A 108,873-nucleotide genomic window follows, 5' to 3' on the forward strand; every position below is an offset into this window, starting at 1 on the left:
GCTGATACTAGCTTCATTGAAAATGTGATATTGGCTTACACCATGAATACCTAGCCAGCAGCCTCGGGGGGTCTGTGCTCATTTGCAGTCCCTCTATGTGACGTCTTTTTAAGTATCACATTCCGCATGCCCACTTCGCCTTCATATTATTTTATCATCTCTGAACATGGGCAAAGATAAAAAATCTGCTCAAAAGAGGGAGGACCCTCGTCCCCGAAATGACTCCTCTCAATCGGACCTGAGACCCTTCCTTCTCCCAACCCCCTTCAAAGAAGTTCCTGCACTCAATCCATCAGATTCACTTTCAAATTCTTCTAACCCGCCAAGCCCTTCCTCAGTTGAGGATTCCACCCTTCAATTCTCTTCCAAACTGGGCAGCGAGATTGAAGAAATCTTGACATGCATCAAGACACTGCCTTCCAAACAGGACCTACAAACTACCATCAGGCAGGAAATGGCGTCTGTCAAGCGGGACTTGTCATTACTTTCAGATCGTCTCACGTCATTGGAAGAGACTCAAGAATCTACAGACACAACACTATCTAAGTTGACAGATATCATCTCATCACAGTCCGCTGAACTGCAATCTCTAAAATCCAGGGTGGATGATCTAGATAACAGAGGGAGACTAAATAATATCCGCATCAGAGGCCTTCCCGAAGATGTCCAAACTCCTAACCTTATCGACGCCCTGACTAAAATTTTCAACAAAATCCTCGGCAATGACCCGCATGATAAAATTGTTTTCGACAGAGCTCTCCGGGCTTTACGTCCTCGAGGTCTTTCATATGATAAGCCAAGGGATGTAATCTGTCGCTTGCACTATTTTTCTCAAAAAGATGAGATTATGCGTAAAGTCAGGCAATTGGAGGGTGTCGACTTGAATGGAGAGACTATTCACATATATCAAGACTTATCTTGGCATACCCTTCAGCTTCGCAGAGCCTTAAAACCGCTAACTGACGAACTCCGCAAGAGGCAATTGAAATACCGATACGGCTTTCCGTTTCATCTTCAGGTTACTTTCTCCGGTAAAACACATCTTCTCCATACTCCCTCAGATCTTCCAGCGTTCTGCTCTATGCTAGGCCTACCACTTGTTGAAACGCCTGAATGGAAAGATCCTCTGGCCCAACTGGTCTTACCACCTCGCTCAGAGACCCACCCTTCTTGGCATTCAGTTCGGCATTCCAGAAGGCGATTGAAAAATCATCCTCATCCGCCTGAATTGGAGGACACCTGAGGTTTTTTTGCTACAAGCTTAATGTTTTCTACTATGTTCAGGTTTATTATTATATTCATATCCTAGGAAATAATTTTTGATGTAATATCTAAATTTGTGATTTATTATAATCACACTGGCTATGCCAATATGGTCTTGTAGGTCTCGATTATTTGTTTCTGGTTCTACATTTCGGGGACGATTGATTACCCTCGCTGTAGTTACATGTATTCATGTTCTAATTCCAATCTTACTAACATTTTCTAGTTTCTAGATATTTAGTATTCACATTTGTATTTTCTATTGCTAAGATGACACTGTTTAAATTTATCTTTGTTTTATATTAGGACTGCATTTGACTATGACCCCCTATGACCCCCAACCCGCTATCTATGTTACCATTTACTGAGATATTGGTTTATTATAAATTTTCCACTGTCTCAGACGCGGGAATTCTAATGTTCTTGGTGTTGTATAACATTGTATTTTTATGCTTTTTTGTTTTTTCTCTTTTTTGTCTTCTCTTGTTTTTCCTTTTCTCCTGTTTTTCTTTTTTCTTTCCCTCTCTTTATCCCAGGGACCACTACCATACTTCCCTACAAATGTCCTCAGATGACTATAGCTCCCAAGCTTATTGTTTCCTCCATTAACGCTCGAGGCCTAAACATCCCTGAAAAAAGATCTAAGCTTTTACGCTCTTTATGGGCAGATAAAGTCGACGTAGCTATGATTCAGGAAACTCAATTTAAATCTGGGGTTCGCTCCCCTTCCCTTCTTGACCGTCATTATCCTACGGTGTTCTTTAGTAATAGTCTTGAAGGGAAATCTAAGGGAGTTGCGATTCTTTTTTCAAAACGATTACCCATTTCCGATGTTAAAATTTATAAGCCGATTCCAGGTAGAGTACTTCTAATTACTTGTCAACTTTTCCACCAGGACTTTACATTTATTAATGTATATGCCCCTAATCAGGCACAACATAACTTTCTGAAATCTGTTCTGGATCAGCTTGATTCTCGGTTAAAGGGTATTATAATTTTAGGGGGAGACCTTAACTGGACCATGGACCCTATACTTGATGTTTCTTCTAATTCCCCTCGATTCTCACAGGCTAAGTACAGACAGGTTAAACAGAGTTTCCATGATCACCAGCTGGCCGACTTCTGGAGAATATTGCATCCCACAGGTCGTGACTATTCATTCTATTCCAACCCCCACAAGACATACTCTCATTTGGATTATTTATTTTTGAGTCACAGACATCTCCACTTGCTTGCTGACGCCAATATTGGTCCCATCACGTGGTCGGATCATGCCCCTGTTTCTTTGACATTGACACTACCTGGGTTTTCTCTCGGACAATGGTCTTGGCGGCTTAACAAATCCCTATTACAAGATCCCTATTGTAAGACAGAAGTTGACACGGCTCTCTCGGACTATCTGGCCTTTAATGTTACTCCCGTAGTTTCACAGGTTACTATCTGGGAAGCTCATAAATGTGTAATTAGAGGCAAATTTATTCAACTCTGCTCTTACATTAAGAAACAGAAATCTGCACGGATCTCGACTCTACTCCAGCGTATCAATCTACTTGAGACTTCACATAAATCATCTCTATCTGGCGATATTTATTTGAAGTTGTCAGAGGCTCGTGCAGAACTTAATAGGATACTTACTGACAACATAAAGTTATCTTTACGGAAATGTAAGAGCCGGTTTTATCAGTGGGGTAATAAGCCAGGGAAGCTTCTAGCACGGGCTTTGAGGACTCAGCGAGCATCTGGATTTAGCTCAACTATTAAAGATAGTTCAGGCACATCTCATTCATTGTCATCTAAAATTGCTTCCTGTTTTCGACAATATTATTCGACTCTTTAACCTGGCGGGTTCCTCTTCTACATCATCACCTCCTGTCTCTTCCCAAGACATATTAGACTACCTCTCCACAGCCACCTTTCCCACCTTGTCTCCTTCAGATAGAGACGCCCTAGAGCTTCCCTTCACAATGAAAGAACTCGATTCTGTCTTATCTTCTTCCCCTTCAGGTAAAAGCCCTGACCCAGATGGTCTAACCATCGCATACTATAAAACTTTTAAGGATAAACTGGCCCCTATGCTTTTATATGCCTTTAACACAATTTCCGCAGACTCTCAGTTTTCTAGACAATCTCTAGAAGCATATTTTTCGGTAATCCCTAAATCAGGCAAGGACCCCTCCCTGTGTCCGAGCTACAGACCCATTTCACTCCTTAATGTTGATCTTAAATTATACGCCAAACTCATAGCCAATAGATTACATCCACTTCTCCCACAGTTGGTTCACATCAAGTAGGGTTTGTCAGGGGCAGAGAAGCTCGTGATAATACAACTAAAATTCTCAACCTGATTCAGTTAGTGTCGCAGAAAAATGTACTTACCATTCTTCTACCAACTGACGCTGAAAATGCGTTTGACAGGATTAGTTGGCTATTTATGAGGTCTGTTCTCGGTCATGTGGGATTGGGCCCTCTCGCTTTACAGAGGATTTTAGCCCTATATGAATCTCCATCAGCAAGAGTGAGGGTCAATGGCACCTTATCAGATCCCTTTTTAATAAGTAATGGTACTCGACAGGGATGCCCATTATCCCCGCTAATCTTTGTGCTTTGCATGGAAGCTCTGGCGAGGTCTATTAGAACCAACCCTCATATCTCAGGCGTTCAGGTCGGCGGGATAGAATATAAACTTGCATTATTTGCTGACGATCTCCTAGCTATTATTTCTCAACCGGTCACATCTTTACCGCACTTGATGTTGGAATTTGAAGAGTTTGGGAAATTATCCAATTTTAAAATAAATTTTTTGAAATCCAGTGCCCTTAATTTATCTGCCCCCTCCCCTATAATAGCGAGTTTACAAGGTTCCTTCCCATTTACCTGGCACCCGTCCCATATCACATATTTAGGGATTAAACTTACTAGAAATCTGTCACAATTATTCCAAACAAAGTTTCTCCCCTTTCTTTCCTCAATCCGCTCGGATTATTCCCAATGGCACCTGAAGCAGCTTTCGTGGTTAGGAAAGATTAATGTGGTAAAGATGAATACACTACCCAAACTGCTCTATGTTCTCCAGACATTGCCAATTGCTGTGCCGGAGTCTTGGTTTCGATCACTTACTTTACTGATCCGTCAATTTATCTGGTCCCGAAAGAGACCTAGAATCAGACGTGACTTACTATCACGCCCAAAACAGTTAGGTGATCTTCAGCTCCCAGACATTAAATCCTATTATCATGCCATCCATCTAAATAGAATCCTTGACTGGACCAGAGACAGAGATATTAAACAATGGATTGCCATTGAAGGCTGCTTCATGAAACAACACCCTGAGATAGTTCCATGGTTGCCGTCACTTCCTAAGATATCCCCTCCTCACCCAGCTATCTCTCCCACCCTTTCTTTATGGAAGACTTTAAGGCTTATCCCTAACATCTCCTCACTTTTTGGCCCTCTCACTTCGTTTTTGGCTAATCCAAGGCTCCCACCAGGTATTGACCCTTCCCATTTTCCCAACTGGACCGAGGTGGGTCTCTTCAGAGTTGGTCAGCTGGTAAATACTTCTGGCATTAAACAGTTCTCAGAGATTCGGGAGAGATGGAACATTCCTCAGTCGGATTTCTGGAATGTCAAAGCTGGATAATTGGCTGAGACAAGATCAGTTTAAAATTGAAGCGTGCATGACGCCATCTTGCGAATGGCAGCTAGACCCCATTTTAGAAACAAGAATCTGCAAGACGCCATTTTGCGACCAGCGTCACTTTAAGATACAACTCACAAGCTAAGAACAGATGGCAATGTTTTTGATAATCTACCAAGGGCAACTAGAAGAACAGCCTCTTGAGAAAAAGTAAATAGAATAGACAATGCACCAGAAACTGTGAGTGCTTTACATACAAATTGGGAATCCCTGTATGCAGACAAGTATAGTTGTGGCAATTGTAATATAATCCAGGCATTGATCTACAGAATTGGATTTGTCTGAATCCTAAACAGGTTTTAGCCCTACACCCAGACAGGATGGCCCCAGCTTCACAGCTGGAGGTAACACACTTGCATTGCAGTCTGAAACTGTGAGTGAGGAATGATATGTGTGTGTATGTATGTACATGTATATATATATATATAAATATGATAAGTCCATCATAGAAGGAATCTCATGCAAAAACACTGCACATTACGCACAATTGAGCTGCTAACATGATGCCCATTAGCGAATGCATAAGAAAAACACTGTTTAGTAGCTAAATGCGCACGCATCTGTCCCCAGTTAACTAGCGTCTTCATCTCAAACCCCGTACACTCACACATTACATATTCACTTACAAGGTTCCATTAGCATTAAGGTATAAGATTTAAGTTGGTTCAGTTAGTATAAATGCTGTAAAATAAAGATATTTGATAACTAAGGTTTTATACATGCTAAGAAAGCCGTGTTTGGTTTTGTACTGATGCGTACTCTTTCCACAGTATTCCGGTGATATTGGTGGGGAGATCGCATCATTCATTCTCGAGTTATGGACCACAGAGACTTCAAGCAACAAAATGTATTAACTGTTATGATGTTGCAGGGGGCGGGTGGGCAGAGATCACCAGCTGTTAGAGGCTGGGTGAGTCTATTTGAACCAGCCTGTTAAATGCTCTGTAACAGATGCTTCTCCCTTGGGAACCAATGATATCAGCAACAAACTTCTCCATTGTCCTGTCTATTCTGGGGGGGTATAAACATGTGTGCTCAAACACTGGGTCTTAGTCTTCATGCTGAATGCTGACGGACGAGGGGTTTCTTGCTGATACCTAACATCTGGACCAGAGGCGCCGCGTATGTATACTGTACTTGGGTCTGTATAATTCCTTTGCACTAAATTGTACACAGATCATAGCGTGTAACTGACTGTACTTTTACTTGAATACTTTGTGCTTTGGAACCACAGATTCCAGGTCTAAGTCTTTATTTACTGTATGACTGCGTACGCAAATTAGAGTCATCCTTAGAAGGTATAGGCAGGATATTAGAAGGTATAGGAAGGTGTGTATAGAGGTTCTGATCCAATATCGTCAGATGGGGGCTCGTCGAGTGAAGTCACTTACCTACTCACACGGCACATACGGCTATCGATATCTCAGCAAAGGGTGGAGTGGCCACATGCAGGGTTTTCCTGCAACCGTTCTGTGCTGAAAAATCGCTATCTGTTTTTGTGTGAGCAAAGGAAGCTGACTGGAATCCAGGGACAAGAGAGGAAAAAGTTTGTTTTCCTTTGTTGATAGAACCTAACGTTTAAAAGGGTGCCTCTGTATTGAGTACGCGGCTGAGTCGCAGTTTTGTGCACAGTAAAGACGCACTTTTGCGTACGCAGTTAAGTCATTATACGGTTGTGTGGTAGTCGCATTATTGTGTATGCGGCTGGTCGCACAATAGTGTATACGTACTTCCGGTTCTACTGCCACGTGTTTAAATAAAGCCGTCGAGGTTTACCTTTTTCAATTATACACAGTAGCAGGTGTACATGTTGTCTTTGTTGTAGAGAGGTGCGTGGGAGTGGCCAACATATAAACTCCAATAGGTGTGGAAGTTGCCTTACTAAATCTTATCCGGGTGTGGAAGTTGCCTTTTTCAAATCTTATCCAGGTGTGTGGGCGCCGCCGACTTAAATCGTCCACAGGTAAGTGAAAGTATCTTGATTGTCTTTCACCAGTTTAAATCTTTATTGAAAAGCGTAGGATTTTGTCTCAGAATGGGAGCCATGCAAACAGTAGAGATGTTAGACAATGATGTGCTGCTAATGGAGGCGCCGATCGGATCGGCCTGTCGTATTATGCATACTAAGTATGGTACTTATGCAATAAGGTATTGTGATTTATGGTTTAATATGACGAGGAAGAGTGTTAGACCGTTTCCCAGAATTGGTAGTTTTGATAAGGATGTATTAGATAATGTCCGGGATCACATCAGTTTGATGCGCTCCCGAGAGAAAAAGGTCAAATATTGTGAATGTTTGAAATTGTGGCAGCATGAAGGGGATGCGTGGCTTAAAAATGTGCAAGCGACGCAAACTAGCGTCACGAGCGCATTGCCAGAAAATACATCCGCGACGCTAAATTGCTAAAATGAGCCTATTGTAATGTCTGCCATTTCCCATGCTGTGCAAATGATAGATGCTGCATCACCACAATCACGGGTGGTGCCGCCATCTCCATCGGTAACAGCAAGGGAAGTGTTAACACACTCTGCACCCGTAGAGGAAGTTGTTAATACCATACGTAGCAGCAGCAGATTAAACCCCCAGCTAGGTAACCAGGTCAGAGGTAGCAACGCTACCGGTCTGCATCCCATTCGGACGATAACTGTTTCGAATGGAAATGCAGATGCAAACGGTGTAGTGCCCACGAGGGAAGTAGTAATGCATTGTCCCTGGACAAGAGCAGAACTAAATTCCATCATAAATGATTTCCCCGATCCCAAAAAGGAAGTAGCCAAATGTCAAAGATTTTTGAGAAATTTGGGTAGTTCTCATGAGCCAACTAATAAAGATTGGCGTGTGGTGTTAAGGGCCTGTCTGCCACGTAATACCGACGTGACAAAATTCATCACGGATTGTGTATTGGATGGTGACGTTCCCTTAACAGACCAAGTAAACCAAGGTAACATTTCCCGCATTGTAACTCAATTGGGTGTATATTTTCCAGTAGTAGTTAACTGGAACAAAATTTTCACAATTAAGCAAAAGGAGAGTGAAACTGCAGAATATTATTGCGACCGGGCTCTGCAGGCTATCACCCAGTACACTGGGTTAGAAGATATTAAAGATAGCACTCACCACAGGGGAATGATAGTCACAGCACTCATGGACAGTCTGAAAGACGACTTAAAGACTCGGGTTCAGACCTCACAACCTGGCTGGAGGGGAGTCACAATAGATAACCTTATAGAGTCTGCCATAGAACATGATAAAAATATCACAAAGAAGAGAGAGAGACCCAGAGCGAAAAACTAATGGCTGTCAGTATCCAAGCTCTGGAAGGAATGACAATAACATCACAGCCAACCGACACACCTGCACCCACACACACCTGCACCTGAACAATTACACGTCCTCACCAATCCCACACCACAGCAAACACATCCTTACCCACATATCATACACAACCACAGGCCTCATACTACCCACAAACTTCATACCTCCCACCATACCCTTATCCTCCATATCCTTACCCATACCCACCACCTTTCCCTCTTGCTCAAATCCCACAACAATCTTTTCATCCACCCCGCTCAAAACATGTTTTAACTGCAACCAAGCGGGACACATAAGTACTGCAAAGTAAAGAACACCACACAGGAACACGAGTTTCCCATGGGTTCATAGGTAAGCCCAGTATCTTCTCCCAGGCCTTATATGACTGTTTACAATGTTTTCAACCTATCAATGGATCTGTTCTAATGTAAAATGTGGACGATTTATTGTTGTATTTTAGGTCATGTTTAAATGATATTAAACTGTTGTGCTTTATCTCCCACTCATAGGACACAAGGTTGCTAAGGATAAATGGCAGCCATGCCAGGCTGAGGTCGACTACTCGGAATACTATCCAACCCAGTGGCCCAGACATTATTTAGAGCAGTAGCTATTAATAACAAGATTTAATTGCAGGAACCTGTATGCAGATACTATATCCCTAGAATTATTAAAAATGATAGGGAGACTTATTTTACAGGTGACGTTTCCAAGAACATGTGTAAGGTGATGGGTAACAACACTAAGATTATCCCAGACTGTCTTTTCCTTTATTTGCTCCCCCTTGAGATACTGTTCAAACAGGCAGCCTCATGTGAAAATATGATAATGAGGTTACTGTGCAGGGTCTCACGAAGATGAATGAGAATAACCGAAATTGAAAGTGTTATTAACTAACATATCTAATGCAAACTGTCATGATGTCAAATCTGGAGAATTTGTTATGATCCAAATTTTTTTTAGCTCAGGTTGTTTGACTGATCAGTGGAAAGGTCCGTATCTGACGATACAACATCCTCAAAGGGTGGCCGAGGAAGATATGTGGGTCCATTCCACTCACTATAGGGAGGTTAACCAACCGATGGAGATACAAGGCGGAGACAAGGCCGATAACGTGGACCTTTCGATTGCGAGCTTGTGCCGGAAGGATTAAAAAGGTGATGGTGAGATATCTGAGCTAAAGAAATGTGTAGATCAATGCTTCCAGCAATGGAGTGGTCTGCTGTGGTCATCCTAGTTCTTTTTCTTTCCAGAGTTTTTGTCGTGATGATCTGTTTGGGGATACTCAGTGTCTGTGATGGAGGACCAATTGAGGAAATGGGAGCTGATGGCAGTGCTGATGGAGTGGAGTCAGGAGGAGTGCAATGCCAATCAGGGGAGTGTCTGACCAATTTTAGTATTGTAATTGTTATGTTATTTGGGAAGAATACTTCCAGAAGTTATGACCCTCACACATGTTGAAATGCTTAGTATACATAAAAACATACCATCACCATATCTTCACACGCAATATGAACACAGAGGCAAAAGAAACATGATACCTGGTGATGTGCATAAAGCCACTCAGTTAATTAGTGAGACAACTGGCTTTCAAGTTTTAGTCGCTCTGAATCCCACCAGGATCGCTCGGGGAACACAAAATTTTAGATATATTCGGGATCTTGCTAAATTGATAGATAATATCACCGAGATGTACGATGACACATTCAGGTATACAGCGAGAGAATTGCAAGCGTACAAGAAAGAACTGGTGCAACACAGGCTAGTGTTGAATTATTTAACTGCTGTTACTGGAGGGTATTGCATAACGTTAGCCACCCAATTTGGAGTAAAATGTTGCACCTATGTCACCAATGACACCAGCGACCCTAAGGAGGTGATAGACCGGAAGATGGATGAAATTCTGCAGCTAAAATGGGAATTTCGCAAGAACCATAACGCTTCAGTGGCTGAAGTAGGGGAGAAGATAGAAGGATGGGTTTCATGGCTGAACCCAGTGAAATGGTTCTCAGGTCTAGGGTAATGGGTCCAGGAAGTGATCGCCAGCATAGGCAAATTCTTGATCCTTATACTAATTGTCATCATAATAATTGGCATATGCGTCCGGTGTGTTCCTATTGTGTTGAAGTGTGGAAAATGTAAAAATAGAGTAAAACGAAAGAATGAAATTATGATGGTGGCCAGTATGAATACCAAGGTAAATACAGAACTGCATTACAACCCTGAGCTAGGAAATACCATCATTTAATGTATTATATTTAGACATGCATAGAATCTATTATTGACATTTTATTTTTAAAACACCTCAGATAATGTAAAGTCTAAATTCCCCTTCAAGACTGCTTTTATAAGACTGGTGCATCCCCACACCTTTCCCATGATCTTCCAAGATCCGCGGTGTGCGTATAATAGTAGTTTTATGTCCCCACCCAGAGACACATTATTGATGGATTAAGAACCACCTTGTGCCATCCCATAATAACACTAAATAATATGTAAATGTAAGCCTAAATTAAATTCTAATAGCAGATTGTGATAGCATGTTGTTCGCTATCAAAGGGTGGACTGTCAAAGCTGGGTAATTGGCTGAGACAAGATCAGTTTAAAATTGAAGCGTGCACGACGCCATCTTGCGAATGGCAGCTAGACCCCATTTTAGAAACAAGACTCTGCAAGATGCCATTTTGCGACCAGTGTCACTTTAAGTTACAACTCACGAGCTAAGAACAGATGGTAATGTTTTTGATAATCTACCAAGGGCAACTAGAAGAACAGCCTCTTAAGAAAAAAATAAATAGAATAGACAATGCACCAGAAACTGTGAGTGCTTTACATACAAATTGGGAATCCCTGTATGCAGACAAGTATAGTTGTGGCAATTGTAATATAATCCAGGCATTGATCTACACAATTGGATTTATCTGAATCCTAAACAGGTTTTAGCCCTACACCCAGACAGGATGGCCCCAGCTTCACAGCTGGAGGTAACACATTTGCATTGCAGTCTGAAACTGTGAGTGAGGAATGATATGTGTGTGTATGTATGTACATGTATATATATATATAAATATGATAAGTCCATCATAGATGGAATCTCATGCATAAACACCGCACATTACGCACAATTGAGCTGCTATCATGACGCCCATTAGCGAATGCATAAGAAAAACACTGTTTAGTAGCTAAATGCGCACGCATCTGTCCCCAGTTAACTAGCGTCTTCATATCAAACCCCGTACACTCACACATTACATATTCACTTACAAGGTTCCATTAGCATTAAGGTATAAGATTTAAGTTGGTTTAGTTAGTATAAATGCTATAAAATAAAGATATTTGATAACTAAGGTTTTATACATGCTAAGAAAGCCGTGTTTGGTTTTGTACTGATGCGTACTCTTTCCACAGTATTCCGGTGATATCGGTGGGGAGATCGCATCATGCATTCTCAAGTTATGGACCGCAGAGACTTCAAGCAACAAAATGTATTAACTGTTATGATGTTGTAGGGGGCGGGTGGGCAGAGATCACCAGCTGTTAGAGGCTGGGTGAGTCTATTTGAACCAGCCTGTTAAATGCTCTGTAACAGATGCTTCTCCCCTGGGAACCAATGATATCAGCAACAAACTTCTCTATTGTCCTGTCTATTCTGGGGGGTATAAACATGTGTGCTCAAACACTGGGTCTTAGTCTTCATGCTGAATGCTGACGGACGAGGGGTTTCTTGCTGATACCTAACATCTGGACCAGAGGCGCCGCGTATGTATACTGTACTTGGGTCTGTATAATTCCTTTGCACTAAATTGTACACAGATCATAGTGTGTAACTGACTGTACTTTTACTTGAATAATACTTTGTGCTTTGGAACCACAGATTCCAGGTCTAAGTCTTTATTTACTGCATGACTGCGTTCGCAAATTAGCATCATCCTTAGAAGGTATAGGCAGGATATTAGAAGGTATAGGAAGGTGTGTATAGAGGTTCTGATCCAATATCATCATGAAGTTTTTGCAAGTACGCCATTTCCTTACCTCAGATAATAGGCTTACCTTAGCAAAAAGGGACCTTACTAATTTTGAGAAATTGTGTGTCACCCCACTATCCCCCACACATACAATATCTGCCCTTTATCAACTATTATTATCCAGTCAAGTGTCTAGTATTCCACCTTGGGCTAAGGCTTGGGAGAGAGATTTAAGTCTAACTCTTTCTGATTCGGACTGGCAGACTATCTTTCTTAAAACCCACACTAGCTCTATTTTTATCACCGTTAGGGAAACACAATATAAGATTTTAATGCGATGGTATCGTCATCCTGTCATATTACATTCCATGTTCCCATCAGTTCCCAATACTTGTTGGAGATGTTCTTCCGCTGTGAGCTCTCTCCGACATATTTGGTGGGATTGTCCTTCACTATCAAATTTTTGGTCCGATGTTATCTCTAGCTCCCAACAAATTTTAGGCTTTCCCGTTCCCACAGGCACCGAATTTTGGTTAATTAACCATTCATCGGTCCCATTGTCCCAGTTCAAGAAATCCCTGCTTCGCCATCTGAGTAACGCAGTTCGTGCTGTGATACCTGTACTCTGGAGATCTATTACTCCTCCTACACGTAAAGACTGGTTTTGTAGGCTTGATTATTTTATGTCAATGGAAGATATTTTATATTCCTCTCTAGATAAGTCCTCTGAATTTGCCAATACCTGGTCTCCTTGGCTAGACTATAAGTCTTCAGATATATATAGGAATTATATGTCTTCCACCTCATCCACAATATAAATTATGATCCTCAGAATAACAACTATTATTACTCTTATACACACGATAGTCCCTCCTCTTCTTCTTTCTTTTCCTCCCTTCCCTTCTTTTCTATTCTTGTCCTTCTCTTTCTCTGTTTTTCTACTTTTGTTATTGTTTGTCTTTTTATTTGTTTTCCCTTTAAAAATCTATTTTTGTTTGTTATGTGATTTTTCTCTTTTGATATATTATATATCTAATAAGGATTGTGTTATTTGTGCTATTAAGCCTGATCTTTCTAAGAAAACGAATATTTAATTATTATCTGCTTCGGGTTTATCAGATGTGAAATGTTTATATCAACTGTAATTTTTTCTAAATATTCTAATAAAAACAGAATATACAAAAAAAAAAGAAGGATGGGGGGTTGAGACCATGCATTGACTACCGAGGTCTGAACGCCATTACCATCAAAGACCAGTATCCTCTACCTTTGATTTCTGAGCTCTTCGACCGAATCAAAGGAGCGAGGATTTTCAGTAAAGTAGATCTTCGTGGGGCCTACAATCTGATCAGAATCCGACCAGGGGACGAGTGGAAGACGGCCTTTAACACTCGTGATGGCCACTACGAATATTTAGTCATGCCTTTTGGATTGAGTAACGCACCAGCTGTCTTTCAGAAATATATGAATTATATCTTTCGGAACTTACTATACAAATGCGTAGTGGTATACTTGGATGACATTCTAATATTCTCTGAAGACGAAAAGAGTCATCACCAACATGTGTGTGAAGTACTGTTCCGGCTTCGGGCCAACCTCTGAGGCAGAGGATGCATTCCTCAGTTTAAAGCAGTGTTTCCTTTCAGCACCCATTCTGAGCCAGCCAAATTGTGATCAAGCTTTTTTCCTGGAGGTGGATGCTTCCACGATTGCTGTTGGAGCAGTACTGTCACAGAAAGATGATGCGGGCAAGTGGTACTCCTGTGGGTTCTTCCCCCGAAAGTTCTCTGCACCAGAAAGGAATTACGTGGTCGGGGATAGAGAACTACTTGCCATCAAGTTGGCCCTTCAAGAATGGCGTTACATGTTAGAGGGAGCAAAGTACCCGGTGACAGTCTATACCGACCATAAGAATTTGACGTATCTCAAAACAGTTCACTGCCTAAATTACCATCAATCTAGGTGGTCATTGTTTTTTATTTAGTTTAATTTAGTGATTACCTATCGGCCAGATAATAAAAACGTCAAAGCTGATGCACTCTCCCGAGCATTTAACCCTGTTGAAGTGGAGGAGGTAAAAGAAGACAAACCAATTTTGAACCCAGCGTGTTTTGTGGCGGCTACTAACTGGGTCAAGATTCCAATGGTAAAGACATTTATAGCACCTGAGTTACGGTCTAGGTTACTTCAGTGGGCTCATTCATCGCGCTTCATGGGCCATGCGGGCATAAGGAAAACATTTGGAGCTAATCCTCATTTATAAAGTGCTAAAAAAAGAATGTATCAAAACATAAGTGTATCAACAAAAAATACATATATCACAGGTACAAGTGAGGATGGCAACTTTACCAGATAGTTGAAGCAAACAGAAAAGTGTTATAAAAGGGACTACAGAATCTCCTAGGCCTCTGTGTCTGCTACCACCTGGTTAGAGTTCCGGATGACCTCCAGATATCCAATGCATTTCGAGACTTAGGTCACTTTCAAAGCATCGAGGTAGTGGGCTAAAATGCCCAGAAGTGACAAACTCCATGGACAACAGTTGTAAACACAAAGGGTATATTTACTAAAGTGAGTTTTTAGAAGTAGAAATGTTGCACATAGCAACCAATCAGATTCTAGCTATAATCTTCTAGTAGGCACTAGTTAAATGTTAAGTAGAATCTGATTGCTTGCTATGGGCAACATCTTCATTTCTAAAAACTCTCACTTTAGTAAATATACACCATAGCATGGGCTAAAAAGCTATTAATCCTTTAGAGCAACAGGTAATGAAGGTCCTAGCAAGTAGAGAGTTCAAGCCACAAAGAGGGAGTGGTGAATAGAATGATAACTTGGTTGCTAAGATACGATAAATCACATGCCTGAACTTCCGGGCACTGCCGGAAGTGACTTATCAAACTGTCCGTGGTTGTCTTGTTACTAAGATATGATGTAATTGAGTCATCTGTCCAAGGTTTGTTGCCAGAAGCAGGCTTAAAGTAATCTACACATTGTTTACATAGGTACCGCTTATGAGTAATGGAGGTTTTCTTTTTTTTTATGAAAGTGGGTGGTTAGATGATGACTTATCTGAGTGTAATAAAAACAGTAGTGAACTTCATCAGATAAGAAAAAAACTAGTGCATTATGTTGATAATGTGAGTATTTAAAGGAACCATTTAATTTCAAAATCCTGGTTTAATCCTTTAACCACTTACTTGGCATGGTCGCATGGGATGCGAACGCGTCCAGCTGAGCTTTCGCTTACACGGTAAGATCCCCTGCAATCATGTCTGCTGCTGTTCCCCCCCCCCTGTGATTTCAGAGGAGATCCATTCTGCACATGTGCAGAATGACTCTCCTTCGGCCCCCAGGCAGTAATGTCGCAATCTGTGACCTCCAACATTACTGCTGAAATTTTGCAAATGGCACTCTAGTGCGCATGTGCTGAAAAATAAAAGTGCAAAGAGGGGAACTTAGGCCCTCCTTCAGAGCCGTACGCTCTGAGCAGAGCGCACGCTCTGAATGAGGGCCGCCCTCCATAATTATGGAGCGTCCTACTGGACGCTCGTATAGCTGTGGGTCACCACCCACAGCCTATACGAGCGAGCAGTTTGATGGCCGTGACCATCGCCACTGCGAGCCGGAGCCTGCGGTTGAGGTTTTTAACCGCAAGGCCCGGAGTGATTTTGGCTCTATCAGAGCCAAAATCACTCCCACTGACATCACTAGTGATGTCAGTGGGCCGGCTTCTGACGGTAGGCGTTCCCTTGGGAACGCCCCCGTCAGGGAGGCACGCCCCCGGCACGCCCACCAAAGGGGGCGTGCTGTCAATCAACATCGACAGCACGCCCCCTTTGATCAGACACAACGAGCGAAGGAAAGTCCTTCGCTCGTCGCGTCTGGCGCATGCGCACGACGGAGCTCCCTCCGTCGTGCGCATGCTCAGTACAGACCATCGACCCACTTGCGAGCGGACAGCCGCTCGTGAGTGGGTCTGAATCAGGCCCTTAGTCCTCCGCTGAGCACTGTGAGGCTGATGTCTGCAAGTACATAGTTCAGCTGCAGCAGGGGGGACTGATGATCAGTCCACCAAGAAATACTCTGCTGCAGTTTGCTTTAGGAGGGAGGGTCAATGCCAAGGGGGAGGGGTATATACGGGGGAGGTAACAGAGGGTAATCTTTTGCCACTTAGGGGGAGAGTGGAAGAGGGGTTATATCCCCCAAAAAGTTTTATTTACACTAGGGGAAGATATATATATATATATATATAGGAGGTGGGGGTACCGATGCAGGGGGCCTATGAACACTGGTGGGTTAAGGGGTTTGTACCACTGGGATTTATCACCAATAGGGGGTGGGAATAATGCAACTGGGAATCTGGAGCTGCTGGGGAATTTACTGACACTGGGGAGCAGGAGATGATTTTACAATGGGGCCCTATAGTCACAGTGGCGAGAAATGGGTGCGAGACAGCCTCTAGGCATTTACAAAAAAATGTATATATATATATATATATATATATATATATATATATAAATGATTCTAAATTAATTTAAAAAAATACAATTTCTGTCTGGTTTAAAAAATTTTTTTTATTTAGTTAAGTGGTTAAGAGATTTTTTTAATTTAAAGATCCGCTTAATTTCTGAACATGCCAAGTTAATTTAATTGTTTCTATCTTTCCAGGTAAGTGTAATGCTTTCTATTCCTATGAAGCGTTTGATGTGATCTATGGAGCAGTTATGCTAGACACGAAAATGTTCTGTAAGATTATGTATCTGTAAACCTTTTTTGATACTTCTTAGATGTTCTGCCAGATGCGTCTTCAGGGACCTTGATGTTCTTCTGATGTAAATCAAGCCACAATTACATTTCACCAAATAAATTACATTGGTCTTGTAGCAAGTGCTGAAATCGTTAATTTTAAGATAGAAGGTATTTTAGTCCATCACAATGGGTTGTAAAAGATGGTCAATGTATGCTGGGATATTAGATGTTGTTCTTCTCCCAACAACAAGGTCAATATACAACTCACTTTCTCTCACAGCAATTAAAATATCAACTTTTTAGATTTAATGATCTACATTCAGAACACATTAAAACTATGACATCGCCCCTTGATAGACCCATCATCACAGGGGACAGCAACTTCACATATAATCTCTCAGCGTACATTGACTATCTTCTACAACCCATCGTGATGAAAACAATCCTTATCTTAAACACAAAATATTGAATGGCACACCAATATGTTCCTAGTCACCGCAGATGTTGCATCCCTATATGCTTGCCTTGAATACAACAATAGGATTGAAGTGGATACCTGGTTTTTGGAGAACAAGGATCTCTCTCAAGCCAAAAAAATCTTATTATTGCAGTCATTCACTTTTTCTTTGAAGGAGACTATTATCTCCAAAAAACAGGAACAGCAATGGGGACTAAATTTGCCCCAAGTTAGGATAATATTATCATTTGATTTGCAACACAAACAAGTGGAAGCAATTATTAAAAAACACTATGAAAAGATCAAGTACTTAAATATGTGTTTCCATCCAGGCCTAGGGGTATATTTACTAAAGTGCAGGTTTTTAGAAGTGGAGATGTTGCCCATAGCAACCAATCAGATTCTAGTTATCATTTATCTAGCACCTTCTAGAAGATAATAGCTATAATCTAATTGATTGCTATGGGCAACATCTCCACTTCTAAAAACCCGCACTTTAGTAAATATACCCCCTAGATTCATACACCAGAAAGTGACTAATTCAAAACAAACTTGAAAGGAGTGCACCCCCCAGATATCACATACATCTGTCTGCACCAAAGGTTGTCACAGGTGCGGATTACTGCACGGGTGCAGGCAGATACTTTAAAGTACCCAGACTTTACTGTCAATAGCATCTCCATTAAAATGAACTATTCTATTTTTTTTATTTGGTAAAAACCCTTGTGTGTTAAGGGCTGTTGTACCTTGTGAAGCACCATTTATTATTTCCCTGGTTTCATGTGTGTCTAATCTAGGGTTACTTGAACTCACCATTATATTTATCTATGTCATCATCTGAATAATGTAATCTCAAACATCAGTTCAAATAATATCACATAAAACAAATCTAGTCCACAAGTACCACTAACAGGTCATGTTTTGAGAATTTCTTTCATCATTCACCTGCTTCTACAGACAGAAATCCATAAACTATGGCCTGTGAAGAAAACTTGAGGGTTGATATTGAGAACCACTGATATAAACGAATATGTATTTACTTTAGCTTCCATTATAAACAAGACTGGTAAAGACTGAGGTTTCTCATAACTGGTGTTTGTACTGAAATCACCTATATGAAACGAACAGTCCTGCAAAATTATAATAATAATAAATGTTGAACAAGAATAAACTATATTCTAACACTGCAATCAGTGCTCATTGATAACTAATTCAGTGCATACTGTATATCAGATAAATTGTTATTAAAGTTACAATTACCTTGTAAGAATATGGACAACGGGAGGACAGCTGCAGCATGATACAAGGAAGGAGCTCAGGTAGGGCTGCATGAAACAGGATGTAGTTATATTGCCGACGCCTAGGAAGCCATCTGGCGGAATCCCAGCTTCGAAATTCCGACATAGGACTAAAGATAGGCGTCGAAATCCCAACACCTGTCTTTAGCCCGACGGAATCACGAGAAACGGCTTCCCAGACGAAGGTAAGCGGGGACAGGGTTAGCGTTAGCCGTACAGAAGGGGGGGTAAGGTTAGGTTTAGGCACCCCCGGGGAGGGTTAGGCTAGGAAACCCCCTGAGGAGTGTTAGGTTTAGGATGTGGTAGGGGGGGTTAGGTTGGACAGATATCTGACAATAAATTGTATAGTAAATGCCCAGCTTAAGACACATTATAGCTGAAAACAAGACATACCTTTGTTATCTCTGGGCCTGATTCAGACCTGCGAGCGAGCGCTCGCAAGCGGGTCGATGTTGGCCCAGTGCGCATGCGCACGACGGACCCGGCTCTGTCGTGCGCATGCGCGAGACCCGGATAGCGACGGGCAAGCCATCGCTATGGGTCTCGCTACAAAGGGGGTGTGCTGTCGATGGTGAGTGACAGCACGCCCCCTTTGGTGGGCGTGGCTGGCCAGACGGAGGCGTTCCCATGGGAACGCCTAACGTCTGGGGTCGGCCCCACTGACATCACAAGTGATGTCAGTGGGAGTGCTTTCGGCTCTGATAGAGCCAAAAGCACTCCAGGGATTGCGGCAGCGAGACCCTACCACAAGAGTCTCGTCGCAAGCCAGATGGTCGCGATGGTCTTGACCATCGCGACCATCTTCCTGGCCCCTCGCTATAGCTGTGGGTGGTCACCCACAGCTATGCGAGCGACCAAGAGGCCGCTCTAAAAAAAGAGGACGGCCCTCAGAGCGAGCGCTGTCAGAGCGTCCGGCTCTGAATCAGGGCCTCTGTTTCTACGAAGTCCATAGAGTCCACAGGGTTGACCTTGGGGTATAGTTTGGGAACCAAATCCGGGCACCACGCAGTTAAAACTTTCAGCTCCCAAGATGCACTGGGTCCACTCTCCCTATAACCCCGCCCTCAAGCCAGAGGCACCTCAGTTTGTAAGTAGCCAAAGGCCGGAGGAGGAAAGAGAGAGAAGACTGGAACACTCAAGAACCATACTCACAGAGGAGACGGGAAACCGGTGACCAGTAACACAGCCCATATGAAGCCAGGTGCGTCAGGGCGGGGGCGCCCTGTGGACCCTATTGGACTTCGCAGAAACAGAAATAACAAAGGTAAGTTCTTACCATAACTCTTGTTTTCTACTTCAGGGTCCATAGGGCAGGGCTCGACAAACCCCTGGTCGCCATGGCTAGCATATTTTCCTGCCTGGCTACTAGATTTTGCAGTAAGGGAGGAAGCAGATCCTCATCAACTCTGGCGGAGATTCGTGCCTATAGTATTGTGGTGTTCATATCATGCAGTGCATGTGCTGAGTGTCGCCTGCGATAACTGCTGTGCCTCTGTCGGTCCCAACCTGCACTGACGACTCCCCTCCATCCTGGCCTGCTCTGATCCCTGCTGTCTGTCCCAGTCTACGCTGATCCTCCTGTACGTCCCGGCTGTCTACTGTCTCCTATCTCTGGAAGTAGGGTCTATGCGTGGCCAGGGATTGCGGAGCGGCTTCAGAGGGATAGTGGAGGGGAGGGAGGTTTTGTTGTACTTTTTGGCATCATTATTTTATGTGAAATGTGATCCGTTATTACTGGTGGGTTGGGGGTAGAGCTGGGGAGCTGTGCAGAGCAGTGAAGGGGCCTCCATTGTACTGTTTCCATTCAACTGTGACCATCTTGTGGACTAGTATAGTGTGTATAACAGTTGCATAACACACAGAGCTGTGCTCTTCACCACTCCTGTAATTTCTGTTGGGGGGGGACGGTGGTCTGGCTCCTACACTTTCATCCTGCTCCTAGATTTTAGAAAAATTTGTCAAGCCCTGCCATATGGGGTCCACAGGGTTGACCTTGGGGATGTTCCAAAGCAGTTCTTATAAGGGTGGGGATGCTCCTGTGCTGAGAGGAGAATCCATCGCTCAAAGGGAAGCATCCTGAGAGGCAAATGAAACCAATGCATAAAACCTTAGAAAGGTCTAGACAGAAGGCCACGTGGCCACCTTGCAAGGCAGAACAGCTGAGATGCCACAGCGAGCCGCCCATGAGGGGCCCACAGCCCGAGTAGAATAAGCATCAACAGAAACAGAAAGGCCTTCCTATGTGTAGGCCCCTGAGATAGGCATACGAAGCCATCCAGCCAATATTATTATTATTATTATCCTTTATTTATATGGCGCCACAAGTGTTCCGCAGTGCCGTACATAGAATAGGTGAACAAGAACCAAGTAACTTACAGTACATTACAGTGCAGGACAAGGACACGATTTATATACATGTATATATTTGTTTATTGGCCGGTTATCCTTTCCTGTGAAATCTATAGACCACAAATAAGGAGTCAGATTTCCTAAAGGAACTTGAACGGACCATGTAAATCCTGAGAGGCAGGACCACAGTCAATAAGGCCACCCCAGCTGATAGGACTGGAGACTGAAATGTCGGTACAATAAGTTCCTGATTAATATGGAACTCAAAAACCACTTTAGGAAGAAACACAGGGCAAGTTCGACTCACAACCCTGTCTTGGTGAAATATCCAGAAGAGGGAGCCCCATGGGAACGCTCCCAATTCCGATGTCACAAACGTGGAATTTAGGAGCTGTGTTCCCGGACTGGGCCTTGGATCTGTATTATTTGGCGCAGACGCTCGCTGGAGGAGGCTTGGCTTAATGAAGTTTCTCCGCATGAGAGGGTGCAGCGAACTGACAGGAGTTTGAGGAATGCGGCAGTAACGAGATAGCTAGGAAGCTACGTGGAGCGGCTGGATAGCCTAGGGTAGACGTTGGTAGCTGAGTGGCTATGTGGAGCGGCTGGATAGCAGTGGGTAGACGTAGGTAGCTGAGTGGCTACGTAGAGCGGCTGGATAGCCGTGGGTAGACGTTGGTAGCTGAGTGGCTACGTGGAGCGGCTGGATAGCCGTGGGTAGACGTTGGTAGCTGAGTGGCTACGTGGAGCGGCTGGTTAGCCGTGGGTAGACGTTGGTAGCTGAGTGGCTACGTGGAGCGGCTGGATAGCCGTGGGTAGACGTTGGTAGCTGAGTGGCTACGTGGAGCGGCTGGATAGCCGTGGGTAGACGTTGGTAGCTGAGTGGCTACGTGGAGCGGCTGGATAGCCGTGGGTAGACGTTGGTAGCTGAGAGGCTACGTGGAGCGGCTGGATAGTCGTGGGTAGACGTTGGCAGCTGAGTGGCTACGTGGAGCGGCTGGATAGCCGTGGGTAGACGTTGGTAGCTGAGTGGCTACGTGGAGCGGCTGGATAGCCGTGTATAGACGTTGGTAGCTGAGAGGCTACGTGGAGCGGCTGGATAGCCGTGGGTAGACGTTGGTAGCTGAGCGGCTACGTGGAGCGGCTGGATAGCCGTGGGTAGACGTTGGTAGCTGAGTGGCTACGTGGAGCGGCTGGATAGCCGTGTGTAGACGTTGGTAGCTGAGAGGCTACGTGGAGCGGCTGGATAGCCGTGGGTAGACGTTGGTAGCTGAGCGGCTACGTGGAGCGGCTGGATAGCCGTGGGTAGACGTTGGTAGCTGAGCGGCTACGTGGAGCGGCTGGAGCGCAGTGGGAAGGCTACTTAGCTAAACTAAGAAACTAGTTGCACTGGCAACTTGTGTGAGCATTGGGGATCCTTTTATAGTGGACACTGGGAGCTGACAGGCTGAGAGAGAAGGAGAAGGCTCCTCATTGGTGGAAGTGGGGTCACATGGGCAATCCAAGATGGCTGCGCCCATGGACCGGAGGACAGCGCTTCCTGGAGGTAGTCAGCGGGGACCAGCGGTGAGCAAGAGCCGGCGTGGGAGCAGCACAGCAGCGGGACCCTCCAGAGGACAACAGCGTACAGCGCGGAAGCCGGAAGACAGCGCGGGTCAGCGCCCGCACAGGTAAGCGACGGGGTCTGATTCTGGGGTCTCCAGGCTGGCGTGTGACAGTACCCCCTTCTTCAAGAGTGGCCACCGGACACTTCCTTGGTTTATGAGGAAATTTCACATGGAACGCTTTGACCAGACGGGGTGCATGGACATCGGAGGCATTTATCCAGATTCGTTCCTCCGGACCATAATTCTTCCAGTCGATAAGGTATTGAAGACGGTTGTATCGACAACGGGAATCTAAGATTCTGTCAACTTCGAACTCCTCTCCCTGCTGTGTTTGAACACTAGAAGCTTTAGGCAGGACCTTCTGAAATCGGTTTAAGACTAGTGGTTTTAAAAGAGAAATATGGAAGGAACTTGGAATGCGAAGAAATGGAGGAAGCTTTAACTTGTAAGCCACAGGATTCAGGACTTTGATGATTGGGAATGGAATAAATGAATCGCGGAGCAAATTTCATCGAGGGTACTCGGAGTCTTAGGTTTCGGGTAGAGAGCCAGACCATATCCCCAGGTCGGAAATTTGGAATCGCTCGTCTTTGGCGGTCAGCAAATCTCTTGTACCGGGCTGACGTTTTAGTCAGAGAGGAACGAACCTTTTCGGAGAATCGTTGAAGGGACATTTTGGCCGTAGGCACATCTAATGTGGGAAGAAGAGGGAAATCTGGCACTCGAGGATGTTGACCAAAAACTGTAAAAAAAGGAGTTGAGCTGGTGGATGTGTGATAATGATTATTGTGGGCAAATTCGGCCCAAGGAAGAAGTTCAATCCAGTCATCTTGGGAGGAGGAGACAAAAGTGCGCAGGAACTGTTCCAGGTCTTGATTGACCCTTTCGGTCTGACCGTTGGTCTGGGGATGATAAGCGGTAGAAAATTTGACTTTTACCTGAAGGGCTAAGCAGAGTGACCTCCAGAACTTCGCTACAAACTGTACTCCCCTGTCGGAGATGATCTCTTGAGGAAGGCCGTGGAGCTTGAAGATCTCTTTAATAAAGCTCTGGGCGAGTAGAGGTGCAGACGGAAGCCCAGTAAGTGGTACGAAATGAGCCATTTTAGAAAAACGATCCACGATAACCCAAATTGTGTTGTGGCCCCGAGATGGAGGAAGATCAGAGATGAAATCCATAGATAGGTGAGTCCATGGCTTAGATGGAATTGCAAGAGGTTGGAGTTGACCGTGTGGAACCCGCCGAGGTATCTTGTGTTGGGCACATTTGATGCATGAAGACACATAAGACCTGACGTCCTTTTTCATCGAAGACCACCAATAGGACCGCTGGATAAATTCTAGGGTTTTATCCATACCCAGGTGACCAGAGAACCGGGAAGCATGAGCCCAATGCAGTAACCTCTTGCGGAGTTCCGGAGCGACGAAAGTCTTCCCAACCGGGGGTATAGAAGATAGTTGAGTAGAGGCGAAGGAAGCGGAATTCAAGATTGGTTGGGGCTGCTCCATGGGTAGATCAGGGTTGCTCGTCATGGAACGGGAGAGTGCGTCGGCTTTGAGGTTTTGTGAACCGGGGCGATAGGAGACTTTGAAATTAAATGTGGAGAAAAACATTGCCCACCGGGCTTGACGAGGGTTCAAGCAATTTGCAGATTTAAGATAAAGGAGGTTCTTATGGTCAGTAAAAATGGTAATGGGGTAATGAGCTCCTTCTAGAAGATATCGCCATTCTTCGAGGGCTAGTTTCATGGCGAGTAACTCTTGATCTCCAATGGTGTAGTTCTTCTCTGCAGGCAAAAACTTCCGGGAAAAGAAACCACAGGGATGAAGTTTTTCATCTTTAAATCGCTGGGAAAGCACTGCACCGACACCTTCAAAGGATGCGTCCACCTCCAGGATAAAGGGCCGGGTGGAGTCTGGTTGCTTTAAGATGGGAGCGGAGATGAAGGCTTGCTTAAGAAGTTGAAATGCAGAGGTAGCTTCGACGGGCCATATAGTTGGATCTGCTCCCTTGCAGGTGAGGGCTGTAATCGGAGCTACCAGAGTCGAGAAACCTTTTACAAACTTGCGATAGTAATTGGCAAATCCTAGGAATCTTTGTATGGATTTTAAGGAAGAAGGAAGAGACCAATCAAGAATGGCTTGTAGTTTTGACGAATCCATTTGAAGGCCTGTTCCGGAGATAATGTATCCCAGGAATGGTACACTTGAGACCTCAAACAGACACTTCTCTAATTTGCAAAACAGTTGATTGGACCGCAACCTCAGAAGGACTTGTTTGACCTGGTCTCAATGAGTTTGGAGGTCTTGAGAAAAAATCAAAATGTCGTCTAAGTAAACGACCACACACTTGTACAAGAGGTCCCGGAAGATTTCATTGACGAAAAACTGGAAGACGGCCGGAGCATTACAGAGGCCGAAGGGCATAACGAGATACTCGTAGTGCCCATCCCTGGTGTTGAAGGCCGTTTTACATTCATCGCCTGGACGGATACGAATTAAATTATAGGCTCCTCTTAGGTCGAGTTTGGAAAAAACTGTGGCTCCCTTGACTCTATCAAATAACTCTGTAATGAGAGGAAGAGGGTAGCGATTCTTAATAGTTATTTCATTAAGACCCCGGTAGTCAATACACGGGCGCAAGCCACCATCTTTTTTTTTTACGAAGAAAAATCCAGCCCCTGCTGGAGACGTGGAAGGTCGAATGAAGCCTTTATTTAAGTTTTCCATAATGTACTCCGACATGGCCTGAGTCTCAGGGAGAGATAGAGGATAGGTTCGGCCCCTAGGAGGATTCTTCCCGGGAATCAGATCTATGGGACAGTCCCAATCACGATGGGGAGGTAACAGGTCTGCGCTCTGTTTGCAAAAGACGTCCTGAAACCCATCGTAGGCTTTGGGCAGGTCTGTAGAATCCCGTACAACGGAAGATCTGATAGGTATTACCCGCTGAAGGCAAGCTTTGAAGCAATTGGAACCCCAGGAGATTATTTGCATGGTGGTCCAATTGATTTGAGGTGAATGTCTCTGTAGCCAGGGTAATCCGAGGACTAAAGAATGAGAGGCTTTGGGAATCACTAGGAAGGATAGTTGTTCGGAATGGAGCACCCCAATGGTTAGTTTAAGTGGTGTTGTACGATGGGTGATGGTTCCACTAGAAATGCGACTACCATCGATGGCGGTTAAAGTGATGACTCGAGGCAACGCTTCCATGGGGATTTGATGCTTCTGGACAAATTCAGTAGTGACAAAGTTCTCTGCCGCTCCGGAATCCAGGAGAGCTAATACAGCTTTGGAACCTCGAGGACACTTTAAATGAGCCTGGATGGTGGAATCAGACTTCCTTTGTGATTCAATGGCAACTCCTAACTTAACCTCTCTTTCATAAGTTAGGAGGAGGCGTTTCCCGTACGAATGGGACAAGTTTTAACTAAATGTTGAGGAGATCCGCAGTATATACAGAGGTTCTGCCTCCGCCTTTTCTGACGCTCCTCAGCCGATAAATGAGAGCGGTTGACCTGCATGGGTTCTTCGCCCAGAGGAGAGGGTAAGCGGGAAACTGGACGTGGCCTTCCACGATCAAATCTGCCTCTTTCCAAGGCACGCTCCCTGTGACGGAGATCCACCTTGTTGCAGAGGGAGATTAACCCATCCAAACTGGTTGGAAGGTCACGGGAAGCTAGGTCGTCTTTGAGCCTTTCAGAAAGGCCACTCCAGAAGGCAGCGATGAGGGCATCCTCGTTCCAATTGAGTTCTGAAGCCAGAGTCTGGAACTGGACTACGTATTGGCCGACGGTCCTGCTGCCCTGACGGAGGCGTAGAATATCAGCTGATGCGGAGGTGGTTCTTCCGGGTTCATCAAAGATTTTGCGAAATGTAGCAACAAATTCGGGGTAGTTGGAGAGCAGGGGATCCGACTTCTCCCAAAGGGGCGAGACCCAATCGAGTGCTTGGCCAGAGAGTAGAGAGATGATATATGCCACCCTGGTTCTGGCCGTCGGAAAGTTGGCGGATTGTAGCTCGAATTGGATTTCGCATTGATTTAAAAAACCCCTGCATAATTTGGGGTTGCCATCGAACTTGCTCGGAGGGGAGAGCTGAAGACGAGCAGGAGGTAGAACCGGAGGAGCAGGTGACACCACAGGAGGAGAGGCGGCTTGGGAGCCAGCGGGAGCGGGATCAGCCAGTAAGGACTGGATGTTGTCCAGGCGTGACGACATATCTTGGATAAATTGGATCAGCTGAGCCTGAGAGGTCTCCTGTCTTTCCAGACGGGATAGTACATCCTGCGAGGCTTCTATCCCAGATCCTTGACCACTTGCCGAGTCCATCTGGCCAGTGCAAACTGTCACAAACGTGGAATTTAGGAGCTGTGTTCCCGGACTGGGCCTTGGATCTGTATTATTTGGCGCAGACGCTCGCTGGAGGAGGCTTGGCTTAATGAAGTTTCTCCGCATGAGAGGGTGCAGCGAACTGACAGGAGTTTGAGGAATGCGGCAGTAACGAGATAGCTAGGAAGCTACGTGGAGCGGCTGGATAGCCTAGGGTAGACGTTGGTAGCTGAGTGGCTATGTGGAGCGGCTGGATAGCAGTGGGTAGACGTAGGTAGCTGAGTGGCTACGTAGAGCGGCTGGATAGCCGTGGGTAGACGTTGGTAGCTGAGTGGCTACATGGAGCGGCTGGATAGCCGTGGGTAGATGTTGGTAGCTGAGTGGCTACGTGGAGCGGCTGGTTAGCCGTGGGTAGACGTTGGTAGCTGAGTGGCTACGTGGAGCGGCTGGATAGCCGTGGGTAGACATTGGTAGCTGAGTGGCTACGTGGAGCGGCTGGATAGCCGTGGGTAGACGTTGGTAGCTGAGTGGCTACGTGGAGCGGCTGGATAGCCGTGGGTGGACGTTGGTAGCTGAGAGGCTACGTGGAGCGGCTGGATAGCCGTGGGTAGACGTTGGTAGCTGAGTGGCTACGTGGAGCGGCTGGATAGCCGTGGGTAGACGTTGGTAGCTGAGTGGCTACGTGGAGCGGCTGGATAGCCGTGTATAGACGTTGGTAGCTGAGAGGCTACGTGGAGCGGCTGGATAGCCGTGGGTAGACGTTGGTAGCTGAGCGGCTACGTGGAGCGGCTGGATAGCCGTGGGTAGTCGTTGGTAGCTGAGTGGCTACGTGGAGCGGCTGGATAGCCGTGTGTAGACGTTGGTAGCTGAGAGGCTACGTGGAGCGGCTGGATAGCCGTGGGTAGACGTTGGTAGCTGAGCGGCTACGTGGAGCGGCTGGATAGCCGTGGGTAGACGTTGGTAGCTGAGTGGCTACGTGGAGCGGCTGGATAGCCGTGGGTAGACGTTGGTAGCTGAGTGGCTACGTGGAGCGGCTGGATAGCCGTGTATAGACGTTGGTAGCTGAGAGGCTACGTGGAGCGGCTGGATAGCCGTGGGTAGACGTTGGTAGCTGAGCGGCTACGTGGAGCGGCTGGATAGCCGTGGGTAGTCGTTGGTAGCTGAGTGGCTACGTGGAGCGGCTGGATAGCCGTGTGTAGACGTTGGTAGCTGAGAGGCTACGTGGAGCGGCTGGATAGCCGTGGGTAGACGTTGGTAGCTGAGCGGCTACGTGGAGCGGCTGGATAGCCGTGGGTAGACGTTGGTAGCTGAGTGGCTATGTGGAGCGGCTGGATAGCAGTGGGTAGACGTAGGTAGCTGAGTGGCTACGTAGAGCGGCTGGATAGCCGTGGGTAGACGTTGGTAGCTGAGTGGCTACGTGGAGCGGCTGGATAGCCGTGGGTAGATGTTGGTAGCTGAGTGGCTACGTGGAGCGGCTGGTTAGCCGTGGGTAGACGTTGGTAGCTGAGTGGCTACGTGGAGCGGCTGGATAGCCGTGGGTAGAGGACGGCCCTCAGAGCGAGCGCTGTCAGAGCGTCCGGCTCTGAATCAGGGCCTCTGTTTCTACGAAGTCCATAGAGTCCACAGGGTTGACCTTGGGGTATAGTTTGGGAACCAAATCCGTGCACCACGCAGTTAAAACTTTCAGCTCCCAAGATGCACTGGGTCCACTCTCCCTATAACCCCGCCCTCAAGCCAGAGGCACCTCAGTTTGTAAGTAGCCAAAGGCCGGAGGAGGAAAGAGAGAGAAGACTGGAACACTCAAGAACCATACTCACAGAGGAGACGGGAAACCGGTGACCAGTAACACAGCCCATATGAAGCCAGGTGCGTCAGGGCGGGGGCGCCCTGTGGACCCTATTGGACTTCGCAGAAACAGAAATAACAAAGGTAAGTTCTTACCATAACTCTTGTTTTCTACTTCAGGGTCCATAGGGCAGGGCTCGACAAACCCCTGGTCGCCATGGCTAGCATATTTTCCTGCCTGGCTACTAGATTTTGCAGTAAGGGAGGAAGCAGATCCTCATCAACTCTGGCGGAGATTCGTGCCTATAGTATTGTGGTGTTCATATCATGCAGTGCATGTGCTGAGTGTCGCCTGCGATAACTGCTGTGCCTCTGTCGGTCCCAACCTGCACTGACGACTCCCCTCCATCCTGGCCTGCTCTGATCCCTGCTGTCTGTCCCAGTCTACGCTGATCCTCCTGTACGTCCCGGCTGTCTACTGTCTCCTATCTCTGGAAGTAGGGTCTATGCGTGGCCAGGGATTGCGGAGCGGCTTCAGAGGGATAGTGGAGGGGAGGGAGGTTTTGTTGTACTTTTTGGCATCATTATTTTATGTGAAATGTGATCCGTTATTACTGGTGGGTTGGGGGTAGAGCTGGGGAGCTGTGCAGAGCAGTGAAGGGGCCTCCATTGTACTGTTTCCATTCAACTGTGACCATCTTGTGGACTAGTATAGTGTGTATAACAGTTGCATAACACACAGAGCTGTGCTCTTCACCACTCCTGTAATTTCTGTTGGGGGGGACGGTGGTCTGGCTCCTACACTTTCATCCTGCTCCTAGATTTTAGAAAAATTTGTCAAGCCCTGCCATATGGGGTCCACAGGGTTGACCTTGGGGATGTTCCAAAGCAGTTCTTATAAGGGTGGGGATGCTCCTGTGCTGAGAGGAGAATCCATCGCTCAAAGGGAAGCATCCTGAGAGGCAAATGAAACCAATGCATAAAACCTTAGAAAGGTCTAGACAGAAGGCCACGTGGCCACCTTGCAAGGCAGAACAGCTGAGATGCCACAGCGAGCCGCCCATGAGGGGCCCACAGCCCGAGTAGAATAAGCATCAACAGAAACAGAAAGGCCTTCCTATGTGTAGGCCCCTGAGATAGGCATACGAAGCCATCCAGCCAATATTATTATTATTATTATCCTTTATTTATATGGCGCCACAAGTGTTCCGCAGTGCCGTACATAGAATAGGTGAACAAGAACCAAGTAACTTACAGTACATTACAGTGCAGGACAAGGACACGATTTATATACATGTATATATTTGTTTATTGGCCGGTTATCCTTTCCTGTGAAATCTATAGACCACAAATAAGGAGTCAGATTTACTAAAGGAACTTGAACGGACCATGTAAATCCTGAGAGGCAGGACCACAGTCAATAAGGCCACCCCAGCTGATAGGACTGGAGACTGAAATGTCGGTACAATAAGTTCCTGATTAATATGGAACTCAAAAACCACTTTAGGAAGAAACACAGGGCAAGTTCGACTCACAACCCTGTCTTGGTGAAATATCCAGAAGAGGGAGCCCCATGGGAACGCTCCCAATTCCGATGTCACAAACGTGGAATTTAGGAGCTGTGTTCCCGGACTGGGCCTTGGATCTGTATTATTTGGCGCAGACGCTCGCTGGAGGCTTGGCTTAATGAAGTTTCTCCGCATGAGAGGGTGCAGCGAACTGACAGGAGTTTGAGGAATGCGGCAGTAACGAGATAGCTAGGAAGCTACGTGGAGCGGCTGGATAGCCTAGGGTAGACGTTGGTAGCTGAGTGGCTATGTGGAGCGGCTGGATAGCAGTGGGTAGACGTAGGTAGCTGAGTGGCTACGTAGAGCGGCTGGATAGCCGTGGGTAGACGTTGGTAGCTGAGTGGCTACGTGGAGCGGCTGGATAGCCGTGGGTAGATGTTGGTAGCTGAGTGGCTACGTGGAGCGGCTGGTTAGCCGTGGGTAGACGTTGGTAGCTGAGTGGCTACGTGGAGCGGCTGGATAGCCGTGGGTAGACGTTGGTAGCTGAGTGGCTACGTGGAGCGGCTGGATAGCCGTGGGTAGACGTTGGTAGCTGAGTGGCTACGTGGAGCGGCTGGATAGCCGTGGGTAGACGTTGGTAGCTGAGAGGCTACGTGGAGCGGCTGGATAGTCGTGGGTAGACGTTGGCAGCTGAGTGGCTACGTGGAGCGGCTGGATAGCCGTGGGTAGACGTTGGTAGCTGAGTGGCTACGTGGAGCGGCTGGATAGCCGTGTATAGACGTTGGTAGCTGAGAGGCTACGTGGAGCGGCTGGATAGCCGTGGGTAGACGTTGGTAGCTGAGCGGCTACGTGGAGCGGCTGGATAGCCGTGGGTAGACGTTGGTAGCTGAGTGGCTACGTGGAGCGGCTGGATAGCCGTGTGTAGACGTTGGTAGCTGAGAGGCTACGTGGAGCGGCTGGATAGCCGTGGGTAGACGTTGGTAGCTGAGCGGCTACGTGGAGCGGCTGGATAGCCGTGGGTAGACGTTGGTAGCTGAGCGGCTACGTGGAGCGGCTGGAGCGCAGTGGGAAGGCTACTTAGCTAAACTAAGAAACTAGTTGCACTGGCAACTTGTGTGAGCATTGGGGATCCTTTTATAGTGGACACTGGGAGCTGACAGGCTGAGAGAGAAGGAGAAGGCTCCTCATTGGTGGAAGTGGGGTCACATGGGCAATCCAAGATGGCTGCGCCCATGGACCGGAGGACAGCGCTTCCTGGAGGTAGTCAGCGGGGACCAGCGGTGAGCAAGAGCCGGCGTGGGAGCAGCACAGCAGCGGGACCCTCCAGAGGACAACAGCGTACAGCGCGGAAGCCGGAAGACAGCGCGGGTCAGCGCCCGCACAGGTAAGCGACGGGGTCTGATTCTGGGGTCTCCAGGCTGGCGTGTGACAGTACCCCCTTCTTCAAGAGTGGCCACCGGACACTTCCTTGGTTTATGAGGAAATTTCACATGGAACGCTTTGACCAGACGGGGTGCATGGACATCGGAGGCATTTATCCAGATTCGTTCCTCCGGACCATAATTCTTCCAGTCGATAAGGTATTGAAGACGGTTGTATCGACAACGGGAATCTAAGATTCTGTCAACTTCGAACTCCTCTCCCTGCTGTGTTTGAACACTAGAAGCTTTAGGCAGGACCTTCTGAAATCGGTTTAAGACTAGTGGTTTTAAAAGAGAAATATGGAAGGAACTTGGAATGCGAAGAAATGGAGGAAGCTTTAACTTGTAAGCCACAGGATTCAGGACTTTGATGATTGGGAATGGAATAAATGAATCGCGGAGCAAATTTCATCGAGGGTACTCGGAGTCTTAGGTTTCGGGTAGAGAGCCAGACCATATCCCCAGGTCGGAAATTTGGAATCGCTCGTCTTTGGCGGTCAGCAAATCTCTTGTACCGGGCTGACGTTTTAGTCAGAGAGGAACGAACCTTTTCGGAGAATCGTTGAAGGGACATTTTGGCCGTAGGCACATCTAATGTGGGAAGAAGAGGGAAATCTGGCACTCGAGGATGTTGACCAAAAACTGTAAAAAAAGGAGTTGAGCTGGTGGATGTGTGATAATGATTATTGTGGGCAAATTCGGCCCAAGGAAGAAGTTCAATCCAGTCATCTTGGGAGGAGGAGACAAAAGTGCGCAGGAACTGTTCCAGGTCTTGATTGACCCTTTCGGTCTGACCGTTGGTCTGGGGATGATAAGCGGTAGAAAATTTGACTTTTACCTGAAGGGCTAAGCAGAGTGACCTCCAGAACTTCGCTACGAACTGTACTCCCCTGTCGGAGATGATCTCTTGAGGAAGGCCGTGGAGCTTGAAGATCTCTTTAATAAAGCTCTGGGCGAGTAGAGGTGCAGACGGAAGCCCAGTAAGTGGTACGAAATGAGCCATTTTAGAAAAACGATCCACGATAACCCAAATTGTGTTGTGGCCCCGAGATGGAGGAAGATCAGAGATGAAATCCATAGATAGGTGAGTCCATGGCTTAGATGGAATTGCAAGAGGTTGGAGTTGACCGTGTGGAACCCGCCGAGGTATCTTGTGTTGGGCACATTTGATGCATGAAGACACATAAGACCTGACGTCCTTTTTCATCGAAGACCACCAATAGGACCGCTGGATAAATTCTAGGGTTTTATCCATACCCAGGTGACCAGAGAACCGGGAAGCATGAGCCCAATGCAGTAACCTCTTGCGGAGTTCCGGAGCGACGAAAGTCTTCCCAACCGGGGGTATAGAAGATAGTTGAGTAGAGGCGAAGGAAGCGGAATTCAAGATTGGTTGGGGCTGCTCCATGGGTAGATCAGGGTTGCTCGTCATGGAACGGGAGAGTGCGTCGGCTTTGAGGTTTTGTGAACCGGGGCGATAGGAGACTTTGAAATTAAATGTGGAGAAAAACATTGCCCACCGGGCTTGACGAGGGTTCAAGCAATTTGCAGATTTAAGATAAAGGAGGTTCTTATGGTCAGTAAAAATGGTAATGGGGTAATGAGCTCCTTCTAGAAGATATCGCCATTCTTCGAGGGCTAGTTTCATGGCGAGTAACTCTTGATCTCCAATGGTGTAGTTCTTCTCTGCAGGCAAAAACTTCCGGGAAAAGAAACCACAGGGATGAAGTTTTTCATCTTTAAATCGCTGGGAAAGCACTGCACCGACACCTTCAAAGGATGCGTCCACCTCCAGGATAAAGGGCCGGGTGGAGTCTGGTTGCTTTAAGATGGGAGCGGAGATGAAGGCTTGCTTAAGAAGTTGAAATGCAGAGGTAGCTTCGACGGGCCATATAGTTGGATCTGCTCCCTTGCAGGTGAGGGCTGTAATCGGAGCTACCAGAGTCGAGAAACCTTTTACAAACTTGCGATAGTAATTGGCAAATCCTAGGAATCTTTGTATGGATTTTAAGGAAGAAGGAAGAGACCAATCAAGAATGGCTTGTAGTTTTGACGAATCCATTTGAAGGCCTGTTCCGGAGATAATGTATCCCAGGAATGGTACACTTGAGACCTCAAACAGACACTTCTCTAATTTGCAAAACAGTTGATTGGACCGCAACCTCAGAAGGACTTGTTTGACCTGGTCTCAATGAGTTTGGAGGTCTTGAGAAAAAATCAAAATGTCGTCTAAGTAAACGACCACACACTTGTACAAGAGGTCCCGGAAGATTTCATTGACGAAAAACTGGAAGACGGCCGGAGCATTACAGAGGCCGAAGGGCATAACGAGATACTCGTAGTGCCCATCCCTGGTGTTGAAGGCCGTTTTACATTCATCGCCTGGACGGATACGAATTAAATTATAGGCTCCTCTTAGGTCGAGTTTGGAAAAAACTGTGGCTCCCTTGACTCTATCAAATAACTCTGTAATGAGAGGAAGAGGGTAGCGATTCTTAATAGTTATTTCATTAAGACCCCGGTAGTCAATACACGGGCGCAAGCCACCATCTTTTTTTTTTACGAAGAAAAATCCAGCCCCTGCTGGAGACGTGGAAGGTCGAATGAAGCCTTTATTTAAGTTTTCCATAATGTACTCCGACATGGCCTGAGTCTCAGGGAGAGATAGAGGATAGGTTCGGCCCCTAGGAGGATTCTTCCCGGGAATCAGATCTATGGGACAGTCCCAATCACGATGGGGAGGTAACAGGTCTGCGCTCTGTTTGCAAAAGACGTCCTGAAACCCATCGTAGGCTTTGGGCAGGTCTGTAGAATCCCGTACAACGGAAGATCTGATAGGTATTACCCGCTGAAGGCAAGCTTTGAAGCAATTGGAACCCCAGAAGATTATTTGCATGGTGGTCCAATTGATTTGAGGTGAATGTCTCTGTAGCCAGGGTAATCCGAGGACTAAAGAATGAGAGGCTTTGGGAATCACTAGGAAGGATAGTTGTTCGGAATGGAGCACCCCAATGGTTAGTTTAAGTGGTGTTGTACGATGGGTGATGGTTCCACTAGAAATGCGACTACCATCGATGGCGGTTAAAGTGATGACTCGAGGCAACGCTTCCATGGGGATTTGATGCTTCTGGACAAATTCAGTAGTGACAAAGTTCTCTGCCGCTCCGGAATCCAGGAGAGCTAATACAGCTTTGGAACCTCGAGGACACTTTAAATGAGCCTGGATGGTGGAATCAGACTTCCTTTGTGATTCAATGGCAACTCCTAACTTAACCTCTCTTTCATAAGTTAGGAGGAGGCGTTTCCCGGACGAATGGGACAAGTTTTAACTAAATGTTGAGGAGATCCTCAGTACATACAGAGGTTCTGCCTCCGCCTTTTCTGACGCTCCTCAGCCGATAAATGAGAGCGGTTGACCTGCATGGGTTCTTCGCCCAGAGGAGAGGGTAAGCGGGAAACTGGACGTGGCCTTCCACGATCAAATCTGCCTCTTTCCAAGGCACGCTCCCTGTGACGGAGATCCACCTTGTTGCAGAGGGAGATTAACCCATCCAAACTGGTTGGAAGGTCACGGGAAGCTAGGTCGTCTTTGAGCCTTTCAGAAAGGCCACTCCAGAAGGCAGCGATGAGGGCATCCTCGTTCCAATTGAGTTCTGAAGCCAGAGTCTGGAACTGGACTACGTATTGGCCGACGGTCCTGCTGCCCTGACGGAGGCGTAGAATATCAGCTGATGCGGAGGTGGTTCTTCCGGGTTCATCAAAGATTTTGCGAAATGTAGCAACAAATTCGGGGTAGTTGGAGAGCAGGGGATCCGACTTCTCCCAAAGGGGCGAGACCCAATCGAGTGCTTGGCCAGAGAGTAGAGAGATGATATATGCCACCCTGGTTCTGGCCGTCGGAAAGTTGGCGGATTGTAGCTCGAATTGGATTTCGCATTGATTTAAAAAACCCCTGCATAATTTGGGGTTGCCATCGAACTTGCTCGGAGGGGAGAGCTGAAGACGAGCAGGAGGTAGAACCGGAGGAGCAGGTGACACCACAGGAGGAGAGGCGGCTTGGGAGCCAGCGGGAGCGGGATCAGCCAGTAAGGACTGGATGTTGTCCAGGCATGACGACATATCTTGGATAAATTGGATCAGCTGAGCCTGAGAGGTCTCCTGTCTTTCCAGACGGGATAGTACATCCTGCGAGGCTTCTATCCCAGATCCTTGACCACTTGCCGAGTCCATCTGGCCAGTGCAAACTGTCACAAACGTGGAATTTAGGAGCTGTGTTCCCGGACTGGGCCTTGGATCTGTATTATTTGGCGCAGACGCTCGCTGGAGGAGGCTTGGCTTAATGAAGTTTCTCCGCATGAGAGGGTGCAGCGAACTGACAGGAGTTTGAGGAATGCGGCAGTAACGAGATAGCTAGGAAGCTACGTGGAGCGGCTGGATAGCCTAGGGTAGACGTTGGTAGCTGAGTGGCTATGTGGAGCGGCTGGATAGCAGTGGGTAGACGTAGGTAGCTGAGTGGCTACGTAGAGCGGCTGGATAGCCGTGGGTAGACGTTGGTAGCTGAGTGGCTACATGGAGCGGCTGGATAGCCGTGGGTAGATGTTGGTAGCTGAGTGGCTACGTGGAGCGGCTGGTTAGCCGTGGGTAGACGTTGGTAGCTGAGTGGCTACGTGGAGCGGCTGGATAGCCGTGGGTAGACATTGGTAGCTGAGTGGCTACGTGGAGCGGCTGGATAGCCGTGGGTAGACGTTGGTAGCTGAGTGGCTACGTGGAGCGGCTGGATAGCCGTGGGTGGACGTTGGTAGCTGAGAGGCTACGTGGAGCGGCTGGATAGCCGTGGGTAGACGTTGGTAGCTGAGTGGCTACGTGGAGCGGCTGGATAGCCGTGGGTAGACGTTGGTAGCTGAGTGGCTACGTGGAGCGGCTGGATAGCCGTGTATAGACGTTGGTAGCTGAGAGGCTACGTGGAGCGGCTGGATAGCCGTGGGTAGACGTTGGTAGCTGAGCGGCTACGTGGAGCGGCTGGATAGCCGTGGGTAGTCGTTGGTAGCTGAGTGGCTACGTGGAGCGGCTGGATAGCCGTGTGTAGACGTTGGTAGCTGAGAGGCTACGTGGAGCGGCTGGATAGCCGTGGGTAGACGTTGGTAGCTGAGCGGCTACGTGGAGCGGCTGGATAGCCGTGGGTAGACGTTGGTAGCTGAGTGGCTATGTGGAGCGGCTGGATAGCAGTGGGTAGACGTAGGTAGCTGAGTGGCTACGTAGAGCGGCTGGATAGCCGTGGGTAGACGTTGGTAGCTGAGTGGCTACGTGGAGCGGCTGGATAGCCGTGGGTAGATGTTGGTAGCTGAGTGGCTACGTGGAGCGGCTGGTTAGCCGTGGGTAGACGTTGGTAGCTGAGTGGCTACGTGGAGCGGCTGGATAGCCGTGGGTAGACGTTGGTAGCTGAGTGGCTACGTGGAGCAGCTGGATAGCCGTGTATAGATGTTGGTAGCTGAGAGGCTACGTGGAGCGGCTGGATAGCCGTGGGTAGCTGAGCGGCTACGTGGAGCGGCTGGATAGCCGTGGGTAGACGTTGGTAGCTGAGTGGCTACGTGGAGCGGCTGGATAGCCGTGTGTAGACGTTGGTAGCTGAGAGGCTACGTGGAGCGGCTGGATAGCCGTGGGAAGGCTACTTAGCTAAACTAAGAAACTAGTTGCACTGGCAACTTGTGTGAGCATTGGGGATCCTTTTATAGTGGACACTGGGAGCTGACAGGCTGAGAGAGAAGGAGAAGGCTCCTCATTGGTGGAAGTGGGGTCACATGGGCAATCCAAGATGGCCGCGCCCATGGACCGGAGGACAGCGCTTCCTGGAGGTAGTCAGCGGGGACCAGCGGTGAGCAGGAGCCGGCGTGGGAGCAGCACAGCAGCGGGACCCTCCAGAGGACAACAGCATACAGCGCGGGAGCCGGAGGACAGCGCGGATCAGCGCCCGCACAGGTAAGCGACGGGGTCTGATTCTGGGGTCTCCAGGCCGGCGTGTGACATCCGACACTCTCCTGGCAGATGTAAACGCGATAAGAGAGTCTAAGCGATAAGCCACGTAAGGGCTATCCAAACTAGTGGTTCATATGAAGGCCCCAGGCGGGCACGAAGAACCACTGCCAAATCCCAAGGAGCCCCTAGGGGGGATAAAGGGAGGTAGAATCCAGAAAACACCCTTAAAGGAGGATCTGGATACCCGAGAGCTGAGTAATTCCACAGCTGACCCATTCCGACAGTGCAGAGACCCGCACTTTCAGGGAGGCCAGTTGGAGGGCTAGACCCAAGCCAGCTGGAAGGAATGCCAGAACTTCTAGAAATTCTACACACCTGAGGATCGTAGCTACAGGTACGATACCATAAGAATTATGTATGCCACACTCAGAGGTAGATTCCAGCAAAAACTGGCCTACAAGCTCTAAACATCCCAATGATGACAGAGCCAGAGAAGCCTTAGAACCACAGTAGGGACGCAGTCAAAGACAAAACGATCCAGGTCCAGGGAAAGGCAAGGCCCAAGAGACAACAGGTCCGGTTATTGAGGCAGCAGGAACGGGGTGTCGATGGAGAGACTCCGAAAATCTAAGTACCAGTGACGTCTGGGTCAATCTAGAGCCACCAGCAGGACAGTACCTCCGTCTTGATTGACCTTCCGAAGAACTCGAGGAAGGGAGACCGGAGGAAATAGGTACACAAATGTGAAGGACCACTTCACTGACAACACGTCGCCGAAGGTTGCTTCATTACTACATTGCTTCATAGGAAGGAGGCCATGACCACCACCTCTGGGAGGCCTCCTCTGCTCACTAGGAGTTGAAACCTCTCTTGGAGAAAAGACTAGTCCCCGGAATGCACGTCGTGACGGCTGAGGAAGTCTGCTTCCCAATGGAGAACTCCCATAATGAACACTGCAGAGATGGCCGGGAGGAGACCCTTGGTCTGTGTCAGAATGTGTGACACTTCCGTCATTGCTGCCCAACTACGAGTGTCTCCTAGATGTAAGCCACTGTTGTGACATTATCGCACTGAACCTTTACAGGTTTACCGTGAATTATGTGTTAGGCCAGAGCGAGGGCCCAAGACAGCTTGAAGTTCCAATAAGTTGATTGGCAGGGCAGAATGGACAGACGTCCAACTGCCCCGAAAGGAGTGCGGACCGGTCACTGCGCCGCAGAGACTGGCATCCGTAGTAAGGATTACCCTAGATGAGATGGCTATAGCCACCCAGATAGAAACAGACGCACCTCCGGAGAGCTTCATCGTCTGAACAGTGATCCAATGGAAAAACCCGTTCCATCTGGAGAGGATCAGTTTGTGAGGTTCTGGTTTTGTTGTGGGCTCGGGGTGGTAATAGGAGCAGACACTGAAGCAGATTTAAAAATAAACCTGGAGTTTTTATTGAGTGGCTTAACAGACATGAATGTGGTAAAACAGAAAGTCCGGGAACTGTAGTGAGGCAATGGGAAAAAGTCCAGGTAGTGATAACAGAAGGCAGTCCAGTATTCCAGGTCTTGTGAGGCTGAAATGAATTGTGGCTGAAGAAATAATATCCAGAGGAAGGTGCAAGTGGAGGCAAGGTGCAGGGTAACAGCTGACACAGATACTCAGGCAATGGGGAAGGCAAAAGGAGGAGGCAGTGGAAGTCCAGCAGGGTAAGGAGCAGGTTAGGCGAAGCAGGCTTAGGCAGAGATACAACAGGCAGGCGGACAAGCTCAGGAACTCTCTCAGCTTGCGCTGAGAAACACGTTGCACTGGCAATGCAAGGGAGCTCTGAACTCCCTTTTATACCCAGCGCCCAGCCGTGAGTGGTCAGAGAGTGAGCATGTGACATGCCAGGATTGGGGAACTAGGTCACATGGCCAAAAGCAAGATGGCGGCGCCCATGCCGGAGCGGAACGGGAACACCGCCAGGTCTACCCAGCACAGAGTGACAATATGCCCACACAGGACCGCTCACAGCCAATGCTCCCTGCCAGGCACCAACACCACCACCAGACGCCCCCCCGCCATAACATTGGCACAGGTAACACCCGCCGACCACCATGCCAAGAAACCCTGGTTGTGACACAGTTTTTGCAAAGGCCTGGGATGGAACTGAGCATATTCCACGCTTCCGAAGGTAGACACCCTGGATTCCAGAACCCGCATTACAGAGTGTAACGACACTTGTCGACTGTGGAGACATCCGCGCGCTCGTAGTTGAAGAGTGGAGATCTTGTCTGACGTTAGAAGGATTCTCCGATTCTGAGAATTCAGCAGGGCTCCCAGATGAATCATACCCTGTGAGGAATTCAGGGAGGACTTTTTCCCAGGTGATTAACCATTCGTGCTTGTGAAGGAAAGCAATGGTTAACTGGAAATGGCCTTAAAGTACCTTGGTGATCCTGCTAAGAGCAGGAGGTCGTCCGGATACCCTGAACAGGTGGGCTGTCATAAAAGCCATAAATCTGGTAAACTCCGGCGGGGCTCTGGACAGTCCAAAGAGCAGAGCCCGAAAATTGGAAGTGTTGCTGTGGCATAGCAAACCTGAGCCAATGCTGATGAGAGGGCTCTATAGGTACGTGTCCTGAATATCCAGAGATACCATAAAGTCCCCAGGTTCCAAAGCTCGGATGATAGAGCGTAGAGGTTCCCTCCTGAACCTAGGCACCTTTTAGGAATTGGTTCAGGGATTTCAGATAGAAAATAGGACAATGAGGACCATTCGGCCTCTGCACCAGAAAGAAAGTAGAATAACCAGTCCCCCGCTGAGATTGTGGGGCTGGCATAATTACCCCTGCTTACCGCAAAGGACTGTATAGCTTTCTAGATTTGTAAGGCCTTGTTCGGGTCTGAAGAAGGGCCTGTGTAGCAAAACATGTGGGTAGGCCATCTGAGCAATGAGAGGGCGTACTCATGAGAGACTTCAACTCTTACCCAAGCATCCATGGTGACTTGACACCAGCACTGGACTAACTGAAAAAGTTGGTATCTCACTTTGGGATCCCCCAGATGAAGGCCTGTCCCGTCAGGCGGAAGGTGTATCCTAAGGTTTAGAAGCAGGGAGTCTGGAGTTCCAGGTCTGCTTGGTTCCGGGTATGGCGGCCCTCGTGGAGGCCGACAGTCTAGGAAAAAATGGCCTTTAGGCTTTCCGAGGACAAAAGGACTAAACAGATGTAGTCCGAGGCCCTGTAGTGGAAGTAGCTGAAGGCGGAAATGTCGTTTGTGATACTGCCAACGTTGGTACAATCTTGTCAAGGTCAGGGCCAAACAAGATTTCCACATTATAGGGTAATCCATTTTAAAGCCTATCTTGGAGTCCACCTCTGCCTTCCAGGAGTGCAGCCATAGGGTATGGTGGGCAGATACAGTCGCGGCCGAAACCCTCTAGGTTAGTAGACTGGTATCCAAAGTTGTTACTCCAACATATGAAAACTGCATCTTGAATGTGAGCAGCAAGAGACATCTGATCCCCAGAAGTTTTTGAGGGAAAAATGGTCTACAAATGCATCAGCCCATCTCTCAATAGCATTTAGCCATGGTTGGACGGGCAACAGCATCTGAAAGCGAGTATATTGATTTTAGGCAAAGCTACCACCTACGTATCTGTAGAATTTGTCAGAGCAGGGATGGGAGGCGTAACATGAGAATCCATCCCAGGAGGTGATCCCTATTACCAGCAATGACCCTCAGGGAATGGGTAACATGAGGACAAATGCTTTTGTGATACCTCCAATATGGCGATTGCCAGACCCCACCATGTGAGCCACCCACTGTCAGAGAGGGGGAAAACAGCCGAAGACACTTCAAAGCTTAAACTGAGGGTGATTTTTTAGGTGCAGGTTCAACATCCTCTATAACTAGGATGGACTTGACCGCCAGCACCCAAGCAGGAACAACAATACTTGTTTTAGGCTCCCCCTCGTGTGAAAGAGATAGGAGTTCGAAACATCATCCAGTACTCCCTTAGCTAACGATCTGTGTCAGACAGCAGTGCAGACTGGGAAGTAACCCCAGGGCGTGTATTACGCTATCTTGCGTTTCATAGAAACGACATCCACCCAGGGTGGCTGTTATGGTAAACCCTGTCAGGCAAATGACAGACTGTTATGGTACCTGAGGGAATTGCATGTACTGTGAAAACCCGGTAGGGAGCGATAGTCTGTGTCACAGGGGTAAACCGCAAGAACTTCGAGATACCCTGAGAGGGAAGGGTAGCATGTTGAGGTAACCCCAAGTGTGGGGGTTACCTCAACTGTGGGGGTCTCCAGGCGATCCGCAATGGAGGCCTGGGTCTTGAGAAAACGAACCGCCCAAGGGGCACCTGATGGCACCTTAGACATGACCCTTCCTGAGTCAAATCCTTCGTACTCACACCTGCAGCACATAACTTGCAGGATAGAAAAAAATGGGTGCAGTATCATGCTCTATTTCCTGGTCAGACATTCCTGACCAACAATCATTGTGGAAATATCAAGCAGCGTTATACTGGTCCTGACTGGCGCTAAGATTAGTTGCAGGGACCCATTATCAGCGTATGCAACACACAGTTCCATCTAAAATATGGCAATGTGCAGCAAGCAACAGTATGTGACCTTGTGGTCCAGTGGGAGTTCAGGCAGCCCGCTGTGTCAGAGACCTGCCGGCGGTCTCCAGCATCGGCGGGTGTCCTAGGCGTCCGGTTGGGGTTCTCTGTGCCTGAGGACCCAGCCATGGTCGCTAACTCGGTTGCCAGCACCACAGCCACCGATGCAGGGGGTGGTGAGCAGCAGCGCTGAGCATCCAATAGGACGCTCTGCACTGCCAACTCAATGTAATGAGCAGCAGCGCTGAGCGTCCTATGTAAAAGCTGCTTGGTGAAGCCCGGGAGAGAAATTCCCGGGTAGCACCATTCAAACATAAGCAGGGTAATTTCCTGGGCACTTAAGTCCCCGGAAATTCCCTGGTCGATTGAAGGGTCGGTCAGACATACGCGGCAACCCGGGAATTTGGCTGAGACAGGCCAAATTCCCGGGATTCTCGGTATGTCTGAAAGACAGAAAAATCTCTAAAACCCAGGTTTTTTCAACCTGGGAATTTGCTCCTAACCCCCCTTCACACAGCACATTAGACCTGGGTAATTCCCGGGTTGACCCCTTTCACACTGAACCCAGGGTTGCTGCTAGTTCCTTTGTGGAGAAAGGACCTCTCTGACGTTGCAACCACGTGACCGCTGCAGAGTGGCCGGACTGTTCCAGTGTTACCATCCACGTGGGCATAGAGGGGGTCCAGTGTTACCATCCATGTGGGCATAGAGGGGGTATATATTTTTGTGGCAAGCACAGCGAGCCACCGTGCCCAAAGCACGGCGAGCAAAGGGAGCCCACGGGTGGACACTTTTGGCCCCCCGTTCTCATCCTTGCCCTTTCCCCTTTGGTCGCTGGTCATGTGGGTGTGACATCTGAGGTCCTTGCCAGCTCCCACTTCTAGACCTAACCCTAAGGTCAGCCCTGCAATATATTGTGTGTCATAGTAAATGGACTGCTTTTATGGCACACAGAGATGAGATCATAATAAGTGGGTGGTGACTGCTCACTGCAGTGCATTGCATTAACTATGGCCGACGAGTTACTATTGAGTAGCCCGGAGTTCCTGAGTTATTGCTGTTTTTATTGTTTTATTTACACAGCAAATGAGAGCCTGATGCAGGTTCTTACACTGTGCTACCTGGCACAGTCTTATGCCAGGAGGAGAAGAGCTCAATTTCTGGCAGATTTCCTCCTCTTTCCAGGGAGCCATGCCTCTCTCTGTTTATCTGCAGCACAATTGTGACATCAGACGCCAGCGCCACTGCCCTGCCCGCTTAGCCAATCAGGGAGACCCTGACGTACAGCCAGTGCCCTGCAATCTCAGCCAATAAGCGCTGTTTACTTTGACCGGAGTTGAAAAACTCGGGTCAGAGCATTTCAGACAGCCGGCAACCCATGTATGACCCAGGGAAAACCCAAGTAAATACCTGTGTCGCAGTCCCGGGAATTTGGACCCAGGTTGACCCTTTCAGACAATAAAAAAACCTGGGTCGATCCGGGAAATTACCGGGTTGTTTTCTCTGTCTGAAAGGGGTATTAGTGAATATAACCACATTCACAAATGCTGTGTGGTTTACATGCATTTTTTACTTGCTATGACAGCTTGGGCCTACTGTGCCCCTTTGCTCCAAAACACTTTATAGAGTTTTAATTTTCAGTAAGGTCATCATTGACTACTGGTAGAGACGCCACTTGGAAAATCAGCCGCTCACTGACTCTGGGTGTCAACAGCAGACCAATTGGGCAGCCCCAGTTGTAGAAAGGTATTGCTTCCACCTCCAGGCACTTTCTCTGGTGCCTAGATTAACTTTTGCTATTTGTGTAGCTATGCGGTGGATGGATTGAACACTGAAACAAGATGCTGGGCTCAATGTAGGCAACTGGGGGATGGAGTAAAGGGTGTGCAGGACAGCTGGGGATGGAGTAAAGCATGAGCAAGACAGCTGGAGGATGAAATAGTGCAGAGGTTCTCTAACTCAGTCCTCAGGACCCCACACAATGCCGTTTCCAGGTCACCTGGCAGATGAACATTACTCACTGACACATTTTAAAAAATCCACAGGTGGAGCTAATTATTTCACTAGTGATTTTGCGCGGCGACCTGGAAACATGCACAGAACCTGTGTTATAGTGTGTGCAGGACAGCTGGGGATGGAGTAATGGAAAGGTATAGAAATTGAGTAGTGTGTGTTTTGATCTATTGGTCATAGGAAAACAGGATTAAGCAAATTAATCATAATAGCATTTATAGTCTGGTTTAGATCTTGTAAGGGGTTTTCCTTCTTGCATACATACATGCACCAGTAGGCAGTGACGGATTATGGTGGGGAACCTGTGGAATTAAACATCCCAGCATGCCCTGACAGTTTTTATATGGTTGCTGCCATTTCCAAGTTGGAGAAAGGACCTCTGTGACGTAGACACCACGTGACCGCTGCAGGAGGCTGGACCGCTCCTGCGTTACCATCCACTAGGGCATAGAGGGGGAATATATATTTGTGGCAAGCGCAGCGAGCCACCGTGCCCGAAGCGTGGCGAGCCCGCGAGGGGACACTTTTGGTCCCCCGTTACCATCCCCGCCCCTCCCCCTTTCAGGCCGAGTCACGTGGGTGTGACGTCACAGGGCCATCAGCCCTGTATTGTCTAGACCTAACCGTTTTTACATGCCCAAACAGCAGGGCATGCTGGAAAGTGTAGTTCCACAGCAGCTGGAGGCTCACAGGTTCCCCGCCACCTTGGCACAAAGGTAATGGCCAACCCCCCTCCGCCCAACTTTATTATTTTCAAATATTTTTTTAAGAACGCCCCAGAAACTGCACCACATGTCGGATTAGACACAAATATATATTTTTAAGAGGTGCCCAAATACTGCCCCACCTGCTACTACACAGAAGGTCCAGTGACAACAAAACACGCCGCTGACACTCTTCAACTGCTCTGGCTTCCTACCCCCCGGCGGCGCCGTTCCTCGGTTCCTTTAATACTGGCGGAGGGATCTGCAGCTGAGATCTACTCTGCTATCCAGCCCCTCAGTCTGGCGCCGCCCGGCAGTGTGACGTAGTGAGTAAGTCGCGCAGCGCTGACCATTCTATAGGAATTTGCAACGTCATCACAGGGCGACTTTCTGCGGCGAAGACCGTCAGTGACAGACAGAGCCGGGCGCTGCTGCACGGTAACATAGCGAGGGGAGAACATAAAGGGCAATTGCTAAAGACATTCCCAGACTTGTTGACCTGAAGGAGGATACGTTGCCTGTATGAGAGCTGTGCATTAAGACAGGGACAGGGAGAGAGTGCTGTATTAAGTTATTAGGTTGTAGCCCAAAAAAACTTTACCAGTTGTATAATATGTCGGAATAATGGCCACCCCCAGAGGAAATGGTCACTGACCCTTTCAGCGTGACTCCTTTCCCTCTGGGTAGTGATAGGTCCCCCTCTGACAGGTATTCCCTTTTTTTAATGCAGCAGCTAGACTGATTTTGTTTTTCTTGCAAAATGTTCCCCTCCTACCGCACAGCTCTGTCAGTCTATGCAGTGTTTGCCTGTATTTTACTGAATTCAATATAAATCCTTCTCTTACATATACGTCTATAGGCAAAACGACACCAGCCTACAGCCGCAGGACTTTTTTCTGTTGTATGCCCTCCCTCACACATCAAGACTTTCCTCTAGTTTACAGACCTTCAGATGTTTCCCTGAAAACTAACATGTTCAGGCACGCTTATCAAATTATACAAAAACCCACAGGGCCATAACAGGGCTTTACAATGCATGCCCTGCCCCCTTTGTGCATGACGTAGCACATAAGGTGTGAGGCTGCCAGAAGTGCCCGGAGCGTCTTAAAGACACTCCGGGCAGATGTACACATTGCAGGGTGGTTGCCTATAGCGTTCAAAGGATGCTACGGGCAGCACTGCCCCAACGATACCGGTTGCTGGCCAGAAGCAAGGGCCGTGGGGCAGCGACAGTGCCGCCCACATAGCCCTGGTCTCTGTGCGGCTGCACCAGTTGCACACCCCTAGCTACGGCCCTGACCCCCCACATAATCTCAATTATACCCCTTTCACACTTGCTGCAATAACCCGGGTTAAGGCATGTGAATGCGCAACAACCCGGGTTACTGTGCAGTGTGAAAGGGCCAGGTTGAAATAAACCTGGTTGAGCGACCTGGCATTTCAACACTGGCAACGAGCAGGGTTGAACACTGGTTCAACCCGGCTCGCGATGCAGTGTGAACTAGTAACCTGGGTTGATGCGACCTGGGTCCCATTCACAGTATAGCAAGTGCCGCCTCAGCACATGATGGCAGTGACGTCATTGATCCAGCAATAAGCCAAATCGGGCTGTCGGTCTTAAAGGGATCTCAGCTGGGTTGCACCCGGGATGAACGCGTGAATAAAATCCCAGGTGTGACCCGGCAGCGATCTGAAAGGGGTATAAGCCTGGTTACTACCTTATTACCTCTATATACTGTTCACACATAATGTACATCTGTTCTTTTTACACAAACACAACCATCTCACCTCAGGCCAGCATTGCAGTGTGACTGGATTATATAGCCCACCCGAGAGCTTTTTGCCCTGGACCAATATGCAGTATGCATAATATATTACTATTTCCCTGTAGTTTGTAAGCTTGCGAGCAGGGCCCTCTTATCTCTGTCTGCCTGTTCTTGCCCAGTCTTGTCTTACTACTATTTTGTTCCCAATTGTACAACAATTTGTACAACAAAATCTGTTGGCGCTATATATAAAATGTTAATAAATATTTATCCTTGGGAGGATCCTAGGCTTAAAAGGTTGGTAAGGAATTTTGCTAAATTTGTATACTTTGTTTTCTTTCTGAAGATGAATTCAGAAAACCTCAGAGAGGATGGTAACAAGCACTTTAAATCTGGAGAATATGAAGCAGCGTTATCTTGTTATACAAAAGCAATCAAGTTATCAACTGATAAAAAGGATACAGCCATACTACACCGTAACCGTGCTATCTGCCACCTGAAGCTGGTGAGTTTAGTAGGTTGCATTTATCAGATGTAAATCTACCCCCTATTGTCAGAACATATGATACACATAATTAAGAGTCAAATTTGTGCCTATATTGTTTGCCATTCTTATTATTGTTATTTTTTTTTACCGGCATGAACTGCAATTGTATTCTAAATACACATAGACCTGATACAATTTAGTAGCTTGTTAGTACAGCCCAAAAGCATTGGAGGGTCCTATTCAACCTGTAGATTTATGGTTCTCAAGCCATTCATCAGTTACCAATAACAGTGCATGTTTTTGTACTGGTCATTACCACTTGTGGAAGTGTCCACTTGGCAGATCTTAAAAATTAAATATTGACCTGTATAAAAAAAACAAAACAATAATAATAAAAAACTTAAACCCAACATATTTCTATTCTTGTAGGTGTGACTTGAAGTTTTCATGCCATTATTTCTATGGTCTTTTTTTTGCCTCCCTAGTGGGGCCTGCATGTTTTGCATTTGTACACATCTTGTTTTTTTTGTGTTGTCTGTTCCTATCAATAAAGAAAATTAAGAAATAAAAGTTGCATAGGGAATTGCACTGTACTGTTTTTCCTTTCCTTAGATGTTTTTGCCTTGAGAAATTAGACAAGTGGCTTATTGAACACTAGTGTATTTTAGTGACCGTACACATTGCCTTGTTATCTATGTGTGCTGCTGTAGTTACCTCCTTTATAGGTTTACATCATGCATCTTTAGAAATGAACATGAAGCTGAAAGTGTTTTATTACAGTATATACATTTTATGTTCTCCTTCTATACGTCAATCTACTGCTTTATCTTCAAGCCCTGATCATGGAAACCACAGAACACCTGAAATGAGATTGTAGTACATGTGTTGCCCATACTTCACTTCCATATGAAAACATATCCTTATAGGCAGAGTTTTAAAATAAGTGTTTTATCATAGCTAATGCAAATGTCCACTGTTAGTGAGATATGTAATTGTAGAGGCATTATTGTGTAAAGTAATATTCGTATAAGGAAATGTACATAGTATTTAGTTATAATAAAGTAACACTTCCTATTGTTGCACTTTATTTATAAAAATGTGTAATGATGTTGAACTAACCATTCAAATACTATTTACTGTGTTACAGGAGAACTATTTTAAGGCAGAGGAAGATGCATCAAAAGGTAAATGGCTGCAATCACACATCTCTTGGTGTATGTCTGACCTTTTTCAGTCTGCATACATCATACACAACGAGAAAGTAGAGGAAGATAAAGGCTTAGTATTGGCTGCTGTCATACAGATGTGTTACAGACATACATATTTCTGCATACAACTGGGATTATAATAAAGGATCCAAAGGTGAAACATTTTGTTAAGTTGTCCCAGCCTTTACCAAGGTCGCAAAGTCACTGCCTGGAGAATTATTCAGTGGGGTTTCCAAGGATTGTGTTGGTGGGGCGCCAGTATCTGATTATTCAGCCATCCAGTTCTGCCGCATACATTCAATGGCCAAATTATAAAAACTGTAGTATCATTGCGGGCCAGACTTATTTTCTTTCCTTCTCCTCTTTTCTTGGAGGTGTCCACAGTATTAGTAACTCAAGTGCTTGATAATTAGTATTGGGTGTCCTCGTCTGCTGTGCTGTTAAGGCTGTGCAGAACAGATGGTGAGATATGCTTACATATATTTTGTTCATTCTGTAGCAATTGAGGTGGATGGGAGTGACGTGAAGGCGCTGTTCAGACGCAGTCTAGCCTTGGAGAAACTGGGACGGTTAGACCAGGCAATACTTGATCTCCGGAGGTGTATTACACTGGAACCCAAAAATAAAGTATTTCAGGAGAGTGTGAGGAAACTAGGAGTCCAAGCACAAGAGAAAGTAAGTCAAATCATAAATGACCTACAGTGCTGCTCAGATGATAATTGAAAGAAATAAAATAAAAAAGCCCATATAAGCCTAAAGAAAATAAGTTATTTTATACTTTATTTGGTTGACTGCTTCTATTAGATAATGTGTTTGAGAAATGTAATTCTCTATGCAGCTTCAATTATATACTTTATAAAAAAAAATGTATTTATGGGTTCCATACACCTTTCAAAATAAATGTATTTGTTTTAGGTTCAGCTTATGTCCTCCACAGACTCCAGAGTGGACCAAATGTTTTGCATCTTGCTTGATCCTGATGAGAAAGATGTTGAGAAGCAACAGAAGGTAGGCAGTAACTGGAAAAGGATTGTTAAATGGTGTTAGAGTAAGAAAGTACTAAGCTGTATACTTACACTTTCAGGCAGCACAGAATTTGGTGGTCTTGGCTCGTGAAGATGCTGGAGCAGAGAAGATTTTTCAGAGCGATGGGGTCCGTCTCCTTCAACAGATGCTGGAGACCAAGAAAGCCGACATGATGTTGGCTGCTTTGAGGACCTTAGTTGGTCTCTGCACTGGCCACCATTCTCGAGTAAGATTGAAATGTAGATGGAGTCGAAGACATTAAAGCCTATGCAGATATACTGTAGTGCTGCAGTGAGCAATGAAGAAGACCTAAAAGTCCTCTGGTTCAAATAAAGTACAGTAAAAGTGAAAAATGGATGGTATAATGCACCTTTTATTGCCAAACAATTGAGGATTGGTTGGTGGAAACATCCAAATGCTTACAAGTGGTTGCTAATGGCATCTAGCTAGATATCCAGTTGGCATGCACATGTAGGATTATTGGATCTCAGTACTAATATATAAATGATCCTAGGCTTAATATTCACCACACTTTTGTAATAAGTGGTTTGTCTGAAATCGATCCATTTAATATGCAATTTGTTTCTACTTCAGGGTCCATAGGGTATCCACAGGATACCTTGGGGTATAGGTGTGACGTCAGTCGCAGGGCACCAAAGAGTTAAGCTTTCAGCCTCCCAGGATGCACTAGGTCCCCCTCCTATACCCCGCCCCCGGGCCAAGGCACCTCAGTTTAGTTTGGTGCCCGGCCGGAGTCGGGTGCACCTGTTGGAGTGGGGGCTAGAAGAGCCCCTGAAGCTTTTTCTTCATGCAGCTGTGGCTGCACAACTGGATGAACAGCATGGACAGTCAGTCCTGACGTCCATGCTGTCTTCCCTACACCCCGCCGGTACCAGAACGCCGGTACTGATCCGGGGATGCTGGTGGGCGTCTGGGGTCTTAGCTAGCGGTGACCCCAGATGCTCCGGACCATGGCCGGATTCAAGGGGGACAGAGGTAAGCAGCGGGGTCCCGCGGTGGGTCCCCGCTGATCACATGGTCCTAAGTCCCCAGGCAGGGGGCTCCCTGGGGACTGGCTGCAGCGTGGAGCCAGGCGACCAACCTGCGCTTCCACTACCCCCTGGGACAGCGGACCGCAGCAGAGCGGTAGCGCTGCGGCGTCCCAGGGGTTAAATGCATGCCAGGGGAGCGCGCCTTCCCTGTCTCACAGCCGGCGCCTCCCCCGCTGCACACAGCCCTCTCTGCACTGTGCTGACTGGTCCTGTGTCAGCGCTCCTCCCCCAGGCCAGCTTCTCTCTGCTCCTCGGCGGCCATCTTCTCTGCAACGCATGGTGAACGCTGCTGGAAGTCTGGAAGGAAGCATCGTGGTCTGGGTCCCCCCGCATACCTCTCCTCCGCTGTGGCTCAGGTCTGTGTATGCAGCGCTGTGTCCTACCAGGCCCTGTGTCTGTGTAGTTGAGTGATCAGCGCTGTTAGTGCAGGAATTGTTATTTCTCTGCATTGTATGTGACTGTGCTAGCGCTGCCTGTAACTATTCTTCTCTAAACTGTCAGCTTTATTACTGTCCCTGTTCTTTCTGCTAAAGCCCTTGCGGTGCGGTGCTGCAGGGTGGTCTCTCGCCTATTTAATACTTAATTGGTGAGAGAGGTCACATACGTGGTGCCATCATGTCTGAAAGTGATTTTCCCCTCCGGCTACAGTGTACCACGTGCAAAGTACCGTTAGCGGAGGGGGAGGGAAGCGCGGAGGGCCTTTGCCAGCAGTGTTTGTCCATGGCGCGGCCTATTACGGTTACAGCACCGGTACAGGAGCCGCCCTGGGCTTGTTTCGCTCAGGCGTTAACAGCTTTAGTGGGCCAGTTAGCTCCGCAGCCCGCGTTTACTCCGATGGGTTTGTCCCAGCAGTCTGTGGTGTCGTCACCCATGCAGGGGTTCCCACGACAATTGGTGGTACCCCACAGTCTCCCTATTTCCCCGCTCCCGGGTTCTCAGGAGCCAGCGTGGGTTAACTCCCTGACGAGTTCTTTACAGCACTTGTCAGATGTGTTGCAAGGGGAGTCTGTGATGCGGCCTCATAAAAGGCCGGTGGCGTCTCTGTCCGCTCCTTATGAGGATGACGAAGGGACGTCTGATGATAGGGAGATTCTGGATCCTTACGATCAGGAACCTTTCCATACTAAGGACGCTGATGCTAAGTCCAAAGTATATATTCCTGGACTTATTCGGGCGGTCCGCACAGCCTTGGTGATTGAGGACGAAGTTCCCCCAGCGGCTAAATCTAAGTATGCCTTTTTCAAAGATGTGAAGGGCGATGCCACAGTCTTTCCTCTTTCGGGTCAGTTGGTGGACCATTTAGAGGAGGCGTGGAAACAACCTGGCAAAAGATACCAGCCGCAGAGACGCCTGGCGGTGGCTTATCCGTTCGCGGATAATTATTTTGCTAAGTGTGAATCCCCTCCACAGGTGGATTCTCACGTGACCCGTCTTGTCCGTAGTGCCACATTGCCGATGCCATCCATGTCCTCCCTTAAGGATGCTACGGACCGCAAGGTAGAAATCTGCCTGAAGTCCGCTTATTCCCTTGCAGGGGGGGCAGCACGGCCGGCTATGGCCATTTGCTGGGTTGCCAGAGCGATGGAGCGCTGGGCGGATTCATTAGAGGCTTCTTTTGAATCCGACTGTCCGGCCGAACAAGCAGAGTTGTTTGGCAATCTCCGTGATTCGGCCACCTACATCAACGAGGCGGCTCTAGACATTAGTACTCTGGTGTCTAGAATTTCTTCAGCAGCGGTAGCTGCTCGTCGCACCTTGTGGCTGCGATCCTGGAAGGCGGACGCAGATCCAAGAAAGGTCTGGAAGCGTTGCCGTTTACCGGAGAAGTTCTCTTCGGTCCGGATCTGGATAAGATTGTGGCCACGCTGGCGGCAGCCAAATCTGCTTGTCTCCCGTCGGCCGCTGCTCCTTCTGGTTCTGGACCATCGTCCTTTCGGTCATCTAGGGCCCAGGGCAGGCCCAAACCACAGTCGTTTCCTCGACAGGCTGGCCCTAAGAAATCGGTCAAGCCCCGGAAACAGGCATGGAGTACCAGACGTCCGGCCCCCAAGCCAGATGACAAGCCTGCGGCCTGACGGTCCGGGTCTCCCCTTGGGGGATCCCAGGGTGGGAGGCCGCCTGCTGCAGTTCTCCCGGTGTTGGTCGTTCACTACGACAGACACTTGGGTTCTGGAGGTGGTCTCTCACGGGTACGCCCTCTCCTTCCGGCACAGACCCCCGGCTCGATTCTTCACCACGGGTCTACCATCAGACCGGAACAAGGCTACGGAGCTGCGGAAGGTATTGCACACTATGCTCCAGGCTGGAGTTATAGTGCCTGTTCCATTCTCCCAGAGGGGCCAGGGTTTCTATTCAAATCTATTTTTGGTACAGAAACCCAATGGGTCATATCGTCCGATTCTCAACCTCAAAGCACTCAACAAGTCTTTGCGGGTCCCGAAGTTTCGGATGGAGACCCTACGGTCCATCATTCTGGCGCTGGAACCTGGGGACTACATGGTGTCATTGGACATACAGGACGCTATGGCGGTCATGGCGGCTTCTCTGCGGCTGCAAGGAGTCCGCATGTTGCCGTACTTGGACGACCTGTTATTGGTGGCAGGATCTCCAGAGCTCCTGTTACACCACTTGGACCTGACCATTGCACTGCTGCAACGGCACGGCTGGCTAATCAACTGGCAGAAGTCCACTCTAATCCCGTCTCGGAGGATTCTGCATCTTGGAGCCTTATTGGACTCGGGACAGCAAAGGATCTTCGTGACGGAGGACAAGATCTCTGCTTTACAGTCAGGGGTGCGCAGTTGTCTGCACAGCCGCCGGGTGTCCTTACACTCGGCGATGAGGTTACTGGGCTCCATGGTGTCGGTGTTCGACATGGTGGAATACGCCCAGTTTCACTCCAGACCTCTGCAGCACCTGATCCTGTCCTAGTGGAACGGGCTGCCTCAGTCTCTGAAGTTCCAGACGATTGTGCTCACCCCGGAGGTTCGCCTGTCCCTTGCGTGGTGGTTAAAGACGACCCACCTCAACAAGGGACGTCCGTTCTGGGTTCCAAATTGGGTCCTGTTGACAACAGACGCCAGTCTTCGGGGCTGGGGAGCAGTTTCGGGTCCACACTTGTTCCAGGGCAGGTGGACACCGACAGAAGCGGAGCTTCCAATAAATATCTTGGAACTCCGTGCGGTCTTCAATGCTCTCCTGCAGGCACAGCGGTTTCTCCAGGGTCACCCGGTGCAGGTCCAGTCGGACAATGCTACCACCGTGGCCTACATAAACAGGCAAGGAGGAACTCGCAGTCGGGCGGCTCTCGTAGAGGTCTCTCGGATCCTGGTTTGGGCGGAGCGCAATCTTCCGGCCATATCAGCGGTCTTCATCCCGGGAGTGCTAAATTGGGAGGCGGACTTTCTAAGTCGCCAGGACGTTCATCCAGGGGAATGGTCCCTGCACCCGGACGTTTTTCAACTACTGGTGGACAGGTGGGGTCTTCCAGAAATCGACCTCATGGCGTCCCGGCACAACAACAAGTTGCCGGTGTACCGGTCTCGCACAAGAGACGAAGGGGCGTCTCTGGTGGATGCTCTGTCCGTCCGGTGGACGTTCAGGTTCGCATACCTGTTCCTTCCGGTCTCCCTTCTTCCACGGGTAATCCGGAAATTCAAACAGGAAGGAGGGACGCTCCTGTTGATAGCTCCCGCGTTGCCCAGACGGCACTGGTTCTCTGACCTTCAGGGTCTGTCCGTGGACAGTCCTCTGCGGTTGCCGCTACGACCGGACCTTCTGTCTCAGGGTCCTTGTCTTCACCCGGACCTGACTCGGCTGTCTTTGGCGGCGTGGCTGTTGAGACGGCCATGCTGAGGTCCTGGGGGTTTGCCAGCTCTGTGGTGCGTACCATGTTACGAGCTCGGAAACCGTCTTCCGCGAGGATATACCATCGCGTGTGGCATACGTTCTTCCAGTGGTGTCGACCGAGAGGTTATGCACCGCGGGAGTTTCGTCTGTCTCGGATTCTCGCCTTCCTGCAAGCGGGACTAGATCATGGGCTTCGCCTTGCTTCTTTGAAGGTACAGGTTTCGGCCCTATCTGTCTGGTTTCACCGTAGGATTGCTACAATCCCGGATGTGCGCACCTTTATGCAAGGTGTTCTCCGTATTCAGCCGCCCTTTGTTCCACCTGTGGCGCCTTGGGATTTGGCTGTGGTCCTGAGGGCTCTCCAAGGACCGCCGTTTGAACCACTGGGCTCAGTGGATATTAAATGGCTAACAGCTAAGACTGTTTTCCTTCTGGCCGTTGCTTCAGCCAGACGTGTTTCTGAGTTAGGGGCTCTTTCTTGTAGACCCCCTTTCTTGGTTTTTCATGGGAACAGGGCAGTGCTCCGCACTCGGCCCGAGTTTCTTCCCAAAGTTGTTTCCCAGTTTCATGTTAACGAGGAAATAGTTGTTCTGGCCTTTAACTCACCGGGTCTTTCCGTGGGTGAGGCCTCTTTGGATGTTGTGCGGGCCTTAAGGACTTATGTTGACCGCACTTCTTTGTTTAGGAAGTCGGACGCTTTGTTGTCCTCTATGGCTTCTGTAAAAAGGGTTGGCCTGCTTCAAAGCAAACTTTGGCAGCCTGGATCCGTATGGCTATTTCTGAAGCTTATCTTCATGAAGGCCTACCGGTCCCTCCTTCTCTGAAGGCTCATTCCACTAGGTCTGTGGGTCCTTCGTGGGCAGCTCGACGTGGTGCCTCGGCAGTTCAGATCTGCAAGGCTGCTACGTGGTCTTCTGTCCATACCTTCGTGAGGTATTACAGGTTTGACACCTTCGCCTCTCAGGATGCTTCCTTCGGGCGGCGGATTCTCCTTTCTGCACAGGAGCGTCCCCACCCTTAAAGGATACTGCTTTGGGACATCCCCAAGGTATCCTGTGGATACCCTATGGACCCTGAAGTAGAAAATATGAGATATGGTAAGAACTTACCCTTGTTATCTCTATTTCTACGAAGTCCATAGGGTTCCACAGGACTCCCGCCCTGTCGCACCTGTGCTGCAGATGGGCTTTGCTCTGGTCACCGGTTTTCCGTCTCCCTCTGGTGAGAATGTGATTCTTGTATGTGTCCAGATCTTTGTTCTCTCTCTTCCTTCTCCTCCTCCGGCCTATGGCTTGGTAACTAACTGAGGTGCCTTGGCCCGGGGGCGGGGTATAGGAGGGGGACCTAGTGCATCCTGGGAGGCTGAAAGCTTAACTCTTTGGTGCCCTGCGACTGACGTCACACCTATACCCCAAGGTATCCTGTGGAACCCTATGGACTTCGTAGAAATAGAGATAACAAGGGTAAGTTCTTACCATATCTCATATTTTTTTATACGTTGATGAGATGGCTATTTAGTTAGCGATGCCTTTATTGCAGGATTCGCTAATCCCACATATCTATCTATAATCCTGTCCTGTGAAGACTAATTTTAGCTATGCTTACCCTTCCTGTGCTGTGACATTGTGTGACTTGAGATAAGTGAGCCACAGAGTGTTGTTAAGAATTACAGATAATGTGTACAGTGTATATATACTGTACAATAGATCGTTAAATAACATGCATGCTAGAGGATTCTACTGATATTACCTTACAGTTCATAAGTGTATGGGAATTTGTCAGACATTGGGACTGGTTAGATAGTATATGAAATTGGTGGAGAGCTGCAATTAAGAATTATTCTAGTGATACAGATTGTATAAGCATCTATGGAGAAGTATTGTGTAATATTTAATTATTACTGGTGCTTGCATAGGAAATGCTTGCTATCCATGTAGTCTCCTCCATGTATTAGGTAGAGATTACAACGCATGTCCTGTATTATAGATTTCCCTATGTGTCTCTGTAGACAATGGCAATCCTTAGTGCAGTGGGTATGGAGAAGTTCTGTGCGGTGATGGCAATGGATGATGAGCCAGTCTCCCTTGCAGCATGCAGTGTCCTACATGCCATGTTTGATGCTCTGAAAGAAGGCATGAAAAAGGAAATCCGAGGGAAAGAAGGTGCAATTGTTCTGGGTAAAAAAACAAAAGTCTCTTCACTCATAACACAGATGTACTCCAGTAACTGTGGTCATGCGAAAGTTTAACAATTAATTGCTTTTTATTTTTTAAAGATCCTTCAAAGGAACTGAAGTCGATGATTCATCATTTATTGGAGATGTTAACGCAGTCTAGTGTCTCATCACACGGCCGGGAGAATTCCCTAAATCTTCTCATAAAAGTAGTGCCGCGAAAGTCAGTGCGTGATGCCAACAATGGGATGACACTGTGGGTCATTGACCAGGGTAAGTGGACAGTCGTGTCTACAGAATATTCATTGCAGTCATTTGTAAGCCCTTTATAAAACTAGAGCTAAGGAGGCAGACGTATTTGGGCCGATGCAGACTTTAACGCAAGTCTGCTGTAATTGTTCCAGCATTACGTGCACGGAACTAAACATGTATGTTCCTCTGTATGCTGAGTTGTATGTCATTATCCATGCACAGTTCCCCAGCCCTAACCCTAGTGCAAAAGAGCCATCTGAAAACGTGTAATTACATGAGCGGACAGCTCTGCATAGACCATTATTATATCGACCCATCCTCTCTGGACTTAGCCTACATACGATCGCACAAATATCCCACAATCCCATATTTATATTCCTAAGGACCTTATGTATTATATGTTCTTTGCATTTCAAATTCTGTGTGTATGGCAAATACCTCTCACTGACTGTTTCATTTTTACTGTACTTTTTCTATGTACATTCCATTGTGTTTTTTAAAAAAGTACACATTTAAACATTCTCAGCCAGATAATTTAGTAGGCAATTAAAAACAAACAAACGTGGACCACTATCATTGGGAAAATACCGGAACACTTAAAAAAAAAAAAGTTAATCTATATTAATTTAAATTGTTTTCTTTTTTTACTATTTTAGCCCCTGCACAGGGGTGTTTCCTAACTTCCCACTCCCTTAGTAAACTAACTAGATCTCTCCTCTTATTAAAACTGTACTTAAATCTTTATTAAGCACTTGAATTCCCCTTATCCTCCTTCATGAATCTTTGTAAAGTGCGTACACACGTAACGATTTCTTGAACGATTTAACTATAACGACATCGTTATCGTTCCAAAAATCGTTCAGTTTCTGAGTTATAACAATGAACGAAAAACGATCTAGCGCGCTCCCGTTTGTAGACTGTATTAAGGGTTCATGCTGTTTGTTTTGCATGGATTTTGCAGGGCTAATCTGGACCAGTAACAGTGATGCGTTAAGATGTTACAGGGCTGATTTATTTGTCTTTAGATTATGGCGCTGCTCTCGGAAATATAGATTATGAACCACAAAAAAAACGTTTTTTAATGGAATTTTATTTATTTGCAGTCTTGACTCGGTCAGTGCTAGTCATACTGTACGCTGGAATAATTCCAGATAACTTATCTTTTATTTGATCAGGTTTAAAGAAAATCCTTGAAGTGGGAGGTTCTCTTGTAGAGATCCCTGGCAGCCTTGCAGTGACGGAGACCACCAGAATGAGTGCCGCAGTACTCTTGAATAAGTTGTTTGATGATCTTAAAAGTGATGCAGAACGAGAGAATTTCCACAAACTATGTGAGGATTATGTTCGGTAAGAAGACATTAAAGGGAATCTCCTTTTTAGCAATGACAAAAACAGATCTTAAAGGCAACTTTCACATTTTTAAAAGGATAATACTCCCACCACCTTACATGCATTGTAGGTCGCACCCCCTTCAGTCTGTTTTGTAGGGATCCCTTATAAAAGCAAGACTCTCACTATAATGATGTCATTTTACCAGGCCAAGATGACGTCTCTGAGGTTTCGTGCTGCACAGCACTACAGGAAAATAAATCTGAAATGTAGAGGGGAGGCGGGGGATTAAAAGTCCCCCATACTGGCACTTGCACTCTCGGGAGCACCCTAGTTTGTAAGAATGGATTGCTCTCGTTTTTAACCATTTTGGGTGGGATATTTGCCATGTCAGATGAAGTAAGGAGACTAATGGTATTTTCTGGAAATTCAGAAGTCTTCTGAAGAAACTAGGTGGGAGTAAGCTTTAAGAGCTGCAATTCTACATACATGTGTTTTTTTTTATGTTATTGGTTCGTTTGCCCAACTTAGGGCTGTATTCAATTATTTGCGAAAGGTCAGTTTATGCGGAAAAGTATCGCGAGTGACGTCATTTCGCCTTGCGATAAGTTTCCTCCGTATTCAATTCAGAAGACTTTGCGCCGGTGCGGAAACTCAATGCAGTGTTACCTGCGAAAAAGTTTCGCCTACGAATAGGTGTCAAAAAAAAATGCAGAATTGTGGTTTTGGGGTGCAGAGCTGCGGGAACCCCCCTGCACCCTAGGGACAGTCCCCCAAAGGTAAACTGCGTAAAAAAAAAAAAAAAGTTTTACAAAATCTTTAGATCACCCCAAAAAAGTACTTTCATTTTTGGGGCGAAAGAGACCAAAGTTGGGGGACGAAATTAAAAACTAGTAAAATAGACTCGAGGGGGGTCCCCAAGTATTCCCCAGGTGTTTTTAAGTTTGCAGGTGCTTGGGGCAGGTGGATTTTTAACGATTTTTAAAAATACACTTTAGCAAAGTGTACCATTTTCAGGTATCCCAGATTATTACTGGGACTATTTATTTTGAGCCAAAAAAACTGCTAAATGCTATCCTTCACCATTTATGCAAAGGAGCGAAATAGCAGCTATTGAGAGCATTTAAGTACCCCAAATACCTTCAGTAGGCATTTACGGGGGTATCTAGAGGGATCCCCAATTCAAGTGCATGATTTGGGGGGTGTCAGGCTGATTTCCCGAAATCTGACAGTACTTTTCGCATGTTAGTTTCGCCTGGTCCCGTTTTCGGCGATTTCTAATTGAATACGGGGAAAAGCAGGCACGCGCGCGATACTTTTTCGCATTGAAAACCAGCGATGTAGGTGAAAAGTCCAGCATGCGAAAAGTACGGTACTTTTCGTCTGGAATTGAATATGCCTAATAATGTCCTATAATTTAGTCATCCCTTGAAAAATATCTTTGTGAAGGCGATTGTTACAGCCGCACAGTTTCTTGAATGTATTTGCATTTCAGCACTCAAGATCGCTCACGTGGAGGTCATCACCTTATTTCTGAGTCAGAGACTCCACTTCCCTTCCCACATACACTCTCATTTTTCGTGGGATTTCAACCATAAGGTGGTTGCTGGAGCTTTTGACTGACAACCACAATGACGCAGGGATGTTTAGCTGCTACTTGGTGATCAGTATAATGTGATGTTATGGGGTAATTGCCAGGAGCAGATTGAGTATAAGAATGCATGTGATTTGATTGCGACTATCTCCGCGAGCAGCATGTGTTTCTTATATCGATAATTTCAACATGCCACCAGTTAGAATGTATTGGGCGAGTTTTCTCAAATATTCTATCGATATATATTTAATATGTTGTGCATAATGTTTGAGAAAAGTTTGTAATACTGCAAATATGTTTTGGACCTTTCGATTGATTGAAACTTCCATTAGTTTTGCTTAAAATGCAATTTAAGTCTCTGAATGATCTGCTGATTTGTAATACATAAACAATATTGCTTGTGTTGGTGAATACACCAAGCATTCGTTACTTGTACCCATTTGCTGGCGACAATGTATGTTTTGTATACTTCCCTACCTGCAGGAGCTGGTTTGAGAGCCGTGGTTTGGATGGGAAGCTACGGGCAATACAGACAGTCTCCTGCTTATTACAGGGCCCATCCGAAGCTGGAAATCGCACTCTAGAACTTACCGGCATAATGGATAGCATAATCGCTCTGTGTGCCTCAGAACGAGTTATTGACCAGCAGGTGGCAGTAGAAGCACTCATCCATGCTGCTGGCAAAGCTAAGAGAGCCTCCTTCATCACTGCCAATGGTGTGACACTGCTAAAGGATATATACAAGAAAAATGAAAATGACGCAATCCGTATACGAGCTTTGGTGGTGGGTCTGTCTCCTATGTAATTGTGTGTTAGGAAACTTGCCCCTTTCTGCTGTGTCTTATCACTGAATCTTTGTTACACAACATTTGTAGGGCCTGTGCAAGTTGGGATCAGCAGGAGGCACTGACTTCAGCATGAAACAGTTTGCAGAAGGCTCCACTCTCAAGCTAGCAAAACAGTGCCGCAAGTAAGTTATTTTAATTTGTTTATAATTGAGTACGGGTAACTGAGCTAAAGATGAACTTGCCTTAACTGAAACGTAAATGTTAAAACCCCAGTTATTTCTTATTGTGCAGATGGCTGTGCAATGAGAGTATTCAGGCGAGCTCCCGACGCTGGGCTGTGGAAGGATTGGCTTACCTAACGTTTGATGCTGATGTTAAAGAGGAGTTTGTAGAGGATAAAGCCGCCTTGCAGGCAATGTTTAACCTGGCAAAGGTACAGTGTATATATTTAGCTCACTAATGTGTAGTGGCAGGTTAGCTAGCGTGCTGGTGTTTGTTGTTCAACAATAGCATCAAAGCCACTGGTTGCCTGCCACTGTTCTAGAATGTCAATCCGGTTTTAGACCTCAGAAAAAAGATTTTATTATGTAGCCACAGGAATACATAGTGAGTATTATAAATGTTTGACTCAGACCTTGGTGAAATAAAACATTATGTATGTGGATGCTTAAGACAAATCATAATGCAGTACCTAGTACATCAGATAAAGCTTTGTGTGACTGTAGTAAAATATGATGCTTCTAAGAATGCACTCGGTGTATTTGTCACCTGCAGTCACAGGACAAGACTGTGCTCTTTGCTGTTGCATCCACCCTGGTAAATTGTACAAACAGCTACGACCGCGAAGAAATAGACCCACAAATGTTAGAACTAGCAAAGTACGCCAAGCAGCATGTTCCTGAAGAGCACCCAAAGGTGAGCAGAAAGACACACTCCTGGAATGTCACATAAATGATAAATCACTATTTGCCATAGCTGAAAGTGACTACTTGTGTTTAATGAACGGCAGGATAAGAAAGAGTTTGTTGAGACACGTGTTTCCAAGCTGCTGGCGGCAGGAGTTGTATCGGCTATGGCCTGCATGGTGAAAAATGAAAGCCCTGCATTAACCGATTCATCCAAGGAACTTATATCCAGGTAATTCTATCCATAAATCCTCCACTGCATTGCCACAATATGTTCTACTTGTTAAAGAATACCGTTTTTATAGATGATGCCTTTTGATTGCTTTTATGCGATTGGTTGGGAAAATCATGTCCATTGTTTGATTGAACTTGTACATCTCCTGTTTGTTTGCTCTTCATGTAGCAATAGAGAGAGAATCATAGGTGCCTAAGATACATATTAATACACTACAGATAGAAAGGCCTGTCAGTCAGATTACCAGCATTGCCATGATAAGTAATGCAAAAGAATCAAAGTTGATTTTCTCAATTATTTTTTTTTTCTGGGCAATTTGCTCATTTTGGCAACATACAATAAAGCCTGTTTGGTGTGATAAGGTTTCAATGTCAGGAATTATAACTTTTTTTTTTTCTTTGCAGCCTTAAGGGGCCTATCCATTACCTGACTTTGTGAACAATCCGACCAAAACCAGGAGGCTTTCTTCGCATTATTCACAAAGTCGGGTAATGGATAGTCGGCAAGGACCAGTGATGCGCGTGCACGCTGGGTCCTTGGCGACCCCGACTGTCTACTTAACATGCCTGTCAACCTGACAACTCTCGTCAGGTTCGGCATGTTCAGGCATAGGAGGTCGGGCTCCTTCACTGAAAGAAGTTCAGTGAACACCGTTCAGTGCGGTGCCCGCATCTCGGGCACCACGCTAGACGTTCAGACTTTCAGGTCGCCTAATGGATAGGCACCGTTAGAGTCTTCAAAACACTGCTTTCATAAATAGTTAAGCATCACATTTTTACATTAATTACATTTTTAAATTACATTTTTTTTTTTTCAAAAGTACTTTAACCATATTTATTTTACTGACCTCTGCACAAATATAGGGTAACAACTTAGTTGAGGAACTTGTAAGTCGTGGACCCAGGTGCAAAAAATATGCTTTGGAGCCCCTTCCTCTACCCCACTTCAAGTTCATAATATGCCACAAGGTAGTCTACCACAATTTTGTGCCCTTTAGTTGGGGTGCTGGGGCGGGACCGAACCACATATGGGATATGAGGGTGCAGACTCTCACATGGGCATGGGGTGGGCATAGTCACACATGGTTGGAGGAAGTCAGTGTCTGGCATGGGGGACCAGACATACATGGGAACGTTGCAGCAAAGACACCTATGGGCGGGGGGGTGGGCAGACACCTATTGGCAGGAGGGGGAATAGTGACCTATGTGGGTAGAGAGTAGCTGACCGGGCAAAAAGCATGTAGAGGAATTTGGAGTTTGGAGGGCTGTACATAATGGCCAGGGGAAGTCAGGATGGGGTGGGCTGACTGCATGATGCCGGTGGTGGAGAACATGGGTTAATGTAACTTGGTGGGCATGGTTACACAGCGGCTTTAGCTTTATCTCTGAGGGGGTCTGATCCCTGTGCTTTCCTTAGTTCAGCACTCAGTCGGAAGGCTCTGGCAGAGACAGTTACAGGGGCAATGAGCTGTCTCTAATTCACAGACAGCTGTTTGTGAATTAGAGGCACTACGTGGCTGCGACCATCAGCACTGATAGGCAGCATGACTTCTAAGTCAGTCTGGCTCAGATGACAGACTGATGTGTCAGCACATAAACGAGGTCAGCCCGGGCTCCCTAAGGTAAGGGACATTACACCCCTGTTAGTGCACCTACTGAACTGCTGGTAGTTCCACCCATGTAAGGCTGCATACACACCTAAAGATTTTCTGTCCAACCATCCAACTAGTTGATTGGTTGGAAAGAAAATCTGGTAAGGAATGGGAGTAACTGATGATCAGCAATTTGCTCCTAAATGCCAGAAAACAGATGAAAATGGTCGGTCAGACAAGTTTGTTATATGTTTGATCTAAATAATTTGTTCAAACAACAGATTTTGTCTATTTCTCCTTCATCCACTAGGGGACACTGGAGTTCAAGACAGTGGGGTATAGACGGTGGTAGAGTAGAGCCTGGCACTTTAAACAAAAAAATCTAGAAGTGTGACTGGCTCCTCCCCCTCTATGCCCCATCAGCCCCAGTTTTTAGAATGTGCCCGAGAGAGCCGGAAGCACATCAGGCTGTCTCCAGCCTTTTTTGAGTATAATTTATTTTATTTTATTTTTTTAGAGCTTTTTATTTAAAGCATTGAGGACAGGCAGACTGTTTACTGTGGCAGTCTGCCTGCTACGTGGGAGCCGCCGGGAGGGCACCACACGGCTACTGCAGCCTGTGTCCGGTGACCCTGAGGGGGGACTTTAAACAGAGTCATCAGACTCCATGAGGACCCGACACAACTGAAACCGGTTCGTGTCCGGGTTTCCTCATTTGCCCCCCAGCCCAGCAACCCGGCCGCAGCAGTTTGTAAGTATATCCCACCACTCCTGACTAGCTGGAGCGGTGGGCCAAAACGCTGGGCTTAGGGACAGCGGTGGTGCGCGCTTGTCATACACAGCTCCTTCAAACCTGCCACGTGGTGGTGTCGGAGCTGCTGACGAGACCCGCCGCTGCACTCAACAGTCAGCGTCAGGGTCTCTGGCTTATTCCTAGCCATCACCCTCTTAATTGAAGGAGGGGATGGAGCGCGGCCCCTGCAATCAAAAGCACGGTGATGCCGCGGCGGTCACTGAGGACACCTGCTCCTCCTTCCTCTATATAGGAGTTGTAATGCTGGGTGAGTAGATCACACAGTAATGATAGACGCCGCACTGCTGCTCATTAAACAGTACAGCGCTGACAGGCGAGGTCCCGCCATCTGCACAAGCAGTGTAAGGTGCCGGCTTCGGAAGCCAGACGAGTCCCTCTACAGGAGACAGTGCAGCGCTGACAAGCAGCGCGGTCCTTGGCGCGCATATATATAAAAGCCGGTATTATGGAAAGGGCGCGTCATGCATGTTAGCGGCGCCATCTATAGTCTGGCCCGTGCTCTCCCTTATCTGAGAGCAGCGCGGTTCTACCAGTGCTCGCTTCAGCAGATAGATTAGCTCTATAGCAAAAGGGCTTTAATGTTATAACTAACCAGCAGCTCTCCTCTAATATACAAAGGAGGAGACGCCGCGACCCTATGCTTTTTAGTGGCTGGGCTGACAGACGGAGCGGTGTCATCCCACAGCCCCCGGACGGGCACTTAGTACTTAAGCGGCGGCATGGCTTCCTCCACTAACGTGTAGCAGCCTGCTTTTGGGGGTGTTTTCCTGTTAGCGCAGCAGCGCAGACATTCTCTGCATTAGTTCCCCCGCGAAGAGGCACCCGGACGGAGTGCTGTGCAGACAGCCGCCTGCATGAGGGAAAGCACATTAAGTGTAATGGTTAGCGTTACTGCCTCACAGCACTGAGGTTATGGGTTCAGTTCCCGCTACGGCCCTAACTGTGTGGAGTTTGTATATTCTCCCTGTACTTGCGTGGGTTTCCTACGGGTACTCCGGTTTCCTCCCACACTCCAGCAGCCGCCTCCCGTTTTCCCTCTTTCGGGCTGCCCTAACAGCAGGGATTATTAGCGTGGGTCTCCTACGCGCCACCCTCCCCCTCCTACGCTGGGAATGCTGAAGCGCAAAAGGTAGGGGATGCCTGTCACTGTTTGACAGGAGTAGTGCTAGCTATAGTAGATAGCTGGTTGCTAGCAGTATGGGAACTAGCCCAATACCCTTTTTGCTTAACACCGCATTATGCGGTTATGAAAGTAAATGACTGGTATTACCCCCTGTCAGGCTTCCCCTTGGTTCTATACAAAGGTTGCATAGCTTAATCTAATTGCTTGTGAAGGCTACCTCAGGGTGCACTAGCTACCCTGCCTAAATGAGCATTGTTTTACATTGGCTCACCTTAGTCACTGTTCTGGTGCTGCTGCCAGAATTTAGGGTTATAGCATACCCTTAACCCAGGGTTAGCAGATTATTGCGTCCCATACCCAGGTTATGGCTCACCTTATAGAGGGGCAGTACTCTTCCCATACATATATGTGGCAGCACATATACTAACTTATAGGCTGGTCTTTAAAGACTTCTAGTTCTCACCAGTCTTCTGTGTTTACCTTAGAAGGTATGCATATGTGCATCTATATAGATTATATTTTAGGTGCTCCATTCAGCAGCACATACAAGAGGAAGTTAGTTACTGCCGGTGTGGGGGTTGGCATTGCTGCCTCACAGCATGGAGGTTGTCTTTTTGATTCCCGCTTTTAAAGTAAGTAACCAGTAACAGAAGGGTCCCAGGATAGTCTGGGGTAGCACGCTGCTAAAATATCCTGCTTCCTATGCCGTAGCAGAATGACGACCACAGGCGGCACATGAGCAGTTCCCCTGCGTGGAGGTAAGCCACATGTATGTATGTATTTGTATTTTATACTAAGCCCTGCTTTAAAATATATACATGTCTGGAGTGAATTTTGTCTTGTGGCTCAATTCCTTCCATAGCTCTACTATTGCTCATGTTCTATTTTCAAATTATTATCGTCACCTACTAATCTTGTATGTAGGTATGCATGTTTGGAGATAAATATCTATCGCTTCTTATCCTTACCATAACGGTAGAGGTAGGATCTGTTATCAGTTTTATGTCTGGTACATAGCATATTTTAAAAGAGAGGTTTGCGATTGGAGGCTGGTCTCTCCTGATGCGGTAGTTAATACAATAACTCCGCTTTACACCATCTGTCCCTAAGGTTTTGTATGTGGGTATATACCTATATTCCACGGATGGGAAGCCGCCTGGGATTACCAATAGCTGTCAGCTTTATCCATATATATATATTAATGGTGGCTCTATAGACTAGAGTCAAGTTCTGCAGCTTACATAATGATAGTCGCAATTCCCTAAGGCATTGCTTCTGTTATGAACCCTATACATAACTGGGGCTCAGATGGGTAGTGGTTAGCATTCCCGTCTCCCAGCGCAGAGGTTGTGAGTTCAATTCCCACCTTTCCCACATCAGTGTGGAGTTTGTATTCTCTCCCTGTGGCACTCTGGTTTACTCCTGTGTGTTTCAGAATATGTTCAGGCCAGCAGTTGGTACTGTCTACGCACTTCTATCATGTTGGGAATTGTCTGTTGTTTTGGAGTTTGTGGCTGTGATTTTCTTTTCAGCTGCAGGTGTTCAGTCGCTGTTTTCTACTCTGTTTTCGGAGTGGGGTTCTGCTGTCTGACCCTCTGAAGGTATTGTAATCTCAATCCTCTAGATGCTGCCTCTGCTTCGTCCCCAGTGTGATCTCCACTCATGGTCTTTTCCTTCTGCTGGTTTACAACTTTGTAGTAGTTGGACCTCCAGAATGGTTGATGGTGACTGTTCGGCCTTGACTTTTACCTCCCTGCAAATCTCTTTGTTAGGAGTCTGTGGACAGGATCAGCACTGTTTCTGTAGATTGGTATCGTTATACTTGTATCTATATGATTATGTCCAACAGTGCTGGTATTCTGCTATCTGCGACAGCTGCAGTTTCCTGTTTCCGAATCTGGTACGGTTTTCTCGACTTTTGTTCTCGGGTTACTGCCCTTCTCATATGGATTCTGGTTGGAGCTCTCTGCTCCCAATAGTCTGGTTTGGTCTGTTTTCAGCTGAGTTTACAGTGTTCTGATGCTTCTCACCTGAGGGTGTTTTCTCGCTAGCCACTTATTCCATTCTATTTACGCTGTAAGTTGTGGAAGTTCTGTGTCTGTTCCGCTTGGAGTTCTGATTGTCTCCTGGCTCACTACACTTGATCCCCCACTCTTGCCTTCCATTGAACCTCTGGTTCTTGGCGGTCCCTGTTTCTGTTGGCCAAAGGGTCGGCATGTTCTCCGCGCTTCCCACCCAGGAGGTTGGCTTTGGGACGTCCCCACTGTCTTGAACTCCAGTGTCCCCTAGTGGATGAAGGAGAAAACAGGATTTTGGTACTTACCGATAAATCCCTTTCGCCGATTCCACAGGGGACACTGGACGCCCGCCCAGCGCTGCGTACCTGCCAGTTGTTTGGTTCCTTCTATGGTTGTGTGACTGCATAATTCCCTGCAGTGGTTTCCTCTGTTCTCCTTCAGTCGGTCTTGTTCCGTTCTGTGGTCTTCTCCTTCTCCTTGTTTTCCTGTTGTCCTCCGTCTCCTCTCGGGCTCAGTTCTTAAACTGGGGCTGATGGGGCATAGAGGGGGAGGAGCCAGTCACACTTCTAGATTTTTTTGTTTAAAGTGCCAGGCTCTACTCTACCACCGTCTATACCCCACTGTCTTGAACTCCAGTGTCCCCTGTGGAATCGGAGAAAGGGATTTATCGGTAAGTACCAAAATCCTGTTTTTCCGGCGTTTGGGAGCAAATTGCTGATTATCATTTGCTTTCATACCTTACCAGATTTTCATTCCAACCAATCAACTAGTTGGACGGTTGGACAGAAAATCTTTAGGTGTGTACCCAGCCTTACACCCTGTATTGAAGATTATAAATTACAAAGATCTGATATAATGATTAAGCATTGCTGTGTGTACACTGAGGTCTCCACAAGAGTCTTGCACAGCAGCCGTTGCTCATTTGGTGACTCATCTTGCTGTCTTCACTAAAACAGCCCAGCAGAGACTAAGGCTATAGAAGGGGTAATACAGCCACCTGTTGTTTAAAGCACAGTGAAAAAGTCACAAGCCATTGAGACCAAATTAGAAAGCTGACAGCTATAATAGCTTTATGGTCTGAATCTAGAGACCTTTTATTCCAATGATAGAATGGTACTAAATTGGTCTTTTGTGCAAATTAACTACAATCTCCTTTTAAGGCATGTTTATGTATACATATAAACTATACACTTTGCTATTGTCCCTGGAAAGCTGTCTGCACCTCGCTGTGGATCAGTGGCAGCTTGCTTTAGAACGCCTTCATTTCTCTCTTCCCTCCAGGGTCTTCTTAGCTGTAGTGAAAAAACCAGAAGACAGAGGAAATGTTGTAGCTCAAGGAGGAGGAAAGGTGAGGCGCTCTCCTACTGTTCTCATTTATGTTGTGAGATTTTTTAGTTTGGTTTTTAATACTCTGTTAAAAACATTTAGATTGCTTTTAATGTCCTATATCTTCTATCCAGTAACCAAGGCTCATCCGTCCTTCCCATGCCTTTTTATCTGGTATCTCTTGGCCATGTTCACAATATTTGGTAAATTCCTGATCTCAGTGGAATGTGCTGAACAAAGTCAGGTTAATGCAGTACAGGTCACATCTCATTACACCTATGAGTCCTGGGCTATGATTGTACAAAGAGATAAGTCCGAGGCATGCCTTGATGGCCATCTCGAGCAGACCTGGCTCCCCAGAGTACTATCAAGTCTACTGTTTATTTGCCTGATTACTGGGTAATACTTTTGACTGTCTCCCAGCATGAGCTCTGGAGACTTTCACTACTCGTCTGACCCACTATCTTCTGACAGGAGTGTGTCAGCTTGGCACTCTGAGCACTATCGTCCCTGTGCCCTGCTGCATCTGTTGGCCATGGTCTCCCTTATCTGCAGAGGCGGCCACGAATGGTTCCACTTTCACATCACCAGTATCTCAGCAGCAACCTGGAGAGACTTGATGACTCTACGACATCTTCACCTGTGTGAGTCAACAGGCGCAGAGTATGCAAGATGGGCTGGGGCACAAAGACTTGTCACTGAGGATACAGCGATTCAGGCTGCCTACTGTTAATCAAAGTGACCAGCGACAGCTCTGCGCCTACACACTACTTATCCATTTGCAATGCATTGGGACCCCTTGTGAGCCTCATACTTTTACGCTGCACAAATGGGCAATAATGACAAGATCAGGGAGGTATATTTTGCAACACAGGAATCTCACTAATATGCAATTATAACCACAATGGCTAAAAGTGTGTTCTATTGAAATTTCAAGCAAGCAAGCTATAAGCAAATGTTTGAATTATTTTCTTGTCACCACTACCAAGAATTACTTTGTGTACCTTGTTTCGTCATTAATGCACCTATCCAAAACAGCAAAAAAAGAGGATTCTATGTACAGGTTTTCTTTTCATGATAAAATCTGTATTTATTTTTTCTTATTACGTGTTTGAATGTATTGTATAAACTGTGTAGGAATAATTATGGTAGTAGAACAAGGCATGCCATTTGAAAAAGACAACTAACCCGCATCAAATGAGGGGCTCCCTGTGTTTAATGACTCCAGGATGTGGGATATTGGTGCATTAGAACTTAACACTTTCTATAGCATAGGTTGATAGTGTCTGGTGATCACAAGAAATGACATACTATTTGAAAGATGGGACTCCCCTCTATGAGGGTGTCCCCAGGCGCGTACATGCCAGGTTGGTGAAAATTGTACATATTAAGCGCCCCAGTCATCTGTCAGGTCTCCCGAGTATTTCTGCAGTGCAGGTTAATATTGTCTGGTGATCACCAAAGAATGACTCCTAAGAGGTCAAATCAATTGAAAGAGAAGAGTCCCCTTTATCAAACGAGGGTCCCCCTGAGTCTGAGTGGCAGCATGGGGGGACATTTTTAATACTCTCTCCCCTATTTCCTGGCTTAAAAAGTTCTTCAATATTTATCCTGGAAGGGGTGGGGACTTAATGATATCCTTGCAGGTCTGTAGTAATGTCATTAAGTCCTGGCCTTCAGGTTAGAGCGACAGCGACTATAAACATGGAACTTCTAGGTGCATTTTCCATACCCATTTGAAGTGTTGCAGTGCTTTGGACAAATCCCACTCTTCCTTGGCAGCAAAGGGGTTAAATGCTTGGTGGTTAGGTAAATGCATCACATCCTGGTTATGGATTTTTATAAGTAGTGATAAGAGCACTACTGTGTGAATAATATGGTATTTTTCTAGGTTGTGTACCTAACAGTCTGAACTAATAACTGTGCACTTTAAGTTATTAGATAAATTCTCCTAATGTACATTAAATCCGTATGCTTGCTTACTTACAGGCTTTGATACCACTGGCATTAGAAGGATCTGAGTTGGGAAAAACGAAAGCAGCACAAGCTTTGGCCAAGATAACAATCACATCAAACCCTGAAATTGCATTTCCAGGTGAAAGGGTGAGTACATGTGACATGGCGTCTGAACAATGCTCTGCGATGAGGAGACGCTGCATTCTGTCCTGAGGAGTAAAGCTACTTTCTCCCTGTATATGGCGTAGTCAGAGGTGGTGTAACCCATGCCACCCCTGGTACCTTTTTATCCGGATGTGTTTTGTACTTTCCAGTTGCACTTTGTTGTGAAAGCTAATTTCTACCCCCCCCCCCCCCCTTCAACAATGTTAAAAAAAATAAAATAAAAGTACTTCAAATACAGAAGTGTGAGACATAACAAAGACTGTACCGATGTTCCCTCACTCTCAGTTGAATTAAGCCCTAAACTGAGAGGTCTATTAGACGAGTTTCTGAAAAGATGACATGAATAAAGCGGATGGGGAAGACGGTTCTATAGCGGAAGTAAGTTGGACATTAATGTGATATCACTGTTCCCACCATGCACTTCTGATAACTCCCAAACTAGACGCCTCCTTTTCCGATGAGCAGGAAGTGATCATGCACTTAGCAGGCAGTAAGTCTCTGGTACCGTACAGTCCAGCATTTGTCCTTCATTCACAGCATGGTGAAACAATTGCCATAAGACACCTCTCAGACAGAAATAATAGTTGCTTATTGGTGTGTTATGTGTCCATATAATTACATGGTGGTGTTTTTTGTTTTTTTCTTTGCTCCTCCACCTGATGGGCATAGTGTCAGAGGGACACCGAGAAACTAACAAGAGCTCTGTGCTGTAGCTGCTGAATTAAAAAAGTCATTTTTATAATATTCACTAATAATTACAATAAATTAAAAACCACTTGGAGAACGATAACACAATATTAAACAATATTTTGCAGTCTCCTGAAATCCCGTAATATGCAATCTGTGGCCAGAAAGCTACATATGTGTAGATACCAACTAGTATAGGATCCGGCTCAGTATACATAGGGGAGTATGCAGCTATGGCATATAAAAGTTCCAACTATGGGCCTGATTCAGCAAGGATCGCTATTCTGCTTATACGCATGCAATGCAGTTGCTAATATCAGCGGTGAAATGTAAATGTTTGCATTTGCAATGCGATCTCAGCCTAACATAAGGACACCCACTTTCCCTTACTCCCATCCGTACACTTGGGCAACATAGCGTAACATCGGACCCATATGCACAGTTAAGGTGAGGCCTCAGGCTGCGTATGGTATTGCAGTGACTAATTTATGCATGCCCCTGCAACGCTGTCCCGATGCACTGATACGCCTGCGTTCGCCCAACCACCGTCACCACCCCCTCCGTCACCACCCCCAAACGGCACTTCCTGTCAATCACTCTGCAAAGGGTCTGCGTACACACTGCGCTCACATTCCCGATCGCAGAGGCTAGTTTGCGCACTGCGATACATGCGCAGATTGCGAAAATCGACTGACTGCGAGCGTCTTTGCACTAGCGATTCTTGCTGAACCAGGGCCTGTGTTAGGTGTTAATTCAATTAATGTTGAGCAATAACGCTTGTATTGTTCATGATAGAACTATTGTATTAGCACTGTATCCAGCCGGAATGTAAATTCGTTAGTAAGGTTAACAGGTACATTTTCCCTGTGCCCAGTAGTCTGGTCGCTGCTTCCACATAAATGTTAATTTGCAGCACCTCCCATTTCGGGTGTAGCAGTGAGTGTTGTCATTTCACAGTGATGCCGTATAATGTCAATTCCTGTAGGGTTTGGATTGATAGCAGGGAGTAACGGAAGGCTCCTGCTGACTCTGAGGAGTCGATGTAATTACCCCTGACCTCAATGCCAGCTAGAGTAGTGCTAAGTCAACTGCCCACTAATGCTGGTAATTGGCAGTGCCACTGAGTCTGAGGAGTTGATTTAATTACCCCAGACCTTGGCGCCAGTGATAATGGCACCAGACCAACTACCCATCTGTGCTGGTGTTTTTGGCAGTGCCAGTGGGCTGAGCACTGTTGCTGTATAAATATACAAAGAAAATTCTCCTTGCGCTCCACACTCTATACTGCTGCCCACAGGACAAAAAAGTGGAGGTTTCACACTCCACAAACACACAGTTCTATTACATCAAATATTGTCCCGTACTGGCGCAAATATAGTTTCCCACAGTACTTTCCTTTAGAATTGGTTTCCCAATTATTAATGATTCCGATGAGTGCTGTGTTTTCTCCTTAATCAGTGACTTCAACTCCCGATATTGATGCACTCAAAAAGAAGAAGAAATACCACAATAGTGTTATATTGCCAGAAAAGTATACACTATTTATTAACAAATTGCACTCACATCAAGAAAAACATTAAAAGCATATCACCACAAAATGGTCAAGTTTGGAGGTCCATATCGTCCGTTTGTTGCCCAGATGTTAAAAGGACCAAGGACTGGATACCGGATACCACCAACAGTAAGAACATCCATACCGGATACCACCAACAGTAAGAACATCCACCATGGTGGATGTTCTTACTGTTGGTGGTATCCGGTATCCAGTCCTTGGTCCTTTTAACATCTGGGCAACAAACGGACGATATGGACCTCCAAACTTGACCATTTTGTGGTGATATGCTTTTAATGTTTTTCTTGATTTGTTAATAAATAGTGTATATCGGGAGTTGAAGTCACTGATTAAGGAGAAAACACAGCACTCATCGGAATCATTAATAATTGGGAAAGCAATTCTAAAGGAAAGTACTGTTGCTGTATGTTAGGCTAGATCACATCATGGTCCCTTCCATGCGTGTCTGTGTAGCATAGACTGTAAGTCGAGTCACTTGATGTGTTTCTCCTCCCGAGTCACATGGCGGTTTCATCAGAGAAATCACTTATGGAAATGCAAACCGTCTTTTAACTTCCCAAGTCCAATCAGAACATGGTATGGTGGTTGTTTCTGCTATTTACAGAGAGAATCCTCCAAGCTGCATCACACTGTTTTTTTATGTTTGTATTTCATAATTTAGTGCATTTGAATTGACATCAGAAACACTGATAAGTTATCTCTGTTGTTTTCTGGGGGGCAGCACCCAAAGAGTCTCCTTTTTCCCCTCACCATATCTATAGAAGTTTTTCCAAGGTGGGGAGACCAGTGTTCTCCCAGGCAGCTAGCATATTTTTACACCCTCCATTTGCGCCCAGGAGTGTCAAATCAATTTCATGTTTTTTTTTTATAAAAGTAGGGGACATATCTTGTACCTTCTTGTTGTAATAAAAGATTTGAATTCAGTCACGATAAAGTTGTCTTACTAAATAAGCGACCTCCCTTCTGTCCTCATTGTCCGCTTTGCATTCCATAACAGATCTATGAGGTCGTCCGACCCCTGGTCAGTTTGCTCCATCTAAATCGCACAGCTCTGCAGAACTTTGAGGCACTAATGGCTTTAACAAACCTGGCTGGGATCAGCGAAAGGCTGAGGTGAGGAACGCTGTAAATCTAGCTTCTGTCAGTAGCTCAATTACTGCAGATGGAGTAATACATTTACCATATAATAATAATAATAATAGTATTTGGTTACGATACACTGGAAGACACCATGCTGCAATACAATGTGTGATTATTACCATTTCCCTCAGGGATGGTTCAGACATTCCTAACTATCTGTATTGTGTCCCGCAGAGGGAAGATCATGAAGGAGAAGGCAGTACCAATGATTGAGGGTTATATGTTTGAAGAGCATGAAATGATCCGGGCGTCTGCGACAGAGTGCATGTGCAACATGGCATTGAGCAAGGAGGTGAGGCTGAGACATGGGCGTATATGCTTTTGTACTCTCTGTGAGCTGCAAATGCAATGAATCCATATCAAATGTTCTTATTTCATTTAACGTACAGTGTCTTGCAAAAGTATTCACCCCCCTTTGCATTTTTCATGTTTTCTTGCCTCACAACCTGGAATTAAAATGGATTGTTTGAAGCCGTGCATCATTTCATTCACAGAACATGCCTACAACTGTGAAGTTGTGTTTTTTTTATATTGTGAATCAAACGACATTTAGGTCAACATAACAGAAAACTTCAGCGTGCATAACTATTCACCCCCCTAAAGTCAGTACTTTGTCGAGCCACCTTTTGCGTCAATTACAGCTGCAAGTCGCTTTGGATAAGTCTCTATGAGCTTGCCACATCTTGCCCCTGGGATTTTTGCCCATTCCTCAAGGCAAAACTGCTCCAGCTCCTTCATGTTGGATGGTTTCCGCTTGTGAATAGCAATCTTCAAGTCTGACCACAGATTCTCAATTGGATTGAGATCTGGGCTTTGACTATGCAATTCCACACATTTAAATGTTTCCCCTTAAAACACTCGAGTGTTGCTTTAGCAGTATGCTTCGTGTCATTGTCCTGCTGGAAGGTGAACCTCAGTCTCAAATCACAGGCAGACTGAAACAGGTTTTGCTCAAGAATATCCCTGTATTTAGCACCATTCGGTTTCCCAGTCCCTGCTGCTGAAAAACATTGCCACAGGATGATGCTGCCACCACCATGTTTCAATGTGGGGATGGTGTTCTTGTGGAGATGGGATGTGTTTTGTTTGTGCCAGACATAGTGTTTTCCTTGGTGGCCGAAAAAAGTTACATTTTAGTCTCATCTGACCAGAGCACCTTCCTCCATACATTTGGGGAGTCGCCCACATGTTTTTTGGCAAACTCAAATCGTGTCTTCTTATTATTTTATCACTAAGTAATGGCTTTTTTCTGGCCACTCTTCCATAAAGCCCAGCTATATAGAGTGTACATTTGGTCTCTGTGCTGCCTCTCTGATTAATGCCCTCCTTGCCCGGTCTGTGAGTTTTGGGGGGTGGCCCTCTCTTGGCAGGCTTGTTGTAGTACCATGTTCTTTCCATTTGATGATGATGATGGATTTGATGGTGCTCCGGGGGATCATCAAAAATTTGGATATATATATTTTTTTATAACCCAACCCAGAATTGTACTTCTCAACAACTTTGTCCCTGACTTGTTTGGAGAGCTCCTTGGTCTTCATGGTGTGATGCCTCTTGCTTAGTGGTGTTGCAGCCTCTGGGGTCTTTCAGAAAAGGTGTGTTTATATTGACAGATCATGTGACACTTAGATTTCACACAGATGGACTTCATTTCACTAATTATGTGACTTCTGAAGATAATTGGTTGCACCAGAACCTTTGACGGGCTTCATAGCAAAGGGGGTGATTACATATGCACATGCCAATTTTCAGAATTTTATTTATAAAGATTCTTTTTTATATATTTTTCTCATTTCACTTCACCAAATTAGACTATTTTGTGCAGATCCATCACATAAAATTCAGATAAAAAAATAAATAAATTACAGGTTGTAATGTAACAAAAAAGGTAAAAAGCCAAGGGCGGTTGGGGGAGGTGAATACTTTTGCAAGGCACTGTATCTATTTATTATGCCTTCTGTCACCACGTATTTCTCCTTCATCCACTAGGGACACTGGAGCTCAAGACAGTGGGGTATTGATGGTGGTAGAGTAGAGCCTGGCACTTTAAATAATTTAGAAGTGTGACTGGCTCCTCCCCCTCTATGCCTCATTAGCCCCAGTTTAGAAATTGTGCCCGAGAGAGCTGAAGCACATTTTTTATTTTATTTCACTTTACTCAGTTTTATTAAGGGCAGGCAGACTGCTTACTGTGGCAGTCTACCTGCTACATGGGAGCCGCCGGGAGTGCACCACCACGGATACTGCAGCCTGTGTCTGGTGACCCTGAGAAGGGGGCTCGCAGTGGAGTCATCAGACCCTGCGAGGACCCGCTGTTGCCAGAGGTTGGTTGTTTTTTTCCAGGCGAAGTGGACGCTAGTCTTCGCCTGGGCTCGCTGAAGGGTTCCACTTGCTGTTTTATCCCTCTGTTTCCAGAATGGGTTGTCCTGCTGACCTCTGCAAGGAGTTGTAGTCTCCATCACTCTCTATGCTGCCTCTGCCTCATGCCCAGTGGGATCTCCACTCGTTAGAGACTTTTACAATCTAACCCTTCCGCTGGTTGAAAACCCCCTAATTTGTTGGACCTCAAGTAGGGTCCTGGTCAACTGTTCTGCACTGGGCTTGACCCTCATCTATACTCTGTTAGAGAAGTCTGTGGACAGGATCAGCTCTGAATCTGTATATACGTATGATTATACACATATCTTTATATAATTTTCATGCCGTGCTGGGATTCTACTGTCAGTGACTGATGCATTTTCCTGTTTTCACTCTGGTCCGGTTTTCTTGAGTGTTGTTCTCGTGTTGCTGCCCTTCTCCTATGGATTCTTGCTGGGGCTCTCTGCTACCAACGTTTAGGGTTGGTCTGTTTTCAGCTGACGCTTGATCCTCAGCTCTTGCTTTTCATTTGGGACTACGGTTCTTTGCAGTTCCTATTTTCATTTGGCCACGTAGTCTGCATGTTCTCAGCGCTTCCCACCCAGGTAGTTAGCTTTGGAACATCCCCTTTGTCTTGAGCTCCAGGAGAAAACGGGATTTTGGTACTTACCGGAAAATCCATTTCTCCGATTCCACAGGGTACACTGTACGCCTGCCAAGCGCTGTGTACCTGCCGCTTGTTTGGTTCATTATATGGTTGAGTGACGGCATGTGTCCCCCTGCTGTGGGTCACGGTTCTTCAGTCGGTCTTTTTTCCGTTCTGTGGCCCTCGTTTTTCTGTTGTCCTCTGTCTCCTCTCGGGCTCAGTTTCTAAAACTGGGGCTGATGGGGCATAGAGGGGGAGGAGCCAGTCACTTCTAAATTATTTAAAATGCCAGGCTTTACTCTACCACCGTCTATACCCCATTGTCTTGAGTTCCAGTGTCACCTGTGGAACCTGAGAAATGGAATTACCGGTAAGTACCAAAATCCATTCACCCTCTGGGCCTAATTCAGACCCGCTCGCAAGCGGGTCGATGTTGGCCCAGTGCGCATGACGGAGGCGGCTCCGTCGTGCGCATGCACGAGACCCGGATAGCGACGGGCAAGCCTTCGCTCCGGGTCTCGCTACAAAGGGGGCGTGCTGTCGATGGTGAGTGACAGCACGCCCCCTTTGGTGGGCGTGCCGGGGGTGTGGCTGCCCAGACGGAGGCGTTCCCATGGGAACGCCTACCGTCTGGGGCCGGCCCCACTGACCTCACAAGTGATGTCAGTGGGAGTGCTCTCGGCTCTGATAGAGCCGAAAGCACTCCAGGGCTTGCGGCAACGAGACCCTACCACAAGGGTCTCGTCGCATGCCCGATGGTCGCTATGTTCTTGACCATCGCGACCATCTTCCTGGCCGCTCGCTATAGCTGTGGGTGGTCACCCACAGCTATACGAGCGGCCAGGAGGCCGCTCTGTCAGAGCGTCCGGCTCTGAATCAGGGCCTCTGTACTTAGTCTTAAATAACTATTCAGATTTCAAACTATTTACCCCTGTATTTAAGTAGCAGTAGTCAGTTCCAAATACTGCCATGTAAGTTAGGCTGGTGACCTAGCATTCATTATTCATCATCTAGCCAGTACATTAATCAGAACTTTTACAAAACTCATAATGCTATGCTCTTTACAAGCAGATTAAGGGATTTATTTACTAAGTGTAGGGGTGTAAAAATCAACACTTTTGTTTTCATATCCGATATTTAATAGGGAAATGCTTTTACTAGCCATTACTTGCTAGTATAAGCACTGCCCTTTTAATTATCAGAACCCTACATTTAGAATCCTACATTTGGTAAATAAACCGCTAAATGTAACCTGTTTCTGTCACTGTTTTGGAGTAAGAATATTGAACACCCAATAATGATGTTACACACTGTCCTAGAATTGGAAGGGGAGTTCTCGGGGCTCCTGGGATAGTGGAAACTCTCCGGTTTGACATCCGTTTCTTCTTACACTTTTTTTTTTTTTCTTTTTTGGAGCCAATTAACGTACCAGTATATTTTTGGATTGTGGGGGAAGACACCAGAGTACCTAGACGAAACTTGCGCATGCACGGCGAGAATATGCAAATTCCACACAGGTAGCGGCATAGTGGGAATCAAACCCAAGACCTCGGTACTATGCTAACCATTACACCAACTGTGCTGCCTCTGGTGTAAGAGTTTGATGCTTCCCTCTCCAAATGCAACTTTTTCGTTGAATTTGTTTATACTATTTTTTTAAGCCATGTAGGAATATATATAAGTTAATGTGCCCTTTTTTATATACATGGAACATTTATGGGGTATTGGTAGCTAAGTGGCAGGCAGTTGCTGATAGAATTAACAATATGTCCGTTGCCTACATCCAATTGCGCATTGTGCTCCTGTCAGTCTATAAGAATGGTTTTGCTTCCTCTAGGTACAAGAATTGTTTATGGCGGAGGGATCAGATCGATTAAAATTATTAGTTTTGTACAGTGGTGAGGATGACGAGCGTCTACGTCGTGCAGCTGCTGGGACACTCGCTATGCTGACCTCTCTGCAGCCCAAGGTTTGCCAGAGGATCATACAAGTGGTAAGAAGTGATCATTCTGTGTGGCTGCGTTGGAAATGATTAGTACAGCCCAGTTTATAACATGGTTATGTTCTTCACACTGGGCAGAGGGACAGTGAATAGACACTGTATGTATCATAACAAACATTAATGAAAATCGCATAAAAGTTTCAATTCTACATTATAAAATCTCAGTTATTAAAAGGAATACACATTTATTAGCTCAGAGATTCTACATTTTTCATTTTGACTATTGCTAGCAGTGGAGATGTTTTTTCTGATGATAATGTTTATTTTCATTATGTTAGGATTAGAAAGTGAATGCAGCAATATGAATTCTGGAATGATTCTTCTACAAATATTGGTGTACTTCGATTAGAATTAGAACAGAGCAATTTTATTTTGATAGATTCTGTTTTGTGAGCTGACCACCAAAATGTCACATTTTTAATTACCTCCACCCTCATGAAGATATGTAAGATGGCTGCGATCACCGGAGGGTTTTCTTTTCCTAAGCACACAAGACTACGTGTCCCTAAAATGTGTCACACAGCACTGGATCCAGCTTCTCTGTCTGAAAGGGCCAGTTACATGGCTGATATGAATGCCAACTTTTCCATATACAGTTCTAAAACATCGTATGAGATGGGTTTAGAGAGGGAATTGTCTGAACTTAAACTAAAAAAAAATTTGCATTTCTACCTGTTAAACTCAAAATCCCAGCGCTATTCAGCGCGCTGTTTAGTCCGACTAATGATTTCTTCTCGCACCCTCCTGAGGGTGCGAGGAGAAATCCGACTAAAGTGCCGGCCGCGAGGCTGATTTCCAGCTGAGCATGGCGCTAACAGCCTTGTGGCCGGCGCTTTAGTCAGAAAATGATGGTTCTCATGACTAAACACCCAGGTCAAGCCGTGAGAATCGGCATTCTCCAACTTAACTGCTTCCCATTAAAGTAAACATCGTGGTGAATTGAATAACTCTGGGATCTCCCTCCCCAGCTGTTATTGAACTCCATGTGGATTGAATCGCCCCCTTTGTGATTTATGACCGTGAGTACTGTGCCTATGTTTGTGGTAGGGGCATTGGGTCCTACCACTGATGAGAGTATACCTAACCCGTCTCTAAGTATAGCTAGTGCCCAGACGAGTTAGGGCTTTATTTTATGTTTTTCTTTTTCTGCACAATAAACTAGCTTTGGCTAAATTCACGGAAACCCTAGGCTGGTGTGTGGTTTCCTGGCTGCTGTGTGTTTGGAAGTGCCCATATACCCCAAAAGAGGGCACCCATAACTTGATCTTATCACAATATATATAGATCTATGTATAATAGAGAGCTATAAATAAAATATAGGAACTTGTCAGATATTTGCTCACTTTATGCAGGAGTTGGGATTATTTGACACACCATGGTTGGTATGCTATGTGCCTTTTTCTTGGTTTCATAGATGTGTAAAGCTGAGCTATCTGTATCATGTATATTTTTCACCCATTTATATTCTATTTAGATTTTACAGCCTTCAACTTTATATTTATTCATAACCTAATGTGACTACTCTCGCCACTTTGTCATTGCAGTCTGTCCACTGGTTACAGATCCTTCAGGCTTTGCTCCTCAGCGAGAACATAGAACTTCAGCACCGCGGCTCCATCATTGTCTTGAACATGATGAGTGAAGACAAGGAGCTGGCGGAGAAGCTGATGGAGAGTGAAATGTTTGAGATCCTCACTGTTCTGTCAAAGAATGAGAAGGAAGAAAAGAAACGACCAGTGGCTCAAGCTGCGCAAGAGTGTTTAACCAAAGCTGTTGAGTATGGCTTAATCAAGCCCATCGTTTCTGCACAATCTGACTGAGGAAGTTCTGTAGTGTTCAGAGAGAGAGCATTGATGGTGGTTTACTCTTCTAACATCCTGAGCTACTCACAAATCTCCCCCTCCCCAAAAGTCTGTGTACCCTAAAAGATGTGCTACACCAAATCACATCATGCCTAGAGTGCTCCATACAGTTCCAGATGGGAGAGTGTAGTCCCAAAACAATCAGTAATCAAGACAAAGCAGTTGACTTGGACAATCTGAAAATCCATTTGGCTGATGATGAATGTATTCCAAGGTGTTGACATTGGTTCTATTAAGCAGTCATTTGGCAGGAGGGCTTAATAAGTTGATCATTCCATTTTGGTCTCCCAACAGGTGAACATCGTTAAGTTACCATGAAGACATGGGTCAACATGTCGACATTCTCAATGCCGACTGTTAGAGATGGGCTGCAGGGGGATGTTAGGTACTTCGGGGAGGGTTGGGGATAATACTCATCGAAACTGCTGCTCTGTCAGAGGTTTGCCCTGAAAGTGACAGTCACATGACCATCAGGACCCAGAAGCCACGCTGGAGCTGCTGCAGCTGTCAGAATAAGGTAGATGACCGCTATACCACCAGGGACGTTGGATTGACATTCTATCTTGTCGACATATCCTCAGTGTAGACCTGATGAATGTCGACATGCTGACGGTTGACATGCTGCATGCCGATATTTTAACCTTGTTGACATTCTCATATCGAACTGATGCTCGTTGACATGATACCTGTCAACCTAAATTACCACACCCTGGTGAACTGAGCCTTGCTGCAGTCTAGTGCTGTCCACTGATTGGGTGATTCCTTGAATTAATTACAGAATATGCAGTTGCATATGGTTTCAGTACAATAAAGAGAAAAACATATTAGAAATCTCTGATCCCATAACATACCAGACTCATGATTGTACTCTACATATTCAAATGTTGTTCCAAAAAGATCATTTGAACTCTTAAGCCTTAATACTTAAAGCACTACACATCTTTGGTCATTCTCGCTGGGCGCATGTTGGCGCTTATGACCTGAGTATATGGCCTTACTGAAATGTTCTTTTTGAGCTTGAACTTTTTAATATTTTTCCCTCTAAATTATTCCGAATTGGAACATTCACCTAATTTATTAGCAGCAATTTCCTGGCACGTGAGAGCAGTTCATGCCACTGTGTCAGTAATAGCAGTAATGTCGGGGGCTGTGCTTTTAGTTTCTAGAAAATAATCTAGAGACACAACTTTTGAGTAATTCTAGGTTAATGATTAATCACATTCCAGACATTATGCTGACCAAGTTCATTAACTAGTCCTAACTGCGTTTATGTATAATTGTGTAGAAGTCTATTTATGTAATGTTTACCTACAAGGCAAAGTCCTATCCACTCCCAGGTAGTGATCTTGGAGGGGGGTCTTCCCTGTTGCCCTCTTTCTCCCCTCTCTGTGCCATAACAGAGTCCCAGGTTGGTACCAGGAGCCAGCTTGGTTGAGCCTCTATTGGTAGCATTCACATTGAGCACTGCATGCATAACAAGGCTGGAATGCTGAGTGCTTCTGAGAAGCCCTAAAGCTAATGAGATGGAAGTTTGGGCCGAATGTAGAGCGAATCAATCTTGTAAGTTACTGTTTGTTCCCGGTCATATGTGATCCATTAATGTTGGTCTCTGTTACTATGCAAAGTCTCCAATGGTGAATAAAAAGGGAAAAGTAGTACTTTTTTTTTTTAAAGGGTAAGAGTAGTACTATTGGAGAAGTTAGGAGTGATGTGTTAGTAGGTGGGGCATTAGCCTAATCCCATTATCTTCACCAGGGCCCTGGTGTTCTAGCATTGGCACTGCCCAGCCTTACCTTTAAAATTAGCTTGAGGTCCGTGGAGGCATGCCACAGAAACTGCTGTCAATGTTAGCTCTGAATGGCAATCTGTAAGGATCAAAAAATAATCCCCAACAGTTTTGATACATAATTTCTCCTTAAATAACTAGTTAGCAAGTGTACTTGTGAGGCCCACAATGAAGCTAAATGCACATTATATTGCTGCGTTAGTAGTGATGTGCGGTGAGGTGAGACAGAGCTTTTCCTGTCATACTTAGGTATACTCCAGAGTTTTAACTATAAAGCTTATAAGAAAAATGTAAAAACCATATTATAAATCTTTATATTATTCCTTATCAAAACTCACCAAAATTCCAGCACTTTATACTACTGCACCCTCGGGTTCATATATGTGCCTGTATATCTGGCTCTGATACTAGCCAGTGCCTCCACAGCCATTTACCTCCCGTCACTGTGTGTTAGAATTTGATGCCTTTCTATAACTTCTGTGCTCTTTGCACCTGAACTATTGCCAGTGCATTGGAGATGTAGGAAGGGATTGATACAAAGCCAGAATATTTAATGCAAACTCTTTCAGGTACTGTAAGAATTGTAAATCAGATCATGAGCTACTTCTTGGGAGCATTACATTGTGTAACAACATATTATTTACCACATGCACAATATATGAACAAGCCACATATTGTACACATTACACCAGATATTTTTAATATGCTGATGTTGCCACACTGTTAATTTATTTTCTGTGCTCAGATGCAGATGGACGTGGAAGAGTCACCTGGGCTTGACCACGACCTATAAAGCCAAGAGTGACTGCTGTCTTGTGGCTGGACTGTCATTAGTTTGGCTGTGTTTGGGACAGTCAAGTTATTTGCGATATTTGTTTTTCTCTGTGGCCTAGTGTATGGTTCTCTTCAATGATCTGTTTCATCTATGCATGTGGAGTTTGTATGTTCTCCCCATGTTTGCATGGGTTTCCTCCAGGTGCTCTGATTTCCTCCCATACTCCAAGCACATACAGGTAGATTAATTTGCTGCTGGAAAAATAAAAATCATTCCTAGTGTGTATGTATGTCCTTTGTGGTAGGGAACATAGATTTAACAGGGGAGTTTATGCAAGGAAGCAAAAAAAAACTATTTTTGGGGGGCACTCTTTGATATGATTGTAGAATTCAAATATAACTTTTTATTGTATATAGTTGGCAAATAAAAAAAACCCTCTTTGAATGTCTATAGACCGAATGGGTCACCACTAAATTAAGTAGTATATATTGAGGAGTTTAAAAGTTGAATATAGAACTGCTCTATAAATACTTGTCTTTTCAGAGGAGAGCTGTCTGGTCTATAGATATTCTCGGAGTGATTTCTTCATCCCTTCCAGCAAAAAAAAATATTTTTTTTGCCAACTATTTTTTATAATATACAATTATTAAGTTATATTTTAATTCCTCTACCATACAAGTTGGAGGATACTTCTGTATTGATTGTGGGTTAGAGAGGCATGCACTAAAACAGGGATGGGTAACCTCAGGCCCGGGGGCCATATAAGGCCCCCGGAATCATTTGGTCTGGCTCTCTGAGCTTTTTTCTACTATCCTCATCTGGCTAGAAGGGTGCCTAGAATGGCCAGAATGTATGCAGCAGTGCCACCTGGAGCGTCCTTAGGATGCTTCAGACTGTCACACCGCTGCCCTTATGGCTCCCCAAAGCATCCTCAGGATGCTTCGGGCATTGCTGTAATCACCGGCGATTGTGGCCCCGCCCCTGTGTGACATCACACGGAGGGCGTGGCCTCCACCCGGCCCGCAAATAATGTTATACATATCAAAATGGCCCTCGGCAGAAAAAAGGTTCCCCACCCCTGCACTAAAAGGTTATGAAAACTAGCTCTGTCCCTCTAACCCCTCCCATCTCCACCAGATCTCATTTATACCTTTTTAGTGCCTGGGAGTAAGGCATGTTTTAGCTAGTTACAGTTTTTAAATCTACAATCATTTCAAAGAGTCCCCCCACCTCCCATTTTTTTTTTTATATTTCTTCTTTGTTTTTTGCTTCCTTGCATAAACTCCCGTTAAGTCAGAAACTATAAACCCTGGGGAGCACCACCAACTTCTCCTATCCCACCTTTATATATAGTGTTAACACATTATTTGTAAACTGATAAATTGTGTGACAAGGATATCCATTTGGTGCAGGGTCATTCCATTTTCCTATAGGGGAACATAGATTGGTAAGCTCAACTGGTGATGTGAAAGACTGAAATATCCTTTGTAAAGCTGCGGAATCTGGGCCTGATTCAGAGCCGGACGCTATTTGCGGTCGTTCGTTCAGAAAAAAGGGGTGTCTATTCAAATGAACCGTTCGCTCTTTGCGGTCTGTTCACGCCTCTATGTCTGAACGAGCGAACAAAACTTGCGGTCGTAATTTTGAAATAAACGCCCCCTGGCCGCTCGCATCATACGTCATGTCCGCTATTTATTAATCGAGTACATCGAACGGCGTCTGAACTGCTCGCTATTCTTGTGGTTGGTTTTTCCTACCGCAATGTTGCGAGCAGTTCTGACTTAAAAATAACCCAGTGACGTGGGCAATGACGCTGCTTTATTAATTATGCACACCCTTAAAACGCCCGTTTTGACCTTTAAGCACGCTGCGTTCTGATCTCCACTCCCCGTTTTCAAGCACCTTCCCCTGTTACCACCCACATACGCCTCCTCCTGTCACTCAAAATAGCAGGCATTCGCTATTTAGCGAGCACACGATTTTCGGCCGCACTGACTGGTTCGCGCATGCGTATTACAATCCGTACGCATGCGCAGATGTGCAAACATCGCTCGGAACGAGCGAACGGCTGCTTATGAGCGGCTCTAAATGAGACCCTCTGTGTGCACTATATAAAATGTTAATAAATAATGACTGGTATTATTATTATCCTTTATTTATATGGTGCCACAAGGGTTCTGCAGACCCCAACAAAGTACATAAACAGTTGAGCAGTACAACAGAACAGTGACTTACAGTACAAGACATTGCAGGACAAGTACATGATATATAAACATTGCTGCAATAGCGGTCTTATCACTCCAATGAGTAGCAGGGTGGCAAAAGTCAAGTGTTTGTTGCTGTTGTAAGGAATATGGAGTAAAAAATAGTATAAGTAAGGGCATGAAAAGCACATAGGGGGAAGAGGGCCCTGCTCGTGAGAGCTTACATTCTAAAGGTATAAGTGATGTATAACTTTTACATGAGTGACTGCAATAATTGAGTGACTTTTGGATTTCCGACATGCTGTATGAACAGACCATTTGGTTAAGTGCCCTTAAGTGTGTGACCAGCATAGGCAGAAAAATGCACAGTATTGTTGGCTGGAAGTGCAATCAGTGTACCCAGAAATTGTACTGTGTGGTGATTTTCCCTATGGCTAATCCCATTTTCCAGTGGCCTGCTTTCAGAAGCACTGGATATATGATCTATATACACATTCCATTTCTTTTGCTTTATCTTACTGTGTTCACGGACCTCATCAGCTATCACTTGCACTTTATTTTATTCATTGTTCATTCTTTATTTGTAATGTTCATCCATGCACTGTTATTATCTTTCATACCAAGCTAATCACTGGTTTGTGGATTATTCTGGTAAATAAAAAATCACAAATCGGTCACAAAGAACTTGTATTTGTTTTTATTATGATTAAAAAGTAAAATGGTGTCCAAGCTTCCAGTATGTAAGTCCCAAGTACAGCACTAACCACTGCATAATATATGACATGCAAACTCAAAGATCACACCATACCTCATAACTGAAACGGATGCTTCAGACCCCTTACCAACAATTTTGAAACTGGAGCCACAATCATTGCCCTATACTATTGATGCAATGCCTTCTGCTCTTTCCAGATCCACTTTATACAGAAAAGCAAAATTTTATTTCTAAGTGCAAACAAGACTATCCCAGCGTCCCCTCACACTCATTGTTAATTAAGATGTAAATTAGGTTATGTAGAGCAGCATTTTAGGAGAACATTTTAATTGAAAAAAGTGGGTGGTAAAGTGTTAATAAGGGAGACTCGTCCACTCTTTCCATCCAGCTCCTCAATCCTGCAAAAGTAGATGCAGGTTGATCATCTTGGTGTAGTTACAAAACCCAGAACGTGTGTATGTTTATCTACGCATGAGTTTTCTAAAAATGTAGTTTTGACTAAGTCAGCTCAGCATGTACAGTATGTGTGAGGGGTGCTGAGCTGAATTCTGTGAGGGGTGCTATGTGAGCTGGCCCGGTGATGGGTGTTGCTGACTCAGCTGCTGCTGTGATCTGTGCTGCTGGGAGAGGTGTGCTAACATGCTGTGTGGGTGCTGGGAGTGGGTTGCTAACATGCTGTGCTGGGAGTGGGGTGCTGAAATGCTGTGCTGGGAGATGGGTGTTGGGTATGGGATGCTGATATGCTGTCTGGGAGATGGGTGCTGGGTGAGGGGCTCTGAAATGCTGTGCCTGGATGGGTGCTGACATGCTGTGCTGAGAGTGGTGCTGTGCTGGGAGAGGGGTGCTGACCTGCTGTGCTGGGAGAGGGATGCTGTGCAGTGAGGGGAGATCGGGTGCTGTGAGGGGAGAATATGCCCTATAGAATGTAGACGTGCTACACTAATGAGAGAAGATAACAGGAGGCTCTGTAATAGCAGACAGCTGAAGGGGAGGCTGTCACAGAGAGAGGAACATCAAGAACATGAAAATTGAGTGCCCTGGAGAGGACAGAAGAATAGAGTTGAAGAAAAAAGGTGTTTTATTATAAATGTTTTTAACACAAGAAAAGATGCTGAGCTGGAGAGACATGAGGGGTATTTGGTGAATTTTGGAAATCTAAAGAGATTTCCTTAAATACAGGGTAGCTCCCCAATTGACAAAGAAGGCTGCATTTTAAGTGAAATGTCCCCATACTCCAGCTCTACTGGAAGATTGAATACCCATGTGTTTTTTTTATTAGTTGCTGTTTTTTAAAGTATGGGACAAAGGCTTTTTTTTTTTTTTTTTCAGCAAAAACCTGTCGATGCTGTGGGAGATGCATTCCTGTAACGTTTGTGGCGCTGGCCTGTTATAGCCTAGGATACAAACCTACAGGCATTTGTTTTAACCACCTGTGGTACCGCAGTCAATTTGATTTAACCACCTGTGCTCAACCATGGATATCTCTAAAACCTGAACTGTTGGGGAGCCTTGAGGGCTGCGTTTGGGATCCTCTGTCATAGGCCTAATGCCAAAAGAAGTACAAGCATTTCTGTACCATGTTACATTTCAGGAAATATGAAATATTTCTCCATCACGTAAAACATCCAGTTCCATTCATTTATATTTAGATGTCCTACTTATTTCTTCTACCTTTGTAGATTACTTCAGTTTATCAAGTAGTGCTGCAACTTCTGTTTCTGTGGAGCTCCATTTTATGTATTGATTAAACTTCAATTGCAAAGCAGAATATTACTAATTTACTGAAATGATTAGAGGTACTGATGTCTGTGTGGTATAAGAGAGAGACAGTAATTAGATAGACAAGGGTCCATATTCAATGCAGTGGTAGCCCATAGGCTACAGCAGCTAATGCCAACTTCAGATGGCGTTCGCTGCGGGGGACAATATCTGGAATGCATCGCATTCCGGATATTGGTGAATCTAGCAGCATTGCATCCCCCATAGCAGAGCCCTATCTATACTTTTTGGTGCCCCCTTTTTTTCAAATAGGAACACACCCAAAAAAGGGGCATGGCCTCATGGGGAAGGGCCAGGGAAGAGATAGAGGAGGTCAGGAGATGCTGGGGATAAAATAAGAGGAAGCTACAAGTGAGAATGATGATAAACAGAAAATTGACAGGCCCAAACAGCGCCCCCTTGACCTGTGGTGCCCTGTGCCATGGCACAGGTCGCACTACTCTAGTTACGGCCCTGCCCCATAGAAACCTAAGGGGGAGGCGGCTACCTGTGGGAATGGAGGGATCATAGCAGGTATCGGCCTCCTTAATACATCAGAGGGATTCTTAATATTTGAGGTAAACCCCCGAAATGAGTGTTTTCGGGGATTTTACAGCAAATATTCAATGATAAATGGCAGGGCCATAACTAGGGTAGTGCGACCTGTGCCTAGGCACAGGGCAGGGGGCACTGTCTGGGCCTGTAAATTTTCTGTTTATTATCATTCTCACTTGTAGCAGGGCCGGCTCTAGGGGTGTTCGACCTGAGCGGTTAAACAGGGGCGCCACCCATAGAGTGCGCACCCTTCCCCAGCATCCCGATTTCTGTCCCGCCTGTGGGCCGAAGTGGCCCGTGGGTGGTCAAATCGGAGGGTTGGGTACCCCCACCGCTGCAGCAGTGCTGGGATCCCGGAGTCTGAATGGATGCTACGTGTATGCGCACGGCATCCATTCAGTGCCGAGAGAGGGCTAGGGAAAGCCCAGCTAGTGAGGCTCCCCCCAGCCTGACGTTATTTGGAGGCGTGCCATACAGGCACGCCCCTCAGATAACCATGTAAGGAGGTGTGGCATATGATAATTAGGCCACACACCCAATTTCGGTCACGCACAGAGCACTTGGTCGGCACAGGGCGCTATTAGCCCTGGAGCCAGCCCTGACTTGTAGCTTCCTCTTATTTTATCCCCAGCATCTCCTGGCCTCCCCTATCTCTTCCCTGGCCCTTCCCCATGAGGCCATGGCCCTTTTTTTCGGGTTTTATCTCCTTATTTAAAAAATAGGGGGGGGGGGATAATCTGGCACAGGGCAACAAAAAGTCTAATTACGGCTCTGATAAATGGGCCCCTAAGTATCTAAAGTTCGGAACCCGACTGTGTCCAATACACTGCAATGCTGCTCAGTCCTCTCAGCACATGGATTGTGCCTGCAGTACACTCTATGCTCAGTAGAGGGAGCGTGTAAACAAGATAATATACGCATGAGCTGCACAAACTACGTAAGCAGAGAGCGTTGTTGTTTTTTGCCGCTTTCACCTCTTCGTGACATAATCTAGTCCGAGGATCCAGGGCCTTTGATTGCTCTCCACGGTCCTACATGCGGTGGTTTGGTTTTGGGTATAGCGGGTTTGGACAGTTCGGGCTCGGAGAGGAACTTACTGTAAATCTGCCCAAACCGCTGCAAATTAATGGGGGTACACAAGAGAGCAACAAGCAAATCCGCAAAGTGGAGCCGTCCTGGAGTTACTCGGCCATCGTGACAGGTGCGACACCTTGTGGTCATACTTTTCTCAGACTCGGGTAGGCGCAAAGTGCTGACATCCTGGCTGATCCCCGGCACAGTCAGATTTGAATAAACATCAGGAGCTGGATGGGATTAGAATGTCCCGAGTTTAGGACCCCCACGGCTCTATTGTTTATTTGGAAATACGCTTTTACTTAAAGTATTTTAAGGGAACATTTATTTTAATTTGGAATATGGTAACCTGAGGCACCTTGATCATTAAAATGATAGATAATATCATCTTAATGTAGCACAATGTTAGTTTTATGGTTAGTATACACTTTATATTATGTAGAGATATTGGTTTTCTTTTTGTTTCAAGATAGTGGGAGCCTTATACTTGCCTTGCATGGATTGGCTGCTCATCTACAAACTGTTCCTGAAAGTGATATTTATAGTTTGTGTGACTTGATGTGTTGCAGAGGATGGTTCTCTCCTACTCTCCGGATTCATCAGCGGGTGCCCCAAACAGTATCTCTGTGTCCCTGGCCTGGATTGTCGTGATGTCCTCCCCTCAGAGAAAAACATGATTCTTCTATTGAAAGAACGGGCAGAATGCTGGGATATTAACACAATTGATGTTGAGGGAATGCTGCCTAAACCCATGTGGAAAATGGAGCTACCTGTGGGACATGATTCTGGTAAATACATTAATAATCATACATAACTGCATGCACTTACCGTCTTCTCCTATCTGGTTTGATGAGCTCCCTCTTACATACAGCTCCATATTAATAAAGGGGCAAAATTAGCATTTGCCCTGGGCCCACCGGGACAGAGTCCATAATTACATCCAGAGCCTGGATAGGATAGGGGCGGCTCTGAAGGAGTCTCTTAATTTTTTCCTTCAGCTTTCTAGAGAGACGAGAGACCACTTGTATGAAAGGCTGGAGTATGATCTTCTGGATCTTGGGGTAGGGGGGGGGAATCAATTCGTAATTTTCTGTTGCAGGCTTAATCCTAATCCACCAATTACTCTTTGGGGCTCACACCCATGGGCAATCCATGTGCACATGGTCATTTTGAGCTGCGTCAACCACTAGGTGAATACAACTCTACTAGAACTACAATATGGATCACTGATCCCTCTGAAGAAAGTTAATTATTATTAGTATTAGGAGTGAACACTCGGTGGCCAGGGAAGCAACACGCCCTTATGTTTTGTGTTTATGTTCCATCCAGTATATAAATACAGGATTATGGACAATTTCACAAAGGAAATGGAATGGATGAATATTTAAAATGATGAGCTGAACTGTATTCTGTAATATATTAGAGAAAAGTTCATAAACCATTTTTGTATATATAAAAAAGCTTATTCACATTACACATTTACTCACAGGCAGTTTATGAGTGACTTGTCTGAGCCAAGCAGTAATATACCAAAGCTGAGTGACATCACAGAAGCTGTTTATGATGTCAGTCACATGATCAGCATGGTCATAGCAGTTATATATAATCCTGTCTGCATCGAGGTGACAGGTCTGTTTATATTATTTTAATGGGAACACGTATTTAAATTCTGGTGAAGAGAAACAACAAGGCATTTGTGCTCAATGTTCTGAAAGAAGAAAAAAAAAATCACTTTATAGGCTGAATCATAGTTGAAGTGAAATGAGCAAACGGTGGAATGATTTGGTCTAGTGCTGTAAGTAGCGTAATGGAAGTCATTCATATGAAAAGACCGTATATGTTCGTTTGTATGGAATTTAAAACAGGCAAAGTTTTTTTAAGGAAATGTCCCTTCAGTATGCACTCATCCTATTTTTGTATATATACCTTATGTTTTGTCTAATTTAAATTTAATTTGTAATATGCGTGTTGGGAGGATATTCCTACTTGTCATTCTTTTTGTGTATATCCTCTTGTCACTGTGACAGTCCATACCAATACAGCAGCCTGAGAGTCAGGATTGGTGACAGAGGGTGGGCCTATGATGGAAATGGAACCGTGGTCAGGATTTGAGGTCCAACAAAATGGCTGTCCTGTATAGAGAAACAGCATAAAGTGTGTCTAGCATATATGTTCCCCTGTATTATGCACACATAAGATAAAATTTATTTACATATTTTCAACAACACATAGGGGGGAATTCAATTAAATGTGATGATGAATAGCAGCGGGAGAGAGCTCCCGGAGCTATTCAATACACTGCGCTGTTTGCCTGGTCGGGAATTGGTTATGTCAGAGAATGCCGGTTCTCGCAACGTAACCTGGATTTTTTAGTCGCGAGAACCGGCATTCTCCAACTAAAGTGCCGGCTGTTGGTGCCAAACTAAGCCGGGAAACAGCCGCACTTTTGTTGGATTTCTCCTTGCATCCTCAGGGGGGTGTAAGAAGAAATCCTTTAGCCCGCCCAAACATCACGTTGAATTGAATAGCTTCGGAAGCTCCCTCACCGTTGCTATTCATTATCGCATTGAATTGAATTCCCCCCATAGTTATATTGAATTTCCGTGACTACCAAATTACTAACATTAGTAGCCAATAAAGTCGGATATTAGTGTCTTAGCTCTTGTTTTGTCATTACAATATCTGCTTTATAGCAAATAGATTATCTAATTCCTAGGACCTCTGCCCTACACTAGACAATAACTTGCCAGAGGCTCTTGGATGGCAGGGTCATTTTTACATTAATCACTGCAGACACATAGCAGTTTCTCCTTGTGCCAGCATTACTGACAGATGCAACTGTTTCCTGGTATAAGGTGGATATAAAAGTGGTTATGTAATGTTCTTATGTAAAGTAATGGTTCTTCCCCCTGTGTTAGGAAGAGCAGATATGACCGCATGGTTAGGGGATGTTTCACTATTGGCTTTCGACCTGCATTAACGTGACCCTCTGTGCCAGGGGTTCCCAGCCACTGTCCTCAAGGCACACTAAAGGTGCCCATCCACTAGACGATTAAGTTGAACGATAACGATTGTTCAATCGTTCATAAATCGTTTGCAAAAATGTCTAAAACGACTGGCAATGCGAGCTCCCGCTGGTCGTTTAGACATCTATCATCGTGCAAACATGCTGGACAACCTGACGATAACGTCAGGTTGAGCATGTTTGCAAATTATTGATGAGACTGCACTGCACAACTGCTCGTTCAGTGCAGGCTCATAACAGACTGACAAACGACTGCACAATTACAATTTCGTAATCGTGCAGTCGTTTTCATGTCTGCTTACATTCCAGGTTTTGAGGATAGCCATACTTGAGCACAGGTGTCTTAATTAGTACCTCTGTTATTTTGATTTAACCATCTGTGCTTAAACATGGATATCACTAAAACCTGGACTGTTAGTGTGCCTTGAGGTTGGGAAACACTGCTCTATGCATTACATTTCACAAGTTACCTAAACTATAGAAATTTCCAGAAACAACAGATTGGAGATCAACTGTGAGTCAAATGTAGATCCAGAACCAACAGATTTCAACTAGAGTCGCCTCAATGTAAATCATTGTTATTTAAAGTAGATTAGAAACATTCAGTAAGTCAGAAGAAAATTCATGTATTATTCTTAACGCTTGGGATTTTTTTTTCATAACTTGAGCACCATGCCAAAAATGTACATATACAATGACCTGTATGTAGCAGCTCTCCTCAGTGACTGTGGGAGAAGCCATTATTACAAAGTAGCATACATTTTTTTTCTTTTCCAGTTTTTCTACTTCAGGGTCCATAGGGTATCCACAGGATACCTTGGGTATAGGTGATGACGTCAGTCTTCAGGCACCACAGAGTTAAAGTTTTCAGCCTCCCAGGATGCATCTGGGTCCCTCTCCTATACCCCGCCTCCGGGCCAAGGCATATCAGTTTCGTCGGTGCCTGGCCGGAGTCGGAGGCACTGTGCAGAGGGGGCTATGAAGAGCCCCTGAAGTTTCTTTTAAAGGCAGCGCTGGCTGCACATCTGGGAGTACAGCATGGACAGTCAGTACTGACGTCCATGCCGTCTCCCCTACACCCCGCCGGTACCAGAACGCCGGTACTGATCCGGGAATGCTGGTAGACATCTGGGGTCACGGCTAGCGGTGTCCCCAGATGTTTTGGACCATGGCCGGATCCAAGGGGATGCAGGTAAGCAGCGGGGTCCCGCGGTGGGTCCCCGCTGGTCACATGGTCCTGAGTCCCCAGGCAGGGGGCTCCCTGGGGACTGGCTGCAGCGTGGAGCCAGGCGACCAACCTGCGCTTCCACTACCCCCTGGGACAGCGGGCCGCTGCTGAGCGGCATGCGCTGCGGCGTCCCAGGGGTTAAATGCATGCCAGGGGAGCGCGCTTTCCCTGTCTCACAGCCGGCGCCTCCCCTGCTGCACACAGCCTCTCTGCTCTGCCTGATTGGCCACAGTGTGTCAGCTGTCCTCCCCAGGCTGGCCTCCTTCATCTTCTGCTCCTCGGTGGCCATCTTTAAAGCATGGTGAACACTGCTGGAAGCCTGTGAGCGGTGGCATTGCGGTCTGGGTCCCCCAGCATACCTCTCCTCTGTTTGTCACAGGTCAGTGTATGCAGCGCTGAGTCCTACCAGCCTGAGGGTCTGAGTAGTTGAGAATCAATACTAATAGTGCAGGGATTTGTTTCTTCTGCATTGTATGTGACTGAACTGCTAGCCTGCTGTCTGTACTTTCACTTTCTACTGTCAGCTTTATTACTGTCCCTGATCTTGCTCTGCTCAAAGCCCTTGCGGTGCGCGGTGTGCAGGGTGTTATTCACACTATACCAATACGTATAGGTGTGAGTGTCACATACTTACCATCATGTCTGAGACTGATTTTCCTCTCCAGCTCATGTGTACTAAATGTAAGGTACCAATAGCGGAGGGGGAGGGTAACGCGGAGGGGTTATGCCCCCAGTGCCTGGCACTGTCACGGCCGATTATGGTCACGGTCCCGGTACAGGAACCTCCCTGGGCTTGTTTCGCTAAGGCGCTTACAACCCTTGTGGACCAGCTAGCTCCGCCACCTGCGTTTACCCAGACGGGTTTGTCCCAGCAGTCAGTGGTGTCGTCACCCATGCGGGAGTTCCCGAGACAATTGATGGTACCCCACAGTCTCCCTGTCCCTTCCCAGGTTTCTCCGGAGCCTGCGTGGGTTAATACTCTTAACTACATCGGTTCAGCATTTGTCCGATGTTTTACAGGGGGAGTCTGTGTTGCGGCCTCATAACGGCCGGTGGCGTCTTTATCTGCTCCTTATGGGGATGACGATGAGACGTCAGATCATGGGGAGATTCTGGATCTATCTGACCAAGAACCTCTCCGTACCAAAGAGCCGGACGCTAAGTCCAAGGTGTATATCCCTGGTATTATTCGAGCGGTCCGCTCGGCTTTAGTTATTGAGGATATTGATCCTTTGGTGGCCACATTCATATATGCCTTTTTAAGGATATTAAGGGTGAGGCTACGGTGTTCCCTCTTTCTGATCAATTAGTGGATCATTTAGAGGAGGCGTGGAAAAATCCAGGTAAACGGTTTCAGCCCCAGAGACGCTTAGTCGTGGCTTATCCGTTTGCGGTCAATTATTTTTCTAAGCGGGAATCCCCTACGCAAGTGGATTCACATGTCACACGCCTAGTCAAAAGTGCCACGTTGTCTATGCCTTCGATGTCATCCTTGAAGGATGTCACTGACCGCAAGGTGGAGATCTGCCTCAAATCCGTTTATTCCCTTGCAGGGAAGCATCCAGACCGGCTCTGGCCGTGTGTTGGGTAGCCAGAGCTATGGAGCGCTGGGCGGATAATTTGGAGGCGTCTTTGGACTCTGACCGAGTTGGTGGGCAATCTCCGAGACTCGGCCACTTACATTAATGAAGCGGCCTTAGATATTTGTATGCTCACCTCTAGGATCTCTTCTGCAGCCGTGGCTGCTCGTCGCACCTTATGGTTGCGTTCTTGGAAAGCGGACGCGGATTCCAAAAAGGGATTAGAAGGTCTGGACAGGTACTATTTGGTCAAGATCTGGACAAAATTGTAGTTACGTTGGCAGCAGCAAAATCTGCATGTCTTCTGTCTGCTACGATTCCTTCTAGTGCTGGTGGGTCGTCCTTTTGGCCTCACAGGGCCCAAGGTAGGCCTAAAGTACAGTCCTTTCCACGGCAGGCTGGGGCCAAGAAATTGTCCAAGCCCAAGAAACAGGTCTGGAGTACCAGACGTCCGGCTCCTAGGTCAGAAAACAAACCTGCGGCCTGACGGTCCAGGCCTCCTTTTGGGGGACCCCAAAGTGGGGGGCGCCTGCTTCAGTTCGCCCGGTGCTGGTCGCAGTGCATGTTCCAATTTCCCAGAGGGGCCTGGGTTTCTATTCCATTCTATTTTTGGTGCAGAAACCCAATGGGTCTTACCGTTCAATACTAAACCTAAAGGCCCTCAGCAAGTCCTTGAGGGTGCCTCTGTTTCAGATGGAGACCCTGCGGTCCATTATTCTGGCACTGGAACCTGGGGAATACATGGTGTCATTGGACATCCAGGACGCTTACTTGCATGTCCCTATTCTTTTGCGCCATCAGCAGTTCATGTTTCCAACATTTCCAGTTCCGGGCACTGCCTTTTGGCCTGGTGACTGCTCCACGGGTATTCACCAAGGTCATGGCGGTCATGGCGGCTCTCCAGCGGGCGCAGGGAGTCCGACTGTTGCCTTATCTGGACGACCTCCTGTTGATAGCGGGGTCTCCAGAGCTTCTTTTACACCATCTGGATCTGACGATTGCGGTACTGCAACGTCACGGCTGGTTGACAAACTGGCAGAGGTCCACTCTCACCCAGTCTCAGAGGATGCTGCACCTCGGGGCCTTATTGGACTCCAGGCAGCAGTGGATCTTTGTGACGGAGGAAAAGATCCTTGCTTTGTAGTTGAGGGTGCGCAGTTGTCTGCAGTGTCGTCGAGTGTCGATACACTTGGCAAAGAGGTTATTGGGCTCAATGGTGTCGGTATTCGACATGGTGGAGTACGCCCAATTTCACTCCAAACCTCTGCTGCTATTGATCCGGTCCAGATGGAATGGATTGCCTCAGTGTCTCAAGTCCCAGACGATGGGGCTCACTCCGGATGTTCGCCTGCCTCTAACCTGGTGTTTGCAGACGACCCACCTCAACAAGGGTCGCCCGTTCTGGGTGGCGAACTGGGTCCTGTTAACAACGGACGCCAGTCTCCGGTGCTGGGGAGCTGTCACGGGTCCACACTTGTTTCAGGGCAGGTGGACTCGGGCGGTAGCGGAGCTTCCAATAAGCATTTTGGAGCTCCATGCGGTGTCAAGAACTCTCCAGCGGGCACAGCCGGTTCTCCAGGGTCACCCTGTGCAGGTCCCGTCGGACAACGCCACCACGGTGGCCTATTTAAACCAGCAAGGAGGAACCGGGAGAGTGGTCTTTATACCAGGACGTCTTTCGGAGTCTGGTGGACAAGTGGGGTCTTCCAGAGATAGACCTCATGGTGTCCCGGCACAACAACAAGTTGCCGGTGTACGGGTCTCGAACATGAGACGAAAAGGCGTCTCTGGTGTATGCCCTGTCCGTCTAGTAGACGTTCCAGTTTGCCTACCTTTTCCCTCTGTTTTCCCTTCTTCCGCGGGTATTACGGAAATTCAAATCAAGAAGGAGGTACGCTACTGTTGATAGCTTCCGAGTGGCCCAGACGGCACTGGTTCTCCGACCTCCAGAGTCTGTCAGTAGACGTTCCTCTGAGGTTACCATTACGACCGAATCTGCTGTCACAGGGTCCTTGTCTTCACCCAGACCTGACTCGGTGTGGCTGTTGAAACGGTCATGCTAAGGTCCAGAGGGTTTTTCTAGCTCCGTGGTGCAAACCATACTAAGAGCTCGTAAACCTTCCTCGGCAAGAATCTACCATCGTGTGTGGCATACTTTCTTCCGGTGGTGTAGACCTAGAGGGTAATCCCTTAGGGAGTTCCGCCTGTCTAGGGTGTTGGCTTTCCTACAGGCTGGACTGGATCATGGGCTTCGCCTGGCTTCTCTGAAAGTGCAGGTGTCTGCCCTGTCAGTCTGGTTTCATCGTAGGATTGCTGCGCTCTCTGATGTGCACACCTTTATGCGAGGTGTTCTTCGCATTCAGCCACCTTTTGTTCCACCGGTGGCGCCTTGGAATTGGGCTGTGGTCCTGAGAGTTCTCTAGGGGCCGCCGTTTGAACCACTGGACTCAGTGGACTTTAAATGGCTTACAGCTGAAACCATATTCCTTCTGGCCATTGCCTCGGCCAGACGGATTTCGGATTTAGGGGTTCTCTCTTGTAGACCCCCTTTTCTGATTTTTCATAGGAATAGGGCGGTGCTTCGCACTCGTCCGGGATTCCTTCCCGAAGTGGTATCCAGTTTTCACATCAATGAAGAAATTGTTGTGCCGGCTTTCAATTCACCTGGACTTTCAGTGGGTGACGCCACTTGGGATGTTGTGCGGGCATTGAGAATTTATGTTGACCGCACTTCTTCTTTTAGGAAGTTGGACGCCTTGTTTGTCCTCTATGGCTTCCGTAAAAAGGGTTGGCCTGCTTCAAAGTAGACTTTGGCAGGCTGGATTCGTATGGCAATTTCAGAAGCTTATCTTCATGAAGGTCTTCCAGTTCCCTTCTTGGTGAGGGCTCATTCCACTAGGTCTGTGGGTCCTTCGTTTGCAGCTAGACGTGGTGCCTCTGCAGTTCAGATCTGCAAGGCTGCTACGTAGTCTTCTGTCAATACCTTTGTGAGGTATTACGCTTTTGACATCTTTGCCTCTCAGGATGCTTCCTTCGGGCGGCGGATTCTCCTCTCAGCACAGGAGCGTCCCCACCCTTAAAGGATACTGCTTTGGGACATCCCCAAGGTATCCTGTGGATACCCTATGGACCCTGAAGTAGAAAATATGAGATATGGTAAGAACTTACCCTTGTTATCTCTATTTCTACGAAGTCCATAGGGTTCCACAGGACTCCCGCCCTGTCGCACCTGTACTGCAGATGGGCTTTATTCTGGTCACCGGTTTTTCCGTCTCCCTATGGTGAGAATGTGATTCTTGTGAGTGTCCAGGTTTTTTTTTTACTTCTCTCTCTTTCTTCTCCTCCTCCGGCCTATGGCTTGTGACGTAACTGAGATGCCTTGGCCCGGGGGCGGGGTATAGGAGAGGGACCCAGATGCATCCTGGGAGGCTGAAAACTTTAACTCTGTGGTGCCTGAAGACTGACGTCATCACCTATACCCAAGGTATCCTGTGGAACCCTATGGACTTCGTAGAAATAGAGATAACAAGGGTAAGTTCTTACCATATCTCATATTTTTTAAACTTTCTAGATAATGGATTTCAGATTAAGATAACAAAAATCCTATCCTATAAAGATATCATAATGTTTTAGTAATGTAAATTACAGGTTCTCAAACTCTGTCCTCAGGACCCCAAACAGTGCATGTTTTCCAGGTCTCCTCACAGAATCATAAGTGAAATTATTAGCTCCATCTGTCTATCTTTTAAAATGCGTCAGTGAGTAATGATTACATCTGTACATTTGCAGGGTGTCCTGGAAAACGTGATCTGTGTGGGGTCCTGAGGACAGAGTTTTAGAACCACTGATGTAGATAATTTGTATAAATAATGTATGAGAATGAACAATACTGTCTGCCATATTTATAGCTTTCCCATTGGTTGCCAAAGGACACGTATTCCCTCAGCCGCCATTCTTCAGGGAGCTCCCAGCCACAGTCCAGGCCCAGAAGATGGCTCTGGGAAATGAGCATGCGGTGCTACTGACGTCTGATGGGACGGTGCTGACCTGGGGAGCAGGGAGGTATGACAGGCACGTGGCCTATTACAGACAACGACACAAGGTGACCTTGTATTTTACTTTGCTCCTCTGATTATCAGACATGGGCAACTTGGACATGAAGATGTGGAAGATGTTTCAGAACCTCGGGTAGTGGAAGCTTTGCACGGTGTGCCAATGGGTGAAGTGGCAGCAGGAGGATGGCATACAGCCTGCATCGGTGGTAATATTAATTCCCTGTAAATACAAAGCTGATGTAATATATGGAATAAGAAAACTATATACACTGTTTATTATCAGATGTCACATGACTTGCCATCTCATACCTGTAATATTTGGGTAGGGGTACATTATCATGAGATTCACTTTACAAGAAAACACAAAGAAATACCAAAGTCATTCAATGCAGAGCTGGATTAGGGCTTTGGGGGGCCCAGGTCACTTAGAACAGGGGGGCCCTTGTGTCTAAAACTAAATGCATAGGGTCATCATTCATGACGGAGAGAGCCAGTAGTATGTAGAATTATGAAAGAAGCAGTGAGACCAATTCCATCAAAATTAAATAAAAAGTTTATTCAATTTTGATGTAACACAATACTAATCATCACACACGAGCACCTTAAATATAGAGCCTAGCCATGAGTCCCATTTATTACTAAGGCCAAATACTGGCGGCATATTTCGCTTAGTATCACAATGATTCTTCTTAATGTATTAACATATAGTAATAAAGTATTTGACATTACTTACCTGTCCGGCGAAGTCCAGCAGCTTCCTCCTCGTCAGCAGTGATCTCAACTCCTGGGTGCCTACTGCTGCCAGCAATGGGTTGTTCACTAAGGCACATGCCCGACGGCTGCCTGCTCATACGCATTGTGCCCAAACCAGATGAAGATTCGGCAAATACTGAAAGGTTTAGCTGAAGTTGGGAATGCTCTGCTGATTACCCATGAGGACCATACCACTTACGTCATATAGAAATAGCATAAGCGTTAACGTGACTGCTATTTGCTAAATACTAAACAGAGCTCATAACACCTTTAGTGAATGCTAATGGGGTTATGTCTCATTCTTTTTTTTTTGTGTAATCTGTTTTTATTTAAATCAAATATAGCACAGTACATATATGGCCTCCAGCGGCCTACATAAACACCAAATACAGTCAGGTCCATAAATATTGGGACATTGACAGAATTTTCAGATTTTGGCCTCTATTCACCACCACAATGATTTTGAAATGAAACAAACAAGATGTGATTTAACTGCAGACTTTCAGATTTAATTTGAGGGTAATTACATCCAAATCAGGTGAACGGTGTAGGAATTACAGTGGTTTCTATATGTGCCTCCCACTTTTTAAGGGGCCAAAAGTAATGGGACAAACTAAACAATCCTAAATCTAACTTTCACTTTTTAATACTTTGTTGCAAATCCTTTGCAGGCAATTACAGCCTGAAGTCTGGAACGCATAGACATCACCAGACGCTGGGTTTCATCCCTGGTGATGCTCTGCCAGGCCTCTACTGCAAATGTCTTCAGTTCCTGCTTGTTCTTGGGGCATTTTCCCTTCAGTTTTGTCTTCATCAAGTGAAATGCATGCTCAAGCGGATTCAGGTCAGGGGATTGACTTGGCCATTGCATAACATTCCACTTTCTAGCCTTAAAAAACTCTTTGGTTGCTTTTGCAGTATGCTTCGGGTCATTGTCCATCTGCACTGTGAAGCGCCGTCCAATGAGTTCTGAAGCATTTGACTGAATATGAGCATATAATATTGCCCGAAACACTTCATAATTCATTCTGCTGCTTTTGTCAGCAGTCACATCATCAATAAATACAAGGGAACCAGTTCCATTGGCAGCCATACATGCCCACGCCATGACACTACCACCACCATGCTTCACTGATGAGGTGGTATGTTTTGGATCATGAGCAGTTCCTTTCCTTCTCTTCTCTTCCCATCACTCTGGTACAAGTTGATCTTTGTCTCATCTGTCCATAGGATGTTGTTCCAGAACTGTAATGGCTTTTTTAGATGTTGTTTGGCAAACTCTAATCTGGTCTTCTTGTTTTTGTGGCTCACCAATGGTTTCATTTTGTGGTGAACCTTCTATATTCACTCTTGTGAAGTCTTCTCTTGATTGTTGACTTTGACACATATACACCTACCTCCTGGAGAGTGTTCTTGATTTGGCCAACTGTTGTGAAGGGGTTTTTCTTCACCAGGGAAATAATGCTTTTGCCATCCACCACAGTTGTTTTCCGTGGTCTTCCGGGTCTTTTGGTGTTGCTGAGCTCTCCGGTGCGTTCTTTCTTTTTAAGAATGTTCCAAACAGTTGATTTGGACACACCTAAAGTTTTTGCTATCTCTCTGATGGGTTTGTTTTGATTTTTCAGCCTAATGATGGCTTGCTTCACTGATAGTGACAGCTGTTTGGATCTCATATTGCGAGTTGACAGCAACTGATTCCAAATGCAAATGTCACACCTAGAATCAACTCCAGACCTTTTACCTGCTTAATTGATAATGAAATAACGAGGGAATAGCCCACACCTGTCCATGAAATAGCTTTTGAGTTGATAGTCCCATTACTTTTGGCCCCTTAAAAAGTGGGAGGCACATATGGAAACCGTTGTAATTCCTACATCGTTCACCCGATTTGGATGTAATTACCCTCAAATTAAATCTGAAAGTCTGCAGTTAAAGCACAACTTGTTTGTTTCGTTTCAAAGCCATTGTGGTGGTGAATAGAGGCCAAAATCTGAAAATTCTGTCAATGTCCCAATATTTATGGACCTGACTGTAAGTACAAATAACAATACAAATATAGTCACAAAACATGGAGTAAAAGAGCGAAAAAGAAAAAGTTCCAGGTCGCCTAGTATTTAATCATGCTTTCGAACGTTGCTAAATAAAATAAAAGAACAAAAACAAACATAACTAATAAAATAAGATATACAAAAATGAAGAAAGGAAAAAGTATATATAAGGAAAGAAAAATAGTGGGGAAAGGAAGAAGGTCGCTATATCCTAAGAGGCATTAGAGTATTTATTTTGTATTCAGCAGACTCTTTAAAAATCAGCCAGCAATGCCAAGTGCTTGTAAAATCTGAGGAAGATGATTTCGACAAGGAGAGATCTTCCATACACATATACTGATCTATTCTCTGAAACAATCAAGAGATAGGAGGACAAATCGAAGATCTCCAATAACATGGTACAGTAGCCTTCGCTGCATTCACCAGATGACGCAACAAGGATTTTTTATATATGGATATAGGAAAGTCTGATAGATTTAGTAACCAAAACTCAGGTTTATCAGATAAAGGAAGACCAGTGATCAATTCCGATAATTGTCGACCCTTCCCCCAAAAGTCAGCTATTATTGGGCATTGCCACCAAATATGGAGAGGAGTGCCTACTGCTTGACTACAACGCCAGCATAGATTAGATAAATTTGGGAACATCCGGTGAATGTGAACAGGGCACCTATACCACCTAGCCAAGATCTTGTATTGGGTTTCCAAAACTTGGAGTGAAGAGGAACTAGCAAAGGTAAAATCGAATATTTGTGACCACTGATCCTCTGTTAGTTCCCTTCCCAATTCACCATGCCAAGCAGAAACATAAGAGGGTATAGATGGATTAGAGCACTCAAGACATAATCGATATATTAAAGATATGTCTCATTCTTAAATGGAGCCCTGTGTATTTGTGTCACCAACTCTGGTGGAATTATCAAGATAATTGTACATTTAAAAATAAAAAACGTATACAGCACTGTGTGAAAACAATACCTATATAATATACAGATGTAGCCACGCTCATTGTTGCTGCAATCACGCCATACAGACAGCCTAGTTGCACCATAAAAATATCACGATTAGGCGTACTAAGACGCAAGAGAATCCACAGCCTGCAATTACATAGCTTCACCACTGGGTGGTGATTGCTCCACTAATGGAAACTAGTGGTAACGCCGATTACCCATACAGTACTGTACTGTACAGGCGCTGAGCGTCACTTTCTGCAGTGCGCTCCCAGAATGTCAGGACCCCCGTTCACTTTATAAAGTCCTCAGTGCCCACATTTAAAATATTAACTTGCAAAACAATATGCCTTAACTCAGCTGTCTGTTCTTAAAAGATGATGTCAATGAATGGCAAGGTTTTTTTTTTTTTTTTTTAACTGCGTGCGTCTTCAATGCACAGACAGCAAAAACATTTTTTTAGAAGATTACCTTTTTAATGATGGCGCTGAAGACTTTATAAAGCGATCGGAGGTCCCGGCATTATTGGTTTTTTTTTTTTGTTTGTTTTTTTTAAATGCGTGCGTTTTCTAAGCACAGACAGCTGAGTGCAGGCATATTTTTTTTTGCAAGTTCATATTTTTAATGCGGGCGCTGAGGACTTTATAAAGCGATCGGGGGTCCCAGCATTGCTCAGCGCCTGTATGTGTAATAACTTTAGGTTGAACGCACGCGTGCGTAGTTGTGATTTTCAAAAGCGGCATCTGGTGGACAAACTCTAGTATTACACTCGCCGGCAACTCCATACGCCACACTAAACCTCAATGCGCCACCCTGCGGCAAAATACGCCGCCCTGCGACCACGATATCACACTATACATCATGACGAAGATAGATGAGCGTGGCTACATCTGTAGGTCTATAATAATTACCTATATAATATAAGAAACCATTAAATGCAAATCAATAAAAATGCATAAATAAATTGATAAAAATAAATGAGTGTGATATAAGGTGAAAATAATTACGTTTAATAATGAAGTTTACACATGATGTAAAATAGTATATAAAAATATATAGGTAATGGACTGTAATCACAATATTCAGTTAGTGTGCTGTTTAATGTAAATGTAAGCAATCTATAGCAACCAATAATAAAATGTCTGCCAAAATAAGAGTCACAGAGTTAGCTCATGTTATGACGGAGTGGCAAAAATAAGCTGGTACCTGAATTTATATTGATAGGGGCAGACAGATGCTAGCAATATCCAGTCCTGTATCAGCCACCTGAGATATTGGAGGAGCAGGCAGCAGCTGCACAGCGCTGGGACTGGTAAGAGGGTTAGTAAGTGCAGCACAAGTAATAGATGGGCTGGTCCCAGTGTGGGCCAACCACCAAGAAGCAGATCAGTCAGACACAGCCCCAATATGATTGGCCCTGATCTACTAACCATGGTAATTGGGTCCTGAATGATGTTTGTTTCTTGGACTTTTTTACTTGAAAAAAAAAAAAAAACATCAAATGTTGGAGTCTGATGTAGGGGAACCCCTGAGAGAGGGGGGCCCAGGGCACTTGGCTCTGACGCAATGTGTCCAATTGTTCAAACACAAGGGCCGTCATTGGTCCCCCTTATCTCTGCTGCTTTCACCCAATGTTCATTGTAGAAGCAAGGGAGGTATAAAAATCAATAATCCCTATAGAGAACTGGTCCATTATACACATATGGGTCAAGCTGTGCTGTGTTTGCACATACGTGTAAAATCGGTTAAGACAATGCCTGGCACTCTAGTTGCTGTTGCACTACACTTCCCAGCATGCCCTAACTGCAAAACTGGCAGGGCATGCTGGGGTGTGTAGTTCCACAGCAGCTGGAGTGCCACACATTACCTACCCCTGGTCTAAGGTATGTTTGGACTATATGAATACAATATCTGTGTATGTGAAATAATGAAGTAGAATCTAGACAAATAATTATCTGGAATATGAAATTAACTATGGGTTTGACAGAATGACTCTATTGCCTCATCCAGCAGGCGGAGATATTTATTGCTGGGGGTGGAATGAATCTGGACAACTTGGACTTCCTTCGAGGACATTAGGAAAACAAGGTAAGCTTGTATATTATGTACTTCCTGTGACTGTAAGGGATAGTACACAGCATGTTAGATAATACCAACTTCTCCTTTGCTCAGGGATGAAGTCAGAAGAGGAATCTACTGGGGTTGAAGATGGTGAATTTATTGCAATCCAGTCTTTCCCAGCTTTAATTGATTTACCACAAGAGGCCGAAGCATCAAAGATCAGCTGTGGGTCCCGTCACACAGCGACTGTGACACGTAAGGACAGACATAAAAACATGCTTCTACATGCATATGCAAAATGGCAAGCACTACAGCTAAACTGATACTAACATTTATTACTATTCACCTTTTAACATCTATTTTAGTAATATATCAGCACTGTAATAAGCGCATTTTTTCATATGTCTAGATTCAGATATGAGCTGAAGATACGAATAATTGAATAGTGTTCTAATAGAGCACACTTAAATTGGTCCTGTCATAATCACACACGGGCAGCCATTTTGTGGGATTCAGACATAGTGAGATTCCTGGGATTTTGGCCTGCCTAGGCCAAATTCCCTGGATCTCGTGTATGTCTGTCTGAAAGGTACCTGCACGTTCTTGGGTAGGCGAACCTGCAATTGACCAGGGAATTTCCTTTGACTGCAGTCCCGGAAAGACTACCCGGGTCATGTCTGAATGGTGCTACCCGGGAATTTACTGAGTGGGCAGCGCAGAGAGCGTCCACTCCACCACCCCCGGTACCGGTAGCCATGGCGCTGGTGACCTCGGCCTGGACCTCCTCAGACATAGAGGACCCCAACTGCAGCCGAACACCAGGAACTCAGGTAAGGCAGGGAGCCGCATTGGGGCGGCTTCACCCGCCGGCGGGTCTCTGAAACAGCGGGTGGCCGGGCCGCCCGCTCTCCCGCTGGACCACCAGGGCAAATAGGTAACGGGGGCTCTATTGTGATTAGCCGGCTGCCTGCTACAGGATGATATCATCATCAGTGGCAGCTGGAGAGGGGACTGGTGAGGAGTGGCAGAGGACTTATGTCTCGAACAAATACCCGGGATTTTGCACAGGAGAAAATCCTTGGTCTGAGCAGGGTAATTCCTGTTGTATGTCTGAAAGGGGTATAAGAATGCAGCAAGTCATTTGTTTAAGACCCAGATATATCACTGAGCCAGACGTTAGGTAATGTGCACAATTTTAATATTGATGCCAGAATTTGTCTACAGTTGCTGCTGTTATGATTTGAGAACTCCCTTCACATGTTTATATGCTTTGCTTTTCTGCCTGCAGGTAGTGGTGAGCTGTATACATGGGGATGGGGTAAGTAAGGGCGAATCCTGTATTTCCTAGTTGAAAACTGGAAATACACTTTTTTTTCTGGCAGAATACCCTGACACATGTAGGAATTTAGATAGGAAAACAAAAATTTGCAGTATTGACTAGAGCACTTGTTCCCAACCATGGTCCTCAAGGTACACTTAACAGTCCAGGTTTTAAAGATAGCCATACTTGAGCACAGGTGTCTTTATTAGTACCTCCGTTATTTTGATTTAACCATCTGTGCTCAAGCATGGAGATCACTAAAGCCTGGACTGTTAATGTGCCTTGAGGGCCGTGGTTGGGTACCCTTGCCCTAGTGCACCATGGTCCAAATGTAAAAGCAGCTATTTGCAGGCACTGGCGCATGATAGCTGCAATAGTTAAAACGACGATTTTTAAGGCAAAACTAGGTTGGTTTTACCGTAAAACAAATTGACACTTTAAATCTAGCCGTTATATCGGTGGTGCACACAAATTGCAGGCTATTACATTTTGGCCCATGTGTGAATTAGACAAGGGACAGAAAAGCTGTTGCAGTTGCAGGAAACATGGTTCTTGTGTGACAGATTTAGGATGTAAGACTTGGAATATAAAACATGGGTCACTACTTTCCTCTCTGTGTAAACCAGCTGTATACTACTTACTCAGACTAATCATTACAACTTCACATTTCTTAAGTTCTGTTTGCTAATAATAATAATATACATAAGCCAAAGGTTCCCAAACGCGGTCCTCAAGGCACTCCCAACAGTTCAGGTTTTAGAGAGATCCATGGTTGAGCACAGGTGATTAATTAGTGCGTCAATTTGATTTAACCACCTGTGCTCAACCATGGATCTCTCTAAAACCTGAACTGTTAAAGTACCGCGTTTGGGAACCTCTGATATAAAGCAGACAACAAACTGATTTGTAATTCCGATTTACACACATAAGTTGCCACAGGATAATTGAAAGAATTAGCTAGATGTATATATCTTAAGGAACTAAACAAAACAATTGATGCTTTAACAAATCTTGGTGCAAAAATGTACTGCATGCATTTACCTACCCTGTAATATCATTGTAATTATAGTGATATTCACAGTGACGCTGAGCTTGGTTTGTAGTTAATAGAAGGAATTCAGGCATTGTATACCGTAATACATACAGATGTGACCTCATACACATAGCCTCAGGTCCCATGCGACTCTGCTTACACCAAGCATCTTTTTCCCTGAAAATACGACACTTGTATATCTGTGTGACTGAATCTGTATACTGAGCACAACGGGACTTGGTGTGGCAAAGCTGCTGCCGCTGCGTCGTAGCACCTTGTATACAGATTCAGGAAGTATCGTGAAGTGGTTTGTCACAGCCGATGGTGACTAAGACCCATTTTCGGGTGAAAAACAAGACTGGCGCACCGAGAAGGGCTGTTTGGCAAGACTGCAGCAATAATGTAGAAGGACACGTCTGTAGTAAAAGGGAACTTGTTTTTAGTTAAACAGGTCACTTTATGAAATGAACCGTACATGCACAATTTTATGATCCAATTCAGTATAATCTGTACATTTCTGAACTAATATATTTTTATTTCATTTTCTACCCAATAGGAAAATATGGTCAGCTCGGCCATGGGGACACAAAGAGCTCGGATCACCCAAAACGGGTTGAATTTTTTCCCCAGAATAAATTATGTGTAAAAGATGTGACGTGTAGATATTGGAATACATATGTATTGTGCCTTCAGGAAACTAAATAAAGGGATTAAATAAGGAGTTTTTATGACATTGTTTTATTATGCCTGCAATACAGGAGGTCTAGTGGGACTCGGATATCTCACCATGTGAAGTACAGACAACATTGAAGACGGTGATGGTCAGACTTTTGTGACCTGGTGACTACTTTCTTCCCTTACTTAGTGGTGATCTACCAACGTCAGAGGACAACGCTATGCCGATGTTTGCTCAGTTAAACAATCTTTTGCTAATGCATAAGCACAAAAACTCCAGAAAACCCCTTACTACACACACATGAACATAA

The 108,873-nt window shown here is 46.0% G+C and overlaps 2 protein-coding genes across 8 annotated transcripts; both read left to right on the forward strand.

Annotated features, from left to right (window-relative positions):
• Positions 1-45,299: 45,299 nt before the first annotated feature.
• Positions 45,300-86,401, forward strand: UNC45A (unc-45 myosin chaperone A). Of its 3 annotated transcripts, none has more exons than XM_088472912.1 (20): positions 45,300-45,374; positions 47,157-47,315; positions 48,445-48,481; positions 49,005-49,180; positions 49,421-49,513; positions 49,590-49,757; positions 56,441-56,609; positions 56,708-56,878; positions 58,033-58,204; positions 60,264-60,564; positions 60,656-60,750; positions 60,860-61,001; positions 61,343-61,483; positions 61,578-61,705; positions 68,536-68,602; positions 70,570-70,683; positions 73,959-74,074; positions 74,276-74,393; positions 78,940-79,095; positions 80,649-86,401. In XM_088472912.1, exons 2-20 carry the CDS (start codon positions 47,157-47,159, stop codon positions 80,922-80,924), a joined length of 2,799 nt encoding a protein of 932 aa, XP_088329038.1. In that variant the 5' UTR covers positions 45,300-45,374; the 3' UTR covers positions 80,925-86,401. The 3 variants fall into 3 exon arrangements, with proteins under 3 accessions (XP_088329038.1, XP_088329037.1, XP_088329039.1); XM_088472911.1 differs by lacking the exon at positions 45,300-45,374 and adding an exon at positions 45,421-45,482; XM_088472913.1 differs by lacking the exons at positions 45,300-45,374; positions 47,157-47,315; positions 48,445-48,481 and having other exon boundaries at positions 49,091-49,180; positions 49,443-49,513.
• Positions 86,402-89,297: 2,896 nt separating this feature from the next.
• RCCD1 (RCC1 domain containing 1) lies at positions 89,298-108,613 on the forward strand. 5 transcript variants are annotated; one of them, XM_088472914.1, is made up of 8 exons: positions 89,298-89,960; positions 90,403-90,621; positions 99,575-99,728; positions 99,806-99,927; positions 105,483-105,560; positions 105,645-105,788; positions 106,822-106,851; positions 108,444-108,613. In XM_088472914.1, the coding sequence occupies exons 1-8, from the start codon at positions 89,795-89,797 to the stop codon at positions 108,590-108,592; spliced, it is 1,062 nt and encodes a 353-aa protein (XP_088329040.1). In that variant the 5' UTR covers positions 89,298-89,794; the 3' UTR covers positions 108,593-108,613. The 5 variants fall into 5 exon arrangements, with proteins under 5 accessions (XP_088329040.1, XP_088329042.1, XP_088329041.1 ...); XM_088472916.1 differs by having other exon boundaries at positions 105,486-105,560; XM_088472915.1 differs by having other exon boundaries at positions 99,806-99,924.
• Positions 108,614-108,873: the final 260 nt, after the last annotated feature.

The sequence above is a fragment of the Taudactylus pleione genome, unplaced genomic scaffold (genome assembly GCF_031769625.1).
Source record: "Taudactylus pleione unplaced genomic scaffold, aTauple2 ptg000129l, whole genome shotgun sequence".
NCBI lineage: Eukaryota > Metazoa > Chordata > Amphibia > Anura > Myobatrachidae > Taudactylus > Taudactylus pleione.

Excerpts from the sequence above, each read along its gene's own strand:
- UNC45A (XM_088472912.1), top strand. The coding sequence starts at position 47,157 with ATGAATTCAGAAAACCTCAGAGAGGATGGTAACAAGCACTTTAAATCT. Across the intron at positions 49,514-49,589 it reads ATGTTGAGAAGCAACAGAAG|GCAGCACAGAATTTGGTGGT; the intron begins GTAGGCAGTAAC and ends TTACACTTTCAG. Across the intron at positions 60,565-60,655 it reads TCCGTATACGAGCTTTGGTG|GGCCTGTGCAAGTTGGGATC; the intron begins GTGGGTCTGTCT and ends CAACATTTGTAG.
- RCCD1 (XM_088472914.1), top strand. The coding sequence starts at position 89,795 with ATGCGGTGGTTTGGTTTTGGGTATAGCGGGTTTGGACAGTTCGGGCTC. Across the intron at positions 99,729-99,805 it reads CTGACCTGGGGAGCAGGGAG|ACATGGGCAACTTGGACATG; the intron begins GTATGACAGGCA and ends TCTGATTATCAG. Across the intron at positions 106,852-108,443 it reads GCTGTATACATGGGGATGGG|GAAAATATGGTCAGCTCGGC; the intron begins GTAAGTAAGGGC and ends TCTACCCAATAG.